Source organism: Phytophthora cinnamomi, assembly GCF_018691715.1.
Source record: "Phytophthora cinnamomi strain GKB4 chromosome Unknown Contig39, whole genome shotgun sequence".
Taxonomy (NCBI): Eukaryota; Oomycota; class Peronosporomycetes; order Peronosporales; family Peronosporaceae; genus Phytophthora; species Phytophthora cinnamomi.
This window is the reverse complement of record NW_027150972.1, coordinates 773,258-909,647: the sequence shown is the minus strand read 5'-3', so window position 1 is coordinate 909,647 and position 136,390 is coordinate 773,258. Positions and strand designations below refer to the sequence as shown.

Sequence of the window (136,390 nt, the reverse complement as noted above, 5' to 3'; positions counted from 1 at the left end):
TTCGCTCTTCTCTTGTGCTCTTCCGTCGCATGTCTTACGGGCCTGTCGCTGGCCGGGTCACTGAGCAGAGACTTGGGCAAATTTTCTGGAGCCGCTTCGTGTCAATGCCGTGACGAAGGTCGACGTCAACAAGTCGAATCATAGTCAAGTCAAGCATACTGAAAGCTTTATTAAAGTCAATGAAGTGATAGAAGATAGCCAGCCGAAAGTAATATCTAACAAGATGTCGATTTGCCGAGAACTAGACAAGTGTAGTGGGCCTACTTTGGCTCACTACTTTAGCTTACACGTCGCGCTACGTGTATGAGGAAGCGTAGGAGTTTATTAATAATTTGAATTAATTATACTTGAGTCCACAAGTATAATATAAATCAAATAAAACACCAAGTAGCTAGTTTAAGGTAAAATGAGAACTGTATTGTTTGTAAATTGATCTTCCTCTAAAATCTGCTAAAAACTGTTTATCATCTATGAAAGGGTTGGCAGCAGCTGGCTGTCAGAGCCCCGCTAATATGCATGTCTCTGATTGATAGAAAGATGCTGCTGCTGAGGAGGCAAATGTGCCGTGCGCTGTGCCCGAGGGCTTTCAGTGCACGAAGTGCTTCCCAGGCGCGGTCCGCTTGAGCGACCGCGACCTGAACGGGTACACGTCGTTCCGTGTGCCCGAGAGTCTCAAAGAGCTCCGTGCTAAGTTCTTAGCACGTGAGGGTTCGGGCGCTAGCGATGATCGCAGCGCTCGTACTACTTCCGCTGCACCAGCGCGTACTGCTCCTCGTACGCCCTCACCATTTCCGGAACGTCCTCCAGCAAGACGTTCCGCGGCTCCCATGTATCTCGATGGGGAGGAAATCCTCTCCAACGAATACGAAAACGAGCCCCTTGAGGGTTCGTTTTCGGGATACTATGGTCAACAATCCGCTCAACAATCCAGCGGGTTGAGCCGCGGGCGTCACGGATCGGCGGTGGCGGGGGTGGGAACACGCCCCGGGTATGATCATCCCCGGGCTGATCAGTATGCGCCTCTCCACGACCGGGTGACCGCCGTGGAGCGTCTGCAGGGCGCTGAGTTCGCCGCCCTGAAACAGGAGCTGGCGAACCAGAAGGCCCAAGTCGCGGCGGTCTCGCAAACCGCCTCGAATATCCAGGTCGAGCTGGGGACCCAGATGAAGGGGTTGCTCCAGCGCGTCCGCGCGCTGGAGGAGAGGCTGCTCGTCGCCGAGGCCAAGGCTTCCGCTTCTGCCTCGGCTCCTGCCGAGGCTTCGGGTCAGCCGAGCTAGATGGCTCGTGCTGCAGGTATGGCTTCAGCCGTCCGACGTAAAAGGTCGGATGGAGGCGCATGCTAGACGGTATGTCTAGCGTGTATGCGTTGCCGTGCCGTGACAACACAGTGAACGGCCCGATGAAGCGCAGAGCAAGCTTGCTTGCTCCGAAATCCGAAACTGCATGTCTAGGTTTCGTGTAGCTAACAAAACTCATCAATCAACTTTAAATTCATTTGTGTTGCCTCTGCCCGCATTGTCTGCGTTCAGCTTCTGTTGATCAACAGAAGCTGCTATTGTGTCTTGGACAAGCCGAATTACGGCTTGTCTTTTGGTGATGAAACTGATTGCATCCGAGCTGAAGTCATTCAGCTCACTCTCCGCTAGAGGCCCGGCCTCTGCGTGGTTCTTCGCGGTGTCTGCGCCCTGCGCAGACCCGTGGTCGTTGGCCTTGTTGTTGGGGGAGTCTGCGCAGGGCGCAGACTCATGTGGTTTGTCCATTGTTGCAGCTGACACTGTGCAAGTGGCAGCGGTTTTCTGCGGCTGTTGTGTTGCAGTCGCAGATCCTCCCCCACTTAAAATGGGAGCCACCACTCCGAGTAAACTCGGCAGACGGGGATGCCGCATGGCATTCACATAAAACGGTGTATGCCCAGTCGAGGCATGCACCGAGTTGTTGATGGCGAATTCCGCCATCGACAAACACTCGCTCCAGTTTTGGAACGAGTGAGCGTAGCTCTTCAAAATGTCGACGAGCACGCGATTCACGCGCTCGGTTTGACCGTCCGTCTGCGGATGATCCTCAGTCGACATTGAAAGCTGGCTCCCAAGAAGTGTAAACACTTCTTGCCACAGATGCGCTGTGAAGCGCGGGTCTCTGTCCGACACGATATCGGACGGCATGCCATGGTATTTGAACACCATGTCGACGAGCAGACGGGCCGTCTGCTTCCCGGTCACCTCTGCTGGCACCGCAGCAAGTTGTACCATCTTGCTGATGCGGTCTACAAAGACCACAACACCGGTGTTCCCTCCGCTATCCGGGGGAAGACCAAAGATGAAGTCCAAAGATATGGACTTCCAACACTCCGACGGAGTCGGTAGTGATTGTAACGGAGCCTGCGCGAATGGCGCAGGCTTTACGCGTTGGCATACCTCACAAGCACGGATGTACTTGCGCACCCGCTTATACTGGTGGTGCCAGTAGTAGTCGCGCGTGAGAAGGACGTATGTCTTCTCACGTCCGAGATGTCCCGCGGTCGGGGCATCATGATACTCGTACATGATCCTGAGTCGCAGGTCATGGTCATTCGGCACGACAACGCGATCCGCGTTGTCGTCGACTGCATTATAAAGAAGCAGTCCGTCGTGCACTCGAAAGCGGTGTGCACGCGCTCGAAGGTGCTTGGGCAGCTTCCGACGGGACTTGTCAGAAGGCGCTGTGCCATAGGCCAGCAAGGGTTTCGCGTCCGCGACGTGCGCGTACGCGGCCTTCACGTCGTCCAACAGAGACGACGTGGGTGTGCTCGTTCGCATGGCGTCAATGGCATTGACGTCCGCAGCTTCTGCATAGTCCGGCCGACGTGATAACGCGTCGGTCACCACATTAAATCTTCCGGGTTTGTATTCGACCCGGAAGTTATATTCTGCAAAGAATGAGAGCCATCTCGCCATTCTTTGTGATATGTGTGGCGACTTCACTGCGGTGCGCAGTGATGCATGGTCGGTGTAGACCACAAATGGTCTACTCCCAAGCAAATACACTCGGAACTTTGCGAGTGCATATTTCATGGCAAGGAGTTCCTTGTCATGTACCGGATAATTACGCTCAGCTGCTTTCAGCTGACGCGACTGGTAGTAGACGACACGATCACGGCCCTCGTGATCGTGCTGCATCAACGCGCATCCGATCGCGAAATCGGACGCGTCACACACTACGTGAAATGGGCGCTCTTGGTCAGCCACTGCCAAGATCGGCGCCTCAGTCAAGCCCTGCTTGACGGCATCGAATGCCTTTTGGCTATCGGGTGTCCAATTCCACACAGCTTCTTTCTTTAGAAGCTGTGACAGCGGGCGGATCTTGCCCGCATAATCCTCCACGTACTCGCACAAGTACGTGGCCAAGCCAAGGAACTGCCTCAGTTCCTTGACACTTGAAGGCGTTGGCCATTCATTGATCACTCTGACCTTTTCCGGGTCAGGGCGAACACCATTCTTCCCTACGAGACACCCGAGGACGGGTATCTCGCTCGCCCCGAAGATACACTTCTTCAGGTTCGCGTAGAGCTTATGCTTTCGCATAAGCTCGAGTAGCTTCCGGAGATGCACCCTGTGCATCTCTACGTCGGTCTTCTCGTCCACAGCCCGGCTGTGGATGAATACATCATCGAAATAGCTCGGCGCGAAGTCGCGCACCGAGCGCAACAAGTGCGTTACGCACCTGTTGAAAGTCGCAGGGGCGTTCTTGAGCCCCTGTGGCATTACTAGCCATTCCCAGAGCATGCCGCTTGGCGTGCTCACTGCCGTGAGAGGGATATCCCTCTCACGCATTAGGATTTGATAAAATCCATCTCGCAAGTCGAGAGCACTGTAAACGGTGCTCCCGGCCATCGAATCGATGATAACATCTTTTCGCGGTATCGTCGTCTGCGCCGGTACCGCCGCATCGTTCAGCTTGTTGTAGGCATGAACGATGCGCCATCCGCCCTGTGGCTTCTTGATACAGAACGTCGGAGCACTGTGCGGGGACTTTGATTCCCGCACTTGTCCTGCTTTGCGACGACTTTCAAAGAAGTCGTCGATTGCTTTTACTTGCTCTCGCGGCAGTGGCCACTGCCGCGTGACACAGTACTTCGTGCCCGGCACGAGATCAATCTCGTGCTGAATGCCCTTATCCTGCGGAAGCTCCGCAGGAATCTCTTCCGGGAGTACGTCTTTGTACTCCCTCAACAGTTCGTAATAGGCACTCGACTTCAGCGAGTCCCAGCCTTGTTCCTCGAAGCGCTCTCGCTTCGTCTTCGCACTGAGAGTGTTTTCACTCTCAGAGGTACTTCCCATGAAGAGCTGCCTCAGCTCTTCGCTCTCGCTCGCCGTTCTTTCGCTGTCCGAAAGAACGCAGACTTGTTCGATGCGTCCATCGTGCAAGTCGCGCGTGAAGCGCTTCCAGCTCATGGCTGGAAGCGAAGTCAACTCCGACGCCGTCGGAGGACTAGCGAGTTCCTTTTCCTGATACTGGAATCCAGTATCGGTGCGCGTCAAGCCGCTTAGCGTCTTTACATTCGGCGTCACCGCCGCAGTCTGCCCAGCAGACTGCTCTTGTTGCGTCTCGGTCCCGGACCGAGACTTGCGCAGCGTTTTCCGCTTGCGCCGTCTTCTTGTTGTGCGGAGCCCGGCTCCACACAGTTGTTCTTCTGGTCCAGACCCGGCCGTGGACAGTTGTTCGCCGGCGGACCCTGTCCGCGGGCGCGCGGTATCAAGCCCGGCTTGACCGCATTTTCCTTCGTGCAGCCCGGCTGCACGGTAATGTGTCCCTTCGCCGGCAGACCCTGTCTGCGGGCGCGCGATATCAAGCCCGGCTTGATCGCATGGCGCTTCGTCGTGCAGCCCGGCTGCACGACAGCATGCAAATTGCGTCAGTGCGGTACGTTTGCAACTGTCCGCACTGTTTGCAGCGTCAACTCCCGGAGTTGACACGCCTTCGTCACCTCGACGCCATTCATTGGCGGAGCCCCTCATGACCGAGGGTGCGTCGGCTCCCGGAGCCGACGCGTCGTTGTCGACCTGACCGCTTCGGGTCAGGGACTGTCCCTTACACGCTTGAACGTGGGTGTTGGTTCCCGGAACCAACACATCTTTTTTCTTCCGACGTCGGCAGCATTGCCGACGTGGATTCCTCTTGTGCGCATCCACGCGCACTTCTTGAGCACCCCGGGACAGCGGCATTAAGCGCTGTCTCGACTGGCGAGTCGCGCGCACCTGCTGGTGCGTGCGCTGCGGTAACAGGGCCATCGCTCTCTGTTCCGCTGTCGCGACCGAAGCGCACGAGCGTGCGCTTCCTCCAATCAATTACCGGATCATGCCGTGCAAGCCACGGCATGCCCATAACAACGTCGAACTTATCGTCCAGGTCCAGGACGATAAAGAGTTCGACAAACACTCGTTGTTTGTACGAGAAGCGCACGTTCACGACGCGCTTCTCGGTCTTTACGATGGCACCTGTTGCCAGTCGTACCCCCAGAAGACTTCGAGGTGTATCTACCTCCTCGAAGTCAAGTCTCGGCAGGCTCCGTAGTCGAACAAAGTTGTTCGACGCGCCTGAGTCCACCAAAGCTCGAAGAGAGTCACTCGCTCTCTTCGAGTAAACCTTCAAGATGACTAGGTTTGGCCTGTCATCTTGTTTCTTGCAGTGAGAGCTGGTCTCACTGGGGGCTGCAGTCCTCAGTGTCGCGTGCCCGATGTCGGCACGCGCGACTGCATTACCAGTAGGGCGCCCCGCGCCTACTGGATGTTCACGTTTTTTGTTTGTTCGCGGCGATGCCCAGCATCGCCACGACGGCCACCTCCAGGGGGCATGGGAGCTGTGCACTCCCGTGCAAAGTGACCGATCCTTCCGCAACGGAAGCATCGCACGTTACCTCCCTGCTGCTGGTAACCAGCAGTTGTTGCGTTCGAGAGGTCCATTGGCTCGGGACCTCCCGTCCTCGCTACTGGGCACGGTTGCGGCCTCGGTACGTTTACATGGAGTTTAGCCTGCCGCAGGCTAAACTCTTCTTGCATGGCAAGAGTGATTGCAGCTTCGAGAGTACTCGGGTACTCTCGGAAGAGATAGGTCTTCACGGGCCCATCTCTCAGTCCCTTCATGAACGTGACGACTTTAGTCGCCTCGTCTATCGGGTTGGTCACGATGTTCGAGACCAAGTACCGTGCACGCTGCGCGTAAGCATGGACGTCATGCTTACCCTGCTGAAGGTCGAGGAACTCCGCCCTCGACCGGAACTCATTTTGCGGGGGCTCAAATGCTTGTCTGAGCTCCTCTTTGAATATCTCGTATGTAACGGGGTTACACACACAAGTGACAACAGTCACTTGTGCATGGCAATTGCCGCTTATGGTTTAACAGATAAATATCTGTTAAAGGTTTTAGATACTTCCTCACATTGGTGTAAGACACACCAATGGATACATTGAAGTGGACCACCACAGTGAGTGGTCCACACATACCCAAAAGATTCTATTGGTAGAAAGCAGCATCTTTCTACCAATCAGAGACATGCATATTAGCGGGGCTCTGACAGCCAGCCGCTGCCAACCCTTTCATAGATGATAAACAGTTTTTAGCAGATTTTAGAGGAAGATCAATTTACAAACAATACAGTTCTCATTTTACCTTAAACTACCTATTTGGTGTTTTATTTGATTTATATTATACTTGTGGACTCAAGTATAATTAATTAAAATTATTAATAAACTCCTACGCTTCCTCACACACGTAGCGCGACGTGTAAGCTAAAGTAGTGAGCCAAAGTAGGCCCTCTACACCTGGTAGCACTTTGTAGTCCGTCCAACGACCGACTACTTGACGTTCGTACGAGGTGTACGAACGCGGAGCCGAGAACCACATGAGCACGGAGGTGCCCATGGAGAGCTCCAATACGCCTGCAACTCATGTTGCACGCGCGGACTGCCCCCACCTGTCGGATCCAGAGTGGGAGGCCCTCCAACGACTGTCAACAGTCATTGGGGAGGCGGCGATAGCTACAATGTTGCGTACGCTATCGCCGACAGAGCAACATGGTGTTGCTCTGGGATTCATCATGAAGGAGCAGCGTGATGCTGCTTCCTCAACAACGGCGTCGTCGGGGACGACACCGCGTGCTCAATCATTAAAATTGAGCGTGAGCAATTATGTAGGAAGAGAGGGCGAGCCTCTCCTCCGATGGCTTGTCGAACTCGACACAGCCATTGCGGCTCGACGTATCGTCGACCCGTTGTCAAAGGTTGCGTTCGCCATGTCATGTCTTGGTGGACGAGCGAGGAGTTGGGCGTACGGACGCCGACTCGCAGATCCTACGTGCTTTAGCACGTACGAGATATTCAAAGAGGAGCTCAAACAAGCGTTTGAGCCCCCGCAAAATGAATTCCGGTCGAGGACGGAATTCCTCGACCTGCAGCAGGGTAAGCATGACGTCCATGCTTACGCGCAGCGTGCACGGTACTTGGTCTCGAACATCGTGACCAACCCGATAGACGAGGCGACTAAAGTCGTCACGTTCATGAAGGGACTGAGAGATGGGCCTGTGAAGACCTATCTCTTCCGAGAGTACCCGAGTACTCTCGAAGCAGCGATTACTCTCGCAATGCAAGATGAGTTTAGCCTGCGGCAGGCTAAACTGCATGCGAGCGTGCCGAGGTCGCAACCGCGCCCGGTAGTGAGCACGGGAGGTCCGGAACCAATGGACCTCTCGAATGCAACGGCTGCTGGTCACTAGCAGCACGGAAATAATGTGCGATGCTTCCGTTGCGGAAGGATCGGTCACTTTGCACGGGAGTGCACAGCTCCCATGCCCCCTGGAGGTGGCCGTCGTGGCGATGCTGGGCATCGCCGCGAACAAACAAAAAACGTGAACATCCAGTAGGCGCGGGGCGCCCTACTGGTAATGCAGTCGCGCGTGCCGACATCGGGCACGCGACACTGAGGACTGCAGCCCCCAGTGAGACCAGCTCTCACTGCAAGAAACAAGATGACAGGCCAAACCTAGTCATCTTGAAGGTTTACTCGAAGAGAGCGAGTGACTCTCTTCGAGCTTTGGTGGACTCAGGCGCGTCGAACAACTTTGTTCGACTACGGAGCCTGCCGAGACTTGACTTCGAGGAGGTAGATACACCTCGAAGTCTTCTGGGGGTACGACTGGCAACAGGTGCCATCGTAAAGACCGAGAAGCGCGTCGTGAACGTGCGCTTCTCGTACAAACAACGAGTGTTTGTCGAACTCTTTATCGTCCTGGACCTGGACGATAAGTTCGACGTTGTTATGGGCATGCCGTGGCTTGCACGGCATGATCCGGTAATTGATTGGAGGAAGCGCACGCTCGTGCGCTTCGGTCGCGACAGCGGAACAGAGAGCGATGGCCCTGTTACCGCAGCGCACGCACCAGCAGGTGCGCGCGACTCGCCAGTCGAGACAGCGCTTAATGCCGCTGTCCCGGGGTGCTCAAGAAGTGCGCGTGGATGCGCACAAGAGGAATCCACGTCGGCAATGCTGCCGACGTCGGAAGAAAAAGATGTGTTGGTTCCGGGAACCAACACCCACGTTCAAGCGTGTAAGGGACAGTCCCTGACCCGAAGCGGTCAGGTCGACAACGACGCGTCGGCTCCGGGAGCCGACGCACCCTCGGTCATGAGGGGCTCCGCCAATGAATGGCGTCGAGGTGACGAAGGCGTGTCAACTCCGGGAGTTGACGCTGCAAACAGTGCGGACAGTTGCAAACGTACCGCACTGACGCAATTTGCATGCTGTCGTGCAGCCGGGCTGCACGACGAAGCGCCATGCGATCAAGCCGGGCTTGATATCGCGCGCCCGCAGACAGGGTCTGCCGGCGAAGGGACACATTACCGTGCAGCCGGGCTGCACGAAGGAAAATGCGGTCAAGCCGGGCTTGATACCGCGCGCCCGCGGACAGGGTCCGCCGGCGAACGACTGTCCACGGCCGGGCCGGGACAAGAAGAACAACTGTGCGGAGCCGGGCTCCGCACAACAAGAAGACGGCGCAAGCGGAAAACGCTGCGCAAGTCTCGGTCCGGGACCGAGACGCAACAAGAGCAGTCTGCTGGGCAGACTGCGGCGGTGACGCCGAATGTAAAGACGCTAAGCGGCTTGACGCGCACCGATACTGGATTCCAGTATCAGGAAAAGGAACTCGCTAGTCCTCCGACGGCGTCGGAGTTGACTTCGCTTCCAGCCATGAGCTGGAAGCGCTTCACGCGCGACTTGCACGATGGACGCATCGAACAAGTCTGCGTTCTTTCGGACAGCGAAAGAACGGCGAGCGAGAGCGAAGAGCTGAGGCAGCTCTTCATGGGAAGTACCACTGAGAGTGAAGACACTCTCAGTGCGAAGACGAAGCGAGAGCGCTTCGAGGAACAAGGTTGGGACTCGCTGAAGTCGAGTCCCTATTGCGAATTGTTGAGGGAGTACAAAGACGTACTCCCGGAAGAGATTCCTGCGGAGCTTCCGCAGGATAAGGGCATTCAGCACGAGATTGATCTCGTGCCGGGCACGAAGTACTGTGTCACGCGGCAGTGGCCACTGCCGCGAGAGCAAGTAAAAGCAATCGACGACTTCTTTGAAAGTCGTCGCAAAGCAGGACAAGTGCGGGAATCAAAGTCCCCGCACAGTGCTCCGACGTTCTGTATCAAGAAGCCACAGGGCGGATGGCGCATCGTTCATGCCTACAACAAGCTGAACGATGCGGCGGTACCGGCGCAGACGACGATACCGCGAAAAGATGTTATCATCGATTCGATGGCCGGGAGCACCGTTTACAGTGCTCTCGACTTGCGAGATGGATTTTATCAAATCCCTAATGCGTGAGAGGGATATCCCTCTCACGGCAGTGAGCACGCCAAGCGGCATGCTCTGGGAATGGCTAGTAATGCCACAGGGGCTCAAGAACGCCCCTGCGACTTTCAACAGGTGCGTAACGCACTTGTTGCGCTCGGTGCGCGACTTCGCGCCGAGCTATTTCGATGATGTATTCATCCACAGCCGGGCTGTGGACGAGAAGACGACGTAGAGATGCACAGGGTGCATCTCCGGAGGCTACTCGAGCTTATGCGAAAGCATAAGCTCTACGCGAACCTGAAGAAGTGTATCTTCGGGGCGAGCGAGATACCCGTCCTCGGGTGTCTCGTAGGGAAGAATGGTGTTCGCCCTGACCCGGAAAAGGTCAGAGTGATCAATGAATGGCCAACGCCTTCAAGTGTCAAGGAACTGAGGCAGTTCCTTGGCTTGGCCACGTACTTGTGCGAGTACGTGGAGGATTATGCGGGCAAGATCCGCCCGCTGTCACAGCTTCTAAAGAAAGAAGCTGTGTGGAATTGGACACCCGATAGCCAAAAGGCATTCGATGCCGTCAAGCAGGGCTTGACTGAGGCGCCGATCTTGGCAGTGGCTGACCAAGAGCGCCCATTTCACGTAGTGTGTGACGCGTCCGATTTCGCGATCGGATGCGCGTTGATGCAGCACGATCACGAGGGCCGTGATCGTGTCGTCTACTACCAGTCGCGTCAGCTGAAAGCAGCTGAGCGTAATTATCCGGTACATGACAAGGAACTCCTTGCCATGAAATATGCACTCGCAAAGTTCCGAGTGTATTTGCTTGGGAGTAGACCATTTGTGGTCTACACCGACCATGCATCACTGCGCACCGCAGTGAAGTCGCCACACATATCACAAAGAATGGCGAGATGGCTCTCATTCTTTGCAGAATATAACTTCCGGGTCGAATACAAACCCGGAAGATTTAATGTGGTGGCCGACGCGTTATCACGTCGGCCGGACTATGCAGAAGCTGCGGACGTCAATGCCATTGACGCCATGCGAACGAGCACACCCACGTCGTCTCTGTTGGACGACGTGAAGGCCGCGTACGCGCACGTCGCGGACGCGAAACCCTTGCTGGCCTATGGCACAGCGCCTTCTGACAAGTCCCGTCGGAAGCTGCCCAAGCACCTTCGAGCGCGTGCACACCGCTTTCGAGTGCACGACGGACTGCTTCTTTATAATGCAGTCGACGACAACGCGGATCGCGTTGTCGTGCCGAATGACCATGACCTGCGACTCAGGATCATGTACGAGTATCATGATGCCCCGACCGCGGGACATCTCGGACGTGAGAAGACATACGTCCTTCTCACGCGCGACTACTACTGGCACCACCAGTATAAGCGGGTGCGCAAGTACATCCGTGCTTGTGAGGTATGCCAACGCGTAAAGCCTGCGCCATTCGCGCAGGCTCCGTTACAATCACTACCGACTCCGTCGGAGTGTTGGAAGTCCATATCTTTGGACTTCATCTTTGGTCTTCCCCCGGATAGCGAAGGGAACACCGGTGTTGTGGTCTTTGTAGACCGCATCAGCAAGATGGTACATCTTGCTGCGGTGCCAGCAGAGGTGACCGGGAAGCAGACGGCCCGTCTGCTCGTCGACATGGTGTTCAAACACCATGGCATGCCGTCCGACATCGTGTCGGACAGAGACCCGCGCTTCACAGCGCACCTGTGGCAAGAAGTGTTTACACTTCTTGGGAGCCAGCTTTCAATGTCGACTGCGGACCATCCGCAGACGGACGGTCAATCCGAGCGCGTGAATCGCGTGCTCGTCGATATATTGAAGAGCTACGCTCACTCGTTCCAATACTGGAGCGAGTGTTTGTCGATGGCGGAATTCGCCATCAACAACTCGGTGCATGCCTCGACCGGGCATACACCGTTTTATGTGAATGCCATGCGGCATCCCCGTCTGCCGAGTTTACTCGGAGTGGTGGCTCCCACTTTAAGTGGGGAGGATCTGCGACTGCAACACAGCAGTCGCAAAAGCCGCTGACACCTGCACAGTGTCAGCCGCGACAACAAGGAACACGACAACCAGGTCTGCGGGGGCGCAGACCTTGGCAGGAAGAACCAAGGGTCAGCGCACTGCGCTGACCCCCAGAATAGGAAAACGAGTCTGTGCAGAGCACAGACTCCACAAGGAACAGGACCACGGGTCTGCGCAGGGCGCAGACACCGCGAAGAACCACGCAGAGGCCGGGCCTCTTGCGGAGAGCGAGCTGAACGAGTTCAGCTCGGATGCGATTGACTTTATCAATAAAAGACAAGCCGTAATTCGGTTTGTCCAGGACACGATTGCAGCTTCTGTGGATAAACAGAAGCTGAACGCCGATAATATTGGCAGGGGCAACACAAATGAATTCAACGTGGATTCATTGGTTTTGTTATCTACTCAAAACCTGCCCAAACATGCAGTTTCGGATTTCGGAGCAAGCAAGCTTGCTCCGCGCTTCATCGGGCCATTCACGGTGATGGCACGCCACGGTAACGCATACACGCTAGACATACCGTCTAGCATGCGGCTCCACCCGACATTTTATGTCGGGCGGTTAAAGCCATACCTCCAGCACGAGCCAAGTGGCTCGTCTGACCCGAAGAGACAGCCTCGACAGGGGAAACCCTCCCCTCCAGCGCGTAGTCGCGCTGGAGCAGTTAATACAGTCGGGCCTACAGCCCGACCGGCACGTTCAAGGCGGTCTGGGAGACCGCCAGAGCCGGGACACGAAGGAACAGAGCGGCAACCGCCGCGCTCTGAAAGTACTCCACGACCGTCACTTGGTCGTGGAGCAACACGAGATGAAGGCCAACACGGCGTTGACCATCGGAGCGTGTTTCCACCACCTCCGCCACCGCTGCGAGACGCACGCGGAGAAATTCGCTGGATCGTCCAGCGAATTGTTGATCATAGGAAAACAATCCGAGGTCCGGATTGTTTTCGCATTCGTTGGAGAGGTTTCCCTCCCCAACACGACACGTGGGAACCACGGAACGTCCTGATGGAAGACGTTCCGGACATGGTGAAGGAGTACGAAACCCAACACGCACTACCAGCAAGAAGGTAGTGCGAGCGCTGTAGTAATCTACAACGCCTGACGACTCGCGTGCTAGATAATTAGCACGGAGATCATTGAAGCTCTCAGGTATACATATAGTATACCTGTTGTGGTCGCGGTTGCTAATATGCACCGCCACCTGGACGGACAGTGCGCACGGCGCACGGACACCAGCCTCCACCGCAACAGCGTGGAGTTGCTAATACTTGCCACTTCGAGAAGGACTCGAAGTGCTTTGGCGCTTGCTTACCCGATCACGGTAAGCAACAGAAATTCGCTTAGAGATGTCGACGCATAGACGTGGTCGACATCGAAGAATCATACACAGACAATGTGTTGTCTGTCCCCGTGGTAGCGGCGCACCTCGCGCTACTGCGCATTGTACTCAGCAACAGAGAGTTTACACTCTGTTGCAATGGTGGTCTTCAACTTGATCGTGCTCATTGCAGATGAGCGCGGAAATCCCCAGCACAAACAATTGACAAGCAGTCAATATTAATTGACGTGTCGATACCGACACGTCTAAGCTTAACGGGGGGATGGTGTAACGGGGTTACACACACAAGTGACAACAGTCACTTGTGCATGACAATTGCCGCTTATGGTTTAACAGATAAATATCTGTTAAAGGTTTTAGATACTTCCTCACATTGGTGTAAGACACACCAATGGATACATTGAAGTGGACCACCACAGTGAGTGGTCCACACATACCCAAAAGATTCTATTGGTAGAAAGCAGCATCTTTCTACCAATCAGAGACATGCATATTAGCGGGGCTCTGACAGCCAGCCGCTGCCAACCCTTTCATAGATGATAAACAGTTTTTAGCAGATTTTAGAGGAAGATCAATTTACAAACAATACAGTTCTCATTTTACCTTAAACTACCTATTTGGTGTTTTATTTGATTTATATTATACTTGTGGACTCAAGTATAATTAATTCAAATTATTAATAAACTCCTACGCTTCCTCATACACGTAGCGCGACGTGTAAGCTAAAGTAGTGAGCCAAAGTAGGCCCTCTACACCTGGTAGCACTTGTTGTCCGTCCAACGACCGACTACTTGACGTTCGTACGAGGTGTACGAACGCGGAGCCGAGAACCCCATGAGCACGGAGGTGCCCATGGAGAGCTCCAATACGCCTGCAACGCATGTTGCACGCGCGGACTGCCCCCACTTGTCTGACCCAGAGTGGGAAGCCCTCCAACGACTGTCAACAGTCATTGGGGAGGCGGCGATAGCTACGATGCTGCGTACGTTATCGCCGACAGAGTAGCATGGTGTTGCTCTGGGCTTCATCATGAAGGAGCAGCGTGATGCTGCTTCCTCAGTTACGGCGTCGTCGGGGACGACACCGCGTGCTCAATCATTAAAATTGAGCGTAAGCAATTATGTAGGAAGAGAGGGAGAGCCTCTCCTCCGATGGCTTGTCGAGCTCGACACAGCCATTGCGGCTCGACGTATCGTCGACCCGTTGTCAAAGGTTGCGTTTGCCATGTCATGTCTTGGCGGACGAGCGAGGAGTTGGGCGTACGGACACCGACTCTCCGATCCTACGTGCTTTAGCACGTACGATGTAGTGGGCCTACTTTGGCTCACTACTTTAGCTTACACGTCGCGCTACGTGTATGAGGAAGCGTAGGAGTTTATTAATAATTTGAATTAATTATACTTGAGTCCACAAGTATAATATAAATCAAATAAAACACCAAGTAGGTAGTTTAAGGTAAAATGAGAACTGTATTGTTTGTAAATTGATCTTCCTCCTAAATCTGCTAAAACTGTTTATCATCTATGAAAGGGGTTGGCAGCGGCTGGCTGTCAGAGCCCCGCTAATATGCTCGTCTCTAATTGGTAGAAAGATGCTGCTTTCTACCAATAGGATCTTTGGGTAGGTGTGGACCACTCACTGTGGTGGCCCACTTCAATGTATCCATTGGTGTGTCTTACACCGATGTGAGGAAGTATCCAAAACCTTTAAGAGATAATATCTGTTAAACCATAAGTGACAAATTTCATGCACCAGTGACTGTCGTCACTTGTGTGTGTAACCCCGTTACAACAGTCCCCCCCCCCCCCCGCCGCCGGGAGCAGCTTGCCGGACCCGGAGACGACATCTAGCGCCGCGTGGAGGACAAGCTGCCCGGAACATTGCCCCCCAAGACGATGGTCGTACGAGGCCTCCCCGACGTTGCTTGCGTTGGGTGAGTGGCTTTTCGATTGTTTCAAGCCCAAGCAGGCTAGGACTTGGGTATCGCACCTCGGAGTGATCTGCTCTGGATTGATTTCCAAATTTCCACGTCCATGTCAGATCCCCCTACTGTGGTTTCAGGTGGTTGTTAGCGGTTACCCCTGGCGCTGCATGGATTTACTGCTATGTGATAGGACTGTATTTTGTATTGTCTTATATTTCCCTTACTTAGTGAGGGTGGTGCGCGAACGCGAGTGTGCATCCAGTACTGACCAGTGTGTTGGGTGAAAACTCGATTGTTGACTGGTGTATAGACCCCCACCCAAGGGCCACGAAGGATAAGTGATGGCTGTATATTGAGTGACGTTTAGCTCGGCATTGTAATTCTGTGTGGTTGGCTATTCTGAATTACGGGTCTGACTGTGACTCCTACCATTCAGTCTGATCATTACTCCGATCAGTGCAGTTTAGAGCAACTTACATATCTGTATAACTCGAGTGTGTATTTTTAACAACATCAGGTGGCAAATCCGGTCCACCAAAAATAAACGTACTAATAGGGATTGCCACAAGGACACACGCCAATACTGGATCCTCGATCCAGTAGGCCTGATCTCCTTCCGGTTCCAACTCATCCAGTGCTTCGGTGACTGGGTCACACCAAAGGTACTCCGAATCTGGGGAAGAGGTTGTTTTCCTTCTCCCCAAATTCACGACGGCATTTGCACTATACGCCCGAACAATAAAGGCGTTCACCAGCCTCTCCTCATGCGGTGATCGTCCCACGGGCAGCATTTAGCTATAGACACGTATTCGTCCCGGCGTCATTCTTCTGTTAGGCTTACTCCTGCGCCTCCTGCGAGCCCTTCGTCCGGGGAAATTCCGGCCCGGGCTGCCGCCACCACGGGCCCATGGTCAACCATGGCTTCGCCGTCCAGGACTCCGTCATCGGGAGCCTCGCCAACCCGGCGCAGCTGGTGTTCCTCTAGTGGTTGACACGGCCGCGTTCGACAGCGTGGCTGTACAATCGTCTTTTCATTCCGTCACGGCCACGCGGTGCTGTTCGGTTCGCCGTCGGACTATGGGTCTCCAGTACGTCACCGGTAAACATTGCATCGTCGCCTTCGGTGGTCGGCATCGCGTTCGTCCTCAACGTCCTCGCGATCGGCCAATTCGACCAGCCTGGGGAGGTCGGTGGGCACGGCGGCCTTAGACCACTCCGTGAGGTCGGGCGGCTTGGTCGACTCTTCGCATCCTGGACCGAGATCAGGGTCGCAGCCGCGCACTGGGGTGGGCAGTTCCAGCGGTGACAAGTCGTCATCGTCCTCCAGTTTGCCGACCTCCAGCTCGGTCGCGCCGACTGCAGTGGGGCTGTCGCCTGTCACGCCGTTCAACTCGCCTGTGAACCCACCCGTGGGCAGTCCATCGGGATGACAACAACGGCGCCACCTGCCTTGGCCACGATTGTTGCGTAAGCTGCGGTTCGCGACGGTCTCAGCCCACGCGCTCCGTTTCGAGATCCCGGTGTCTCGCGGCGGTTGGATCATGCCCCACACTTCAGCGCGCACGATCTCTTCTTGGAATCGGGGTCTGACAACACGCGCGAATGTGAAATCGCTGTACGCCTCAAGGCCGTGGCAGTATTTAACGCTAGTCGTGGGGACGCTCACGTTTGCCACTGGCGATGTGGCGTTCCAGCGTTTCCTGGTCCGCTATCGTGTCCACCTTGACCACTGGGCCCAGGCATGCTGTGACCTTGGTTGATTAGCTCAGCCAACGAATTCAGCGTCCCCAAGTCGTTCACCTCTTCGGCGGTGTGGGTGTTCCGGCCGGTTTATCGCTGTAGCGCTTGTCCTGGCAGCGTGTCAGCGCTCGCGTTCCAATCTCAACGTACGTGGAACAACTCGTGGCGCGGCCATACCTGGAGAACGTTCCGTGCTCGCTGACGGAACAGCTTCAGGCCCCGCAACTTGCACAACATCTCATCTCTCATCTGCCGGACCACGTGGTTCGAATTTCCACAGACGATCAGCCTCGCGATATCGATCTTCTCGAGAAGCGGCCATCCCAACAACATACCTCGGCAGCCTGCCTCGTTGACCGTGAGGTCAGTCGCGTAGCCAGATGCCGCTCGGACGATTTCCCATCCTGGCAGTGCGACGAGGATCGCTCAGATCTTTCCGGCGAACCCGTCAATAGCCTGCCGCCAACGCACTCCATGTCCCACGCACGACCCTTAGTGGGTGGGAGAGGGCATCTGGCTTCAAGGAACCGCCGCATCAACAAGAACTGGCTCGGAAGAACATGGACACACTCTCGGCCGAAGCCCCAGGTCTCAGCTGGGAGGCTCAGCTATTTCGCTGAGGCTATTGCGACTCTGAAGCCACGATGACTGAAGCTGACTATGGATTGGCTTGACTCCTGTGAAGTTCGGATTGCGGTCACCCCGCTGAGCTCAGACGTCCAGGATAGACACCTGTTGATGGCTGGGTGCGTGGCAAACTGAGCCGACCGGGTCTCAGCTGAACTCGCTGCGGCTCGGCTGAGAGTCGGTCAGCTTTGGTGGTGAAGGCGCTGAAGTCTCCAAGTCTCAGCTGGAAGAACTGAAGTCCCGGGGTCTCAGCTTGGATCACTGAGACTAGCTGGTCTCAGCTGAAGCCAGTTGGTTTCAGATATCACAACTCTGAGCTTGGGTGATCTCAGCCGGAACAGCTGGAATCCGTATGTCTCGGCTCAGATGTTTCAGCGGGATGTGCTTGGGTTCAGCGGACGCTCCGGAGTCTCAGTTTGGCGACCCAGGTCTCAGATGATGCGGACACTGGTGGACACTTATGCCGGGGGTCTCAGTTGAAATCTCTCCTGAGATTTTGGGGTCTCAGAGTGGCCGATGGGTACACGGTGAATGCGCGCCGCAGGAGGGTCGCATCATCAATGATGACGGACTCATATATCAGCCGGGATGGGACCAGCTGTACCCAGGTTACGACACACTTTCAGCCAATGAGCCAGCGGGGATCAGCTACTCATCACTGAAGCTTCGTTGAAGATCTGCTGAACCCATGCCTGACCACGCTGGATTTTGCAGAGCTCGGTCCATTATTGGCTAAAACTCAGGTTGAAGCGCCGAATGCCTTAGGCACACTGGCAGCTCTCAGGATGATCTTAGCACCTGTTGAATGAGGAGGCGCGCAGCGCGCGCCCCGCTCGTAGAATGGGAGCAGGCAACGCCTGTCTGCCAGTCGAGTAATTGAATAATGAAAGAAAAAACCGTTAAGTTGTTAATGTTTATATTAGCAAGTACGAGAGGAAAATGTTCAGATCGCCAGCTGCGATCTGGATAGTACAGGCAGAGAGCTGCCTGCCATCCATAGTGCGATGACGACAAGAGGCCGAGGAGTGAGCTGTCGAGGACGCAGTCCGAAGACGAGCTCACTTCCTCTTTTGCCTCCAGGTACCGAGCACGGACCTAGAGTAGTAGGCATAGGAATAAGAGGTTAAGAGTAATATATTGTTGAGAGTTACCTACAGTATTCTGTTCATTTTAACATGTCAAGTAACATGAGCAAGCCCCAAGTTGACAAGAGTTCGGTCGACTCGCTGCGGTTCAGCGGAAAGCCTCTTCACTTCGCATCATGGAAGAGCAAGCTGGTCATCCACCTCAGGGCGTTAAGCGAGCAACGCGCGCTGGAGGAGCTGCAGCTCAAGCGTGCAAAGCCGCTGACTCGGTTCGAGGATTTGCTCGAGAGCCAGCCGGTAATGCCGCCGCGTCCTCCTGCAGAGGATAAAGATGCGGCATGGCAGCACGATTTTCACGAGACGCTGCTGAGTCAGCAGTCGTCGTACATCAAGCGGCTGCTGTGCGAGACGCTGCCGGGCGATTTCAAGGGAATCGCGACCAAGCGCATGGACGAGCCCGTCCATGTGATTTGGTGGATCGTTGAAAAACAGTACAGCCTCAGCAACGCGGCAGGCGTCGTCGGGCTGGTTCGGCAGTTCATGGAGATGGTGAACACCGACTTCAAGAGCGTGGGACAGCTCTTTCAAGATCTCAACAGTGTGCGTAGCCAAGTCAACGTGAACGCGCACGAGGCTCTGCACAGCCACATGTTGACCTCCCAGCTTATGTTGGTGATGGTGCTCGGAGAGCTTCCGAGGCACATGTGAGGCTCTTCGGTTGAGCTGACCCAGGATGGGTTTACGCTCGAGAAGGTGAGCGACAAGCTCAATGCCATCTTCGGCACCAAGAGCAAGAGCGAGATCTGGGCTCTGGCCAGCGGAAAGGCGGTCAACCATGTCAATGCGGCTCCTGCAAATCCGAAGGGGCCTGTGCTTGGCAAGCGCAAGGCCGTAGACGGGCCGGTGCGCGATTTGCACTACAACATTGGTGCAATGAAGTGCCACTACTGTGGTGGTGAGCACAACAAAATGAACAATGTTGGGCCACACAAGATGATCAACTGCCCCAAGCGTGCACTTGACAAGGTAGCTGGTGTGCACCGCCGGAACATCTGGTCAAGGCCAAGCCGGCAGGCTTGCAAGGAAGTCCACGAGCCAACGCCCAAGATGAGGGGCAACGGCAAGGGAAGGGCCAAGGCTAAGGTGAGACGTGAAGTCCCACTGGATGAGTGCCTGGCTAAAGCCGTGGCGGTGGACGCGTGCAACGCTGAACACGGCGCGTCACCAGCGACAGCTGATGGGTACACGAGCCCGCCTCCGAGCAACTTCGAGGTGCCCGTGACCCCGGGAAAGGGCACGCTGCCCTTCAGCGACGAAGACGAGCCAATGGATACCGTCGTCAACGCAGTGAATGCTGACGACACGGGCAAGGCTCAAGCCGCGGGTAAGGAACCGGACGGCGACGCGGACATGGAAGAGCAGCCAGGCAAGGACAGCAATCAAGAGGTTGCTGAGACGATGAAGTCCTTCGCCAGCATGCTGACTGAGCTCGAGAAAAAGGTGCGAAGTTTGTATCCATTTCTATTAGATGATGAAATGTATCTAACCACAAATTCTTGGGTACTTGACTCAGGGTGCGGGCATGGCCTAACCAGCGAGACAGCGCGGTTTGTGCGGAAGGAGCCCAACACCATGTACATGTTTACCTTACATTTGCACAGGGCTCTAAGCATTCAAATATACATATTGGTACAATAAAGTTGTATTTGCATGGTCCACGAGGAATTAGACCTTTTCTGTTCGAAAATATTGCGTTAGTACCGGACGCTACCTCGAACATTCTGAGCGAGTTCTGGCTCAAGCGCCGTGGGTACCAAATTTTGGGATCCTTAACTGGCGAGTACAAATTTGTACTTTTTAAAATCGAATTAGTTTTTGTTGCGAAAGCTATCAACGGGGCGTATTATATGCAAAATAAAACGCTGCAAGAAAGACAACTGCTGTGTAACGCAATGAAGCAAGGGCGCTAGCTCACCTTAATAATAAAAGGTTTGAGCGCACACTGCAAGAGTGGCATGTCAAACTAGGCCACCTCAATAAAGAGGCAGTTATTGCGATGCTAAGCGCAAAGTTGGTGGCTGGAATGCCAAAATTACCAGCGTCAGGTCTAAGAAAAATTCCGTTCTTCTGCACAACGTGTGCAGAGATGAAGAAACGGAGGATGTCCTACCTGAATGCGAGGGGTTCGAGAGACGAACACCCGATTAGCACCATTCACATGGACACAAACGGCCCCATGAAAACAATTGGGGTGTATGACAGCTGCGGGAAAATTAAATACTTTCTGAGCATCATTGACGACAACACGTCATGGCGTTGGACTTATGTCCTGCGCAATAAGAAAGAAGTATTTGAGAAAGTAGAGGAGCTACTTTTGCAGCTGGAGCGTGAGGGAAAGCTCACGATTCGTCGGATCAGGTCCGATGGAGGAACTGAGTTTGTGAATGCAGCCTTTAAAAGCTTTTGTAAAAGCAAAGGAATTGTATTCCAAACATCGAATGCCTACAGCCCTGAAGAGAATGGTGCTGCAGAGCGAGATCATCAGAGCAAACTGGACAGAGTTCGCTGCGCATTGAAAGACGCTGATATGGCACACAAGTGGTGGCCAGAGGCACTTATGTACATGACGTATGTGCAAAATCGCACACCTATGGCGTGGTTGGGAAATAAGACACCGTATGAGATGGTGTATGGGACACCTCCCAACGTGAGCAAGCTACCCGTGTGGGGCTCTGTGTGCTTTGCGCATATCCCTACCGTCCTAAGAAAGGACAAGAAGCTGTCTGCTCATGCGGTAAAGTGCCGGTTCCTCGGAATGTCGGAGGAAACGAAGAGTTATCGACTCTGGGACATGTACAACAACAAGTACATCCAATCACGAGACGTGTTGTTCGATACGACCAATGTAGCCACCATGGTCCAGCGAGCGTTCGGGCAGACTGATGAGGCCCTCACAATTGAATCTGCCGCGCGAGAATTACCCGCAGCAGAGGGAGCCGATGCACTTGCAACCGAGTCTACGGGAGCAGTGGGAGCTGAAGAACCTGTGGGAAGGTCTACTGGTGCAGTGGGAGCTGAAGAACCTGCGCAGGCCAGTAACCCAGCAGTGGGAGCTAAGAAACGCCGACGTGCGGGACTGGTGGATACGCCACCAAGGCGCGAGCCCCGCCCACGTCGAGAGGCGAAGAAACCGAGGCGATACTCGGACTATCAGTGCTTCCAGGCAATGTTAGAACACAACGTTGCGCAAGACATTCTAGAGCACAGAGTGCCTACATCACGATCGCTCAAAGACGCGTTGAGTGGGCCTTATAGAGAGCAGTGGAAACAGGCTCTGGAACTTGAGTACGACTCCTTGATCGAGAATGGGACGTGGAGACTCGTACGACTGCCACCTGGGCGTAAGGCTTTGCCATGTCATTGGGTACTAGTTGTAAAGTATAACGCTGACGGGACTGTCGAGCGGTTCAAAGCACGCCTCGTAGCACAAGGCAACCACCAGGAGTTTGGGGTAGACTGTGACGAGGTATACGCACCCGTGGCACGATTCGAGTCACTGCGCCTAGTGCTGGCGATTGGAACGATATTGGACTGTCATATCCATCAGATGGATGTCCATACGGCGTTTCTGAACGGCACGATGGACGGAGAGCAAAAAATCTATATGAGGCAACCTCACGGATTTGCGAAGCGAGGCCATGAGCATTTGGTCTGTGAACTTCAAAAGAGCATCTATGGCCTGAAGCAAGCCCCACGCATCTGGTATCGAGTTTTATATACCTTTTTGACGTCGATGGGTTTTGCACGCTGCCACAAAGAGTTTTGCATCTACGTGCAAAAAGTGGGAGGAGAATGGATCATAGTCGTGGTATATGTCGATGATCTGACGATCATGTCGCGAGATATGCGACTCATTAACAGGCTGAAAGCCGAATTGTCAAACTGGTTCAAAATGAAAGACCTGGGCAACATTCATTATATCCTCAAGATGGAGGTGCATCGCAATAGAAATCAGCGTGTGATGATGATCTCACAGCGCAAGTACATTGCAGAGCTGATTACAAAGTACAAACTGGGCGAATGCGCGCCAGTAATGACACCACAAGTGCCTGGCCTCGTACTCGAGCCCGAGACGAAACTAAGCGCAGAGCAAATTGCTGCGCAGCCCTTTGACTACAGAGATATTGTTGGCTCACTCCAATATTTGGTCCGTGGCACACGCTCGGATATCGCCAACGCGGTTAGATAATTAAGCAAATTTCTATCTTGCTACAACCGCACGCATTGGGATGCAGCTAGGCGAGTACTCAAATACTTGAAAGGGACGTCAACGTACGGTCTGTTTCTCGATGGAAAAACGAGAGACGTGACTTACGAAGTGTACAATGACGCGAGCTTCGCGTGTCAATCAAAAGAACGTAAATCCGTAACTGGGTATGTGCGGAGCGAGTGTGTCATGGTGCAGTAGCAGACAGGGAGGCGTGTCACTCTCGACTGCTGAAGCTGAACTTATCGCACTAAGTGAGGGAGCCAAGGAAAGTGAGTGGTTGTGGCATTTGCTGGGAGAAATGGGATTTCCTCAAAAAGTACCAGTGCAGGTATGGTGTGACAGCAACGCTGCCATCAGCTTTGTGAAAAACCCTGGAAATCACAAAGCAAAGAAGCACATTGAGATCCGCTATCTGTTTACGAGGGACCTTGTTGAACTCGGTCGCCTTAAGATAGCATATTGCTCTACAACAGAGATGCCAGCGGATATTCTCACTAAAGCTCTTCCCACAAAACAATTCCTGAAACTAAGAGAGAAACTAGGCGTTCGCGAACTGAAATTGTCCCCTAGTACTTAGTGGGAGTGTTGAATGAGGAGGCGCGCAGCGCGCGCCCCGCTCGTAGAATGGAAGCAGGCAACGCCTGTCTGCCAGTCGAGTAATTGAATAATGAAAGAAAAAACCGTTAAGTTGTTAATGTTTATATTAGCAAGTACGAGAGGAAAATGTTCAGATCGCCAGCTGCGATCTGGATAGTACAGGCAGAGAGCTGCCTGCCATCCATAGTGCGATGACGACAAGAGGCCGAGGAGTGAGCTGTCGAGGACGCAGTCCGAAGACGAGCTCACTTCCTCTTTTGCCTCCAGGTACCGAGCACGGACCTAGAGTAGTAGGCATAGGAATAAGAGGTTAAGAGTAATATATTGTTGAGAGTTACCTACAGTATTCTGTTCATTTTAACAGCACCCTTTGTGGGTGCTCTCCGAACGGCGTTGTGCGCCCCCACTTGATAGGTCTCTGTTTGCATGTGTAATAATTGAATCAGAATCGAATTTGCCCCGAAGGACGCAAGTGGGAGTGTTTCCTTGTGTAAAAGGGTGCCGAGGACCGGTTCCATCAAAACTCAACCCCATATAGTCTTTTTGGGTGTGCCTCGGTGTGAGGAGGAGCTTAATTAGCTATTTTATTTTATTACGTGATCTGGACAACATTACCGACACGTATTTCGTATTTTCGGGGAGTAAGTGACTCTCCTGAGGTTTCGGCGGAGCGACTACGCGGGGGCTGAGATAGGCTCAAGTCTCCAGTGCGGTTGCTGAATTTCGCTCATTTTGGAGCGTGGTGCGCGGGTGTCCCTGGGTGTAGAGCGAGAACCCAGACTACGGACAGGCTCAAACCGAGCCAATTTTCTCGGGGTCACTCTAGGTCTGAGGGGCGAGTGAGGACCTGTGGAAGCGGCTCTCAGCTGGAGCCGCCGGAGGAAGTGAAGAAGCTACGGAGACCAGGTCCAAGGTCTCGGAAGAGGTGGACAAGTTACGTGTGGAGTGTCGTGTTTTGTATTGGAGAAAATCCGGGGCAGATTGGGTTGGACACGTGCGAGCTGAGACCTGTTGAGTGGGGAGCAGGTTTCGTTTGGAGAGCGCTGGAGACATCTGAAGTGGGAACAAGGTTGCTGTGGCTGGCTGACGTCTGGGCCCAAAGCGTAGCCTTAGGAAGAACCGTCAAGGGGGTCGCAAGGGAGGTGCACACGCCGCACCTGACTAAGGACCGGAGCTGGGAAGTTTCATCCGAGCCGTTGTTGGGCTCAGCTGAGGTATTTCAGCTGAGACCCCAAGACTCTGAGCCTTCTGAGCTCTAGTCCGACGTTCGGTGGTCTATGTTTATTCAAGGTTCGATCTGGAAAGCCGGGAATTGGCCCGCACCTCGCCACAGCAGCTTCCAGGCCACCGCGCTGAAGACACCACCCTCTCGCTTCCCATTGGCCGAGCCGTCAAAACACAGGACATGCAGCTCTTCGTCGGGCGCGATGACCGAGATGGGGATTCCCCCAGATACGGAGTACCTTTGGCGCCTGTCACCACGATCCAGTCACCAGCACACTGAATGAATTGAAACTGGAACGGGATCAGGACTACTGGATCGAGGTTCCAGTATTGGCGTGTGTCCTTGTGTCAACCCCTGTCAGTTAATTGCCCACATGAGCCGGAAGAAAGAGTTGTAGTACGTCAGTACAATATGTGTTTTGCTGTTCTTGCCTGTTGTAGTACAGTCAAATGACCAGCATTCGCCGCCACCTCCACAACTGACTAGTCCAAAATAAAATCCGAGAAATGCTTGTATTACAGGAACCACTGGCTAACTGCTCCGTTTGTCCAATATATTCTTCTGCACTTTACTACGCAAGCAATCATGCATCTCACCACCGTGGCGTCGGCCCTGCGTCATCACGGTAATGTCAGCCCGCTCTCCCATGTGCGTACATCCGTGTCATCACTCTAAAGACCTGTGTCCAATTGTATCGTCCGCTCAAGTCGGCGCTTGTGCTCCATTATGTTTTTCATCCTGCGATGGGGGCGCACGGAAGTTGCTGAGACTGGCCAACTAACTTCGAATAATCGCTATGGGCGTCATCAATTCGAGGTGTGGTTACCGCAAAATGGTTGATGTCGCTGTTGTTTGGTGCTTTGTAGCGGCGAGATGCGATTTGATTTTTGCGAAATCGATTGATCCTGCCTTCTCAGGTGCGTGACTTTATACCGCGTTCTTAGGTCACTACCGGATATGCATGTCGTCAATAAATTTCTCTCGTAAGGTAAAGGTTTCAACCATGTCGAATACTTGCATCCTTCATAAATTGTGATGGTAGATTAATCGCTAGGTGCACATGCGGCGAGCCACGGCAACGAGCCGCTGCACAACAATCCCCACGTCGAGTGTATTAGTAGCTTTTTGTCAGTTTTTGTTCAGGTACTCTCCTGAATCCGCCCAGCAGCCGCGTCGACCAGACGTTGCAAGCTTGATCGAGCGACAAAATTGCGTCAAGGTTGTGTTCCAGTAGCCAAACGTCATCATGAGCGTGATAACCCTGACCTTCATCGCAGGTCGAGTTTTTTTATGAGAACTGGAGAATCGGGGATGCGAGGAGAGAAAAGATACGGAACGAAAACGCTTGGTAGACTCGAGAAACAGTTTCTACTAGCGTCGCAACTTATAGCCGGCATTTGTTGGCTCTTTCGACGGTACCACGCTCTCTCAATTGTTATCGCGGACAAGTGCATCGATCTGTGAAACATCCAAAATGAGCGCAGGTGCAAGCGAAACGCGATTCCCAGTCCTGAGGACGTCTTTGGCACACCATTTCTATCCTATGGCTTGAATCAATAGAAATGCAATCTATGAGCTAGGCTTCTCTGGGATAGCTCACTAGTTTGTTTGGCACGAAACACAAGCAAATATTCGCTCCACCAGCCACCTGTAGAACTCCAAGTTCACCAGCAATAGTCTTTAGGTCAAGATCTACTTGGCGCCTCACCATTGAATATGTCCCACGGAGCTGCTGTCTTGGCCTTCCGCGTTTTAGCCGGCTGCTCCTACCTCGTCATGCTCAGCAGCCCGTCACTCAATATATATCGTGTGTACAAGGCAAAGAGTGTGGGCGTCCAGTCAATTTTTCCGCTGGTCGCTTTGCTCGCGAACTCCCATCTGTGGTAAGAACGTCACTCTTTTTGAATTTTCTGTACACTACACTTACAGCTTTTGCCCCTTGTCGACAGGATGATGTACGGCTACATGGCCAAAATTTACTTCCCCGTCTTCTCCTGCTTCCTCGTCGGAGATTTCGCTGCCTTGATCTACCTGACGATCTACTTCCACTACTCAAACAGTCGTAGCTATGTGATTCGCTCGATTACTGCTGTACTGACAGTCCTCACGATTTTAAGTCTGTACGCAATTGCTGGAGGACTCGGACACACCCGTCAGTCACGACACGAAGTCAGCACAGTACTCGGTTTTTTTGCTGACATCGCCAGTGTTTGTTTATACTGTGCCCCGATCGAGAGACTCTTCATGGTACTCAAGCACAAGTCGGCCGTGTTCATTAACTTACCCATGGTGCTCGCAGGCTACGCCAACAACACGATCTGGCTCACGTTCGGCAGCTTGATCCAGAACTATTTCATGATCTCGATCAATATTTTTTTCTTCACAATGAACTCCATTACCCTGGTCGTGTACCAAATCTACAACCCGAAGACACATCCGCTCAAAGATGGCTGGGATGCAATCTCAAGCAAGAGCTCAAAGGTCGATGACTTCCACATCCAAGTAGCCGTCGATGTTTCGGAGGATCTGAAGACCACAGATATGAAAAGCGACAAGATTCTACTCGGCCCACCAATCCCGCATTACGAGATCAACCGCTCGCGTGTTGTGCCAGCAATTGCGGACTAGCTGGGTTGTTTTCCAGTTGTTACCTCACGTACCCCACATCAAAGCTATTCACACTAATTAATTTCAGCTGAAACCTTTGGATATTCAGTTGAGCTAGAATCTAAGGCCTTTGAGATAGTTTGTAGCACAGGTGCTACTCATGAAGCGGGTAACCCTACATGTGCGGACACCACTGTGCCGCCGTCTAGCAAAGTTGAGCCTAACGCAGGCATAATTGGCCACGGGATAATGTACACCATTTCATTTCAGGAGCTATTCGGTATTTAGCTTGCTATTCTAGTTAGCCGTCAGCTACGGATCCGCAACACCGTCTTCATCGTGCGTTGCTTGGTTTTGTAAACTGTCCTATGCTCAACTTTCCTGTGGTCTTGTGCCTGCTCAGCCGGTATTGATAACTGTCGTGGTTATGGTTACTCCATTCGTGGTTTTCAACAAAAGCTGTAAGTAGCATTGGTGCGCTATTCGTACCCAGTCGCGAGGACGATCAACGGATTTCTTAGTCGCTTTCGGAGGTTACAATGCTCTGTGCGCCACTTCTATCCGAGGTTGAGGAGATTGGATTCCTGCCGTGAGATTCTTCAGTTCAAATTTCAACGCAAGTCTGTCCAAGCATATCATCTAGCAGCTCTGTTCACCACTTCGCGATATGTCGCATGCAACCGCTTTGCTGGTGTTCCGCATTCTGGCGGGGTGTTCCTACCTCGTAATGCTGAGCAGTCCATCGCTGAATATTTATCGCGTCCACAAGGCCCGAAGCGTCGGCGTGCAATCCATCTTCCCTCTCGTGGCTTTACTCGCCAACTCGCACCTATGGTAAGTCTACCCAACATTCCGACTGTTGAATATTGTTTTCTGACGATCCGCCTTGCTTGCAGGATGATGTACGGCTACTTGGCCAAGATCTATTTCCCCGTCTTCTCCTGTTTCCTCGTCGGAGACTTCGCTGCCGTCATCTACCTGATCATCTATCACCACTACTCGGACAACCGCAGATACGCGATCCGCTTGATAGCTACAACGGTCGCCATCCTCATCGTACTCACACTCTACGCCGTCCTCGGCGGCTTCGGAGTCACGAGCCAGACTCGTCACGAGGTGAGCATAGTCTTGGGCTTCTTCGCTGACATCGCCAGCGTCTGTCTGTACTGCGCGCCAATGGAGAAGCTCTACATGGTGCTCAAGCACAAGTCCGCTGCATTCATGAACCTGCCAATGGTGCTCGCAGGCTACATGAACAACATGATCTGGCTCACGTTCGGTAGTCTGCTGGGCAACTGGTTCATGATCTCCATCAACATCTTCTTCTTCTCCATGAACACGTTCACCCTGGTCGTGTACCACATCTACGACCCTAAGACCCACCCACTCCAAGAAGGTTGGGACAGGAAGGTGGTGGACGAGAGCGTAAACTTGGAGAAGTTCCCACTCAAGGACGACGAGGATGCGAACGACGAAGAGTTCGTTGTGATAGACGTGTCCGCCGACCAGAAGCTCACCACTGCCTCAACACCCTATCGCTGAAATGAGCCTCACCTGCCGGATTCTTTAGTCAAAAGGTAGAGTGCATGCCAACGCTGCTTTCTACCCTTCCGAGCCTAATAAATACGTATTCACTGCCTTCTGCGCAGTCAGTCAATTGTGCATCAACAGGAAACTTGTATTTGCTTCTGCGAGGTGGCTAGCATGGGACAAGACATCAATAGGCTCATCAACGTATCGTCAATTCAGAAGTTCATTGGGGAGATACCAGTCATACACGCTCCTGGGACCTACTGCACCCTACGTTCTCATGGGTTGTCACTCTCTTCGTGTTGCCACATTACACCGCTTTGGATTCGACTTGAACGATGCAGGCAACAAAGCGTTAGCCAGAGAAAGCTCACTATGCCCACCCTTCAACGCATACAGATAGGGATGGAAGCTGCGTTGTCACGATGTAATAAATGCCCTTGCCGCCCGAAACTACAGGCGTCGATTGTCTTGGGTGGGTGGCACACCCTGAGCCCACGGTTCAAACGAAGGCAAGGCGGCTTCGTGCTTGAGCGGGAATGAATCCCAACGCCAACCGGACCCTGACATTATACCATCCTGCCGATCTTCGCCTTTGATGGAAACTCGTGTTTTAATACGCGAACTGAACCACGAGGCGCTTGACGATGACTGGGTCATGCCGACGACGGCGGTGGCGGAGGTCGCTACTCACTGTTGACGCAGAGCGGTACGCTGCCCCACAATAGTGGGATCCGTCGTCGACAATATAATATAATTCTGATGGCATCGCGGCCTTTGCCCACCTCTTGAGCCAGCGTGGATGTATCTGTCGAGTGCCCTGTTCCTCCTCCACGGAAGCCGGACCCTCGCACCTGAGACTGTCGGGCGGACCAAAATGACGTCAGCCGACCCTTTTTGGGGGGCGAGCGACGACCCCACATTGGGGCTGCGCCAAATAATACGCCCAGCTGGCGACCCAATACAAGGGGCACGCCGCTCCATTTTAAACCCAGGTGCAGCCTGCATAGAGTGCGCCATTACTGCGTCGACTTCAAGGCGCTCCATACTGAAATCCAGTCACGCCATATGGCCAGATATAGGTCGCCCACTCGAGAATCCACCCAAACCCACAATCGCCCAGTCGTCGTCCAAAAGGACGGGGGGAGCCCAAATTTTTTGCGCACCAAATACGCACAGCGCCGGCAGGGGGGGGGAGAAAGCACCCAAAAGGCCCCAAAAGCGAAAAAGAAGGAAAAGGGCGCCATGTCCAGCAGCAGCGGCAGCAAGCGCTTCACCAAGGCGCGGCGCCGCGGCAACAGCCAGGGCGAGGCGCTGTCCGGCGCGTTCGGGGGCATGAGCCCCGTGGGCGGCGCCTACGGCCCTGGCGGACGCAACACCATCAGCTTCGGCAAGCCCGCGAGCGCGGCGGCGCTGCTGTCGTCGTCCCCGGCCGCGTCGGCCATGTCCGGGTCGTTCAAGGACGACGCGGCCGGCGGCTTCGTGTCCAGCAAGACGGGCTTCCTGACCAAGCGCGCCATGTCGAGCATGGACGCGTTCGCCAACTGGAAGGAGCGGTTCTTCGTGCTGGCCGAGGGCCACCTGAGCTACTACAAGCAGGGCGGCGGCTTCTTCAACACGGGCAAGGAGGACATCGTGCACCTCAAGGGCGAGCTGGAGCTCACGCCCGACACCATCGTGCGCAAGAGCAGCATCGACGACAAGGCCAACTGCTTCGAGGTCGTGACCCCCACCAAGAAGATGTTCTGCCAGGCCAGCACGGCGCGCGAGATGGAGGACTGGGTCAAGTCCGTGCGCGCCCACATCAACGCGCTCAAGAAGAGCCAGATGCGCGGCAGCTTCCACGACGCGGCGCCCGTGAACCTCGCGGCCTCGGGGGGCCCCGGCGTCACGGCGGGCCTGGCGGCCATGATGCAGGCCGGCGCCATGGAGACGGACTACTCGAGGCCCAGCATGCTGGAGGACCACGAGATCGTGCGCGGCGCAGACAAGTCCTCGGACCCCAAGGACATCGTCATCAAGCAGCTGCTGGAGGAGAACCGGTCGCTGCGCGAGCAGCTGACCATGAAGGACCAGGTGATCCACGAGCTCGAGACGAACGGGGGGCGCTCCGTGGACGCCCCCGCCGTCGGAGCAGGCAAATTGAGGTCCACGGCGCCCCAGATGATCTTGGATCTGAGAGACGTGAAGAAGAAACAGTTCCAGCTCTTTGACGCCGCCGAAGTGGGCAACTGGCACCTCATCTCCACGCTGCTGAGAGACAATGTCGTGGATGTGAACGGCGTGGGCATTAACCAGACCTCGGCGCTGCACCTCGCGGCGCGCAACAACCACCCGAACGCGGTGAAGGAGCTCCTGGCGCGCGGTGCAGACCCCTCTGCGCGCACGGGAGACAGCTACACGGCGCTGCATATCGCCGTCCAGGCCGGCAACGTTGAGTACGTTTTGGCGGAGGGAAGCGGGAGTTGAGTTGAGTCTCGGACAGTACTGACCGTACTGTTTTGTCGTTTTGTGCGATGTAGATGCGTAAAGGAGCTGCTTGATGCAGGTGCGGACCCCAATGTTACGGACTACCAGGGTAACGCTGCAATCCACATGGCAGCTGAATCAGGAGATATCTCTACAGCCAAGTTGCTGGTGGCTCGTGGCGCTCGTATCGATGCGCCGAATGCCAGCGGCAGTCTCCCCGTGCATCTGTCGCCCATCGGCCACCCGATTCGTGTGCTTCTCGGCAGTGGTTCCAACCTGGCAGCTACGAACCCGTCGCAGCCCCCGAAGCCTCGCAACGAAATGGCTGCACGCGAGGGTAACGCAACGCAGGTTAGCCACTTGGCGTTCAAGAACAAGTACCAGAAGGATCTTGCTCTTGGCCCTCGTGATTTCGAATTCGTCAAGGTGCTTGGTCGTGGCGCTTTCGCCAAGGTGTATCTGGTGCGCGGCAAGGGCTCGAACCGCGACAAGTGGTACGCGCTTAAGGCTTACAACAAGCAGGCTATCGTTCAGAAAAACCAGGCGCAGTACATCCACACAGAGAAGGCAGCTCTTCAGGCATGCTCGGACCACCCGTACATCGTGACACTGTACTACGCGTTCCAGTCGCAGGACCGCCTGTTCTTGGTGATGGAGTACTGTGGAGGTGGCGATTTGCTCTCGGCGCTTACTCGACGGAAGGCTTTCACTGAGAGCGAGGCCGCCTTCTACATTGGTGAGATCGCGCTGGCCCTGTCACACCTTCACTCGAAGAACATCGTGTTCCGTGATCTGAAGCCTGAGAACGTTGTGATGGACCTGGATGGTCACTGTCTGCTGACTGATTTCGGTATCTCTAAGGAAGGAATCAAGGACCACACATCGGCCAATACTTTCTGTGGCTCGCCCATGTATCTCGCACCCGAGATGCTGTCACGATCTGGCCACGGTTTTGCATTGGATTGGTACTCGGTCGGTGCGTTGCTGTTCGAGTTGCTGACTGGTCTGCCGCCGTTCTACACGAACGACAAGAAGCAGCTCTTCCACAACATTTTGCGTGGTCACCTGGTGATTCCCGAATATCTGTCACCGAACGCTCGCGATCTTATTCAGAGATTATTGCACCGCGACCCAAAGCAGCGACTCGGATCTGGCCCCACGGGCGACCGCGAGATTTTCGACCATCCTTTCTTTGCCGGCATTAACTGGGAGAAGCTTAAGGCTCGTGAGCTGCCGCCTCCGTTCCAGCCGAAGATCAAGAAGGACCCTTCAGGTGTTCCTGACACGTCCAACTTCCCGCAGGCGTTCACAGATCAGGAGATTTCCGAGATGGAGCGGGGTTTCGACCTTATGGACCCGAACGCTGCCCAGGTACAGCGCCCCAACCCGAACGGCCACAAGGACGACAAGCGTCTGTTCAAGGACTTTGACTTCACACCAGAGCTGCAGCTGGACAATGAAGCCAAGCAGTTTGAGCAGCTCGCGCTCCAGCAGAACAGTTTTAAGAATCTGCCGCCGCCGGCCTTGCTCGAAACGGATGAGTACAGCATCTAGACGCCGCCCGATTAGTCAGGGCTTGGCGCTGGTCGCCCAAGGAAGGCAGCCGACAAAGTGAGAGAACCCTATGTGTAGCGGGACGATCCAACGTGGAGCAGCGAAACGCACAAGCGAACGAGATAAGACACGAAGAGCGATGCAGCGGATTCGCGAGCGGTCGCTAGACAGCTTCGAGTTGTTTGAGTTTGGATGTAGGGAGCAGGAATCGTGGGCGCTCTTCGTGCGTGCCCTCAAGTGGGCAACCAACTAAATGACAAAACAAAACAAGGAGAAAAGTCTGTATAGCTCACCACCACGTTTAGTATGTCGTGCTAGCGAATTTTGTGAGCAGTGGGTGGATTGGGGGCCAGCCACGACGCCATCAACCCACTCGTTTTCTTTGCTGCTGAACCAGCAGACTCTGCCAAGCAGTCTGAGAATGGGTAACGGGTGTTCAAACCAACGTCGAAGTGGCCAAAAGTTACAAGGGCCAGCACCAAACGCGCACGAAACGTTGGATGAATTAGCAGTCAGCAGCAAATAATTATGTGTGGTTATGCTCGACCGTCAGTGTGATGCAAGAGTTGTATTCTACATCGACGCAACTCTCATGAAGTGATGAAGCAAGTCTGTATTTCTCTAATCTGCGCGTGCGGGTGCAATTGGGGAGCGCATGGCCTCGTACTGTGGGCTCGGCAAGTTAAAGCTCTTCTTATCCTTGTCGTCGGTGTCCGAAGGGTCCACGGAGATCTGGAGGTGCACATCATCCTCCTCCGAGTTGTCGTTCGTGTTGGTGTCCCATCCGTCCTTGAGCGGGTGCGTCTTGGGGTCGTAGATGTGGTACAACACGAGCGTGAAGGTGCTCATGGAGAAGAAGAAGATGTTGATGGAGATCATGAACCAGTTCTGGATCAGCGAGCCATACGTGAGCCAGATCATGTTGTTGGCGTAGCCGGCCAGCACCATCGGCAGGTTGATGAACACAGCGGACTTGTGCTTGAGAACCTGGAACAGCTTCTCCATCGGTGCGCAGTAGAGGCACAGACTAGCGATATCGGCGAAGAATCCGAGCACCGTGCTCACACCGTGGCGAGACTGGTTCGTGTATCCGAGGCCACCGATAATGGCGTAGGCGCTCAAGATGGCGATGATCACGAGCGTGGTGGCGATCGAGCGGACGACGTAGCCGCGGTTGTCCGAGTAGCGGTAGTAAATAGTCAGGTAGATGACAGCGGCGAAGTCGCCGACCAGGAAGCACGAGAAGACGGGAAAGTAGATTTTGGCCAGGTAACCATACATCATCCTGTTGGGACATAGCATTGCTAGTTAGTGAATACAGCTCGCAACATGTTCCACTTCAACTGTGCCAGTACGCACCAAATGTGAGAATTTGCGAGCAGCGAGACGAGCGGGAAGATCGACTGCACGCCGACGCTCTTGGCCTTGTAGACTCGGTAGATGTTGAGGGACGGACTGGTGAGCATGACCAGGTAGGAGCAACCGGCGAGGATGCGGAACACCAAGACGGCTGCTGCGTGGGACATCTTGACGGAGGTTTATGTGTGGGTGTGTTGTAAAGTTGAAGTGATACCGCGCTCAGGAGGCGGTGAAGCGTTCCAGAGCTGTGATTCCGGTCGGCTGTGAGGCCTGCGCAGCAAATTGGATAATGATCGAACAGCTTCCTTCGCCTTCGAGGCGCGGGATGAATTGCTGGCTGCATAAGTGCACGCGCGTGGTGACTGGTTGAGAAATCCAGACTTGGCATGGCGCTCGAAAGCCGAGTCAAGCGTGCCGAGCACGTGTCCCACCGTCCCAAGCAGCTCGCGCGCTCGTCACATGCACCTCGCTTGCTTTGGGCTCGGCGGCGGCCCAATCTGCCGCGCGGCGTCCATAAACGAGCTCTTGGGCGCCTCAGAAAGCGTCCGTTTGGGCGTCCACCGTCAAACGGGTGCTGCGTGTCTGGACTCTGCTGAAGCAGCACAAGCGGCGAAGAACACGCGAGAAACGCGGTGGAACCGGGGAGCTATTTGTGCGCCGAGTCGTGAGCAAGCAAGCGCCGTGGTGTCGCGTTGTCAGCGAAAATTGCGGTAGTGCGGGCTGTCCGCGCGGAGTTTATGCAAGACTCGAGTGAGGACGACCGGCATGGCGCGGTTTAATCAGGATAGACTGCAACGGCGGCACTGCGGAGGTGGTGAGCTGTATCGCTTTGTGCGCGAGGCTCGCCAGCGCCCGGTTTTACATGCACGAAAACGTTAAAAATGACGCCGGCCTCGTCTTTGGAGCGCGTAGCGTGTCTCCAAGCAGCGTTTCTTACTGAAGCAAGCCTCTGGTGTTTTTGCAACGGACGGTCGAGTGCTCGCGCTGCCCAGCAGCGCCTTCCCATCGACCAAGCACCGTGGTGCTCGAGCGAGCGCAGTATTAATACGAGTGCACTACGGTTAGCTCGGCTCGCTCTTGACCTCAAGAAATATTCGTGAGCAACATGAGAAAACTGCCGCGGAGGTCTGCCCAGTTTTTTTACTGGCCATCAAGTCAGCTCCGAGTCTTGCAAAAACACAGATGTGAGAGCGCCGCCGCATAGGAAAGCTCACAGACGACCGGCCATCGCGCTTCCTCGCAAATGATGGTGGCGCCGACGCATCCAGGGAGATATACTCTCGGAATCATGGTGGAAACGGAAATCAGCCGGATGTGACTGCTACCGGCAGGTTCGAGACCACTTTCAATCACATATTCTTGAAACAACAAATGAGTAGCACCCGAGCGGCGTGTTTGTCTTCAGCCAGCGAGGGCAGCCGCTCGATGCTTTGAGTTGCTTATGCCGAGGATTATGCGTAGCTAGAAGCGTGATAGCCCTTCAACTTGGGACGGTGGTGTGCATGGGATTGCGATCTTCCCTCGCAAACGGCCCCAACTTGAGAGAGGCTGGTAAGATTTAGTCATTTAGTAGCGACACTAATGCGCGAGCTCACCAGCGGCATGCGAGCAATCGAGGTCTAGCGCTCGGCGCGTGCCATCGCTCCGTGACTGGAAATCGCTCACAGCCGCGCGGAATCATTCCGCCGGCCTGAACGCTAATACTTTTTACGATTGTTCTGAGTGGAGCGATGCCATTGCATTGAGTTATGCCGCTCTGATGCAGCTGGAGTGAAAGCTGACATGTAACTCGTGACAACAACGTGGGGCCAAGAATGCTCCACGGGTCGTTTAACGGTAACCGTACGAACTGGTGCAGCTCCAAGCAGAAACTGAAGCAGATAGCCAGGAGACGCAGCCCATCCCCTGTGAACGACTTCAAGTCGTGTTGTACAGGGACGTTTTAGCACGGACGAAATGTATAATACCTGCATCCCCCCTCTCTCTCGATATCCAGCACCAAGTATCATTGGTGAAACAATAGCGGAGCAGTACCAAGACAGCCTTACCCACGCGCAGGAGAACATACTCGTCTTTCCACGTCTAAACCGGTCTTCGTACCCTCGGTATCATCCCCCATATTGCCACTAACGACTGGTGCAAGGTCCGAACCGCTAACTCTATATGTTAAGGCAGGACGACCCTGAAAAGAAGCTTATCGAGGAGAACTTCACGAGCTCACAGCGATATGCCATAACATGGTTTCTTGATGCTGTCATGCGGCTTTTCACGACATTATGCTTTGTCTACGCACACAACTAATTCCGTTTAACGTCCACATGGACAGATGGACAGAGTACAAACGTTGAAGATAAGTTCGCATTGCGATTATTAGTCATAGCAAGCCTACTCTTTGCTGGTGCCCCGCAGATCCCCGAGCGGAGACGCCATGCACGCGTACTCTGGACTGGGCAGGCTTGTGATAGATTTCACGGACGCCTTGGTCTCTAGATGCGGTGCCATCTCGATGGTCACGGAGATCTGCTGCTCGTCCTCCTCCTCGTCCGGGCGGTCCCAGCCGTCCTGCAGCGGATGCGTCTTGGGGTCGTACTTGACGTACAGGCACATCGTGAACGTGTTGACTGTAATGAAGAGGACGTTGATGAAGATAATGAACCAGTTCGTGATGAGGACACCGTACGTCAGCCACACGATGTTGTTGGCAATACCGGCGTACACCATGTGCACGTTGATGAAAACGGCGGTCTTGTGCTTGAGTACTTGGAACAACTTCTCCATTGGCGCGCCATACAGACTGATGCCGGCGCAGTCAGCGAAGATGCCGATGATGGTACTCACGCTCTTGGTGGTCTGACCAGTGTAGCCCAGGCCGCCAACGATCGCGTAGATTGTCAGGAGACTGAGGATCGCGAGGAATACAGACAGAGTACGGATCACGTAGCCCTTGTCCGCGCAGTAGTAGGTATAGATGGTCAGGAACACCACGGCGCAGCACTCGCCGTACAAGAAACATGAAAACACGGGGAACCACATGTCCTCGAGGTAGCCGTACATCATCCTAAAGACGCGAAATATTAGCGTTAGTCCTGATTCAATGCGCTTAGATGTACGTGACAGACTTACCAGACGTGTGAATTTGCGAGTAGAGCGGCGAGAGGGAAGACGGAGGCGACACCAACGTGCTTCTGCTTGTGGATCCGGTACATTAGCAGCGATGGACTGGAGACCATGCAGGTTGTGGCGATGCCGGAGAGGATCCGAAAGATCAGGATTGCTGTGTCCTTGGACATTGTGTTTTAAGGGTCTACTGGATAAGCTCGCGAGGAGTCTGTGGATACCACTGGGACGAAGCGAATGCGGCAGGTGTCGGCGACGAGTGCATACGATCGGTGTTGGGCTGCTTTGAGTCCCTCACGGAAAAATGAACAATGCGGAAGGATCACGGAGGCGATTTCGACGTGTTAGTATGGTAGTTCCAAGTGTCCAGCTCAACCGAGATTTTTCACCTCCGGACTGTTAAGTGTCGCAAGGATAAAACATGACGCACACACGACGCGCGGTAGCTTTCCTAACCAGCCGCAGCCAAACGCAGTGGTATTGGGATCATCGGAACTCTCGCGCAGGGGATAGAGGCGTGTTGTTGGGTGGAGAGCAGCGACCAAGACCGCTGCCGTCCACGCGATGTCGAGTGGTCCAGTTGTCCCGTGCGTCACCAAAATTGAATGACGCAAGGGCAAAGATTGTACGAAATGCTGTATCGCGCTGGATTTGCGATGACCGACTTTCGAGTGAGTGTTTTTACCGGGCTGTTAGTTAACGAAATGCAAACCTGAATGCATTCGTGGCAACGATGCTTTCATTCTCAAGTACAGTATCAATTTTACACCTGCGTTATGAGTGTGCGGTTGAGACAGAGCCAAGGTTTTGCGTCCCTGGTTCTGGAGTGAAGAACACCTCCGGTACTTCTCGAGAGCTTGATCCGATGATAGTTGCCGCTATTGTGGTACCTATAGCCAACAAACAGACAAAACTCTTTTGTTCTCTTACATCGTGACACACTAATGTTACTTTAGGGTGTAGTCTGCTACCATGCACAGAAGCCGTTCGTTCGATTCGATGTATGCTATTGCACCGAGTCGGACAAAATGGTTCACCAAGTCGATCGAGCTCTGGCCAAGAGACTCTTGGGTTGGCACGTTAGCGTGAGCATGAGCATTCATCGCAATGTTCATCGACGCACGACGTGACAGACAAAGGAGTGCCCAGGAGATTCACCCGCAGTAAGAAGAAAATTGAGTTGTGGCAACGGGTCGTTCGCTTGAATGTTCGGCGATGGGTAGAATATCACGCGGCCCTGCTAAGCAGGCTGCTTCACGGGTAGCCCCGCGCGGGTCTGCTGCGACTACACGACCTCGAAACCGCTCACTGTCACGAGGTACTCGTGGAATCTCGTGAGCATAATGAATTTCGTGCACTGGCGGCTGGCTACTGCGAATATTGCAGTGGTGCCAAGGTGGTGGTAAGGCTGTTTCGAACAACACTAGCAGTAGTATCCGGTGAAGGGGGGGGGGGCTCTTGACTAGCAACCTCAAGGTGAACCAGCCACTGAAGTGAACCATTGAGACCAAGGAATGCATGTATAAATAAAGACAAAGTTTGTGTAGGAAAAAGTGAATGGACGGCAGCGCTCATTCCGGAATCAACTGAGGGGCATTGAGTGTTAGCCTTCGTTTTCGAAAATGAGCTCCAATGGAGCCTCCACTTCGAAAATGATGAACGGATTGGAATCCAATCATTGGTGATGCTGTCGTTCCCTGATGAGTTTTTGCATACATATCCAACCTGGCAATGGCAGGCTGTAATTTGGCGCTGGCAGCTATTGTCATAATCAACACGCGCTGTCGTTCACCAACTATAGCAGAGCTCGTACCCTCTTCGATGTTGGCGAGATCGATAAGGGGATTCTACAAGGCTAGTATTGTCAAAATTCGTTTCTGATTAACAAAATGACAATAATATTCGTCCTTCATTTTTTTGTCAATACTTAGGCAACGTTTGACATGCCTACATGTACAAACAGTCCCGCGCAAAGTCAGAGTGCTCAAAGCAAAACTTTCGAGTATCCGATGTTGGATGGAATTCACATTTTCATTGGACTTAGAGCGTGTTTTTTTTTTTTTCAGCAAGAAGGTCCCGCCCGCGAGGATTATTTCTAGGATAAACTGATAAAATACCCCCCGTAATTAAAATTTTTAATGAAATGCCCCTCGTAACTTAAAAACTAATGAAATACATCAGGCCATGAGGCGGCTCACGCAACAGGTCTGTGTTCCCACCAGCTCTAACTAGATATCCGGTTGCAACTTAAGTTAAACATCCCGTCCAATCCAACCTTCAATGTTGTTTGTCCTTACCGTAGATGTGTGTGGGTAACCAACAATATATTTAGTTCCAAAGTTCACCACAGAAGGTGAAGTCGACAAGGAACCTGGAAACCCACCGGCGACACGCATAACCTATCTGTAGGACAGATCTTCGCGTAAAACAAGATCTACGTACTGATTTTATTGTCGTCAGGAGCCGTCCTGTCAATACAAATGACTGGCCTTAGCATGAATGACTTTATCGACCCTAGCTATTCGACAATCTCATTGCAACACTTACCAGGATGGTTTTGTTCTCGTAGCCTCCAGTGACTTTGAAGTACATGTAGGTGTCGAAGATGAGGGCTCTCCACCTAAAGTCAAGCGAGATGTTGGTTGGCATTAGAAGAAGAGCAAGAAGAGCAAGACTACTCACTCGCCCCTTGCATCTTTCCACCTGTGGTGTGGCACGCCACAATAAGCTCAAGTGGAACGGCTTCAGTCGCACGCAGTAGACCCATAGGGGAAACGCTGATGCATGAATTCATGGAGAAACACGAACCATGAGTGAGGGCAGTCCAAGGGGCGCTTGATACGTGAGCGCCTCCTGGTAAGGGGTATTTCATTTAATTGCCGGGGGGCATTTCGTTAATTGTCCCTACTGTAATAGCAACAACGTTAGTGCTGCTGTCGCAGCTCAAATAGGATTATATCCAAGCTTTTTATCTACATTGCCAGCGTCTTTCTCCACGTCTACATATCGAGGCGTGTCTGAAGAAACACCGATCCTCGACACGCTCTTTCCGAATCTTACTAGTGGTCAGATTGAAGCAACACGCTTAAAACTTGTGAGCAACCACAAAATAGAACAATCCACGGTTTGCGAACTGAAGCCGTAGGAAATTCTGGTCTGTAAGCTCGAGTATTTTGTTCCTGTATTAAAGGTCTTCTAACCTGGGTCGATGAAGAGTCCGCAGCGAGCTTGGAAAAGTTTGCTACCTTAAGATAGCCAGTCAAGCACGGCTGAATCGCGCACCACAGTAGGATGGAGACGGGTAACCTGGAATTTTAAACCTCGAACATCATCTGCATCATCTCAAAATGTCAACTCCGGCTCGCAACAGCCAGGGCACTGACCCAGTGCAACCTCACATCAATGCTCCAGATCTAGGCACAAATTCATCCCCACGAGGAAAGCTGTTCTCGGTATTTCTCGTTGTAGGCTTAGCTCGCGGTGCCTGCAGTCTTTTCGGCAAAGTCTTCCCCTGTACATTGACAACCATGTTCGAGGAGAAGCACATCCCCATACTTTGTTGAATCGTAGAGCTGTAGCGTTTTAGTTTGGTGGTCAGTGCTGGCTCCTTGTTTTCAATGATCCATCGCACCATTCTCAATTTCTCCATTTTGGGTGATCGCTTGGATAGTTGACCCAGAAGTGCTGCTGGTTCCTTGCGTCGCTACCACGTGGGGCAGAAACTCTAGCGTGTGTAAATGGTCTGCGTCTGGGGCAGCTCCTACTGCGGAAGAAGAAGACACCGCTCAATCTCTGTTTGCAGTGACAGCCATTGCCATGCCAAACTGCCATTTCACATGGTTAATTTATCTGTGCCAAATTCGTCGTTTGGTCAGCTTCACTTGTTCCGAGATCCAGTTCAACAGCGACGTCCACCCGAAGCTGCAAAGTTGAGCCAGCGACATGTTGGGCGAGGGACCCAGATAGAGAGATACTACTGCATCAAAAAAATGTTCATGGCGGCCGTAAGCTTCATGAGAGTTGAAACTTCTCTAAAAAAAAAATCCATAATGGGAAATACGAGAACAGAAACCCAGGGAGTCTGCGATAGGCCATTGGGATTTTAGAATTTGCTCACGTCGACACCATCGTGTTCAGCCCTACCTAGCCACTCTGTGTGGGGCGCTGGCTTAGACGACGACCGTCCACTCGCGGATGGAGTAGGACGTGACCAGGTCGTTGCGCACGTAGGGGTCCTCCCTGGCGAAGTCCTCCACAATCTGCTTGTCCGCCGCAGTGAAAACGATGACCGCGGCGTCCGGGGGGTTGGCGAGGGCCCCACCCATGACCAAGTGGCCGTTCTTCTTGGCGCCCAGGGCGTGCTCCAAGTGCTGCGAGCGGAAAGGGACCCGGCGCTCCAGGATGTTGGCCACGTACTCGTAGCGCAGGATGAAGAACTTCTTGTCGGTGGTGACGGACGACATGGCGCGGGACAGCGACGAGCGAGCGGCGATCATCGGGCGGAGGGCGATCATCTCAAACAAATTGCAGCAAATCAAACGTTTTAGATGTTTATCAAATACACAAAACGCATACCTACAATGTATCATACTTGTGCACCAAATCGAACGTTAGGATCAACTCTTTCTTGTGGTCATCGCGATATGGTAGACTACCATCAGCGCGGTGGCCGTTAGGATCATCGGCGGGGAAATCGGGAAATGAAATTGCAGTGACAATTAGTAACTTTCGTGCCATCTAACGAGTTCGACTTCAACATGTTGTTTATGAATGTCGTTTATAATGCGTTTCGACCAGCACGATGGTGCCCGATCCGTTTTCAAGCTGCAATGTGTCCAAACTGTGGTTAACGGAGTTCGCGTACTTAAAACATGTTGAAGAACTACTTTCTTTAAGTAAAAAGCCGTGTCCTACAGCACTACCCAGATATCGACTTCTCTCTTGATAAGCACGAGTCAAACGGCAACATTTCTCAAACGGCAACACTTCCACCTCACATTGGAGTTGCCTGACCGTCACTGATTAGCACCATAACAACAGCTAAAACAGAGACACGGACGACAGCGTTGTAGCAGTGGGGTGGGTTATCAGCAAAATAACCAATTAGGACGTTTATTGTTCCTCGATGCCTGCAGCTCCCGTCCACCATTTCCGTGACCTAAAGAGCCCGCGAGCACCTAGGCGACCAACCTCCCGGTTTCTCCTCCGACTGAAGCTCTGCCTGCCCTCCGCTTAGTTCTTGCGGGCGGCGGCCACGGCCTTCTTGATCAGGGCGCTCTTCTGCTTGCGGGCGATCATGGCCTTGAAGCGGTCGAAGTCGTTGAGCTCGGCGCGCGTCTTCTTGTTCTGCAGCTTCTTGGCCCACGTGGAGGCCTCCCACTTGGCGAGCGTGTCGGCCTTGGCCAGCGCCTTCTTGAGCGTCTTCTCGCGGGCCTGGAGCGGGATGTCCACGGTCAGGTCCGTGAGCGACAGGCGCTTGAAGTTGATCACGTGGCGGTTCACGCCCGTGACGCTGAAGGGGCCGTCCACCAGGGCCTTGTTCTCGTCCACCACGTCGATGATCGTGGCGATCTTGCCGGCGTCCGGGCCGTAGTTGATGAGCACCACGCGGCCGATGGAAACGAAGCGAGTGAAAGTCTACCGTCACAAGAAAGACCCATTTGCCAAACGGTTAGAGAATTTGGGTCACATTTGCCGTGGTGTCTTTAGAGACACGACCGCCAGGAAGCAGGGCCAGGACGCACCATTGTAGCTGGGAGGAAAAACGCCAAACGAACTAATAAGCCTCGGCGTGGGCGCGCGGGCCAGTGCCCCGCCATTTAGAACCAGTCATCCCAACCCTACTCGCCAGCGGCTTGTCTCCGCCAATCATCTGCGTCGTCGAGGCCATTCGCGCGTTCTGACTGGCGGAAAACCGTTTCAGTGTACACCACACCAATGATAATCCCTTAGCAGCTCCGCAGCGCGCTCGCGTCCGCATGCTGATCGCTGTATGTCGGAGGGCGGGCAGGGCGACCAACCACGCTTGCAGCCCCGTTTCGCCCCTCGAGTCCACCAGTTTGGAAACTTTCATCGAGGAAGGATGCCGTTCGTCAAGGTCCTTAAGAACAAGGCGTACTTTAAGCGCTACCAGGTCAAGTACCGTCGCCGCCGCGAGGGCAAGACGGACTACCGCGCCCGCAAGCGCCTCATCACGCAGGACAAGAACAAGTACAACTCGCCCAAGTACCGCCTCGTGGTGCGCATCACCAACAAGCAGGTGATCTGCCAGATCGCGTACGCCGAGATCGATGGCGACAAGATCCTGTGCCAGGCCACGTCGGCCGAGCTGCCCCGCTACGGCCTGACCGTGGGCCTCAAGAACTACGCCGCCGCGTACGCCACGGGCCTGCTGGTGGGCCGCCGCGTGCTGCAGAAGCTCGGCCTCGACGAGGACTACGAGGGCAACACGGAGGTGGACGGCGAGGTCGTCAAGACGGAGAGCAACGGCCGCACGTACTTCGTGGAGGAGGTGGCCGACGAGAAGCGCCCCTTCCGCTGCTACCTGGACTGCGGCCTGCGCACCACCACCACGGGCCACCGCGTGTTCGGCGCGCTCAAGGGCGCGGCTGACGCCGGCCTGGACATCCCGCACAGCGAGAAGCGCTTCCCCGGCTACAGCCGCGACGACAAGAGCTACGACGCTGAGGTCCACCGCGACCGCATCTTCGCCGTGCACATTGCCGAGCACATGAAGGAGCTGGAGGAGGACGACCCGGAGATGCTGGCCTCGCACTACGCCGAGTACGTCAAGGCCAAGATCGACCCCGACGAGCTCGAGGACCTCATCACCAAGGTGCACGAGGCCATCCGCGAGGACCCGTCCCCGGCCGCCAAGAAGGACCACACCTTCGACAAGAAGTACAAGCGCGCCTCCAAGCGCTCGCGCCAGCAGCGCCAGGCGCGCGTGGCCCAGAAGAAGGCCCACGCCGCTTCCAAGCAGGAGTAGGTCTTGTCGCAGGGCTTGTTCCAGCCGGTTGCTAGCAGCTAGCGAAATGTCCGCGTGGTGCAGTAATGCACCAACCACAACACGATGAAAGTTCAAACACCTTCCATTACCTCAGTCCACCCTCATGTTGCCACTCATTGTCCTTCAATCGATGGTTCTCCTCTTTTGGGTATCTTTTGCTTCAGAATTGTGTTTACTGTTACCCAATCGTACTTAGTGGATTATACCCTTTTCTTATTCATTTTGACCTATCCGCCGTACAGCCATGTCCTTCTCCATGAAGCTGCCGGCCGGGAAGGGCAAGAAGAAGCCGCTGGGCGCGCCCTTCTCGACAGGCGGCCAGCAGTACGGCCTCGTGATCCCGAAGAAGGACGCGAAGAAGAAGGTATGCATCCAAGTTGCACCGCGTAACTCTCTCTGCTCCGCTCGCAATCTCACGCCAAAGTTATGTATCAATCACCAGGAGCTCTCCACGGGCTTCAACGTGTTCGCCAGCGCCGCCGCCGCCAACGCCAGCAGCCAGTCGGAGGAGAAAGATGCCAGACGCCGCGTGGGCGCTGAGGCCGCACGCAGCTTGCAGCAGAGCCAGGTGGACAAGGCGCGCGCCCAGGCGCTGGCCGACGACCCGTCGGTCTTCGACTACGACGCCGTGTACGACGACATGAAGAGCGCGCGAGAGAGCGAGGCGTCGCAGCGCGCGGCCAAGCGCGAGGACGAGAAGAAGAAGCCCAAGTACATCGGCACGCTGCTGCAGCAGGCCAAGATCCGCGAGGTGGAGAACGAGCGCATCCGCGAGCGGCGGCTGCTCCACGAGCGCAAGGCCGACGACGCGCTCTACGGCGACAAGGAGAAGCTGGTCTCGGCCTCGTACAAGCGCAAGCTGCAGGAGATGCAGCGCTGGGACGCTGAGGACGCGCGCCTCGCCGCGCTGGAGGAGCACGAGGACGTCACCAAGCAGGGCGAGCACGCCATGGCCGGCTTTTACGCCAATCTCAACAAGAACATCGCCATGGGCGGCTCCACGGACAACGCGCGCAGTGCGTACACGGCCAAGGAGAAACAGTCACGGGATGAGAAGGTTGGACACGAACCAGCTGGACACGAACCGGCTGGAGCTGAGCGCGGCCACGAGCGCGGCCAAGAGCGTGAACGTCAACGCGAGGATGATCGCGAGCCCGCGAGCGAGCCTGCGACTAAGAAGACGAAGAGCAGCGAACAACCGGCCGAAGGTGGATCTCCGCCTCCGCCAGCACGCGATGTGGCGCCGCGTGAGTGCGAGGACGTTAGGCCTGCCGCTTCGTCGGCCCGGGAGGAAGAGAAGCGCGAAGAGGCGAAACCGAGCAAGGAAGACGCCATCGCCGCCGCTAGGGCTCGCTTCTTGACTCGCAAGGCGCAGCGCCAAGCAGCTCCGAGCTCCACGACATAGAGGGACAATGAACACGATCTCATTCATTACATGAACAATTCGTCTGTCGTGTTGAAGATACTTTGGTGCGAATGCTGAAGATACTTTTTTTCTAGCTGTACTTCCGCTTCAACTGCCTACATAAGAGTCAAATAAATACCAAACGCGTGCGCGGCGCTTCCATCAATGCACCGACTGGGTCAAGTGCTGCAGCCCCAGCAGCGACGTGGCCGCCAGCAGCTCCAGGTCTTGCAGCTGCGGGATCGGGTTCTCCTCGCCGGCGGCGCTGCTGGCTTTGGAGCGTTTCCTGGGCGCCGAGCTCTTCCGGCGCTTGCCGTCGTCCACCGACGCCGTCGGGGAGCTCTGCGTGGCCGACCACGAGCGCTTGCGGGGCGAGCTGGCCGGACTGGGCACGGGCGACGGCGACACGAGCTGGTGGATGTTGGCCGGCACGTCCAGCTTGTTGCCGCGCGGGCCGCCGCGGCCCGTGGACAGGAAGTTCTTGACCTCGACGCCGGACTGGCGCAGCACCGGCTGCCACAGGCGCTTGCGCGCGTTCGTGAACCAGTTCGAGAGCTGCTTGACCTCGATGCCGGCCTCGTTGGCCAGCTCCTCCTTCTCCTCCTCGCTCGGGTACGGGTGGGCGAAGTGCTCGGGCGAGAACATCCAGGCCTTGAGCACGTTCTTGGCCTCCGGGTGCAGCGTGCCTCGGCGCGTGCCCTTCTTGCGTCTGGCGCTCTTGTCCTGCTGCTGCTGCTGCGAGGGCTCGTCCTCGTCGTCGGCGCTGGGCGCGGCGCTCTCCAGCTCGTACGAGGCGCCGGAGAACGACGGCAGCCGCAGCTCGCGCTGCGCCGAGATGGCGAACTGCAGCCCGGGCAGCGGCTTCTTGGCCGGGTTGGGCGACGTCACGGGCGCGGGCTTGCCCGTGAGCACGGGCGAGGCCATGGCCAGCGCCAGCGCCGGGTCCTCGCTCGGGTCCGTGGGCGACAGACAGAGCTGCGCCGCCTTGGACGGCCGCTCGGGCGTGTTGGACGCGGTCAGCAGGCGCATGGCCACGAGGCGCGCGTGGCTCGGCGGCTCCATTATGGGTAGATCGGGCTTGGCTTGGCTCGGGCTCGGGGCTTGATTTGGGCTTGCGGGTGACGCGGCAGCTTGGGGAATGAACGAGCCAGGCAAAGTTGCCTTTTTGTATGGGCTTGACTATTGACGACACGCAGAAAGGTTCGGCCCAATCAGCGCGCGGCGTGCGACGCGGCGTCAAAATGCGGGACAAGGACGAGATGTCGCCTCGCCTCTCGTCGTCCGGTGGCGTCCGGCTGGTTCGCGGCTCGAGCGTTTGGGTTCAAACGCTGAGAGCGGGAGGGATGACGTGCGGGTCGTGTGGTCGTGGAGGAGGATACTTTTTTCCCCTCTCTTTTTGAAATGGATGCGGACTTGATGCGCGTCGACTCGGTTTGACTCGGCTCGGTCTGCGTGCTGCGGATTCAAAAGTGAAAGGCGTTCTCCGAGCCGCTGGGGGGGCCGCTGCGGCCCCATGCTGGTGTCGGTTTCCTTCCTGGCGCCAGGCCCGAAAGGCGAGGCGACCACCCGGGCCGATCTGCACGTCTCTTGGGCGACGCGGCGACGCATTGCCGGCTTGTCTCTGGCACGTAACCGCCGGTAGACCCCTAAAAAGCGGCTTTGGCGGCCTTATTCGGGGCAGGCACCCCTATTTCCGCGCTCGCGCGTGATGGCCATCAAAAATCTTCCCGGAGAAATCGGTGCCTTTCAACCCTGCGAGCGAGCTGTTTCTCAGCGAGAGCGTGGCGCCGCGCTTTGCCGCCTGTTGCCGCGCGAGTCAGCGCACGACACCGCGAAGAGACGGAATCTTTCCGCAGCGCTTGACCAGCGAGGCGAACAACAAGCCTCCGTTACGCGCCACGAGCGGTTGAGGTGGTTGAGGTGGATGCCCATCAAGCAGCCACGCACTTTGGACGTCTCTTGGCCCGCGTCCGTTTCCGCACGGAGGGACGCGGCGACTAGCTAGCGGGCCGCGATCCTATTGACGAGCAGTTACCGTTGATAGGCCTGCTTCAACTGCACTGGGTGCTATGTGATAGGCAAAAGGCCGTGACAGGCAAAAGGCCGTGCGGACCTCCCTCGGTGGGCCCGAACAAGCGAGCGAGCCTCGATTTGCTCGTTTCCCAGCCGAGCGACATGTCCCCAGGGTATCCTCGACGAACGCGCCTCGCGCGATGCCGAACACTGCAGCGTTTCGAGACAACCCTGCCCAGTTGATGCGTTTCATCTATTGCCCTCACTCAACTTGAGTATCAAGGCTGCCGCATTCAGCAGCGGCCACGTAGCCTCGTCCTGAGACTTCAACCTCGAGGCCCCAGCCCATGATTCGCTCCCTTGGGCTTCAATGATCATGGTAAGCTTTGCTCTCTCACACGTCAGGCGCCAGGTGCTGAGGCGCACCTGGGTGCGGGGCCGTATTACCAGCCTCCGCGAGGGCCTCGCGCCCACAAACTGCAGCACCAACCTGTGGCGACGAGCATCATATCTCATTGGACCCGAGGCGTGATCTGGATTTTTTAGCTCAAAAAATGCTCTCGTGACTTCTTAGGATACGTCTCGGGATAGCCCGCTCTCAACAACATGAACACGATGTGCACCGCGACGGTCTCCTACCGGACGACCACGACCGTCCATCGTGGACAATACCTTTGTGGCAGCTACTATTGACAACAGCTAGTTAGTGACCGTGCGAGCGAGCGCGTAGGAGCCAGCAGGCAGTAGCTGCTCGACGTGTCGCTCGTGGAGACTGCTGCCGCGCGCAGTGAGGCGGTGTTGCTGCTGCTGCTGCGGTCTAAATGGCATTTTCAGCGATGATTATCATGGTAGGGTGGAGGTAAAGTGTAAGTTTGATGTCCTATCTGCTCGTGTACATCTTTGTGTGGTAAATTACGAGCTACAGGCTGTAGCCTACAGCTAACTTATCGGTGCTGAACACGTGGTAGAAGTTGAAGCAGTCCAGCGAGAGCATGTTTATGAGGGTCGCAGGTTCCTGTGCAGCTTTAGGAAAGCCTTCGACACACCGCTCACCGTAGTGTGAGGGTGGCAGTGCAATGGGTGAACGTGTATGACGCACGTGCATGTCAAGATGTCCACCCGACGACGTTGACCAGCTACGCCTTCTCGGCGGTCCTCAGCGTTGGGTTCCACCATCTAATGTTCAGCAGGCACCCTAGGCTGTCTTCAGAGTCGTCAAAGGAGGTCTCCGATGAATAACGAGGAAAAGACTCCTGGAATTCCTGGAAGCTGAGTCGCTGAACAGCTCACCCATCCATATACACTACCATCGCTATAAGACCGCAACGGTCGGAGCAGTGTGCGCTGTTCGCTGAACAACGCGTCGGTTGTGGCATCGACGTTCTGTCGGCAAACAACGCAACGCTCTGTGTGCTTGTACTCCCCCCACTGAAGTAACTCATCTGCGGTCACGAATACTAGAAGGAAACAGCAACAGGTGCAAAACTTTGTAACCATGGATTCATTCATTTGGTCATCGTGATCGCTCGTGTCTTGAGACCAACGAGCTCTCAGAATGTATACTACTAACTTGCTAAGAAATGGAAAACGTCGGGGTCGCCACGCTTAACAGTGCAGTCACGGTGGCGAATCGCCACTGGCGATCCCCTTACACAGCCTCGGACAGGGGTGTCTTGTCGGTAGTGATCGGCTGCTCGCGCAATAGCTGCATAGCCTCGTCCAGCGGGATGGAGGGGTCCCCAGCAACGATGCGCTTGACGATGTTCGTCGCTGCCAACAGGTCGTGCACTCGGCTCTTGGCGTTCGCGATGCCGAATCGAACCTTGCGCACCTCCAGCTTCTCCTGCGTGTCCGACATCACCTGGATCGTCGTGGCGTCCATGTCGTTCATGTTGCGTGCATCGATCAAGACTCCGCGCGTCGTGATGCCCAGTGACTTGAGCCGCACCATTTCGTGCTCAATGGCCAGAGCCACGCGCTCGCAGTTGGCAAAGTACAGCGAGCTGTCCACGCGAACAATAATGACGTCGTGCAGGTCACGAGCCTCGGGGAAAAGCTCACGGTCCACAAAGCTGCCGTTGTCCAACTCGCCCAGGAACGAAACCGGCGACACTTTGGTCTTCCACATCAGCGCCAGCACCGAGCAGATGATGGATGCGATCAAACCGTCCAGCACGCCCAGGCCGAGCGTAAGGATGAACGAAAGTGTCCACACCCAGAACTCGTCACGCTTGACACGGTAGAGCCACTTGGCCTCCGTGAATTCCACCAGCGAGTAGCCAGCCACGATAATGATCGACGCCAGTGTGGCGCTCGGCAGGTAGTACAGCGCACCCGTGAGCGTGTACAAGGAGAGGATCACGATCAGACACGTGATGATCGAGGCCAGCTGCGTGTGGGCATTCAGCAGGTTCACGGCCGTTCGCGACATACCACCGGTAGGGGGCATGGCCTGGAAGAAGCCTGCCACGACGCTGGCAATGCCAAGACCCGTGAGCTCCTGATCCGTGTTAATGTCCTCGCCACGCTGGATAGCGAGACGCTTGGCCATGGCGATGCTCGACAGGAACACCACCACCACAACCGTGAGCGAGTGGTACAAAATGTTGCCGAACTTGCCGCCGTCGATCAGGTGCGACGTGAATCCGTACCACGGCGCCTTCGGGTCGGGGAAGCCACCAGGGATCTTGCCCGTGAGCTTCAGGTGCGACGGTCCGAGCAGGTAGCCGACAATTCCACCGAAAATGCACACAACCAGTGGGCCGAGGTCACACATGGTGCGAGCAAGGAAGATGGCGATCAACTCGGGCTTCGACTTGGGCTTGGTCTCCTGCAGGAGCTTGTCACCAACATCCGACACTCTCCCAGCCGCCGAGTGACGAGCGTAGGCGTTCTCCATGCTCACGTACTGCTCGTCCGAGAGCGAGAAGCCGTGGCTGTGGATCGTGTGAGCGGGGGCTCCGTTGTTTTGCACGGGCGTGAGGATCCGCTCGGTCTCCTCCGAGAGATGCTCGTCCTCTTTCTTGGGCGACTCAAACAGCTGCATGAGCACAGGCGACGGGAAGTAGCGCTTCTTGATGATCTTGACTGCGAACAGGTAGACGATCGAGATGGCGGCCACTGCGAACGCCGTGAGGTTGGTGTGGCCGATGTGCTTGAAGATCTGGTAGACCGTCTGCGGCGGGTAGTCCTGCGACGCGAACTTGATGCCCAGCGCGTTGGCGAACTGCGAGAGCATGATGAGCAGGCCGCCGGCCGAGATGAAGCCGCCCATGACCGGGCGCGAGAAGAAGTCGGCCAGCTGGCTCAGGTTCAGCAGCCGCACGAGCAGCAGGATGCAGCCGCTGAGGAAGGCCATCATGATGCCCGTGGCCACGCGCTCGTCCTTGTCGTCGATCTTCTCGAGGATGGTGCCCACCAGCAGCGACACCTCGGAGCCGCTGGCCACGGACAGCACCGTGCTGGAGCCGAAGATGGCGTAGACCAGCGGCGCCGTGGCCGCCGTGTAGAGCCCGTGGTGGGCCGGCACGTTCATGATGGTGGACAGCGACACCTCCTGCGGGATGAGCATCATGGCGACCGTGATGCCGGCCACGATGTCGAACTTGAGGTCTCTGCGCACGTCGTAGTGCGGCAGCCAGCGCAGGATGGGCGCCACGTCCTGCGCCTGCTGCAGATACGACTTCTTGGGCAGCGCGAAGCGCGCGCTGGGCCCCGGCTGGCAGCCGAGCGCCTGGTTGAGCCACGACATGCGACTGGCGAAATGCAGAGTGTGCCGGGCGGTGCCAAAAAGCAAATGAAGTGAGCTGCTCGTCGATGTTGGCAGGCGTTGACAAGGAGCCCTGGCAGTGTCAGGGCTATCGGGTAGACCTCATTTTGGTGTCAACGACGTTAGCGGATACCATTGGGGCGCGCGTTGTGCCAATGAGCGCGGCCTGAGCGGGCGAGTCAAACATGGCGGAATGGCATACTCGATCCTGCACATGTGGGTAGTCTCTGTATCGTGGTGAATATTCAGATGGAGGCTATCTGTGTTGAAAGGGAGCTGTATCGATTGTGTGACGTAGTTTGTGATATTGGAATCTGAGAGGGAATTAAAATGTAGATCGATATATTTGATATGGAAGGATTATTTCGCCGCTGGGTCCCTGGGTTTCTGATACAGTGGGCGAAGATATCGAATGATGGACTAGAGTGCACCGCACCGCCGGGAAACTTTTACTCTCGCAGGTTGAACGATACGAAGAGTGCGTTCACGCAACTTAGCTAAGTATTCCTAGTTTATTTACTGACCTAACGGCATAGCGTTATAAAGATCCTTTTGGGGGGCGGATATTGAAGTGGCATACACAAAAAGGGCGGTCCGCCTCATGTTCAGTTTAAACCGAAGGGCAGCTTGTGCTGCGCTGGTAGCTGTCACGGCGGCGCCCGCCGCCGACTGGCTGCTGGCAGCGCGCATGGAGCGCAGAATCATCACCTCCGCGCCAGAGCCCATCTGCGGGGCCGGTTGTGCGAACGCGGTGCTCTGGACATGCGTCACTGAACGCCATCGAACGTTGCTCTCTTGCAGAGTGCAAGGTTCATGAGCTCGTACTCGACACCCGGCACATGTAGCGGCCGCAAGTATGGCCTTGCAATTGTCCAGCGTCACGGTGTTGCGTATCTTCGTCGCCAGGCTTCAGCGCCACGTTGGGAGAAATTATGAGCGATACAGTCTTTTGGCCCCATTCCCTCTTAATCAATGCGTCTGCAGCTTCGGTGGAACACCACCTTCAAACTTTCGACTGTCTTCAGCACTGGTGTGAGTATCTCACACTGCAGCTAAGCTAAGCTAAGCGCACCGTTTGCACGTAAATACAATATGAAGCATTGGCTACTACCCGCTGCAACAGTTGATTGGTTGATCAGAGGCCGCATGCTATTCGCTGCACAAGACTTTCGAATATGTTCCGTGAGATGCAGCATTCCATACTGCATAGTATGAGAGTACCATGCCTCAATCCATAAGTTTTTGTGACAACAATGTACCTCGAAAGACGAAAAAAAATCCGTAAGTTCCAGAACGCAAGGATCATCATAGGTAGGGACTTGTTTGGTATTATAAACTAAGACGGTAATGTTGCCAGGGCAAAACCCGCAAATATGTGTCGTGCATCCTTGGTTGCCAGTGCATGTAATAAGAGTGGCTTAAGCACCTCTGCTGATGTCAATCCTGACCCTGACCAACATACTATGAGTACTGAATTGTGCGTGCAAATTATTTCCTGAGTACTGGCCTGAGTTTAATGAAAAGGTTTTTGGCTCGGTTCCCCGAGCTGCTGGAGCTCACCTTCACCAACAATTTCTCCGTGGCTGGTACTCTTTGCTGTTACGCACGCATCCTGTGAATACTTCAAGCTTTGCTATATATATTATATACATTCTCACTTAGTAGGTGGGATTTTTTTTACCGATAACTCGAACTGTACGAACCACGAGTTTACTATCACACGCACTTTGCCTCGGTCGCATGTCGTGACCCCCCCCCCCCCCCCCCTCTGTAGATGCGCTGTACTACACGGAACACCACACTATCAGACCTCTATCAATACGGGAATGGTCAACTTTCCCAGTTTTTCATCGAATACGACCTCTTCTGAAGAGCAAAATAAGGGAAATATGGGATTCACTGTTTACCAAGTGGTCTACGATCCCAGAGCAGAGATGCTCTGCCACTTCTTTCAACGCAGAATGCCTACAAGAGCTAGGTCGGTTAGCGAAGACCATCGATCCGTTTTCTCAGACCCGGTGAGTGAGAAATTGATTCAACCGTGGTGGTGTTTGGGAAGACAGTCGCAGAACCTCCACATAAACCCGCTAGCGTCGGGAACATCGAGGGAGATTCACCGAGTTCCCTGAAAGCTGGCGAGACGGTGGTGGAAATCATCGATCGCCGGACGAACCGGCTTGTTACTGGCATTGTCGTGATTCACGACTCGTAAATCTATTGAAGTACTTCGGGTATGTTGATGCTGCTCCTGCCTTCTTCCTTCCGAAGGTGCAGCAAAATCGACAGAGACCTGTTTGTCTCGACATGGCCAGTGGTCGTATTCCGTCTTACAATCTCCAGTCCGTACGCAACTACACGCTTTTCGATGAACTTGACCCCGGATACTTTCGATACAAAGTACAATGGTTTCTGCGAAAGTCTTACGACAAGAGTACTTCAGTAATACCTACTTACCCCAATCAAGATTTCATGTATTTACTCAATTTTTCCTGCAAATTTTCTTGGGAAAACACGAAATGGACGTTTTCAAACGCTGTTAAGCGTTGCCCAAGGACCCAAATCAGCGTGTGGTCGAGGGTGAAAGTGAGGTTTGTCGCTGTTCAGTTATGCAGGAAATGAAGCGAGGGACCAGCACTGCAACGTTACGGACCAAAAATGTATACTAGAGGCATGAAGTGAAATTAGCGGTTATAACGGGCGCCGCGCACTGCTGCAGCGCCGAATACGGGAACCCCGCTGGTGCAAATTAACTGGTGATACGTTTCAATCGGAAATGAAATCTGCATCAGCTTTATTGCGCGTGCTGATGATCCTAGCCAAACTGTTGCTCTCACCACTGTGAACACCACACTTGACGATTTCGACAGGTCTATGCCAGACGTATCGCCAATCAGCCCCGAAAGGATCTAGGTGCCAAACGGCCTGGAGTTTGGATTTGTCCATCCAAGAACAATTCAAATAGACTTTACTTACTGTACTCGGAGCCATCATTTTCAGTAAAACAGCAGGCATATAGCAAGCTATACTGTAGTGACTTTGATCTCCAGCGGCGGAATTATGGATCAGCCAAGCCTACCTTCTGACGCTTTCGATGGAGCCACTTCCACGTCTGCAATTGAGAGTTGGTATCTGTTTATGACGTGCCCTGTTGCAAGGCAACACAGGTGATCCTAGTCGTCTGAGAAGACACTTATCCTCAGTGATGATAGACCATGGACCATTGATCCGTAAGACAAACCATTAACGTTGTGCCGCTGCGCTATCTTGTCAACGCTAAGGTTGCGTACATCCTTTTAGGGACGTCGTGCTCACACGACCGCACACTGCCACTGCGTCCCGCAAAGAGTGGCATGTGACGCGCCAGCCCTGACCTGTTAAATCGCGAGCAGCTGTTCGCGGCGTCGAAGTTGCAGTGCGGGCATACTCGGCCCAAGGCAAGTCGCCGCCGCGATGCTGCCCCGTTCATCCAATCGAGCGTTTACCTGGGCCAACACGCCCACGCAACATGAGACCGCTAAAACCGAGTTTGCGCTCCCCCAAGTCACGCCGCATACAAACCCCCAGTCAAACGACATATTGGTGTGGCGCACACCACTCGCATTTTAAGAGCGCGCTCTGTTGCCAATCCTGAATCAGCACCGCCGGTAGCAGCCCCTCACCCTTAAAGCCACAAATGCACGGCTCCGGACGCGTCCTGCTCCGCGCCGCCGCGCGCGCGAACGGCGCCACGCGCCGCTCCCTCACGTCGCTCAGCAGCAGCACCGGCGTCCTGGCCGCACGCTCGTCCAAGTCCGGCGCCTCGGTGCTGCGTGGCGCCTGCGTGAGCTCCGTCCGCGCGCAGCGCCTGGGCGCCGCGTCCTCCACGCAATTTCGCGCGTTCTCGGCCTCCGCGGGCGCGACGGACGTGCCCGTTCCCTCCATGGGCGACTCCATCTCAGAGGGCACCGTGGTCGAGTGGCTCAAGCAGCCGGGAGACGCCGTGGCCGAGGACGAGGTGGTCGTCGTGCTCGAGACGGACAAGGTGAGCGTCGACGTGCGCGCGCCCTTCGCCGGCGCCATGGGCCAGCAGCTGGCCGCCATCGACGACAACGTGCTGGTTGGCGCGCCGCTCTTCCAGGTCGTCAAGGGCGCGGCGGGTGCCGAGGCCGCCGCTGCGCCCGCTGCGGCCACCACGGAGGCCGCTCCTGCAGCTGCTCCTGCAACTGGAGAGGAGACGACCGTGCCCGTGCCCTCCATGGGCGACTCCATCTCGGAGGGCACCGTGGTCGAGTGGCTCAAGAAGGCCGGAGACTTCGCGGCCGAGGACGAGGTGGTCGTCGTGCTGGAGACCGACAAGGTGAGCGTCGACGTGCGCGCCCCCAAGGCCGGCACCATCACCAGCACCCTCGCCGACGTGGACCAGACCGTCGAGATCGGCGTGCCGCTCTTCCAGATGGTGTTCGGGGGCGAGGCCCCCGCTGCTGCTGCTGCTGCTGTTGCTGCTGCTCCGGCCGCCTCGACGCCCGCTCCGGCGTCCACTCCCGCCCCTGCGGCGGCTGCCCCGACGCCGGCCGCGGTGCAGCCCGCGGTGGCCGGCGCCAACCCGCTGCTGGCCACGCCCGAGCGCGTGTCCCGCCGCGAGAAGATGAGCCGCATGCGCCTGCGCACGGCCGAGCGCCTCAAGGAGTCGCAGAACACGGCGGCCAGCCTCACGACCTTCCAGGAGGTGGACATGACCAAGCTCATGGGCCTGCGCAAGCAGTACAAGGACGCGTTCGAGGCCAAGCACGGCGTCAAGCTCGGCTTCATGTCGGCCTTCGTCAAGGCCAGCGCGTCGGCGCTGCTGGAGGTCCCCGGCGTGAACGCCATGATCGACGACGAGCACCAGGAGATCGTCTACCGCGACTACGTGGACATGAGCGTGGCCGTGTCGACCCCCAAGGGCCTGGTCACGCCCGTGCTCATGAACACAGAGTCCATGAGCTTCGCGGACGTGGAGAAGGGACTGGCCGAGCTGGCCGCCCGCGCGCGCGACGGCAAGCTCACGCTCGAGGAGATGACCGGCGGCAACTTCACCATCTCGAACGGCGGCGTCTTCGGCTCGCTCATGGGCACGCCGATCATTAACCTGCCGCAGTCAGGCATCCTCGGCATGCACGGCACGAAGATGCGCCCCGTGGTGGTGGACGGCGAGGTGGTCGCGCGCCCCATGATGTACCTGGCGCTCACGTACGACCACCGCCTCATCGATGGCCGTGAGGGCGTCACCTGCCTCAAGGCTATCGCGGACAAGATCGAGAACCCGGAGCGCCTGCTGCTGGACATTTAAGCTGCGTCGAGAACCAAATTTCCCGCAGCCAGCGCGGCGGTGCCTTGCGTGATGAGGAGTCGAAGTCATCGAAGAGTGGAAGCTCGCAAGGAGTGAAAGCTCAGGCATATCATACAGAAAGGGAATAAATGTTTTGCTTGCAGCACGGGTTCAAGTCCTGATCTAGCTAAGCGTCATCCTGTCGGAAGAAGTTTTCCACAATGTGGGGAATGGTCTGATATCCAGTGCACTCAGTTCGTTGATCCTTTTTGCCGGCCAAAGTTTTCTCGATGAATGAATTGCAGAACGCCGCTAGCAGCTTCTTGCGCGCGTTGACGCCCGTGACTAGTTTTACCAACGACCGCGGCTGGGACATCGAATGAACGATGTAGCTCATGAACGCGCCGCAGAAGCTGCAGCTCTGATCGTCTTCGTGTTTCCGTTGTGCGTGCATCCAGACCTGGAAGCGAAAGTTGGCAAAGTCATTGAAGCGCCGTTCGAGTTGGTAGTCCGGGTGATCGGCGACTGCGGTATTCTTGATCGTCGGTATACGGGACGTCTTGTGCTCCAAGAAGACATCTATGTGGTAGTACACGACGCCGTTGCGCTCCGTCGTGCCGTTGATCTCGATATGGTCGATCTTCTCTAGGAAGGACAGCGTCGCCGACAACTCGGACGACTGCGTTGGCAGCAATGCCACCTTGGAAAGCTGTTGCAGCGATTGCCTCTCGGCAATTGACATTTTGGTACGGTAAAGCTGATGGTGATTGATGTGGCAAATGTGAAAATGACTCCACTGGTTCGGCTTCAAATCCGTGTAGTCAAGGGCTGATCCCCGGCTCATTGATCTGCTGGCTACGCAGTATCGGCGATAGGCAACTGCAGCGATCATCTCGGTGAGAAATAGCAACAAGTAGGTGATGCGCAAGCCATAGCGTTAAGCGGATTTGAAATACTGTGCGGCGAACGAACGTACATATAGGTACCGTGCGTCCTATCAAGCGTTCTTCGTGACAGCCCATCCCAACAACTGCGAATGAAGGTTGTTCGCTGTTCATGTTGCTTTCTTCGATGGGAAGCAGTAAACGAATGTAAACTTAATTCGTTAGCACCACAAATATCATAGCTCCGGGATTCAAAAGTGGCAAGAAGACACAACTCGATGCCTTCGACTCCACCTTCGACTCGAAGGCGGAGTCGCCTTAGTTAACAGCGTCGGGAACGGTGCTGGCGGGTCGCCATCCAGTCTGTCAAATCGCAGCCCTGGCTCACCAAAGGAAGGCTTGTGTGTCTTCGGATGACGAAGACCGCCGGAGTGATCAGTGTGCTGGGACGGCGAGGTGCAGAGACGGTAACCTTCACCCTGGACTCCACAGGATTGTTCCGATGATCTCGCTGACTCTGTGAGACAAGGACGATTGCCACGCGGGGGCGTGGACTTCCGCTAACTCGCGGCACCTGCAGCTGCCGACTTGTGAACAAAAACGGCTAGCCCGTCACGAGGCGACACAGAGCTACCCGTCCTACCAAGCGGACTCCCTCCACGAAAGCACTCTGTCTACTTTCATTCTTCATTTGGCCGTCTTTACAAGAATCACAACAACAAAAACACCATGTCCAGCCCCGCAGTCATGGTGTTCCGCGTCCTCGCCGGGATGGCAACCATTTGCATGGTCTCCAGTCCTTCGCTGCTCATGTATCGCATCCACAAGCAAAAGCACGTCGGAGTCGCCTCCGTCTTCCCCCTCGCCGCTCTACTCGCAAACTCACACGTCTGGTAAGTCTGCCACGCAGGCGCCAAACTCCTTAAAACACGACTCGCTAACGCTTTCTCCGCATCTTTTTAGGATGATGTACGGCTACATCAAGGGCATGTGGTTCCCCGTCTTCGCCTGCTTCCTGTACGGCGAGTGCTGCGCCGTTGTGTTCCTGTCCGTCTACACGTACTACTGCTCGGACAAGGGCTACGTAGCTCGCACTCTGGCAGTCTTTGTCTCCGTCCTCACTGTCATCACTATCTACACCGTCGTGGGTGGCCTGGGCTACACGGGACAGTCGACGGACAGTGTCGGCACCATCGTCGGTATCCTCGCTGACTGTGCGGGCATCTGTCTGTACGGCGCGCCGATGGAGAAGCTGTTCCAAGTGCTCAAGCACAAATCGGCCGTCTTCATCAACGTGCACATGGTCATCGCTGGGCTCGTGAACAACTCGATCTGGCTCGTGTACGGCGTGCTCATCACGAACTGGTTCATCATCTTCATCAACGTGCTGTTCGTCTCGGCCAACACCTTCACGCTGTGCTTGTACCGGGTCTACGACCCGAAGACGCACCCGCTGCAGGACGGCTGGGATACACACGACGTCGACCAGGGCGAGATCTCGGTCTGCATCGAGTTGACGCCTCGCATGGAGACGAAGAAGTCGCTCACGAGCCTCCCCAGTCCAGAGTACTCATACATGGCGTCTCCGAAGCTGGAGAGTCTAAGACAGTAAACGGTACAGTACCAGTGCGAACCTCTTCTGCTAACAGCTGTATTTCGAAGTGTCCTTCATGGACACTTGCGAACTTAATCAATTGTACATAATTATGCGACCTTTCGCTGCCCGAAACCCGTCATATCAGATATCATAATTCGTTGGTAACATTGAATACATGTACATGCATTTGGAGCACGTCGACCTGAGCGTGTTTGCAGTGCAAAGGTTGCACGTGCGGCACACCAACCCGTCGCCCCCACGACACGCAGGACGGTACATGTAGCGTGGAGGTACTGTACACGCCAACAGCGGTATCGCATCATCAATCGTAAGCAGCACAATCCAGTCTTCTAGGGCGACAGCTGGGTGATCTCCGCTGCGCACATGGCCTAATATTTACAAAGAGAAAGATCGTTGAGCTGATAATTTTAATCTAAGGCTCCGCGAAATGGGGATTTCGACTTAAGTTACGAGGGAATTTCATATTTTCTACAGCATCTGACCGGTACGTTTCGATATGTAGACAGGGAAATACGCTGGCAATGTAAGAAAAAAACTCAGGATCTGTTTGCAGGTTGTCGATTACCAGCTCAACTGTTTTCTCTTTGTAAATAGCTTCGCTTTTAGTGTCAAAACTGTTGTGCCATCAGTCTAGAGAGAGAGATACTGCATTTGCCACTTATGCACACCGGCTGGACTTGCCCACGCATATAAACCCGTTGGAGGTCAGTGCATCTCCGCGGTCATACCAATTTGATGGATAATGTACCAGCTAGGTGTCCAGAGGGATCATCTTTTGACTACGCACTACGGATAGAATCGTGTTTGGGCTGCGATAGCAGCACTAACGTTGCTTCCTATCCCAGTATTAAAATCGACAATGTTGTATCTCTCGCAAAACTACTACTATCACGTAGTTGTTCTGCCAGCCTTAACAGGAATACTTTCGCAAACAAAAAATACTACGTCGATATCTTAACGTCCAGTGCAGCATGATCTAATCGCCAAGATGCAGATGGAGTTGTCGTTGCCATATTAATCCGTAAGCACTAACAAAAAGTTTGCAAGTTCTGTCGTTTGCTATACATCTAGGATCTGCGCGAACGCTACACTAGGCCCTGGTTATTTAAACGACAAAGTAATTGCAGACCGCACTTATATTCGATACAGGGCTTCTATTACTTGACCGCTGCAGCCAATTCGTGATATGCCTTGTATATCCTGCAGGTCTTGTATTCGGTAAAATCCGTTATTTTGTCCACGGACGACGCCGAAATGTCGCTGCCAACTTACCTGGCACAAAAATATAACCAACGACGACAATACATGTAAGCTGTACGGTCACGCAAAATGACTTTCCAAATTTTGAACTAAACGACAAGCCTGATTGCAGTTGGTATACGTAGTTGCTCGTCGTGGTTGATCATTTCCGATTGTTTCCTCACTCTTCGAAGTACTAAGTAACACCAGTGGCGCGACAAGGTTTCGTATGTTCGTGTATGCCAACAGCGGTGATGCACGGTCTATTGTTCGTTAACATGCGACTGACGCAGTGTTTTTTGCTCCACGACCACCCAACGCTGCGTGGGCACAACCTTTGTGCTTCGTGATAAAGTCATCCGAGAAAACACTCAAAAGGTGACGATCATGACAAGTGTTAGCAACCAAGTGTGTCGTTAACTTGGACCTGCAACTCTCACGCAAATAGCGCTTACGATGCAAAAGAATGCTTAAAGGTTTTGAAACATGCTTGATACAGTTCTCCTGGAATCCCATAATCTGTTTCTATTCGCCCCATAATCTGCGCCCCGTAAACTAAGGCAGAGGGAAATTGAGTTATTCCTTGCTTGTTACTGAACGGTGACATTAATGCGGCTGGTTTACACGATCGTCTTCGGGCGACAGAGCGTGCTCGCTAATCGTGTCCACGAGACCCTCACAGTCGCTAGTACTTCTGCCAGAAGAATAAATTTCCTACCAACGCCACCAGTACACGTTGCCAGTTTCTATTTTGCCGCCCACAAGCGACACGATGCACTCAAGCAACAACTCCAGCTCAACTTCCCTCACCCGCCGTCTCCTCACGGCTGCCGCCATCGTCGGCCTCGGTGCGTCTTCACTCGTATCGGCTGCGCCTGCCGCGAACGCCACCAGGGAAGCGAATACGTTTGGAGTCGTCACATCGGGCAACAACAAGTGCGTCGTAGGCAACCCCAACGCTTACATCAGCCAGTCTGACCTCGACTGGGTCTGGGAGCACCGTATCGGCCCCAACGCTAAGAACAGGGACGCCTACTGGAACTTGTTCAACAACAAGAACTACATCATGGACCACATCGTGAAAAACAAGGGCTCGCTCAACTACTGCGTGCGGTGGAAAAGCAGCACCAAGCTCACCAAGAGCGTCGCGTCTAAGTTCGAGGCTATGCTGAACCGCCAGTTCGAGGCTTGGAACCAGTGGCTCATCGGCTACGACTGCTGGCCGTACAACGACATCAAGGTGAAGGTCGCAGGATTCGCAGTGACGGACTCGTCCGCGCTGGATTGGAACGACGACTCGCTCGGCAAGATCTACAAGGGCGACCTTGACGACAGCGGCGTGCCCCAGTGTCCTAAGAGCTGTTCCCGCTTCTACGACGTCGGACTGGACACTTGGTCGGACACCAGTTCGTGCCAGGGTCAGCCTTGGGACATGTACTTGTGGCCCAAGGAGGGTCTGGAGGGCGGCGCCGGCGAGGACGTGGGCCAGATAGTCAATCAGGAAAACGTGTTGTCCACCCTCGACGATGACCTACTGCATATCGTTGCGCACGAGATCGGTCACGGCTTTGGACTGCCGGACTTCTACAACGACGCCGACATGCCTGGCACCGACTTCCCTGCCTGCATCATGAGGGCCGGTAGTTCCATGTCCATCACGCCTGCTGACGGCTGGATGCTGCGCCGCGTCCTGGAGCACACCAAGTCTCGCTACAACTTCTAGCTGTCACAGCCTCCGTCCAGTCCACACGACCGGTATCCACCACTTGTCTCGTCATCGATAAACAAAACATTCCAATAGATGTCCATTGCCCCGCAAGCCATACATACATCCGCTCTCGTCGTGTGCATCGACACCTTGAAGTGCCTCAGCACGGCCGCTGGGATTGGCGTCACGCTCCAGCCAATCGCGCGCCAGGTGAGACCGTCCGGCGGTTTTGCGCACAGCTCCATGTGGTTGGCCACGATCAGGAGGTGCGTCACAACTGCCCCAGCACCAGCACCAGCTCGCCTCGGAGCCTCCTTCGCCTGCATTGCCATGTCCTCCGCCGCTGCCGAGATCAAGTGGGTGGGCGCTCGCCCCGACGACCTGCACCACCACCTGCGCGACGGCGACGCGGCGTTGGCACGCACCGTGTCCCACGTGACGTCCCAGTTCGCGCGCTGCATCGTCATGCCCAACCTGGTGCCGCCCGTGACCACCACGGAGCAGGCGCTGGCCTACCGTGAGCGCATCCTGGCGCACGTGCCCGAGGAGCGCCGCGACCCCAGCGGCGCCAAGGGCTTCGAGCCGCTCATGACGCTCTACATGACGGACGGCACCACCGCCGACGAGATCCGCCGCGCGGCCGCCACCAACAAGATCTTCGCCGTCAAGCTCTACCCTGGTACACAGCACACAGCACACAACACGCACTTGCAATGTGTTAGCAGCTGCAGTGAACACGCACACGCAGACGTACTGACTGACTTGTTGATTCTCTGGTACTGCAGCTGGAGCGACGACCAACTCGGACTCGGGCGTGACCAAGATCGACAACATCTACCCGGCGCTCGAGGCCATGAGCGAGGTCGGCATGCCGCTGCTGGTGCACGGCGAGGTGACGGACCCGTCCGTGGACCTGTTCGACCGCGAGGCCACCTTCGTGGAGCAGGTGATCAAGCCGCTGGTGGCCAAGTTCCCGCAGCTCAAGGTGGTCATGGAGCACATCACGACCAAGGAGGCGGCCGAGTTCGTCACCAACGCGCCGGCCAACGTCGCTGCTACCATCACGCCGCAGCACCTGCTGTACAACCGCAACGCCATCTTCCAGGGCGGCCTGCGTCCGCACAAGTACTGCCTGCCGGTGCTCAAACGCGAGACCCACCGCCAGGCTCTCCTGCAGGCCGTCGCCAGCGGCAGCAAGAAGTTCTTCCTCGGAACGGACAGCGCGCCCCACGTCGCGTCCAAGAAGGAGTCGGGCTGCGGCTGCGCGGGCATCTACTCGGCCCACGCTGCGCTCGAGCTGTACGCCGAGGCCTTCGAGTCGATCGGCAAGCTGGACCTGCTCCGCGCGTTCGCGTGCGAGAACGGCGCGGACTTCTACGGCCTCAAGCGCAACACTATGGGCGAGACTGTCTTGAAGCAGGAGGAGTGGAAGGTGCCGGACAGCTACCCGTTCGACAACGGCGTCGTCGTCCCCCTCAAGGCCGGCGAGACCATCCGCTGGAAGCTGCAGCAGTAGCCGCGCGCCTGTGGTGATTTCTGTCTTCGCTCTGCCGTCTAGGAGGCAGGTTGTGTAGTGGTTGTCTGTTCACGCGGAGGCGAAGAGAAGTCCGAGCTAGCGCGTTTCTCTCTCTTTTTCATCTCGAACACTGACTTCAAAATCCGATACGTTGGTTCATGCGTTGATGTTGTCGTCGAAGTGGGTGGAGAAGCGCTGCCATTTGACGCCGTGTCACCTTTCTTCTTCTTGCCCGTGGTCATCACACTTCCTCGTACGATTAGCGCAGTCAGGAAGCTCAGGAAGTCGGAGAATTCTCGAAACACTTGGCTCACGCGGTAGCATGACTTGCCGACGTTGTTGTCGGGCTGCAAAGGGTCTTCAATGATAAGCAACCCGTCTCGAGACAAAGGCGGCACTAGCATCAGCGGCGAGTTGGAGCGGGAACGCCCCATTGTCGGAGATGCTGAAGGAGGGGTTAACGCGTGAGGCGGCGGCGAGATCGATCTTGCCATCGGTGATGTTTCCACTGACAACACCGTTGGTTCTCCCCACGACACGACCGAGACCTGGTCTAGGTTCTGCCGGAAGTCATTTCCGTAAAACTGCAAGAAGTCCATGAGCAGTTTTCCCAGCAGATAAGGTTTGATCTCGTGCTCGCCACCTTCCTCCAAGCCCGAAATAAAAGAAGGGAGTACGGCACGCTTCGCCTTCTTCCTCTGCTTCTTCTCTGCATCATCATTTTTCTTTGGCTGCTGCTTCGCCGAGCATTGCTTGATAATTTCTTTGGCAATAAGCTCTCCTTTCAGACGCTGAGCTTCGTATCGCGGATTCCAGCGAGAGTTACAAGGTGGAGCAGCTGGCTTGGATTCGTTGAGGTCATCGTCATCCGCGAGGTCGTGTGCGAGCTTTTGGCCATCTACCATCGAAATGAGAGCTCCTTGCTCTTGGAGCACGTACAGAACCATTAGCAGGAGGCCATACGAAGATAAGCCTCCAACGTACGGATCGTTGAGCCCGCGTTCCACCAGAAAATGTTTCAGCACAAGAGTCAGCTCTCGTAAACCGTAAAATGCATCTACGAGGCCTTGTACCAGCGTTACACTTGCTACACCGTTGTGATGAATGCCGTGAGGCTCATCAAACGTGATATCAAACGGAATCCGAATCTCGACTCCACCTTCGCGCGCAGCGCCGTCGTTCTGGGACTTCTCTTCGCTGCCAATAGTCACCAAAACTACCACTTTCAACAGCGGAATCGACGCGCGTGTTATTGCGCTTACGTCCACAAATGCAGACAGCTTGTGAAAATGGTCAGCTAGCGTCGCCACACACTGTTGACTGGTAAAATTGAACTCTTCCGTAGCGCCAAAGACGACCAGGTCCACATCACTTGATTCCCCGTGCAGCCTCGTCGCGAAAGACCCGTATCCTTCCACCTGTACACAATGATTCCAGACACGCAGAATTTCTTCGGTCACCATTGCAATGGCCTTCTGTATCCAGGGACGCTTTTCTCGAGCTTCTTGCCTGCGGTGCTGGTAATAATCCACAATCTCGTCATGCAGCACCACCTGCATCATGGCCGTTTGCTCCTCATAGAGCCTCTGCAGGTTGCCAAAGGACAGTCCGCCTCCGTCCTCTCCTCCCTCTGCTCGCTCCTCGTCGATCCGCCGCTCGCGCTCCTTCTCCGTCGCCTGGATGACATTGCGGCGCCACTCGAGGCGCTCCTCCCACTCCTTCTCCCTCGAGATGCCGTTCACGGGGCAGTTGGCGAGGTGCTCGGCCAGGTTCTCCCTCGAGCAGATCTCCTTGCAGCCGAGCACGGCGTTCGGACACACCACGTCGTACGAGTAGAAGTCCGTGGTGGAGTCCTCCACCACCTGGTCCAGCGTGTCGGGCACCTGGCGGTACACGCAGCGCTCGAGGTGCGACTCGAGGTCCTTGAGCATGCAGCTGAAGGTGCAGCCGAACCAACTGTTGGGGCACACGACCTCGTAGTCCTCGGAGAAGCGCGAGATGGTGGACTGGAACCACTGCGTGTTCTTCATGTTGTCCAGGAACATCTCGCGCATCATGGCCTCCTGCTCCCTCTCGATGGTGGCGATGGCCCATTGCCTCCTGCGCTGCACCTCCTCCTCCTCCTCGCTCTGCAGCTGCCGGAGCACGTTGAGTCTGCGCGCGCGCTCCTTCTCGGCGGCCTCGATGACCCAGCGGGTCCAGTAGGCGCGCTCGGCGGCCTGCTGCTGCTGCTCCCCTCTGAGCACGGCGCGCTCCTCTGCGCTGAGCTCTGGGTGTGCGAATAGCCTGGCTCGGGAGGGCTCTAGAGCGTCTGTCGCCCTGAATTCAAGCTCTGCGTCGCTAGAAACTGCGGGACTGGGCGTGCGAAGAGGGCTGAAGCCTTGCAGAGGCTCTGCGGCGGAAGAGCAGCCCTTGGTGGGCGTGAAGGGCGCGGCAGACGCGCACAACGTGGCTGTGTCATCGCTCAGGTTGACGTCCACGCGCTCGGGCGTCGCGGGCTCGCTGGGCACGCGGAAGCTCGGCCTCTTCTTGGGCCGGCGCTTGCGGGGCCCAGAGTGGCTCTTCCTGGGCTTATTCTCCAGCGGCGGCTGCGCTGCGGCGTCCGGCATGGCGGCGCCGTGGCTCATGCAGGTCAATTAAGCGTGCGTCGCTTCCGTCTCGACGTGCGGGATTGATGGGACCAAAGTAATGTTCTGCACACCACTATCAGTTTGAAGAGTACGCAAAAAAAAACTGTCATAAAATATGCGATACGAATATTAACTGTGAAGGAACTTGCACGGACGAATACATTGTACCGTCAAGATCCAACGCAACGCTGTCTTGTCATATTTTATCCGTACGGCGCGGGGATGAAGGTGGACATCGATGGACTGGAGGTGCTCTTCCCGTACGAGCGCATGTACTCGGAGCAGCTGCAGTACATGCGCGAGCTGAAGCGCGCGCTGGACGCGCAGGGCCACTGCATGCTGGAGATGCCCACGGGCACGGGCAAGACGGTGTCGCTGCTGGCGCTCGTGCTGGCCTACAAGCAGGCGCACCCGACGGCGGGCAAGCTCGTGTACTGCACGCGCACGGTGCCCGAGATGGCCAAGTGCGTGGAGGAGATCCGGAAGCTGGCGCAGTACCGCGCCGCGCACTACGGCGCCGACCGGGCGCAGCTCACGGCCGTGTGCCTCAGCTCCAGACGCAACATGTGCGTGCACCCGCGCGTCATGGCGCACGCGGACGGCGAGGACGTGGACGGCCAGTGCCGCAAGATGACGGCCTCCTGGGTGCGCGCGCGAGCCGCCAAGGCGCGGGAGACTGTGGAGACGGAGCACGGAGGAGAGGGCGAGACCTGCGCCTTCTACGAGAGCTACGACGCCCGCAAGAGCGACGACACGGTGCTGCCCCCGGGCATCTACTCGGTGGAGGACCTCAAGGACATCGGCGCCCGGAAGGGCTGGTGCCCCTACTTCTTGACCAGATACGTCGTCACCTTCGCCGACGTCGTGGTGTACAACTACCAGTACATGCTGGACCCCAAGGTGAGCCAGCTCGTGTCCAGGAGCTTCGAGAAGGAGAGCATCGTCGTGTTCGACGAGGCGCACAACATCGACAACGTGTGCATTGAAGCGCTGAGTGTGGACTTGGACCGGCGCTCCCTGGACAGGGCGTCGAGGAATCTGACCACGCTGTCGAGTCAGGTGAACAAGCTCAAGCAGGCAGACAAGGCGCGGCTCGACGCAGAGTACCGCAGGCTCGTGGACGGACTGAGGTCCAGTAACGCCGTGGTGGCGCCGAGCTACACGGACCCGGTCACGAACCGTGACATTGACACAAGCACCGACATCATGATCGCGAACCCGGTGCTGCCGGATGATGTCTTGGACGAAGCCATCCCCGGTAACATTCGACGCGCGGAGCACTTCGTGGCCTTCATGCGCCGGCTTATTGAGTATCTGCGGCAGCGGATTCGAGTGCGGCAGGTGGAGTCCGAGACGCCGCAGGCGTTCTTGCACCACCTGCACCAGGCTATCAATATGGAGATCAAGCCCATGAAGTTTTGCTACACGCGACTCAACTCGCTGTTGCGCACGCTGGAAGTGACGAACTTGGAGGAATATAACGCCCTGACGGATGTGGCGGACTTCGCAACGCTGGTGGCCACCTATGCAGAAGGATTCATGCTGATTATTGAGCCGTTCGATAGCGCGTCGGGCGTGCACGACCCTGTGCTGCAGCTTTCGTGCCTGGACGCGTCATTGGCGATCCGCCCCGTATTCGAACGCTTTTCCAGTGTCATCATTACGTCGGGTACGCTATCTCCCATTGATTTATACCCTCGGCTGCTGAATTTCAACCCCGTGATCCGCGAGTCGCTGCCCATGTCCGTGTATCGCTCGAGTATTTGTCCGCTGGTGATCACGCGCGGGAGCGACCAGATGCCTGTGAGCACCAAGTTCGATCTCCGCGACGATCTGTCGGTTGTGCGCAACTACGGCACACTTCTGCTCGAGATGGCAGCCTGCACGGCGGACGGAATGGTGTGCTTCTTCCCGTCGTATCTCTACATGGAGAAGATCATCGGCCAGTGGGACTCGCTTGGCGTGCTAAAGCGTGTGCTAAGCAGCAAGCTGCTCTTCATCGAGACCAAGGACATTGTGGAGACAACTCTCGCCCTGGATAACTACAAGAAGGCCTGTGACTGTGGCCGAGGCGCCATCTTCTTCTCCGTTGCGCGTGGTAAGGTGGCAGAAGGAATCGATTTCGATCGTCACTACGGGCGTGCCGTTATTTTATTTGGCATTCCGTTCCAGTACACGCTGTCCAACACGTTGCGTGCACGACTCGAGTACCTGCGTTACACGCACCAGATCCGCGAGGGCGACTTCCTAACATTCGACGCGCTTCGTCAAGCCGCTCAGTGCGCCGGCCGAGTTCTCCGTAGCAAGACGGACTACGGTCTTGTCATCTTCGCCGACTCGCGTTACAACCGCGCTGACAAGCGCACCAAGCTGCCGCCGTGGATCACGCAGTTTCTCGTGGATTCGCACCTGAATTTGTCGGTGGACATGGCGGTGTTCATGGCCAAAAAGTATTTGTCGCTGATGGCTCAACCCGTGGACGAGTCCACCAACGTCAACTCCATCCTGCTGGACGCCGACGGCGTCGCCAAGTGGCTCGGCAAACACCCCAAGGAAGACGAGCCCATGCAGTAAAGAATCAATACGTAGCAAATTGCAACTGACTAACAACAGCACTAGCGAAACCGAGTTCCGACCTCGAAGTAAAGGTAAACAAGAGCTGAACAAGACAAGTCCAACAATAACAACCGAGTTGTGTGGGTATAAAACTCTCCATTTCGGATTAACCGGCCGCCGATCACAAGGCAAAGGTGGCCTGCATCCCTACAGCAAGCTCAAGTCCGAGGGAAAACCTGCGCTTACTTGCGGGGCTCGTCCAGCACGATGCCCTCGAACTTGGTCTGGAACCAGTTGATGGCGTCGTCCTTGGTCAGGCGGTGCGGGTGGCCCACACGCGACTGCTGGATCTTACGGCGAGCCACACGGGCGCCCGGGCGCTTGAGCACCACGAAGAAGTCCATGCCGTAAATGCCCGTGGACGGGTCGTACTTGATGCCCAGGTCAATGTGCTCCTGGATGCCGAAGCCGAAGTTGCCCGTCTCCGAGAAGTTCTTGCGCAGCAGCTCGTACTCCTTGACCTTGAGGCCGCGGTCCAGGATCTCCTGGGCGAGCTCGCCACGGATGGTCACGTGGCACGAGATCTTTTCGTTACGACGGATGCCGAACGTGCGGACCGTGTAGCGGGCTGTCAAAAACCAAAGCACAAGCACCCACAGTCAGCTTTTTCCGCCCCAAACCCACCACGTACTGCGACTCCAAACGCGCACTCCCACTTCAAGAGACCAAATAACAAAAAAGTCTCTCCTAAAATCCCGCACCGAGTTTTCGACACTTTTGTCAAAAAGTGTCAAAAACTCCAAAAAGTGCATTCGCAGCGAGCACGCGCCTCTACCGTCCGTTAAGACGGTCCAAAGGACTGGACACCAACCTCCGAGATCGTTGATGTGTGCGTGCCGCTGGCGGTTCTGAGTGGAATCGGCCGCAAAGCCGCTTCGTGGTACTCATGACGAGCGCGATCGGGGATGAACCAGAGCCGGTGAAGGCCCCGACACCCGGAAAGGCCGTAGGATTTTAGACACGCCCCGTGCTCTCCCGGGAGGGAGGGGGCGGCCCGGGTAAGTAGCCCGTTAAGGCGGTTCTTTGCTTTTTAGCCGGTAAAAAGCTTACCCTTGGAGTACACGGGCTTCTGGCCGGTCAGCTGCTCCAGCACACGGGCGGCGCGGGTCAGCTTGTCGCCGGACTCGCCGACGCAGCAGTTGATCACCAGCTTGTCGACGTGGATCTCGCGCATGGCATTGTTGCTCTTGTCGCCGGCCTGGTCCGAGTTTTCGACAACCGTTAGTTAGTCAGTTCTTGTATTTTCGACACGAGAGGGGGGTCCTCTATTGCGGAGGGTTGGTTTTCGACGCACCATCTTAGCTTGTTGTTTGGAGCTTTTGGAGAAGTACTGGCGCCCAGGCTCGGCGCTGCTGTGGCAGCGCAAAGGCTCAAAGCAGCCACACCAACCAATAGGGCCATGGCGCACCGCAGTATGGAACTCAGTATGCAGCTATCCTCCACAGAGATAAGTCCCATGAGTACGCGACGGCTGGTGTGGAAGTTGGAGTGGCGGAGGCATCCCACTAAGTACGGCAACTATTGATAGTTGAAGTTGTGCGTCATATTGCTTGACGACCCTGTCATGTCCGTCACTTGCAAGTGGGCTGTCCAGCTCGTCTTAGTTAACGGTTGCTGACGGCCGGCACTCCCGTCGGCGCTGGCGGCTCGATGTCCAATTATTGCGAGTCGGCGCGTGGCTCCTCTGGTCATCTCGTCCACCTCGCCTTTGGCTGCCGCCTCACTTGGCAGGACGCTGACGGACTCAAGAATGAGGTCTGCGACGACGTCCAGCCCCACGACCGCGGACTTGCTGGGCCTGCCGGAAGAGAAGAAGCTGCAGTACACGACTGCAATGGACCAGCGCGTACAAGATGCAGCTCCTGGTGGTGCGCAACGCCCTTATACATGTATGCTGGTGGTCGCGAACGGCGCCTTTTACACCGGCAACGTCTTCGCGTTCAAGTCGTCCGTGGATCAGTCGCTTCGAAAATTCGTGATGGCCACGCTAATCTGGGTGGAGATCTCGTACGCGGTCGTGCTGACACCCACCCACGTGCCTTCATTCATGGCCGAGAGTGCCCCGAGGTTCGCCCAGGTTTCTGGTTCTGCTTTAAGAAGCTGATAAAGAAGTCGTAGGGATCTTTAGCTGTAACTCTAGCGGGTATGGACACGGTGGGGCTGATAGTGCAGAACACGTCGTTGATGACGGAGCAATTCCGCTGCAGAGCGCACTTTTACCTTGCAACCTCGCGTTCACCGCGAGACTGATGCTAGAACATACCTTACGAGGCGACGTACCAAGGTCGCGACCGACGCTGCGAACTGAATAAGTTGCCCGAGCCACGCTCTCCAGCGAATTTGACGTCTCGAGAGAATCAAAGCCTCATCGCCCGCCAAGGTACCAAACGCCGAGTTTCTAGCGCGAAAGTCTGAACCAGCTACCGAACACCATCCTGATAATTTTGGCTGGCGCGTACGTTCACGCAGTACCGATGTCGTGGCAGACGATTCAAACCAAGTTTCAGTGACGGGTTTCACAGTATTTAGCGTTGTTTTGAAGCTCGCTCTTCAAGAAGCAGCCCGATATAATGTCCTCGAGAGGCGCATCCGTAGTATCCGTTACCATGTGCACTCACGTCGGTGTGCCGAGTCGGCACTGCCGACCGTCCTCAACGCCACTCAATCGCCGATCGTTCTGCTCGTTACCCAGAAAAACTCGTTTCTCATGGTCAGGACGTTTGGTATGGCGCTGGCTGAAATTGCACCGCGCGCTACGAAAGCTGCGTTCGTTGTGTGGGCTACCCGCCGCCGTTCCAGAGCCTTGAAAATACAGGAGATAACTATCACGCGCCGCTCACAACGACATATACCATCAGGTGTATCCCCCTGCATGCCTTCACCAGCGCTTTATTCATGACGATGGCCGTCATCAACATCAACATTTCTAGCGGGGTGTGCCTTGATGGAAACGACAACAGCTTTGCTACCTCAGGACACGGCACGGTATTCATAGTTGGTCAGCTATTTTCGAGTGGTGGAACTTGCATCCAAGTTTCATCATCCTGGACCCTCATCCCAGTCCACCGATGTCTTCCCAGGCGCCGATTCTGGCCAGTCTTCGTGTGGCTCCTCTCCCTGACTCACCGTTGACTATTGTCTCGCTCGCCCAGACATCTCGAAGTGCTGCAGCCACTGATCCGACCATCTCGGACCTCATGAAGCGGCCAGCTGACAACCCACTGCGCAGTCAACTTCGCCTTCGCTTACAATGGGAGGCAGCCTACAAGATTCAGGTGTCAGTGTTCCGCAACTCCCTCGCGTGCCTTGCCGCTGTAATTTCCGTGAACGGATGCTTCTACGCTGGAAACATTTTCTCATCCAAGCCTTCTGTTGAACAATCCCCGCAGGAATTCATGATGGCGATATTAGTCTGGACTACGCTATCATTCGATGTCGTGTTGGTGGTTGCCCACCTTCCCTCTCTTAAGAGCCAACGCTTTCTCCACCACCCCGACTACAAGCCAAGTATTTGGTTCTGCGCGAAAAAGCTCATGAAAAAGTCGCCGCCTTACTTTGTTGTATCAATAGGAGGAGTGATTTGACTAGGTTTGCTTGTACAGCACACGGCGCTGATGAAGAAACTGTTTGTCTACAGACTGCACTTTTACCTCAGCGATGCGTGCAACCTTATATTCACAGCAGGTGTTACCCTCGCTGCCAGAAAAATATACTATACGGAGACGTACCAAGGACGTGACCGGCGTCTATCACTGAAGATTGGTTCCAAACCAAGAACTGCTTCGAGATTGCCACCTCGAGCACCATACCCAGCCCCACATTATCACGCACCGACTTTCTGGCGCGAATACCTCGCGAATTTGCCTTACGCAGCCCTCATAGCTCTGGCCGGAGGGTACGTTCACATAGTGTGTTCATACAACATTCTGAACCAGGGCACAATCGTCATCGTGTTATTCACGATGATTGGAGTTGCTATCAAACTAGCACTGCAAGAGATTGCCAGATTGTACGTTCTCAAGCAAGGAGTCCGCAGTATTCGCACCATGTGCGTGCTTGTCGGCGTGCCCACAGTGCTGATCGATACCCAAGCGCGGATAGCTTTACTCGGCACACAATCAAATTCCTTTCTAGTTAGCGGGACTGCCGCCATGGCCATAGCAGAACTATGTCTCCGAGCTGCCAAAGGTGCGTTTGTTGCTCGGACTATCCATCGCCGCGCCAAATCGCTCGAAGTTAATCTGCAACAGACATCCGCCAACGACGTTGATACCTGGGGACCACAGTTGTCGATATTGCCGCGTAACTTGGAGTTCGAGCTGTGGCGTCGACAAGTGCTGTCCTATCACACCGCGGAGATCACTGCCGACACATACGCGGAATACATCGCAATAGGGTGCTCGCAGTCAATCATCTTTTGGTTTGTAGGTCACCCGTTGTATCCAGCACTCCAGCTTAGCACTGGAAATGAGATGGGTGGTGGTGCTACATCCGAGCTGAATATTGCACGGTGGCGGATCAACCAGGTCGCGATGCTCACATTTCAATTCGTGGTGGAAATCTTCGTCGACTATGTGTGTGTCGTCGTGGAGATGGCGGCAGGCATCGATTTCGATCACATCAAGGACTTGGGAACGTTTCTCGGAGTGCTCTTCATGGCGGTGGCTGTCATCAACATCAGCATTTCGAGCGCCATCTATCTGCACGTCCCATAATGGATAATTGTCAGGCAGAAAATCTGACACTCACTGAGCGAATTGATATCGGAAACGGCTGAAGAACGCCACCGCGACCAGATCACCACGACATGCCCGCTATTTCGAGTCTTTAACGCGTCAAAAAGTAAAATAATCTTAGCGCATGCTGGACGTAGCGCTGCACTCGAGGTCCGACATGACATCCCGCACGTCGGTTCTAGCGAGTTCTCGAGTGGTTCCTCTGGCGCCCTCGTTCTTCAATTCTGTGTCTCCAGACCAAGCCATCAGAGACGTCGTGATCTCCAAGACGAATATCGACCTAATTCCAAGACCGGAAGGCAAGCGACTTCGCCACTACAGCAGTCAGCTACGATTCAATTTACAATGGAGACCAGCAGCCAAGATGCAACTTTTGGTAGTTCGCAATGCGCTGGCCTGCGCTGTCACTGCAGTACTTGTGAACGGGTGCTTCTACACGGGAAATGTTTTCTCATTCAAGTCTTCCACCAAGCAGTCACGACCAGAATTTCTCATGGCGTTGCTGGTGTGGACAGCACTAATCCACGCAGCCAAAATGATAGTTGCTTATGTCCCGATGCTGGTAAACCAGCGATTCATCGAGTCCCCAGACAGCAAGCCCAGCCTCTGGTTTTGCGCGCGAAAGCTTGTTATAAGCACGAGTCCGTATTTCACCGTGTTAATGGCTGGTATGATTGGCACGGGTCTTCTCATTCAGAATACATCGCTGATGCACGAACACTTCAAGTACAAACTACATTTCTACTTCGCCGCCTTGTGCAACCACGTATTCACTGCAGGCATTTCTCTGGCAGTGAGAAGCATCTACTATGAAGAAACCTGCCAGGGTCGAGATCGACGAAGTGCAATGAACCAAATGTCCGCACGAAAACTGACTATGAATACTCAACATCGACCACGGCACCGCCCTCCAGCACGACCAGGCCATCGGCCACTCAACTATCGCGCATCAGGCTTCTGGAAAGAGTTTGTTACAAAGTTCCCCAGTGCTCTCCTCGTCGCTCTGGCTGGGGGTTTCGTTCACATTGTGGCATGGTACAGGATTTTGGATCGAGGCACGGTGATAATCATGGGCTTCACTGCGTTTGGTATTGTCATCAAGCTTGGACTCCAGGAAGCTGCAAGACATTACATCATCAAGAAGCGAATCCGTAGCATCCGTACCATGTGTGTCCTCGTTGGCGTCCCAACTGTTCTTATTGATACTCAGGCGCGAATCGTGCTGTTGGGCTCTCAAACGAATACGTTTCTTGTGCTGGGGACGTTTGCGATGGCGATAGCGGAAATTTGTCTGCGAGTTGGGAAAGCAACTTACGTTGTCTGGGAAATCCGACGTCGTGAAGCTGCGCTAGAGCTAAACCTCTCACAGTTATCGACCCAAAGCGCCAGTTCTGGGTGTAGGGAGTCCTCATTGTTGTCGCTGAAGATGGAGTTTGATTTGTGGAGGAGGCAAGTGCTATCCTATCATACAGCAGAGGTGACGGCTGACATGTATGCCGAGTACATTGCAATTGGCTGTTCTCAATCGTTGATTTTCTGGTTTGTTGGCCATCCGTTCTACCCGGCACTGCAGCTAGGAACAGGAAGAGGATTGTCGGAGATCGACATCTCGAGATGGCGGTTCAATCAAGTGGCGATGCTGGGATTCCAGTTTGTGGTGGAGATCTTCGTTGACTACGTGTGTGTGGTGCTGGAGATGGCAGCAGGCATAAATTTCGACCGCATCGAAAGCCTCAGCACGTTTTTAGGCATGCTGTTCATGATAATGGCGGCCGTCAACATCAACGTCTCGAGCGCTGTTTATCTGAGCTGACTTTGGCAAGTGACGCTGGCACGATGGTAGTTAATTTGGTCGTAAGCTAACAGTTTTCAAAATGTTAAAGCGAACACAACGCGTCATCCCGTATCCATTTGCGGTACAGTCTTCGTCGACACAATACCGCTAGCTTCTCCGTGCATAACTTCGGCGTGTTGTGTCTAGCAGCTCAGGCTATCAGTTGCACAACATCTATGGAAAGTAAGGGGGGGGGGCAGTTCAACCAGGTAGCGATGCTGGCCTTTCAATTCGTGATCGAAATCTTCGTCGACCATGTGTGTGTTGTCGCGGTGATGGCGACAGGCATCGCTTTCGATCACACCAAGGACTTAGGAACGTTTCTCGGGGTTTTGTTCATGGTGGCGATGGCTGTCATCAACATCACTTCGCCTACTTGTGCGTCCCATTACGGCAACAGATCGCTGTCATGCTGTGAAAGCTTGAAATCTGACCCAGGCAGAGCATAGTGCGGTGCTTTAGCTTCAGAAACGGCCGACCAACGCCAACGTGACCAGATCGCTATGGTACACGCCCCGCTATTTCGGGTTGCCTTTGTCAAACTATTGTTGCAGTGGTGAGACGGTTAACGGGGGCTTTTCCTGTGGCATCAAGCTACGTAGAACAAGGACCCACGTCCGGCATGGCATCGCGTACCTCGATGCTAGCGAGTTCTCGCGTGGCCCCTCTTTCGGCCTCGTTGGTCCTCTCCTCTGTTTCCCCAGACCAAACCATCAGGGATGCCGTGCTCTCCAAATCGAGTATAGTTTTCCTTCCACGACCAGAAGAGAAGCGACTTCGTCACTACAGCAGCCAACTACGCCCGCATTTACAGTGGGGACCAGCAGCCAAGATACAGCTTTTAGTGGTTCGCAACGCGCTTGCCTGCCTTGCCACTGCGGTGTTCGTGAATGGGTGCTACTACATGGGGAACATTTTCTCGTTCAAGCCATCCACAAAACAATCGCGACCTGAATTTCTTATGGCTATGCTGCTGTGGACAGCGGTAATGCACATTGTCATTATGACCATTGCGCACCTCCCTGTTCTGACAACTCAACGTTTTCTCCGGTTCCCGGACAGTAAACCCAGTCGTTTGTTTTGCATTAGAAAACTCACGATCAGCTCGAGCCCCTACTTTGCTGCGACACTGGCGGGTATGGTCGGACTGGGCATACTCGTGCAAAATACGTCGCTGATGTACGAAAACTTCAAGTACAAATTGCACTTCTACCTCAGCGTCTTGTGTAATTTTATATGCACAGCAGGCGTCTCTTTCGCGGTTAGAACAATTTACTACGAAGAAACGTGCAATGGTCGAGATCGACGAAGTGCAATGAACCAAATGTCCGCACGAAGACTGACTATGAACACTCAATATCGACCACGGCACCGCCCTCCAGCACGAAAAGGCCATCGGCCACTCAACTATCGCGCATCAGGCTTCTGGAAAGAGTTTGTTGCAAAGTTCCCCAGTCCTCTCATCGTCGCTCTGGCTGGGGGTTTCGTTCACATTGTGGCATGGTACAGGATTTTGGATCGAGGCACGGTGATAATCATGGGCTTCACTGCGCTTGGTATTGTCATCAAACTTGGACTCCAGGAAGCTGCAAGACATTACATCATCAAGAAGCGAATCCGCAGTATCCACACGATGTGCATCCTCGTTGGCGTCCCAACTGTTCTTATTGATACTCAGGCGCGAATCGTGATGTTGGGCTCTCAAACGAATACGTTTCTTGTGCTGGGGACGTTTGCGATGGCGATAGCGGAAATTTGTCTGCGAGTTGGGAAAGCAACTTACGTTGTCTGGGAAATCCGACGTCGTGAAGCTGTGCTAGAGCTAAACCTCTCACAGTTATCGACCCAAAGCGCCAGTTCTGGGTGTAGGGAGTCCTCATTGTTGTCGCTGAAGATGGAGTTTGATTTGTGGAGGAGGCAAGTGCTATCCTATCATACAGCAGAGGTGACGGCTGACATGTATGCCGAGTACATTGCAATTGGCTGTTCTCAATCGTTGATTTTCTGGTTTGTTGGCCATCCGTTCTACCCGGCACTGCACCTAGGAACAGGAAGAGGTTCGTCGGAGGTCGACATCTCGAGATGGCGGTTCAATCAAGTGGCGATGCTGGGATTCCAGTTTGTGGTGGAGATCTTCGTTGACTACGTGTGTGTGGTGCTGGAGATGGCAGCAGGCATAAATTTCGACCGCATCGAAAGCCTCAGCACGTTTTTAGGCGTGCTGTTCATGACAATGGCGGCCATCAACATCAATATCTCGACTGCTGTTTATCTGAGCTGACTTTCCACGTTGCTAGTGCCCTTGATTTTTACAGCTTGATCGATAGATCGAGCAATTTTTTGTGCTTAGCAAATATTTGTTTTAAACTGAATGCAATGCACTGTAGAGCTCTAGATGCACGAACTCGGTTGTCTAAAAGCAGCCCAACCTTTCGTAATCTCGACTCTATTGTTGCACTCATTCATGGGATGTACAGAGCGTAATATGAGTTTTCAATAGGCTCTGCTTCGTCAAGTATTCCTCCCATCACATGCCAGCGAGTTTTCGTGTTGCACCCCGCGTTGCGAGTTTCCCTGTCATCTCCGTGAGCCACTTTCGAGAAGCTGTCACACGAGTGGGAGACGAAGTGTACTCAAGCCAGCAGCTCCTCCAGGTGCACGGAGCTACTGCTGGTAAAATCCAACTCCTTGTGCTTCGCAACGCGCTCGCCTGTGTGATGTGTGCTGTGGCAACTAACGGTTGCTTCTATGCCGGGAATATTTTCTCGCACAAACCTTCGACCAAGCAAACGCGTTCCGAATTTTTGATGGCCACGCTGCTCTGGAGTGCCATATCATTTAGTGCTATTATGTTAATCGCCCATTTGCCTTCATTATTGACCCAGCGGTTCCTCAAGTTTCCCGATTATCACCCTGGGGTCTGGTTTTGCGCGAAAAAACTCATGAAAGGCTCAAGCCCATACTTTGCTGCTACTCTAGGAAGTATGGTATGTCTCGGTTTGCTAGTGCAGCACACCCCGGTCCTTATGAGAGACATCTCCCAGTTCAAGCTACACTTTTATCTTGGCGATTTGTGCAATTTGATTTTCACAGCAGGCATCACTCTAACTGTACGGCGAATCTACTACAAGGAGACTCAGCAAGGTCGCGAGCGGAGTCTTACTCTAAAAGTCCAGATAGCATCACAATCGGCGCCTCAAGCAATGGCTCGAGTGAAGAAGTTCCGTCCACCGAGCTTCTGGCGCGAATACCGTAAGAAACTACCCGACGCAGTTCTTGTCGCTTTTGCTGGAGGATACGTTCATGCCGTTTCTTCATTCCGGATTTTGGATCGGGGAGAAATGGCCATTGGGTTGTTCGCTTTGTCCGGCGTCATACTTAAACTTGCTATCCAAGAAAGCGCAAAGCGGTACATCATCAGGAAAGGGGTTCGCAGTATCCACACCATGTGCGTGATCGTGGGGGTGCCCACTGTGTTGATCAATACACAGACACGACTCGTTCTGTTGGGTACTCAGACTAACGCACTGTTGGTCACTGGTACGTTCGGCATGGCGTTAGCTGAGGTATGTCTGCGCGCTGGAAAAGCGGTATACATCGTTTGGGGGATTCGCCGCCGCGCTAGAGCTGATGGACAAGTGTATCAGCAGTGTTCTCTCGTGTCGACGACCTCAAAAAGTCGCAAGAGCAGCAGTGTGTTCCCGTCCTTCACCCCACCTATTGTGAAGATGGAGTTCAAACAGTGGCGGCGACAGGTTTTATCCTACCACACTGCAGAGCTGACTGCCGATATGTACGCTGAGTACATTGCAATCGGGTGCTCACACTCGATTATGTTCTGGTATGCCGGTCACCCGTTCTACCCGGCACTGAGAGTCAAAGCTGGCGGCAACTTGTCCGAGGGAATTACGAGATGGAGGATCAACCAGATAGTAATGTTGGCATTCCAGTTCGTTGTGGTCGTCATCGTGGATTACATCTGTGTCGTGATGGAGATGGCGATTGGAATTGAGTTCAATCGCATTAAAGGTCTCAGCGCGTTTCTTGGGGTGCTGTTCATGGCCATGGCTGTCCTCACCATCAACATCTCGGCTAGCATCTACCTATCTTGAACTACTATAATCGGCACAATAAACGATATGGAGGGTCAAAAAGATGCCGCCTAACTTGCATTTCCTGATCAATTCCAAGATCGAATTGGCTTTGCAAGACATCTTCGAATTAATTAAAGTTTGATCTTGCTGGAAGCGTACAGGTGGGTTTATCGGGCGTAGACGAGAATATACACAGAACTCCGTGATATCAACGGCGGTGTTCCTTCGTTGCTTACTGTGTTTTGCACTTTGTTTACTTTGCTTACTTTGCAGCAGTGTAGCTGAAAAAACATGCAAATTGAGATGTTGAACATACCAATTTATTTGGTGATGCTGGCTACAGGGATAAGTATTGCGACAACGGTGCAACCGAGTTATCCCAGGTTCCACACGTACTGGTACGGTATGGTCCTTGCCAACGCTTGCTACACACGCTCTCAACTCATGGTTTCTTGATATATGAATAATCTATGTAGTACAGCGGTGTCGTGAATCGGCTCTCGCTCGAGATATGTATGGGCTCGTGGGTTCGTCTGTACCTGCTGTATAGTATTGCACTCGCGTACGAATAAATTGTTCGTTGACGCATATCACGATAATTGCGACAATGACGCTGTATCTATTGGATGGGTCCATAAATATACAAAAAAATCTGTTGATCATTGGAAAACTGTGCGCTGATAGAATGCTTTGTTTATTTTACTTCGAGTAATCCGACTACACTGTATTTTGTACCCTTGCCCATATTCGCATCGCTCGCATATCGACACCAACACCGACCACTTTGAAGAATCTTGTCAATGGCCTAGCCTTGAATACATATTTTGAACAGAGTCGGTTGGGCGAGCTCGGTCGTATTCCTTGTTGATGCTGGGGCTGGCAAACAGCACTGGGTCTAGCTCGACTCCGCGAAGCCCAACTAAGAGCGTATAGTTCCTGTTGGAGATCCGAAGATACGTCCGATTCGCTCAAGCGCTCCCGACCAAGTGACACCCCACGGAATGAGTACTTTATGAGCTTAATGATATATGATGCAGGAAACGGATTTCATCTGGTGGAGAGAACGGCAAAATGAACACGACAACATACCCAAATAATGTTGGTCCTGCTTACTAACGAAAAGAAAATGAAAAAGAAAGAAATTACCTAGTATCCAACCCACATTTTGTTTAGTAAGCACACTGAGCTCATCCTTTTTTAAAAGGATGTTTAAAGATTCATTAAAATGAACCTTTAAACAGCTTGTGCCATAGCAAACATTCTGCATGGACACTGGCCTCTGGGCGTGCACATGTACGGTGAAATTCGAGATCTATTCATCCGTTGAAAGCAGCAACAAGAATGCAGCAACAATAATCCCCTCGACTTGCTCAAGCAGGACGATGACTCGGGCGCGGAAGACCATCGATCGATAGGTTCCGTCGAAGTGCTTGAGACAAAGAACGCTAATCAGACCGAAGATGTTGTTGAGACGGTGGCGGTGTCTGACGCGGTAAAAATTCGCCATTGACGTGGAGAAGTCTGCTGTTGCTGGGAAGAGCAAGCCCAGGCGGAACGGCAAGTTCCTGCCGTCTTCAAGTTGTTTTGGCCTACAACAGAATAAAAATCTTGATTCCTGTGAACCAGGGACGCGTAGCGGCGTGGCGACGGAGTTACCGAATGTTTGTAAGCAAATAACTACTAGTTTTTGAGATCAAATCGAAACGTGGCACCATGTATTCAACTGCTTACTACGACGAAGTACAGTCTTGTAAACTCTAATCTCAATCGACAGACGGACTGTGTCGCATGGTATACGGATAACGCGCACGATGACATTGATGAGTTGTGCTTGACTTGATGCATTTGGTGTGCGAGCCAATTTATCATAGGAGTTGACACTTGCTTCGCTGGTCCGCAATCTATAACTTCAATAAAACTTAGCAAACATGTACGCTGGTTGTTAGACCGGCCTGGGTGGCTCACCGTTATCCGTTTCTACTGCATAAGTACCCGAAATGCAACTTGTGGCGTATGTGTCTTTCAGCTGATAATATATCCAATCACGCACCATGGTCTCAGTTTTTGTTTTGTTTAGCATTGTCTTTCCTATTTTGCGTCTTCACGCCGCTATCTCAGCCTCCTACTGCGATAAAGATCTAAAACAGTCAAACTATTTTGTTTTTGTTTTTCGTTTGCGATTTTTGCCGATTGCAGTCGGGGTGAACACTGCAACACTGTGTCAAACCCCGTTGACCGGGTCCATCCGTTACCTGGCGGCTACAGCATAAAAGTTGATTTCAGTGTTAACACTTATGCTTGGACCAGCGAATCGGGATGATTGCTCCACCCTAAAGCTCACTGAATGCCAACCGGATGAAAGCAACCGCGTCATCCGAGACGGTGGCGTTGTCGGATGCAATGGGAACTTCAATTGGGAGAAGCAGACTGGGGACAAGTCCCGTCGTCTTTCAAGTTGAAGTGGACATGGCTACATTGTATCTTTTGACATCGAAATCCCTCGATCTTGCGTTTAGTCGACGTCACAGATATCGGATCCCATGCGTTGTGCGGTGGTGGTGACCGGTGCCTCGAGAGGCTTCGGACGCTGCTTGGCGCTCGATTTCGCCCGGGAACTCGCCGCGAGCGACTTGGACCTGGTAAACCTACCTACCCCACCATTACCATCGGGTTTGCAGTCGTTTCAAGTCTGACGACATCGTGTACGGAGCAGTTCCTGTGGGCTCGAGACGGAAACGGTCTGAGCGAGACCTCGCGGCAGGTTCACGAGGCTCGACGCTCTCTGCTGCAAAATGGAAACCTCCGCGTGTTCACTGAGACCGTGGACCTCAGCGCCAGCGCCGACTACACGGCGAAAGTCGACGCGTTGTTGGCTCAGTTGACGTCGGTGGAGCGTTACCACCGCGTCTTCCTCGTGCACAATGCGGGGGCCCTCGGGGCCTTGGGCTTCGCGCTGGAGTAGCGTATGTGTTGCCTCCTGTCTTTCAGCTGATAATATCCAATCACGCACCATGGTCTCAGTTTTTGTTTTGTTTAGCATTTTCTTTCCTGTTTTGCGTCTTCACGCAGCTATTTCAGCGTCCTACTGCGATAAAGATCTAAAGCAGTCACGCTTTTTTTTTGCGGTTATTGCCGATGCCACGCCCGAGTCCGGCACCTCGGACGAGTTCCTCGAGTTCGAAGGCACCACCATCTTCGCTCGCGCCCCGTCACCCACTTACCGCTACTCGATGTCGCTCAAGAGTGGTAAACTCCGCATCTGGCTCGAAAACGGCGAGAGCAAGAAGCAGTGGCAAGTACTTAGTACTGTACCAGTAGTCGACAGCTTAGGTTGAAGCTGTTGAGCATCAGCAGACTTCTAAATATTTGCTGCTATGGAAACTAGGTGCTCTACCAAGTTGAGCCTCGACGGCTATGTGGACACCACCAACGCCATTCCCAACGTTACGGCCTCGGACTATCTGGAGTCAACTGCAGTCGGGGTGAGTACTGCATCAAACCCCGTTGACCGGGTCCATCCGTTACCCGGCGGCTACAGCAAAAAAGTTGAGTTCAGTGTTAAACATTTATGCTTGGACCAGCGAATCGGGATGATTGCTCCACCCTTCATCCGAGACGGTGGCGTTGTCGGATGCAATGGGAACTTCAGCAGACTGGGACGGGACCCCGTCGTCTTTCAAGTTGAAGTGGACATGGCTACATTGTATCTTTTGACATCGAAATCCCTCGATCTTGCGTTTAGTCGACGTCACAGATATCGGATCCCATGCGTTGTGCGGTGGTGGTGACCGGTGCCTCGAGAGGCTTCGGACGCTGCTTGGCGCTCGATTTCGCCCGGGAACTCGCCGCGAGCGACTTGGACCTGGTAAACCTACCTACCCCACCATTACCATCGGGTTTGCAGTCGTTTCAAGTCTGACGACATCGTGTACGGAGCAGTTCCTGTGGGCTCGAGACGGAAACGGTCTGAGCGAGACCTCGCGGCAGGTTCACGAGGCTCGACGCTCTCTGCTGCAAAATGGAAACCTCCGCGTGTTCACTGAGACCGTGGACCTCAGCGCCAGCGCCGACTACACGGCGAAAGTCGACGCGTTGTTGGCTCAGTTGACGTCGGTGGAGCGTTACCACCGCGTCTTCCTCGTGCACAATGCGGGGGCCCTCGGGGCCTTGGGCTTCGCGCAGGAGTGTCCGTCTCCGAGTGCCATGGCGCGGCACTTCGAGCTCAACGTGACGTCGGTCATGTGGCTCAACAAGCGCTTCCTCGACGTCTTCGGCGCCTCTCGCCGTGAGGTGAGCGCTGCCACCACCACCACCACCACATGGCCGTCCTCGCTGAGTCAGGCGGTGGCGGATGGCCTGACCACGGCGCTGGTCATCGTGAACGTGTCGTCGCGATCAGCGATCGCCCCTTATCCGACCTTGAGCCAGTACTGCACGGCCAAAGCTGCCCGCGAGATGCACTTCCGCGTGCTGGCGCTGGAGCAGGGCGGCTGCAACTGCAACTGCAATTGCAACGAGGTGGCGGTGCTGTCGTACTCGCCCGGGGCCATGGACACCGACATGCAGAAGACGATGCGGGAGTCGCCGCTCATGGCCCCGCAGCTGGCCAAGTGGTTCATGAAGATGAAGGAGCAGGGCACGCTGGTCCCCACCGCACAGTCGTCTCGCCGCGGAGTCGCGGTCGCCATCAGCGGAAAGTTCGTGTCTGGCAAGTACGTCACGTTCGACGAGCTTAACTTCGTCGACGAGCCCTAAAAGGATGGTCATCCTTTAATCTTTTGCGCAGATGGATGAACAGCTAATACATACATGTATGCGTTGCTCTATGCTTAGTGCAAGTGGACGCTTTCGTTCGAGGAGGTGGTCACCTCGGACGAGAATACGAAGAATCGAGACGAAAATATTGTGTCACCCAATGCAACTTTGTGATCGCGTGCGCTGTCCGATCGACGGATCCGCCAGCCTTTTGATCTTCATTGACGATCGCCTCGAACACAAAATGTAGCCAGCCAGGTATATGTAGCAAGTCGCCACTTTGTACTGAAAGCTGAACGGGTTCCACCGGTAAAGCGAAGTGAAGTGGGCATCGTTTCGTTGGGGGCAAATCCGTCCGCTGGTGGATTTCATCGCACAAAAACGAAAATTGCCGCGCAACTCGCAACTCGCACCAAAACGTGACAGGGGAGGCCAGTTAGTTTACCACGCAAGACGAGGAGAGGAGGATCGGTTTGGATGGCAGCACCTGTTGTGACGTCGCGCGTGGCAAGGGGAGACCGAGTCTCGCGACCAGAGACCAGATGCCACCAGGTGGTTTCCGGGTTCGTGCCTGGTCACATCGGCGCTCGAGAATGTCTTGGCCATCAAGGGCGGCGGCAGTGAACTGTGCCGACAAGTGAAAAGCTGGAAGGTCGGTGCAGGTGATGAACTCCCCACCCCATGAGCTGCAACTGCAGTCGTCACAACTGAGAGAGCTAACTACATATAACTGAGTCTTTCGCGTGCATCTTTACTGCACCTCCACTTTACGCGAGGGCGGCGGCGGTCGTCACGTCGACTTGGCCATGCACTTGCCTGTGTGGCTGCGTAGAGGTCTCCAGCCGATTCAAGGTTTCCCTCCATTGGTAACTTTACACTGCGCCGCAAAGCACACCCACCCACTGACCCCAGCAGCGCCAGCCAAGCAGCTACATGTATTGCTGCAGACGGCATTGCCGTCGCAGCATTTCGCAAGTGTTAACACTACTGTATGATCAATGCGCCAGCGCAGTTAATACTGGTACAGTAGCCTAAAGCGCAATTACAGAGTAACGGGGTGACTTATAGCATGTTATAGTGAAACCGAGATAAAAAAAGTTAGTGCTCCGCGCGCTGATTGGCCGGCGCGTTCCGCCCAGCACTTTTTCCCCTAAACAGACAGAGAGCCGTGCGCCTATCTTACGCACTATCCTCTGCCTCGCCCGCTGGCTCTCCGGTCAGTCTGTCAATCGCCACTAGGCATCGCACACGGGAACTCGCTGCAGCAGCGAACGGATCAGCGCGGCGGCGAGCGGCAACTTGGGCGCGGCAACGGATTCTGCAGCTTAAAGCGACAGGGAGCCACGACAAATTCCCTCACCCGACACTCACGCGGAGTGGAGTATCCAACCCCGTTAGGATAGTGCTAACCAGCCAGCGGTTAGACACCACCTAAACAGGCAACGAAACAGGAAAGCAAAGCGATGCGCGTGTACTCGGCGGCAATTGCCGCAGCTGCGGCGCTGAGTGTCGCAGCGGCGCTAACGTCCACGACGCAAACGTCCACCTCGACACCTTCCACGGTGTCCACGTCGTCAGGCAGCGGCAATTCCATTACGGCCACCGCCGGCTCCGTGTCCTGCGTGTTCCGCTACTCGATGCCGACGGCCTCGAACCTGCCGAGCGGAGTGTCCACCTCCAAGACCACAACGTCCTCCAGCAGCAATGGTGACACCCAACAGAAGGACGGATCCAGCAACGTGAACAGCAGTGTGGGCGACGGGTCCTCCGACAGGCCCGGCACAGTCAGCGTGGGCTCCGACGGCTCGAGCGCGTCCACCGACACGGGTTCGAGCAAGAAGGACCCTTCGCAGGGCACTTCGTCCACCGGTTCGGGGTCGTCCACGCAGACGTCCACCACTAAGACGCCGACGTCCACGACCAAGACGCCGACGTCCACCACCAAGACGCCGTCGGCGACGACCGAGACGCCCAGTGCCACCACCAAGACGCCCAGCACAGCCACCTCGGCTTCCTCCACGTCCACGGAGACCACTGCGCCGTCCACGGTCACAACCGGCTCGACGAACGGCGGCCGTCACCTCATGGGCGAGGCTGGCTTGGCCGCACTTGCCGACACCACGACCGGCGTGACGGGTGCCGTATCGACAGCGTCGTCGGGCGACACGGGCCTAACCACGACCACGACGGCCACCACGGCGCCGACTGCAACTACGGCCACGCCGTCGTCGACCACCAAGACCCCGTCCACTTCCAAGACGACGGGAACCACGAAGGGCAATACGACGACCACGGCCACGACGGCTCCTACCACGAAAACGACGACCGGCTCGTCGTCCATGACGGGATCTGCGGGCGTTGTCGGCAGCTCCACGTCGGGATCGACAACCATCGAGTTCAGCTGCGACTCGACGTTCTACGGCGCGTGGGCCAAGATGGGGCTCACGTGTGACGGCACGGAGCTGGACGTGGCGTCGGCGGCGGCGTCCACTGAATGTCTGATCTACTCGGGCACGTCGTCGGGCACGGAGATCTCGGACCTGGCCACGTGCATGTCGGTGTGCCGCTTCCCGGCCTGCAACAACGGCACGTGGGACTACTCGTCCGAGGACGGCATCAACTCGGAGGTGTACGCGGGGCTGGACTTGATCACTCTCATGGGCTACGCCGGCACGCAGGCGGCGGAGGCCGTCGCCGACGCGGTGCAGCAGCCGTTCTCGAACCTGACTTTTGCTGCCACCACCGAGTGCGCGTACAAGAGCGACAACTCGTTCAGCTCCTGCCAGTGTGCCGGTGCGACGACCACCACATCGTCGTCCAGTACGTCCGGCACGTCGACGACGTCCAACTCGGAGTACTCGGTGCCGGTGAACAAAGGCCTCGAGGACTCGGACCACTGGTCGGACGGCACGAAGAAGACGACGGTTGACAAGGCCGGTATCGCCTCGACGACGATCGGAAGCAGCGCTGCTACTGTGTCGGTTGTTGCCGGTGGTGTCATGTCGGTGGCCAGTGGCATTGTCGGCGGCACTTCCGCCGGTGTGGCTTCGGGTGTGTCGGCGGCGGCCAGTGTGGGTATCACCATGGCTGCGGTGGACATTTGCCAGTTCTCGATCATGCTGAACCAGATGAACGTGGACGCGCGTCCGCGTTTCATGGAGAATATGGGCAAGAAGATGGCGCCGGCTGCCTTCACGTTCCTGCCCTTCGGCAAGACCAACTCGTCGTCGGATGAAGAGAGCTCCAATTCGCGTCGTCTTACGACTGGCAGCGCGAGCAGCAACTCCACCTCTGGATCGGGATCAACTTCTTCGACGACGGGCGTGCAGGGTATGGAGAAGTATGCGGCGCTCATTGGTGTTCAGGCCGACATGTTGTTTTACTTGGCTGTGGCTGGCATTGCCTGCATGGTTGGCTGTCTGTTCGGTGCGTACGCCATTGCTATGGGCGTGTGCTACTTCGTGGTGGAGGACTTCCCGACGTTCAGTCAGAAGTGGCTGGACAAGGCCATCGGCGTGCTCATGATGATTCTGATCCTGTCCGAGTACGTTGTTGGCGCTACGGGCATGTACGAGATCTGCTACTGTATCGACCACAACACAATGGGTTTGAGCTTCTTCCTGGCCGTTATCACGCTACTGTGCTTGGCCTTCGGTACGATCCTGTACGGTGTGCTGGTCATCAAGAACAACGAGGACGAGCTGCGCGATCTGGGCACGAAGGACCACTTCGAGAAAAAGTTCCACGCGCGTTACGGTCCGCTGTACGACGAGCACAGCTTTGAGGGCCGCTTTTTCTTCGCGCCCAAACTGCTGCTGGCTCTGCTGACGGGCATGACGACGGGCATGGTCTGGATCCAGGGTCTGTGGCAGATCGTCGTCCTCATCGCGTTCCACATTGCGTTCCTGCTGTACCTAGAGATCAAGCAGCCGTACCCCACCGCCTTCGTGCAGAAGACGTCTAGCTTCGTCATCATCATCAAGATTTCGGCTCTCTTCCTGAGCTTCTTCCTGCTGTCGAGCGCCACGAGCTTCACCGAGAGCATCCCGGACGATCTCCGCGAAGGTGTGGCCTTCGCCATCGTTGGTCTGCAGGTGCTGGTGCTGGTGTGCCTCATGATCCGCCAAGTCTACATCTTCTACCGCACGTGGAAGCTCAAGCGTGACGGCGGCGGGGACGACAAGACCGTGACTGTGCAGACCACCAACGCCCGTGAGGGCTCCGAGGCCTTCTTCGCCCTGGGCGGTGAGCCGCAATACTACAACAACGGCAACCAGGTCCGTGGCAACTCACTGGCTGTGCTGGGCGATGACTCCACCCCGAGGATGCAGGCCCCCCGCCAGTACGCGCAGGAAACTCCTGCCAACTACCACCCCGGCAACCGGCTCCGTGGCCTGCAGCCGCAGGGCGGCCACATGCAGCGCACCCACACCGTGGTGCAGCACGAGATGCACCACCGCAACAACGAAGTCGACCTGTAGAGCGGAATTGCTGCGGATACCAGGCGTGTGGAAGGCGGCCACAATATGCCAGTCGACCAAACGTCTGACGTTTGAGAAACCGAGCGCTAGGTTTTTTGCTTGCTTCGTCTAATAAGCACTACGTGTTTTTCATTTAGTAGCGTCTTGCTTGGTTGTTGTTGCATTTGATTGAGTACACGTGGAGTTGATTGCTTCATTCTTGCGTGCTTTCCTCTGTTCGATCACTTGTACTGTGGCGGTAGCAGTTTAGGTGTCAAGCTTCTTAGGTGGCGAGTTTCGTGTTATCAGCGAGATAGTCGTCGTCTAGTACACTACGATCGAAATCATTTTGTTAGGATGCAATCCATCGAATCGTGAACAAAATGTTTGGAAGATGCTCGAGCATTATCCAACAACAAACGTTCAGGTACTTTGGATGCGGCACCTACAAAAGGTAACGCCCGGCGAAATCGAGACTGCTGGAGTCACCCCCTCCAACACGGCAAAAAAGGATGCTGGTTTCTATTCGCATTCTCCATTTCACTGTAGAAGTCCTAAGTCCCAGAAGCGTATCCACTTTTCTACCATGTCGGACACCACAATCCTCACCTTCAAGTGCCTGGCAGGAATCGCCACGATCGGATTGGCGTCAAGTCCGTCGCTCTTGATGTACCGCATATACAAGCAGAAGCACGTTGGAGTCGCATCAGTCGTCCCTCTCGCTGCACTGCTAGGCAGTTCACACATTTGGTAAGTTTATCGCTTGGCGAGGAGAAGAAGGAAAACCAACTTACTGTTTCTGATTCCAGGATGTTGTATGGCTATCTGACGGAAAACTACTTCCCGCTGCTATCGTGTTTCCTGTACGGAGAGTGCTGCGCCGTCATTTACCTGTCCGTCTACTTGTATTATTCGACCGAGAAGCCTTACGTTCTGCGGGTGCTAGCTGCAGTTCTCACGATTGTCGCCATCGTGACAATTTACGCCATCATCGGGAGTCTCGGATACACCAGGCAGACCACCTCCAGTGTGAACACTGTCATGGGCCTGATCGCAGACTGTGGCGGCTTTTGTCTGTACGGGGCTCCCATGGAGATATTATTCCAAGTGATCAAGCACAAATCTGCCGTCTTCATGAACGTGCACATGGTAATTGCTGGTTTGGCCAGCAACATTTGCTGGTTCACGTACGGCTTCCTCGTCACGAATTGGTTCATCATGTCCCTCAACGTTTTCTTCGTCATCGTCAACGTGCTCACGTTGTGTTTGTACCGGATCTACGACCCCAGGACACATCCACTGCAAGATGGTCACAATGGTTTCCCCGGAAATGCTGACAATGAGCAGATATCTGTGTGCATTCAGCCAACGCCGCGTTTAGAGCTCAATACACCCCAGATAACACTTGAAAGCCTGCCAAGCCCCGTATACGCGTATTTTTCATCGCCGTAGCTTGTTCGGTGGCACTACATCTTCTCACCAACATTTAACAAAATATATTCCACTCGTGGAGCCTTTTGCAGTTGCGTATAGTTAGCGGGTGCGAAACTCAAACATTTTGGCGTTTCGTTTGTGAACTTATCCGACTAGATGGACGTCATTCGTCAAAAGGACTCGGTAATCTCGCGAAAGTACACGTCCTCCATCAAGGAGAGCGGAACTTTCACGGCGCCAGCAGTGTACGATACCCGACGAACATCACAATCTGACCCAGAGCCACGCTCGTTCGCACACACACGACCACCTCAAGCTCGCAAAATTATCAGGATGCCGACGACAACAGTGGATACGCTTGAACTCGTCTGCATGACTCAAGTGCAGCGTCGCTAATCCATTGATTCCGAAAAGCTGATGTCAAGGTAGATGCATGACAGCCGAAACGTTGATGGTAAACACCACCTTAAAATTCATCGATATCTTCAATGCGGCTGGACTGAATTTCAACGAAGATACAAAATGTAGTCCACGGCGGCGACACCGTGATCAGCTCTCTATCAAGGCTCGTCGACGAAGCTGAGTTCGTCGAACGTGACGTATTTGCCAGATTCGAAGTCCCCGCTGATGGCGACCACGACTCCGCGGCGAGACGACTGTGCGGGGGGCACCAGCGTGCCCTGCTCCTTCATCTTCATGAACCACTTGGCCAGCTGCGGGGCCATGAGCGGCGACTCCCGCATCGTCTTCTGCATGTCGGTGTCCATGGCCCCGGGCGAGTACGACAGCACCGCCACCTCGTTGCAATTGCAGTTGCAGTTGCAGCCGCCCTGCTCCAGCGCCAGCACGCGGAAGTGCATCTCGCGGGCAGCTTTGGCCGTGCAGTACTGGCTCAAGGTCGGATAAGGGGCGATCGCTGATCGCGACGACACGTTCACGATGACCAGCGCCGTGGTCAGGCCATCCGCCACCGCCTGACTCAGCGAGGACGGCCATGTGGTGGTGGTGGTGGTGGCAGCGCTCACCTCACGGCGAGAGGCGCCGAAGACGTCGAGGAAGCGCTTGTTGAGCCACATGACCGACGTCACGTTGAGCTCGAAGTGCCGCGCCATGGCACTCGGAGACGGACACTCCTGCGCGAAGCCCAAGGCCCCGAGAGCCCCCGCATTGTGCACGAGGAAGACGCGGTGGTAACGCTCCACCGACGTCAACTGAGCCAACAACGCGTCGACTTTCGCCGTGTAGTCGGCGCTGGCGCTGAGGTCCACGGTCTCAGTGAACACGCGGAGGTTTCCATTTTGCAGCAGAGAGCGTCGAGCCTCGTGAACCTGCCGCGAGGTCTCGCTCAGACCGTTTCCGTCTCGAGCCCACAGGAACTGCTCCGTACACGATGTCGTCAGACTTGAAACGACTGCAAACCCGATGGTAATGGTGGTGTAGGTAGGTTTACCAGGTCCAAGTCGCTCGCGGCGAGTTCCCGGGCGAAATCGAGCGCCAAGCAGCGTCCGAAGCCTCTCGAGGCACCGGTCACCACCACCGCACAACGCATGGGATCCGATATCTGTGACGTCGACTAAACGCAAGATCGAGGGATTTCGATGTCAAAAGATACAATGTAGCCATGTCCACTTCAACTTGAAAGACGACGGGACTTGTCCCCAGTCTGCTTCTCCCAATTGAAGTTCCCATTGCATCCGACAACGCCACCGTCTCGGATGACGCGGTTGCTTTCATCCGGTTGGCATTCAGTGAGCTTTAGGGTGGAGCAATCATCCCGATTCGCTGGTCCAAGCATAAATGTTTAACACTGAACTCAACTTTTTTGCCGTAGCCGCCAGGTAACGGATGGACCCGGTCAACGGGGTTTGACACAGTGTTGCAGTGTTCACCCCGACTGCAATCGGCAATAATCGCAAACGAAAAACAAAAAAAACAAAATAGTTTGACTGCTTTAGATCTTTATCACAGTAGGAGGCTGAGATAGCGGCGTGAAGACGCAAAATAGGAAAGACAATGCTAAACAAAACAAAAACCGAGACCATGGTGCGTGATTGGATATATTATCAGCTGAAAGACAGGAGGCAACACATACGCCACAAGTTGCATTTCGAGTACCTATGCAGTAGAAACGGATAACGGTGAGCCACCCAGGCCGGTCTAACAACCAGCGTACATGTTTGCTAAGTTTTATTGAAGTTATAGATTGCGGACCAGCGAAGCAAGTGTCAACTCCTATGATAAATTGGCTCGCACACCAAATGCATCAAGTCAAGCACAACTCATCAATGTCATCGTGCGCGTTATCCGTATACCATGCGACACAGTCCGTCTGTCGATTGAGATTAGAGTTTACAAGACTGTACTTCGTCGTAGTAAGCAGTTGAATACATGGTGCCACGTTTCGATTTGATCTCAAAAACTAGTAGTTATTTGCTTACAAACATTCGGTAACTCCGTCGCCACGCCGCTACGCGTCCCTGGTTCACAGGAATCAAGATTTTTATTCTGTTGTAGGCCAAAACAACTTGAAGACGGCAGGAACTTGCCGTTCCGCCTGGGCTTGCTCTTCCCAGCAACAGCAGACTTCTCCACGTCAATGGCGAATTTTTACCGCGTCAGACACCGCCACCGTCTCAACAACATCTTCGGTCTGATTAGCGTTCTTTGTCTCAAGCACTTCGACGGAACCTATCGATCGATGGTCTTCCGCGCCCGAGTCATCGTCCTGCTTGAGCGAGTCGAGGGGATTATTGTTGCTGCATTCTTGTTGCTGCTTTCAACGGATGAATAGATCTCGAATTTCACCGTACATGTGCACGCCCAGAGGCCAGTGTCCATGCAGAATGTTTGCTATGGCACAAGCTGTTTAAAGGTTCATTTTAATGAATCTTTAAACATCCTTTTAAAAAAGGATGAGCTCAGTGTGCTTACTAAACAAAATGTGGGTTGGATACTAGGTAATTTCTTTCTTTTTCATTTTCTTTTCGTTAGTAAGCAGGACCAACATTATTTGGGTATGTTGTCGTGTTCATTTTGCCGTTCTCTCCACCAGATGAAATCCGTTTCCTGCATCATATATCATTAAGCTCATAAAGTACTCATTCCGTGGGGTGTCACTTGGTCGGGAGCGCTTGAGCGAATCGGAAGTATCTTCGGATCTCCAACAGGAACTATACGCTCTTAGTTGGGCTTCGCGGAGTCGAGCTAGACCCAATGCTGTTTGCCAGCCCCAGCATCAACAAGGAATGCGACCGAGCTCGCCCAACCGACTCTGTTCAAAATATGTATTCAAGGCTAGGCCATTGACAAGATTCTTCAAAGTGGTCGGTGTTGGTGTCGATATGCGAGCGATGCGAATATGGTCAAGGGTATACAATACCTCTCCGTCTCAAAATTGATGTCCCATTGTTGTAGAACACATGCGCGTTTTGTCAATATTTCGTCTTTTGCAGCGCGGTTTGGCAAATACGACGCGGCGCGTTCACACGGTTTGAACCGTGTGCTTATTTACTCAGCACAGTTAGTTTTGACAGCAGAGTGACGAAATGAAGGTGATTTTAGAGCTGGGACAGGGCGGAAGATCGCAGATGTCGCCCTTCCTCCTCAAACCAAGCGTCCAGATCCGCCCATTCTCCTACTTTCCCAGTCCAATGGAGGTTTCAAGCACGCCGCGAAGGCGGGAGCTCACTTTGATGAGCTCATTGATGCCGTTACAGCAGCGTACTGGGAACTGCCGCCATCGACAATTAATGCCGCGTTCTTAAGCCTGCAGGGGTCGATGGACTTGTGCATTCAGGATACAGGAGGCAACACGTTCAAGCCTCCTCACATGGTCAAAGCGAAGCGGGAGGGAAGACTGCCTCTGAGCCTTCAGTGCTCCCCCAAAACAGCCGTAATTGTGTCGCAGCGTCACAGGGAACAGACTACTCACCATAGTTAAATCAAATACAGTTTGAGGACATCATTTTTGAGACTAAAAAAAGAGTAGGATGGGACATCAATTTTGAGACGGAGTAGTACAGTGTAGTCGGAAGTAAAATAAACAAAGCATTCTATCAGCGCACAGTTTTCCAATGATCAACAGATTTTTTTGTACTGTATACTTATGGACCCATCCAATAGATATAGCGTCATTGTCGCAATTATCGTGAGATGCGTCAACGAACAATTTATTAGTACACGAGTGCAATACTATACAGCAGGTACAGACGAACCCACGAGCCGTACATATCTCGAGCGGCTCCCCCCGTCCACCCCAGGAACTCCACGGCAGACATCAACTGGGTTTACCTCGTTGTCGAAGAGGTTTTCGTCGGTGATGATGTTCTTGTCTCTCCAAGTCCGGTTCCCTCTAAAGAATCGTCGTCTCCGTACTCGCAGCCTGCGTTGGTTCACGTCGCGATGGCTTCACTATCCTCGACGCCAACGACCATGGGCATCACCACGAAAACCAATAGGGGGACGGGGTTGCAACAAGCAAGGTGGGTGCTCGAAAATAGGGGGTTGAGTCGAGTTTGGTGGGGTCGAAAATAGGGAGGTAAGTCGGGGTTTAGCCAATTTTCAGTACTGAATGTTTACCGTTGCCGGGTCTGGCACACCCAAGCCTAATTGAACACACACAATACACCAAAACGGAGTTGGAAAGACGTACGGTTTCTTCAAGAAAGCACATGTACGAAAGAGTCTAACACATATCTGCGAATCTTACGTTGGTACTCAAAGTCAAGTTGTTTAGTACAGAAACGGACGCATGATAGGTAGTAAAGTATAGAAGATTGCAGCCCCAAATTTGCCTGCACAAAGCGTACAATTTTGTGGGTTTTACAAATAATTGATCGAGCTTATGCATGTACAAGGTACGATACCATGAAATTCCGATTTGCTGCACGTGGCGAAGATGTTTACTTCCCATCAAGTCAACAAACAACTCCAATTGCCCGCCACGCCAGATGCGATAACTCAAGCACAGCTTTTCCATCTCATCATACGCGTTATCCGGAACGCCAGCTGTCGATTGAGGCGAGATATGCTGCCGTCATTATTGACAACGAACTTGACGCTGAGGTTCGCCAGGGCAGTTCTCCGAGGGGAACGAGCTATCTCACTTCTCAATTCGCCAAGCCAACCAATTCGCCAACTCTGCAGCAACAACCCAGTCATGAACCCTCTGCTTTCCTCCGTTCTCATCCTCGCTGCCGTGGCTGCTGCTCCCGCCTCTGCGCAAGTTGATCGAAGCACGGCGTTGAGATGCGGGACCGAGAACTGTGGGCCGTACGAGTCGGCGAAAAACATCGCAATCACCAAGTGCTGTGACCAACCAATGTCCGGTAGCTTCGAGGCCTGCTGCAGTAACAGTTGCCGGTTCAACAGCCCGTGCAGGGTCTAAGCAGCCTTCAACATACTGGCCATGGCTCGATCCAGTCTAAGCACAGATTTTTTTTACTACTACGCAGCAGTAAAACACCATCAAAACGAACAAATACGAATTGACCCCGTTCTGGTTTGAAATGCTCGACCCTATTCGAAAGTCCCATTAACAACTATTCAACTTGAAGATGACAGGAACTTGCCATTATGCTGCGGCTTCCACTTGCCCAGCAGCAGTAGACGCTTCTTCACATCCATGGAGATCTCCACCGCGTCGGATAACGCCACCGTCACGGACGAATCACCAACGTCTTCGGATGAACTCGTCCGGTTGGCGTTCTTCTGTCTCAAACGCTTCATGACGGGACTTGTCGGTCGACGAACGTCCGCGTCCGAGTCGTCGCTGTCCTCGAAAATGTCAGAGCTACGAGGTTCCGCCACGATTTTAGTAGGCAGAGAAAGGTGACGGTCGTGACGCCGAGCGATGGGTTTGGCGGCGTCTTGCCACGCGAGGGCATACGTTTGCCAGTAGAAGAAGACGGTGCTCTTGAGGCGCTGCGAATGATAATTCGCCGCGCTTTCAAGCTGCTGCCTTCTCCGCTGCCGGCCCTTAATCCACACTGACCAGCAGGACAGAGCGCGCTGGGCGACGTAGCAGTCGCGTTTGATCAACGCTGCTCTGACGCGGTGTTCGCGCTCGACTACGCGCCTCCACGCACGGAATACAACTTCTTGTACGCGCTGACCGGCCACGGACTTGAGCTTGACGACACAGGAGAGCAGGACAAAGCGACGTTCACGCTGTTTCTTCACGGCGGCTAGCCATACAGCGAGACTTTGGCGTAAAACGTAGTAACTGCACTATATATTATCAATAGTAATATAACAGTGATATAATATATGTAGTATGACTAACATCAATAAGTTACTTTAGTAGTAATATAATATTATAAATTTGCATTGTTATTACTTTATTAGTAATGTAATATTATAAATTTGCATTGATATTATTTTGAAAGTAATAAATTGACCAATATAATATGCTGGACTCTGAGGGTTTAGTTGGTTGTGTGCTTGCTACTGCACTTGTGCTTGCGTCTAAAAATACTGGACAGTCTAGAGAATTGACTGTTTTGTTTGTTAAGCATCAACGATGACACACCTAACAGGTGTGACCTTTGAATGCGGAGGGCAGCGGCCTAAGTATTTTGCGGAGCAGTCTCAGGTCGTAGATCCATCTGTTGACCAAGTCGCCACTTACCAATTGGTCCCAGTCAATAACGGCAAACGTGATGACTGCGACAATGAATCTTTGCGTACTAGTATAACGAAAAGCAAGCTGGGCATAACGTAAAGCTGATGACCAGCTAAAAATCCAGTGCGCCATAACGACAAAGTTGATGGCTACCTAACGACAACTTAGATTACTGTAACTGCGGCTTTACCGTATTCCTTGTGTGCGTGCTGGCAGTACATCTTCGCTACAACGCCACAATAAATCGGTTATCTTCGCTAATGTTATAGGCCATCTAGATAAAATGGCACCTTTCGTTTGGATACCTTGAAGTTTCTGAAAACTGTCAGTAATGAGATTTAGTCAGCAAGCACATAAGGAATACGGTACTGGTTACCAGGAAAACCGCAGTGCTAGGAGCAACTCGTGTCCTATTATATTAATATTTCACTTTGCTGTTCACCTTTGGCAAAACACTACGTCTAAACTTCCGGGAGCCTTGCCGTCTCCCCCAGCGTGTCTTCGATTTCCCTGCAGACACTACATACATCCGGAGAGCCATCTGTCGATTAAGACGAGATATGCTGCCGTCATTATTGACAACGAACTTGACGCTGAGGTTCGCCAGGACAGTTCACCGAGGGGAACGAGCTATCTCACTTCTCAATTCGCCAAGCCAACCAATTCGCCAACTCTGCAGCAACAACCCAGTCATGAACCCTCTGCTTTCCTCCGTTCTCATCCTCGCTGCCGTGGCTGCTGCTCCCGCCTCTGCGCAATTTGATCGAAGCACGGCGTTGAGATGCGGGTCCGAGTTCTGTGGGCCCTATGAGTCGGCGAAAAACATCGCAATCACCAAGTGCTGTGACCAACCAATGTCCGGTAGCTTCGAGGCCTGCTGCAGTAACAGTTGCCGGTTCAACAGCCCGTGCAGGGTCTAAGCAGCCTTCAACATACTGGCCATGGCTCGATCCAGTCTAAGCACAGATTTTTTTTACTACTACGCAGCAGTAAAACACCATCAAAACGAACAAATACGAATTGACCCCGTTCTGGTTTGAAATGCTCGACCCTATTCGAAAGTCCCATTAACAACTATTCAACTTGAAGACGACAGGAACTTGCCATTATGCTGCGGCTTCCACTTGCCCAGCAGCAGTAGACGCTTCTTCACATCCATGGAGATCTCCACCGCGTCGGATAACGCCACCGTCACGGACGAATCACCAACGTCTTCGGATGAACTCGTCCGGTTGGCGTTCTTCTGTCTCAAACGCTTCATGACGGGACTTGTCGGTCGACGAACGTCCGCGTCCGAGTCGTCGCTGTCCTCGAAAATGTCAGAGCTACGTGGTTCCGCCACGATTTTAGTAGGCAGAGAAAGGTGACGGTCGTGACGCCGAGCGATGGGTTTGGCGGCGTCTTGCCACGCGAGAGCATACGTCTGCCAGTAGAAGAAGACCGTGCTCTTGAGGCGCTGCGAATGATAATTCGCCCCGCTTTCAAGCTGCTGCCTTCTCCGCTGCCGGCCCTTAATCCACACTGACCAGCAGGACAGAGCGCACTGGGCGACGTAGCAGTCGCGTTTGATCAACGCTGCTCTGACGCGGTGTTCGCGCTCGACTACGCGCCTCCACGCACGGAATACAACTTCTTGTACGCGCTGACCGGCCACGGACTTGAGCTTGACGACACAGGAGAGCAGGACAAAGCGACGTTCACGCTGTTTCTTCACGGCGGCTAGCCATACAGCGAGACTTTGGTGCAAAACTGTCAGCGCTTCGTGCTCTACAGCTCGTTCATACTGCTCGTGACGCTGTACGAGAGTAACCATAGTATCGTGATTCCATAGCCGCCATACTTTGCGCAGAAGACTCTGCTCGGCGTGCATTGCAGCGAGTCGCTTGCCTTGACATGCGTTCACGAATTGCTGCCAACGCAGGAACGAGCGCTGAGCGGTACGAGCCTCCTTCTTCCCCACGATAGACGCACAAAGCTGTCGCCAAAACTGGTGTCTGGCTGCAATTTGTCGCCACGCGACCAGCATCTTTTTCGCCTTCGAGCGCAGTAGGAATTCATCAAAGCGCGTGGCCACCGCGTGCTTCACTACCGACTGCCACAGATGAATGTGCTTCCTCAACACAAAACGCTGATACAATCGACGCAATCTGCGCGCGCGGCTGTAGTCTCGCCAGCGACTCACCACTCGAAGCCCTCGGAAGACGCACAACCTCACGTGCGCGGCGTCAGCTTGTTCACGTAGTTGGATGGCACGTCGAGAGTGCCTTAGCCATCGCTTTCGCAGTCTGGTGCTGATGTGAAAAACCATCGCCTTCTGCAGTGCCAGGTCTTTCACAATCTGGGCTTTAGTGAACCTCTGCCATCGCATCCAGACATCTCGACGTCGCTGTTCAACACCCTTGGACTGGAAGTTATGCAACGCAACTCGCCGCCACTTTCGAGTATTCTTCCACACCTTCCAAGTCGTGAATTGACGTTGGATTTTCCGAAGTCGTGCTTCATCAAGACAGCGAGCAATCTCCTTCTGACGTTGGCACCACTTCCGCCAGCGTGCAAGAACGTCAGGAAGCAAAGCATCGTAGTGCCGGTTGCCGAAATATTCGAGCACCAGGCGTGTACGCTTTGTCCGCTGCTGATTATCCCGAAGACTTTGAATTGCGCGACGCACGTGAAAAACATTCATGTGAGCCTCGATGCGCTGCGTTTCACGGTTCGCTTGGGCCATTGCCTGCCGGAAGTCGTGACACCATACCAACCAGTATTTGGTCAGCAGTCGAGCTCGATGATACGCGTCCAGACTTGACTGCAGATGTCGAGCTTCGTCTACCTGGAATTTCCACGCGCGCCAGTGTGTTTTAAGCTGTCGCCGCTCTCGTCGAGCCATCTCCGTCGTCACCAAGACCCATAGTCCACGTTCACGCAGGCGGTCCTTCTGAAGCTGCTTGACACGGGCCACGAGCACTTTCCAAGCTAAGAAAACGGTAGAAGCTGAGACGGCTTGGCGCTGCTTTGTGAGCTTGATAACGATCCATCGATTCCTGCGCTGCTCGTGCGCAAACCGCTGCCAGCAAATGAAGTGAAGCTGCAAGCGACGCATCCGGTAGAATAGCTGCGCGTGGAAAATCTGTCGCCACCGATGCCAAGTTTGCGGAAGATCCCAAGTCACCTCGAAACGCTGCAGGACGCGGGCCTTCTTCGCTAATGCCTGACCTAGAGAGACCAGTTGGAGATCATCAGCACTAATTTGCGCTTCTCGATTACCTCCGATCGTGTCCAGCGCCGAGTCAATGGACTCCATGCCAACTCCAGGTGCATTTAACGTCGCGGTAAAGCAGATTTCGTCACCTTCTTCACCTTCTACCACTGAACTATTGGCATCTTCTGTTGTAGAGACCCCAATTTCGTCAGCAGGTGAGTTGGCACGCAACGGAGCGGGTGGGTCGACCACTACTAGTAACAAGTTGGCTAGACGCTTCCTGTGCGCTGCGAATTTTTGCCAAAGCACGAACCTGAATCTCAAATGGTTCCCCACTGCAACACTTGCCAACAGCTTCCGACAATGCGCTTGAGTTTTACTTCGTAGCTTCCACGCCTTGAAAACCATCCCTACCAACTCAATCCAGTGTCGCTTCGCCGATTTCGCTTGGAAAGCTCGAATTTGATGCGTCTCGGCCACCGCTTTTCTCCACGAAAGGAAGCTCGACTCCACGTGACGCTGCTCGCTAGCACCGATCATTCGTTCAATTTTACAGAGCACGATGTACTGCTTCCAGTGCTTGATCGCATGGAACGAAGTCTTGGCAGCGCTGAATTCGTGAGCCATCCGATTCCTCCGAGCTTTCATGACGAACACTTTCCACAACTGGAACACCATGCGCGAACACATTTGCGTACACAATGCTAGAGACTGCGACACCTTCTCGCGCAGCAATGTACGTCGAGCTGTAAACGCGTACCATGCATTGAAGCTCCTCTTCTGAACTGCATGCTGCATCACATCCAAATAGTAAACCAGCTTCTGGCGTCGGCTGATCCGTGCCACAACAGCAGATCTCCACTCTGCAATGCTGCGAGTTCGAAGTTGATACGACCGGAATGCAATCGCTCGGGTGTTAGTGTGGGTCTTCCGCTTTTGCAGCAATGCGTGAGCCCGCAAGGCTCGAAATGCCTTGAATTGACACTGAAGCTGCATGTGAGCCAGCGCGTTCCTCATTCTCGTCTTCGAGTCACGACTTTGAACCCCAAACTTCATCCAGCAGATCCAAACTCGCTTCATCAGTTGTGTGTCTCCGAACGCAGCGGACATGAGCACCATCGCCTTCTCGATCTTCTGTGCGGCAACAAAGTCTCTCCAATTCGCCATACACTGGCGCTGCGTGCTGCGCAACAATCGGGATTGAATCTGCTCTCGGAAAACTTGAAGGACCTTCCGAGACTCGCGTGACTGAATCCAAGCTGTAAAGTAACGCCGTAACAATCGCTGTTTGCCCGAGCGTGAGATGAGGATCAACTTATGCCACGCATACCATGCCTGCAGCAACGCAGTGCTTCGCATTTTGCCTCGAATAGCATTTTCACTCGCTCGTAGGGTTTTGTGGTAAACCGCGTGGTCATGCAGCGCACAGAAACATCGGTACGCTGTCTGCATTCTCCAACGACTTAAAAGCTTCCCACAAACGGCTCGGAAGTGCTGGTTCTCCATTTTCACGTGACACCATTGAACCAGCGACTTCCGTAGCCGGTGGTTGCGATGATGAAGTTCTGCGCAAGAAATCATAGCATGACGCTGCTTTTCGACCTTGTGAGAGTACACCAACGCGTTCCAAATCTTGCGAAGGAATGCGTTCTCCCAACATACTATAGCGGAGCGGATTTTATCCTTACCCTCACGCTTCTCCTGCGCAAAATTCTTCCACTGGGCGAAGATGGCGGAAATTTGATTGCCAGACACTGCAGATCGAAAGAGTTGTGTTTTTTGGCGTACTGATCGCAGGTACTGCTGCTCTAGAGTTAAACTTCGCAGTGCGTTGACACCCTTTTGGATCCGGCGGAAGCGCAAAAATGTCAAAGCCTGGTGTCGAAGGCCAGCATTTTTCTCGGCGTGTATGTGCCAAGCAGTTAAAAATTGAGAAGCTGTTCGCGAGTTACGCTTGCTTGATAGCATCTGCAGAATAACCCGCAGCTTCTTGTGCTGGCGGCTCCATGAATGCCAAGCTCGGAAGGACGAGCAGAGCAGCAGCACCTGGAGTCGCTCGGTGTTGATCTGAAGTTGTCGACGATGGTAGCAGATACCAGCAACGTTGGTCTTCCACTCCGTAAAGCTTCTCCTCTTGAGTTTGTCCTCGTATACAACTCGGGCGACGGTTGTTTGCATATGCTTGGTCTTCTCAACCGCAGCAAACTGTCTCCACTCACCAAGCAACGCAGCTAGAAGGCGGAGCCGTGACGAATGATAAAGCTCCATAATTTGGTCGCGTTTCATGCGGATCGATGCTGCGACTGCTCTCCAAGTCTTGAAAGCTTTCTTGTACACGTGTTTCGCGTGGAATTGACGTGCGTGTAGACTAACTGCTTTCTTACTCAAAGAAAGAGTTGTAAACACCCGCCACAATTTCCATGTCCGCTTCAATTTCGACCTGGTGTTCATCGCACGGATTCGCCGCTGCTTCTTCTGTTGTTGGCAGAACCGAAACCAGCCTTGGAAGTAACGTCCGCATTGCATCTTGTGCCACAACTCAATCGCCTTGAGTGAATTGAGACGAGCCTGGCGAAGGGATTGCGTTACGTCACTCCAGCGCTCGAAAACTCGTGCAAGTCGAACTGCTTTCCAGCGACGTAGCATGCCAGTGAGTCGATTCGTGTTGAGAGGACTATCTAGGTCTTCCAGTCGAGATACTTGCACTCGTAGCTGACGAACAGAGGCTTGTTGAGCCTGTTTTCTCGAGTGAAAGTGAACCCATTCACGCCACGCACCAGTGAGCAATCGTTTCGAGCAACCCGATCGTCGGATCTCTTCACACGCAGCAATAACTGTCATTCGCTGCTGTAACTTTCGCGCTAGCCACTCTTTCATGAAGGCTTCGTGTACGCATCCGATTTGCTTCGCTAGGTCGTGCTCCTTGCGTTTCATCGCTGCAAATTGTTGGAATCCGTCTACAAACGCCAGTCGCAAGAGAACAAAATTGCGACGATAAATAAATCGCTTCATCGCGACAGATAACTGCGTGAACTGTTTCCAGCGACACAAACAATGACGAAGGCAAGACGTAGTTCGGTTCCCAGTCACTTTGGCACGAAGCAATTTAACACAGCGGAGCATCCGAGCTTTCGCACGCCAATTGGTCATGAATGTTCTCATGAGACTGAGCTTCGTTTGTTCAGACACGAGCAGTGCTGATCGTCTACATTGCCGCTGAGAAGTAGCAACCAATCTCCACCGCTTGACAACTTCGTACAAAAGAATTTCGCGCTGTCCAGCTAGCTTGTTTCGGATGAATTGGCGAAGCCGAGCGTATCGTTTCCACCGAGCAAAAGTAGTTTGCCGTGTGTCTGACATCCACAGCAATTCAAAGCGTTCTTGGATGCCCTGCAATTGCTGTGCCTTGCGCTCGATACCCTCCTTCCAGGCAGTAAACACTTGAACCAAAACACGTTGACGAATAGTGGCTAGCAACGTTCGCCTGGATTGCAGTATCCGAACGTGGCGAGTCCAAGTGCCAAAAGTTCGACGTGCAGTGTTCTGGTACCACAGCCGCGCGCAACGGCGTGCTAGTCGATCATGCCGCGCAGTCAAGCTCCACTCTCTCAGCACTCTGCGGTAGGTACGATACTCATAAAAATTCACTGCTCGAACTTGATCTCGCTGTTTCTTCTTCTGAAGTGAGTCAAAGCGCTTCCACGACGCAAAACTCCGAGACATCGCTTGGTTACTCCACTTAGCCACGGCACATTTCGTCTGACGATTACTGAGAGCGTACTGGGCCCAAGTCTTGAAAGCGCGGCTCTCAGTTTGATGACACCAAAGTCCACGCGCCCGTAGCAGCAATTCTTGCTGGCGCTTGCGAGATTGTAAAAATGTTTTCCAGGTTCTGAAATACAGCGGCAGCAAACAAAAGTAGCGAAACGCGACTGCCTTCTTTTCCAGAGCTCGTGCGAAAACTTGGCGCTCCACGAACAACTTCCAGATTCTGAAATGTAGTTGTAGTTGTGAAGCCGTTGACGCTTTAGCAGCTCGTGTTAGCGTGTGCTTCATCAGCTTTCGGATCTGGACGAATTTTCTCCACAGGTGAATCTTACTGCGGAGCCGGAAGTTCCTCATCGACGCTGCGCGCGCAGCACTATTACGCTGATTAATGTGCTTTTGAGCAACGAAGACTTTCCAACGCGAAAAGCTTAAGTGTTTTGTATGTCCAAAGCTCATTGCCTCCGCACAGACGTGAGCGGCTTTCAGTCTCTTGCTCGACTGAGCATTGAGCTTCAACATTTGGATTGATCGCTTCAGCTTCAAACTTTTAAGCTGATGTTTCGTTGCGTCAAGCTTCATTGCCGCCTTTTCTTGAGCTTGCCACCACTTTGACCACGTAGAGAAGACACGTTGCATCCAGTATTTTCGACGATGCGACTCGGCTTGACTACCTCGTGACCTCTTCCGCATCCGTGCTTGTTTGTTCCGTAGCAAGCAGCGAAAAATACTCGCGAGAAGAGTTTGACGCTGAAGAGCAAGCGCTTTTACTAGAAGACAGCTGCGTCTGTGTTGTTCGAGACGCAGAGAGTTCCAACAATGTATTGCTCGCTTGACCTTAAAGCGAAGTGATTTGTCTTGTGCCTCCAAAATCAAGTGTTCACGAGCTGCAGCAGCATGATGGCTCCCTTTCCACGCATTGAAATGGGCTTCCAGAACTTTGTGTTGTGACGTTAATAAGGTGGACTGAAGTAAACGACGATGCCGTTTGCGGATGGACCATGTCGTCTTCCAACTGTAAAAGCTGGCGTAAATCTGCCGGTTCTGCCACCTCGATGCCACCGCGGAGAGTTTTTGATACTGCCCTCTCTTAGTTTTGAGTGCGTGTCTCCAGGCCTCCCAGCGACTGACAAGCAAACGCTTGCGTATCCTCTGCTGGACTATCTCAGCCTGAGCCGCTAGCCGATGCTTAGAGACGATAAATTGCTTCCACTGCCGGAAGCACGCGTTGAAATGGAAACCACCGAGCATTGCTGCAATTTTTAGAGCTCGCTGGTGGCGATGATGATTCTCATGTACGAATTGTTTCCAAATGCGAAACGTATTCGCCTTTCGATGCGTATGCAGTTGATCGTCGGCCAGTCGAGCAACATTTATTGACCAAAACGAATGTCTCCACGCTGACCAGGTCAGATGAATCAAACCACGACGCCGGACTGAACTCTTCAAGCTTTCGCCCCGAAGTCGACACTCTCTCCGTGTATTAACGTGTCGTTGCCAGCTGAGTAAGCAAACTCGCATAGCTTTAAGTAGTTTGATTTCACCAAAATGTTCGGCTTTCATCTTCTTCTGATGCTGAGACTGCATATTCGCCACTAAGAACTTCCAATGCAGAGCCAAAATGTTGGTTTTACGTAGTTGCTGGCATTCCAAGTAGGCAACATGGAGCGCCAATTTCCTCCCAGCGTGCTGCTTCCATCGCAAAAATACTTTACCCAGAAGATGAAACGAATAGGCAGCATCCAGACAGCGAGTTGCGTTTCGAGTGCCTGTGATCTTTCGCCACTGACCCCAAATCCTTCGTCGTCTTGTTTGAGTCACGCTAGCGATTAACCTGCCCTCAATGCTGGAAGCTTCTGCGTGATATTTCCTCCAGCTATCGAAACAATCCGCAAGTTGGTTCGCTGCTCGAGTCTCCATCACGTCGGACAGGGATCGTCTCAGGGACATTTGCCGATCGGTCCATCCAGCCCAAGCTACAAATGCTTGAGTTTGACGCCGACGTCGAGAGAATCGGTCGAATCGCTCTTCTCGTTCACGAATATCTCTTTGCCGATCAATCGCGATTTTCCACAGACGGATAAATCGATGCTGCTGCCGCTTTCGAGACGCAATTCCCCATAAATTTATTCTCATTCTGATTGCCTTGTTTCGCAAAATATTTCCGCGTAATTGATTCCACGAGTTACTCATCATACGCATTCTACGTTGATCAGAAGACACACAAAGTAGCGCTCGAGACGCCTGCTTCCTCTCCTTTTCTCGCTTCCAGCGGGAGAAAATCCGTCGCTTTCGCGCCGTCTCGAATCGATACCGGTCATCCCTTCTTGGCTCGACTACTTCCTGCCACGACTTCAAAACTTTACGCATCACTCGAGTGCTGAAATGACGATCAACTTGATTCTGCTGTTGCCTGCTTTGGAAAATTCGTTGCCAACGCTCCAAACATATTCTCAACGTAGAACGACTGCAGCGCTGGGCTATCCATTGTGCTCGATCACTAGAACACTTTTTCGTCTCTGTGAACAATCGCCACCGCTGGATACACTGAAACACAGTCTCCAGCACTGCTGCACGTTGCTTTACAATCATCCGTACGCGATACGTTTTTACGGCACGAGCATCCCGCCGCCACTGTAGCAGGAAATTCCTCATCTGCCACATCCAAACTCGCTTGGCAGAGTACTTGAAAACCTTCAAGTCCACCGAAATTCGCCTTAAAATACACAACGGAAGTGCTCTGGGGCTCTCCGTAGCGTGGAAATCGATCTTTTCGGGTAAACAAAGCGCAATCCAGTGAAATAACGCGTGAATACAGAGCGGTATTGCGACTTGTTGTTGTCTTGTCTTTCGGTCCTGAAGTTTGTTTTGATCCACGAGCTGTTTAACGGCTTGCGTTGCTCTCCACTGCTCGATCGACGTTGTGATCATCTGAAGTTTGCGTTCGCCTGCAGCGATCCGATCCCTGCGCCTCGCAGATTCCTTCTCAGTTGACGGGATCGATGTGTCTTCATTTTTCGACTGTTCTCCATCATCTGTATTGTTGATGACAACTTCAGGTATTGGAGTCACTGGCTCAACGCGCTTTTTGAAATCGTTTCCACTTTCATCTGGTAATGCATTCGCCATTCTTCTTCGGCCCCTGTTATCACCAATCCGAATTTTCTGTATCGGAGAATCGAGCGACAGCATATCTCCAAAACGATCTTGCTGGTTTTCGTTGGAAGGAAAGGATATCGGTGTCTTCCGAAGTGTCGGCGTAGGTGTCAAAAGTGGTGATGCCTCACGAACCTGATTGTATTTGCCGCCAGTCCGATGCCGTCTTCGATTCTCCTCGAAAGATTCAGACTCTGTCTTGACATCCTCGCGAATCTTACTACTCGAATGAGCATTTGTTGTCAGTGTTGGTGTCGCTCCAAGCTGATGTCCTGCTGCCGAACATAGGCGCTTTACTCTTGGCTGGCTGCCCAAGTCGAAGTTCAAAATCTTCTTGTGCCAGTCTCGCTCCGGGTCGATCGAGAGCGACAGCAAGTACCGATGGTACACCGCGTCGTCAGGCGGACCGATTCCGTAGCGCTCGAACACGCTGTACGACGCCTGAATGAGTTCAATGAGAGAGATAGGGTCTTGTGCTTCGCTCTCCTCTCCATCTTTACCTAAAGCCCGTCGACGTGCCGAAGATTTCGTGGCTCGCTTCCTCTCAGCCATCACGAAGATTTGGGTCAACAGGTTGCAGACCATTTCACGACGTCGGGAGTGATCTGTCGACTTGGTCTCATGATGCCGGGAGCTCGTCACCAATTGCTGGGCGAGTTGCGTCGGCATCCTACACCGAGTACCAAGTATCGGTGCTTGAGAACTGAGCCTCTCCGCTGCAGTTTCGAGTCTGAGACCAAAGCGACGGAGGTCGTTTCAAAGCCCTCGCCCTTTCAAGCACTGAATCGATCGATGGCCCAAGACACTAGTCGAGGTAAATGGTAGCCGAGATGTTGATGGTCAAGACCGCCATGGCCATGAAGAGCACTCCCAGGAAGGCGCTGAGACCTTTGATGCGGTCGAATTCAATTCCGACGGCCATTTCGATCACGACACAAATGTAGTCAACTAGCACTTCAACTACGAACTGGAACACCAGCATCCCCAGCTTGCCCAGTCTCCACGCTTGGAGGTCAGATAATGCGGTCGTAGTGCCGAATTCGAGCGCTGGGTAATACGGATGACCGGCGAACCAGAACATAATGGACTGTGAGCAACCGATGGAAATGTACTCGGCGTACATGTCTGCTGTCTGCTCTGCCGCGTGGTAGGATAAAACCTGTCGTCGCCAAAGATCAAACTCTAGTTTCAGAGTCGATGGAGAGGCGTGAGACGATTGGCCTGTGGGTTTGGCCACCCCCGCCTCGGCTTGCATTGCGTTGACTGATAACCTGAGGAGTTTCTCTTCGACAACTTGGGCTCGTTGTCGAATTCTCCACATAATGGAGACAGCCTTCGCACTCCGCATGCCGACCTCGACCACCGCCATTCCAATCGTCCCGGCCATCAGAAACGTGTTCGTTTGGGTCCCGACCATGAGGATTCGCGTCTGCGTGTCGATGAGAACCGTCGGAACCCCCACGAGAACACACATTGTGCGGATACTTTGCACGCCTTTCTTGATAATGTACCATTTCGCGGATTCCTGCAGCCCAACTTTGAGGAGGGCGGTCAAAGCAGCAAAGAGAACGATCACAACCTGCCCTCGATCCAAGATCCTGTACGAGGACACCGCATGCACGTACCCACCGGCCAAGGCTACAAGAATTGCGCTCGGTAGTTTTCGGAGATATTCACGCCAGAAGGTCGCAGTCCGGCGGGTTATACCTCGTGGGAGTGGTCGAGGTGACGAAGTTTCAGCAGCGTTGGATCGTTTGGCGCGACGGCCGTGCGAATGTTTTGACGCCGTATGAGATGGTGACCGGACACCATCTTTGTGTTTCACGGCATCTCTTACTGTGAGACTTCGACTGCGTCCTTCGTAGGTCTCTTGGTAGTATATTCTCCGCACAACTAACGCGATGCCCGCAGAGTACGTGAGGTCGCACAAATCGCCAAGATAGAAGTGCACTTTAAACTGGAAAAATCTAGCCTTCAAGGGCGTGTGCAGGACTAGTAGGGACACGCAGATCATTCCTACCATGGAAGCGGCAAAGTAGCGAATTGACCCTTTTATCAGTTTTTTCATGCAGAACCAGATGCCTGGGCGATAGTCTGGAGCTCCGAGGAAACGTTGCGTCATTAGCGAAGGCACATGGGCGATCAACATGATGCCACAATAGGATAATACAGTCCACATTAGTGTCGCCGTCAACAACTCAGGCATCGATTGCTGTGGGGAAGCTTTCAGCGAAAAGATGTTCCCAGCGTAGTAGAATCCGTTTGTGGCTCCAGCGCAAACGATGCACGTGAAGGCGTTGCGAACGACAGGAAGCTGCATCTTGGCCGCACGTGCCCACTGCAAGCGATGTCGACGATAAGTTCCAGGCGACTGGTCTTCTAGTCGAGAAGTAGCTCTTTTGACTTGGTTCGTGGCGAAGAACGTCGCTAGTGGTGCGACCCGATTACCGGATGGCATCACAGCGTGAAAGACGAATGCACAACTACTACACGTACAACAATAGAGCGGGAACCCCTATTAAAATATCACAAAATTGAGAATGACAACCGCCACGAATTTATGCCGATTCCTTTGATCAACTCTACACGATGATCGTGGCGTAGTTAGAACCAAAACGATACTTCGAAGTTCCTTTTTAGTAGCTGGTATTGCTGCGAGAGTCAGCGAAGAATGAACATTGGCACTTGCTATTACTTTATCGGCGACTACCTAGTGCATCCTTGCCTAACGTTGGCTGCCGGACTTCTTCGTCGACGGCGATCGTTCTCGCTTTTTGCATTTTCTAACTCTTCGTAGGCTCTCTCTCACCCTTAGACATCCATGGACTGCTGGTGCTTCATGTCACGAAGCTCGTCCTGGATCTCCTGGATGGTCTTGCCCTTCGTCTCGGGCACGTACTTGAGGGTGAAAGCGAGCGCCAAGCACAACGCGACACAGAACGGCACGAACGTGTACTCCCCCAGCTCGCGCTGCATGGTCGGGAACATGAGTCCGACCAGGAAACTGCACGACCAGTTGACCATCGTGGCGATGCTCATGGCGGTCGGACGCGGCTTCGCCGGGAACATCTCGGCCACGATCAGCCACGGGATCGGGCCGAGCCCGATCTCGAAGAACCACACGAAGCACATGACGCCGCCGACACTGGCCATGCTAGCGAACGGCAGCGCGTTCATCAAGCCCAGCGTCAGCACAATACTGGAGAAGATCATGCCCACCGCCGAGTAGATCAGCAGCGGCCGACGGCCGGCCGTGTCCATGAGCACCAGCGCCACGCCCGTCGAGATGACGTTCACTGTGTACACCAGCGTGGCGCCCACGAGGGGGTCCTTGAGCCCCACGTTCTTGAAGAACGAGCTGGCGTAGAACATGACGGCGTTGATGCCGCTGAACTGCTGCGCGAGCTGCAGCACCACGGCGGCCACGAGCGGGAAGCGGATGCTGCGGTCGCTGAGCACGGCCCAAATGCCCGTGTTGGCGCCCGACTCGTTGTCGCTGGCCGAGCAGATGCTGTCGATCTCCTCGTACACGTCGTTGGACCCGCGCAGGCGGCGCAGGATGTCGGCGGCCTCCTTGGGTCTGTTCTTGGTCAGCAGCCAGCGCGGACTCTCGGTCAGCAGCGAGGCCAGCGCCAGCTGCAGGATGCCGGGCACCGCCGTGAAGCCGAAGAGCAGTCTCCATCCCGGCTGCGCGAGCCCGTGGCTCTCTCCGGAGTACTTGAAGGCCAGCAGGTCGGCGGCCAGGATGCCGATCACCATGAACAACTGGTAGCCCGTGCCCAGCGCGCCGCGCAGGTTGGGCGGCGCCAGCTCGCCCAGGTAGAGCGGCACCACGACGCTGACCGTGCCCGAGGCGAAGCCCACGAGGAAGCGGCCCAGGATGAGCGCGTACACGTTGACGGCCAGCGCCATGATGGCGCCCGCGATGATGAAGAGGAACGAGTCGACGAGCAGCGCCTTCTTGCGGCCCAGCACGGAGCTCACCTGGCCCGCCGTGAGCGAGCCGATGGGCCCGCCCACGGCGAAGACGGACACGCAGACTGCCCACTGCAGGTCCGAGTGGCCCGGGAAGATCACGTCCGGGTTGATGCCGCCGGTCACGCCCGTGTTGTAGCCGAACTGGAAGGCGCTCATGAGCGCCACGCCGCAGCTCAGCAGCAGCGGGAACGTGTAGCCCGGCTCCGGGAACTCGTCGTCCGCGCCCAGCAGCGGCTGCTCCTCGCCCGCGCGCGCCACCAGGTTGGTGAAGCTGCCCCACGAGCTGCGCGACTTGAGGTTGGAGAAGCTGCGCTCGCGCTGGAATGACTGGCGCCGCATGCCCGGCAGCACCGAGAACGGCAGCTCCTGGTACAGCCGCTTCTGCTCTTCCACTGCATTTTTGACAAAAGATACGACCGTCACACGTCGCAGATTTGGTTTGTCAAAAATGGAGACTGTCAAAAATAGACCCCGCGTGTCGAAAAGGGAGTTTTGGACACGCACCATAGAACTGGAGGTTCTGCGCCGTGTTGCTGCGCTTCTTGAGCCCCTCGGCGATCTTCAGGTCGGCCCAGCTGCCGTTGGTGCCCAGCGCCACGTCGCTCTGCGAGTGCTGCATGGTGCGACGCTCTTCTTGACTCGGTCGGGGTCTGGTTGGTGCCTCTAGCCTAGCTGCTATCTGGAGGCTTGAGAGCGAGACGGCGAATGAGCCGACTTGGCTTCGTCCGTTTGTGCGCAGGATCGGCGACTGTCGCGTAACGACGGCACGGAGGGTCGACGCGCCGTTTTGCAGCAGTTGTATGAGCGGCGTGGGCGTGGAGGGAATTATGTGCGATGAGCTCCCGGTCGAATTTGCGCGTGGCGCATATGCGAGTTTGTATGTTCGACGAAACGACCGAACCTCATCGTTCCGCCCCGCTCGAGTGACAGCGCACCGCGTTTTGTGAATCAGGGGGCGTATCTTTAAAGGCCAGTCATCCCACCATACAAAAGTATCTATTGTGGGAGCGCGCAAAACAAGGTGAAACATCTCGTGGAAAGGCAAATTGCGGTGGTAATGCGTTGACGCGCCACACGGAGCATCATCAGCCAATGCGTGGCGGTCCGTCCACGGCGATAAGAACCACGCAGCGCTCGTCGCCCCATGATCCAATCCACAGTTCTATCGACAGAGGGAGAGCTTTCAATGGCGGTGGCGGGACTCGACAATGAGGTTCTGGTGTCGTCACCTGCCCATCCAAAAAAAAAAGAACGCGATGGCTGCTCGACTGACGTGGCAGGTCAAAACTTGGCAGGGTATACGTTGATGGGCATCAATGCACATATCCTCTGCCGCCCCTACAGCTTGGATTGCTCAGCAAACTCAGGACACACAAATGGAGAGGAGAGCAACTTGACCTTGCCTCGCTGTTCGGTGTTGTCCGACTTATCCGGAGCGGAACCCCAGCACGAAGCCCGCGGCGAAGCCGCTGCCGGCGGGCAGGTTGAACTCCAGCACCTTCATGAGCGACTTGTACATGGAGTCCAAGTCCTTGGTGTCGAACACGCCGTCCTGGCAGCAGCAGCCCACTGTTAGCTTTCTCCCCTCAAACCAAGCAAGCACAGCACTCCTCCTCCTCATCTTCTTTACCTTGTTGATATCGAGGTAACTTTTGACGTCGCGCTCGAGCTTCTTGTAGTCCACGTCCACGTACCCCGAGTAGCTCGCGCACTGCAGCAGGATGAAGATCGTTCCGATGGCCACCGCGCCGAGCTTGGATACTTTTTTCAGTGCAAATCCCGAGCACGCGCCCATGCAGAAGCCCCACGAGATCTGGCCGCCTTTGCCCGAGGCCAGGAACTCGTCCACCTGCTTCTGGAGGTTGCTGTAGTCCTTGGGCAGCAGCGCCGCGATCTGCGACATGGCGCTGGCCGACAGCTCCTGCAGCTTCTTCTTGGCCTGTTCCACTGGGTCCTCCTCGCTGCCCTTGCCAGCGGCGCAGGCCGTCGGCTGCTGCTCGTCCAGCAATCCCAGAACGCCGCAGGCCCCAGCAGCTAGTGCCGCCGACTTCCAGTAGCCCAGAACGCTGCCATTCGCGGCCTGGCGCCACGTCCGCTGCGTCTTCGCCAGCTCTAGCGCTCTGTCGCATATGACATCACAGCGATTAGGCGACTGGTTTCCACATTGATAGTGATTTGTCATATCAGACACTGGTATTGGCGGTACCGCTCTTTTTACCTGGCTTGGGAGCTGAGGGCCGCCACGGCGCTGGGGCTCGCGGCCTTGACGTGCGCCTTCAGCAGCGGCGTGGATGGGACCTTGCTGAAGTGGCGAGCCTGGTGTAGCACGCGCTGGCGCGTCGGGGCGCAGCCGAACACGAGGGCGCGGCGCAGCATGTCGGACGGGTCTGGGGCGGAGATTGAAGTGCGAATACCGGTAAAACGTGTGCGTTTCTAAAGCAATCAGCTTTGAGGATTTCAAAATGCGATCCGATTGTACCGGGTATGAATTAATGAAGTATAGTGTGTACCACATCTAAGCGACGTGATCTACATGATGGTACATTTTGTACAGTGCACATATATATATGAGGGCGTCGGTGACCGTGTGGGAACGCGCACCGAAGAAATGACAGTAACTTTGCATTTAACACATTGGGGTCGGGGCAGTTTGAATACTGAGTAATACTTAATGTTCGACATCATTTGTACAAGCAGGTACTGTACCTGTACACGTATACATGACATGCATTACATTGTAATACTCAGCCTCTACAGTGCACGTAGTCAGAGCCCGATAAGCGAGGGATGTGCTCCACGAGAAGCTTTGATTGTGCTTTTGTGTTGTACCTACCTACAGGAGCGAGTACTGAAAAGTCTGAAGTAACCAGACTTTCCGTCCCCGACACACAAAACGCTTGTCGACACGGGTAAAGTCTGCTACAAACCAACCAACACAAGTGTCTTGTCGGGTACCGGTACATGTAGTGTGCAAAATTATTGTTGTAGCACGCTCTTTTCATCTGACGTTGTGTCGTGTGCTACAGAGCGCTGCTTGGGCTTTCTTGGCAAGCGTCGGCGCTGCATTTGTCACGAGTGCTATACAATAAGTAATAAACGAGCGGATTGGAGCTGTGCGTAGTGTGAATGGAGCAGCAGCGAGGAGTCGCTGCAGGAGGGACCGATCCGTGGTTGGCTGCGGTCGGTCCGCTCGAAAGTCTCAGGTTTTCAGCCGAAGCGTGCGTAACTCAAGTTAGGGAATGCCGCCATCACGGAGTTGTCCTCGATGCACGCAGGTTCTGTCCTGCCGTCGCGCTCTCGCGAAGCAGAGACACCCCATAAAGTAATAAATAGGACGAAGAGGAACGCTCCGCACGAATGGCGGGCGGACCTACGCGCCAGGTGGACAGTGCGCAAACCGACAAACGACGCGCCGCAGAGAGCTCTCTGCTGGATGTACAGTATCCACGGCGCACGGGGCCACCGAGGAAGTTGAGCGCGTTTCAACCTGTGGGATCCGTCAGTCGCCGCAAGTCTATCCATGCGAGGTCACGACGCCCGACAGAGACGTCACGCCGTGAAAGTACTGACAAAGGCTGGAGCCCCAGCGTCGTTCCAAAAACGGTGAAGATCTCAAACTTTGAGTCAAAGTGGACTCAGCTCAGCTAGACGAGATGAGACCCAAAACGGCAGCCCAGAATCCTGACAGGGGGCGTAAAGAGAAATCCGCATGTAATGTGGTGCGGTTGGCCCAAAACTATACCGTACAATTGGAGTTGCTGTGGGCCATCGACGGTCAAATCTTGTGCACCATGTTGATGGTCAACAATGGTCCGTACTACAGTAAGACCATTTTATGAGTCTTTTAGCTGTCCAAAATGTACGATCGCGACCGAAAAATGGCGGTAGAAGTTGCAGGCACCACGTGAAGACGATGGAGTTGACCAGCGCCAGCGCTCGGGGGGAATTTCTTAGGCGTCATGCCTGCCATCGCCCCCAGCAAAGTGGCGTGCGTACCCACATGAGCACGAGCATACCGGCAAGTAGCACCGCGCGGGACTGCTTCAGCAAGCTTCCAACACTGCTATAGCAGGCGGGCGAGGCATCTATCTGGACTTGAGAGCACCTTCGCAATTTCTCTATAGAGCGGCAGCAAAGCAGCAATACATGTACGACGTGTTCCAGCGGCACGCAGCGCGCCGCTGTCGTTGAAGATACGTTAAGTCCACCTCCCGACCACTTACTTGCCCGCCTACTGTGAGGCTTTAGCTTTGAAAGGCATGCGCTTTGGACTCCAATCAAGCTGTCACTCGCTTTGCTGCGGCGATTGTCAAAGCGACGACGCGTCTCACCACTTGGATCGGATCGGTTCGGTTCAGGATTGAAGCTCGAAATCCGATAACTGACGTGTCGGTGAAGGGGGACACTAATGACCACACCGCTGGAAATGAAGGGTTTGCCTTCGACTGAGCGGGCTGATGTCCCAAAGCCATGTCCGCATTGCACACGGCGATCATCAGACAGTGCGTCTTCGACGCAGACCCGTCCATGGTGCCGCTGCGAGATACGGGCGATCGATGGGCTGGACAAGCCGTGCCGCGCCGCCCGAAGACAAAGACGCTCCGCGCACTGCGCCGCTCGTCGTGCTCGTCGCCTTCATTTAGACAAACGACACAGAGCCCGCAAGTCGCTCGATGGCCAAGTTTAACGTGCATGATGTGGCGCTGCCCGACATTGAGCTGTCGCCGGAGCGCAAGGCCTCGCTGATCGCCGAGGTTGAGTCCGTGGTGCAGAACACGCTCGAGCTGCGATCGGCGTTCGCCGCCGGCGGCCGCCAGCTCGACACCTCGGCGTGGAAGCTCGTCAAGACCAAGGATGACGTGCGCGCCTATCGTTCGCGTCGCGCGTTGCACGGCGTGGACCCGTCCGAAACACGCGCCGACAACTCGGAGGTGCTTTCGTCGTCGTCGTCCTCCAACAACTCTAGATCGACCATGAACAAGCTCACGAGTATCGCGTCGTCGACCTCGTCGAGCGACAGTGACCGGTTCCGTGCCAAGAAGACGGCGCGCCCGCCTGCCGTCGTGCTTTCGGGCACGGTTGACGGCACGGCCGAGGACGCCGTGTTGGGCATGCTGGCCGATTCGGAGCAGCACTGCTTGATGCGTCAGTCGTACCTGGGCACGGAGCTCGAGGACTCCCGCTTGCTTTTTGTGCTGGCCCGACCGACGCCCGAGAACCCGTTCACGTTCATCGGCGTCAAGTGGGGACGTCAGTCGTACGGCCGCTTCAGCCAGGCCCGTGACTTTCTCTTCTTGGAGTCTACAGGTATCACCAAGGACGCGCGGGGCGAGCCCATCAGCTACGGACTGCGCCAGTCGACGGACCTGTCGGACGTATTGACCCTACCGCGCTCGCACGACGTGCTTCGCGGTCACCTGTCGGTTGTCCAGACTTTCGCCAACAGCGGCATCCCGGTTGCTGGAACGCGCCACCACTCGGTGGAGATGTTCTCTCGTGCCTTTCTGCAGCTGGACGGCGACGTGCCTGTCAACGTGGCAGCTACGGCTTTCGCGGATAAACTTATGGCGCTCGTGGGCACGATGGAGTGTGCTACCGCCTACAAGCTCACATGGATGATGCGGCAGTCTGCTCGCCAGGCTCGCCCGGGTACCAGCGTGCACGGCTCGACAAGCCACTGCGCCAACTGCACTCGCAGTCTCAGCAAACTCAGCACCCTGCTGCTTCAGCGCGGGGGTACATGCCAGATCTGTCGCCGCTCGTTCTGCGGCAAGTGCTCGGTGAACAAGAAGATCTCGATCGGTATTGGCAGCGAGGTGATGCAGAAGTCCATGCTCTTCTGCCTGGAGTGTCTGCTGGAGGCCAAGCAAGTCTCGGCTCGTGAAGTGGCCGTGGACCAGCAGAAGTGGTAGGTACCCCCGTCGCCGGGGTAGTTAGACCAAGAGGGTGCGCGGTCCTCGATGAATGGACTGCGCGGCACGCAGGAAACTACTGCGACGACGTACGCTTGACCTCGTAGCAGCTCGGAGAGCGCGTCAGTATATACTAGTCGTCCCATGGTGTCTGTTCCTAGGGCTCTCTGTAGATATGATCATTTCATAGGCAATGAAAGACATCTTCATGCTTAACTCGAGGCGACTATAATAGGATAAATATGTCGGTTGGGTGATCGATCAGCTAAAGTTTTAGCTAAAACACATCTGATGCCTCACGCATCACAGCCGTTCGACTGGAAAGCGTGTCATTCGCCGCGAAAAAAGCATAGCGCCAGGTGTTGACACAGCGAGATGAAGGCTCTCCGCTGGTGAAGGGGGAGGGGATGCATTTGGTCACCGGAACTTATTCGGTCGCGACGCAGCAATCCAAAGGATGTTCTGTACGCACTTCCGGAAGCCGATGAAACGGTGGCGACAAAGTTATGCCGCCAACGAAAGACGATCGTGGCGGGGATTGCTTGCTCGTTTGCTGCGTGCGGCGGCCGATTTCTCTCGCGAGGGACCTGCCGAGTGTAATCGGTCTGTCATGTGCATGTACGCGTCAGGACCGCCAACGCAGTTGACGCCGTCCGAGTATACCGAAGGGGGTAACAAGTGCTACAGACAGTAGCCTACAATACATGCACATTGTGCTTCAATTAGAATTTGTAGAGGTAGAGGAGACGCTGGCCACTGCAGCTACGGAGCGCCATCCCGTTCGTAGACTCGGGCTGATGGAAGATTGCAGTTGCATCCTCTACACTTCTACTTCGTCAAAACGGCCATTCGATTTGCCTTCAACGACTACGGCAGTGTAGATCAATACATGTATTCACGACAAGTAGTACTTGTCAAGTACGCACTGGATAGGTACAGTACATGCACAAACCCAGACATCGCCGCAAGTCTTGTAGTTATCCATGGCGCAATTGGGTGTCCAGCGTATAAAGTTGATGGGTAATCGTCAGAAGCCGCCGATTCTCTAGATTCCTTCCCCCCGAGTCCTGCCAGCTCTGTTCTTGCTTCCTTTTTGAGGCGCGTGCACATCAATAAATCTGAGGGGAACGGCATGCTGTTAGTGCTTCTCTCAGCTGGTTGGTACGTAACGTCATTTCTTCCAAGTTACCAGCACGCAATCGCGCCACACTACAACATCGGTTCAGTCTCGCGGCGGCCACCTTTTGCCTGGGATGTTTCCAGCCCAATGTCATTCATTGACAACGCATCAGAGCGTTTTCTTAGGCGTCGCTGAGTCTGAGCGGCTTGCTTTCGACGTTCGGAACGACAGCAAACGCTCAAGTTTGGCATGTGTTCGCAACCAGCGTTTGAAATTGGGCGCGGACAGTGCGCCGGAGCCACCCTTGACAAGGAATTGAGGCAACTCGCGTGCCAGAGCAGCGCTGGGCGCACATCGCAGCGGCAGCCGAGATAGAGGCGATCGATGTGCAGTGTACCTGGCACCAGCGTTGAACGCCGTTCATGCTGCTCAGCAGCTCTCGACGGCACCGCCGTGGCTTCAAGCCAGTCAAGCTCCACTCGTCTCCTTCATTTGGAGAAAGTGCTCGCAGCGCGCAAGCGAGTCAGTCAGGTCAGCACTGCGGCGCCATGCCCAAGTTTAACGTCAAGGAGGTGGCGCTGCCCGAGTTCACGCTCACCCCGGAGCGCCAGGCCGCACTGCTGGCCGAGGTGGATGCCGTCGTGAACAACACGCTGGAGCTGCGCAGCGCTTTCGCTGCGGGCGGGCGCCAGCTCGACACTACTGCGTGGAAGCTCGTGAAAACCATGGACGACGTCCGGGCGTACCGGTCACGTCGCGCGTTGCACGGTGTCGCGGAGCCCACAGATTCGAGAGCTGACACGGCCGAAGCGATCTCGTCCTCGTCCTCGTCTCACTCCAGCTCGCAGCGATCCACGATGGACAAGATCGCCAGTCTAGTATCGTCGTCCACCTCGTCGGGCAGTGAGTACCAGAACCGCAAGCCCCGGAAGACCGCTCGACCCCCCGCCGTGGTCATCTCCGGTGTCATCGACGGCACGGCCGAAGACGCCGCGCTGGGCATGCTGGCCGACACGGAGATGAACGCCAAGATGCGCGAGTCGTACCTCGGCACGGAGCTCGAGGACGCGCGGTTGCTGGCCGTGTTGATCCGCCCAACGACGGAGCATCCGCTCAACTTCATAGGTCTCAAGTGGGGTATGCAGTCCTACGGCCGCTTCAGCCAGGCGCGTGACTTCCTCTTCCTCGAGGGCTCCGGTCTCACCACAGACTCGAACGGCGAGGTCGTGGCCTATGGTATCCGCCAGTCCGTCGACCTGTCGGACATCCTCAAGCTGCCGCGTCCGCCGAACACCATCCGCGGCAACATGTCGGGCTGCCAAACCTTTGGCAACACCATGCATCTCAACAGCTCGGGCCACCACACAGTCGAGATGTTCTCGCGAGCGTTCATCGAGATGGACGGAGACGTGCCTGTGAACGTGGCGGCCGCCGCTTACGCGGAGAAGCTCATGGCTCTGGCCACGAGCATGGAGTGCGCCAACGGCCACAAACTCACGTGGATGATGAAGCAGGCCACGCGACAGGTGCGTCCAGGTGCCAGCAGCGTGCTCGGCCGCATGACGTCCAGCAGCCACTGCGCCAACTGCACGCGCAGTCTCAACAGGTTCAGCACCATGGTGCTGCAGCGCGGAGGCACCTGCCAGATCTGCCGCCGCGTGCTGTGTGGAAAGTGCTCCGTGAGCAAGAAGATATGCGTGGGGCTCGGCAGCGAGGTGCTGCAGAAATCCATGCTCTTCTGCCTCGAGTGCTTGCTGGAGGCCAAGTCACTGCCCGCACGAAACGTGGCACTGGACAAGCTGAACTGGTAGGCTTGTCCCCCCACTCTGTAGATAGATATTGAATCCAACCGTGAGTATTAGTTTCATGCGGTCGTCACGTTATAGTTAGTTAACCTTTAAAAGCCCTTCTCGTTGCCTCACGAAGACAGCTAGATGCATGCACAGCGGACTTGTAAGGCCTTACAGTATAAGTAAGCTCCCACGTCGTCACCGTGATGCAGGCGTTCCACTCATTCAGCATGACGGCTTATCCCGAGGTTCTGTGTGTAGGGCCGAGAGCCCTCGTCGAGTTGTCGATCAGAAGGGCAAATTATAGGTTCTTCTCGCAACACAGAGTCACACGTACATGCGGCGAGAAACATGGCGAACAGGTAGAGGTGAACCAGCAACGTAACCCGCTCGGTGACAGGCAAATCCTGGCGACGGAGCTCAATGCCGGGACGAACGGGTGCAGCGTCGGGCTTTGCTAGTCAAATGGGACGCATGCTCTCAGCACGACACTTGGGTGAGACTCCGTCGTCGTCCAGCTGCGCTTGAGCACCGATGGCAGTGGCTGCATCGAAACTTCGCCTGAAATTTTGCGCTCAGCTCGCGATAGCAGGCTGTCGCTGGCCGCCATGCAGCCTATCCAAGTGTGCCATCCCGTCAACATTAGAGATCTTGCACGATGTCGTTGAAGGTGAAAGTTACGGGCAGGCAGCGACTCCGTGTCAAACAAAACGTTGGCGTGACCAAGTACATGAATTAATACATGTACATGTAACGTTACACTCGAAGGCACGCCTCGCGGCGGCCTAAGATGCGGTGGGCACCGGCTGTGATTTTTTGCGGCAGACACCCCACAGGGGGCGGACTACGGCTTCAAATTACTGTCGGCGCGGCATCATTTCGCTCTCTCCGTGCTTAGAGCTGGAGGATGGCACTCCCTCTCCGGAGAAAGAAGGACATCAGGACAGCAATGAGAACCGGGGCGGCTCAGCACGCGTGCCAAGGTTTTTAGAGCTTTGGACGTCACCGGACCCCGGGGTCAGGAAGGAAGTATGGCGTACTAGTACAGTGTATTATAGTGCCACCAAAGCGAAGCCGTGGATAGCCCCGACGTGCATGACGCCACGATCGATGGGGGCGGGAAGCTGCTCGGGCTCTTCTCCCTGTCACCTTGAGCTTGGTGCTCCGCTTGTGGCGCTGGGGGGAGCTGCACTCGGCTCTGAGGCATGGCTCGACTCGACGATGCCCCACGGTCTCTGTAACTCTCACCACGCGCGCACTTCCTCGTGCTGCACCGATTTGACTCGACGTCGCTTTCGGGGCGCTAAAGCATACAAACCCCGGCATTTACGACACCTTCCAGCTGCCGCGACCAGGCGAGAAGATGCGGCGTCTTTGGCAGACATCAACGCCCGTCACGGCCACAACCCACCACGGCACCGGAGACTCGCGTCCAGTGCTCGCTCGCACTTGCAAACTTTCAGGTCTTCGAGCTATCGCTACGTCTGACACGGCTGACTAGCTGGCTGGCTGGCTGGCTGGCTATCCACCACCTTGCTGCGTATCTACCACTCGCCCATTCAGCAGTTTGCTGCTCTGAAGACACCCGACTAACTGATAGCCATGGGCAAGTTCCGACTGCCTGAAGCATTGCCGGACATTCAGCTCTCACCTGAGCGCCAGGCGGCGTTGATCGCCGAGGTGGACGCGGTGGTGCAGCACACCCTGGAACTGCGCGGGGCGTTTGCGGCCGGAGGCCGCCAACTTGATAAGGAGGCGTGGAAGCATGTCAAAACCAAGGACGACGTCCGCGCGTACCGTTCGCGACGAGCTCTGCATGGAGGCGCGTCGCACCACGAGCGGTCGGATGTGTTGTCGTCGTCGTCGTCCTCGGACTCCACCTCGCACAACAGGTCCACCATCGACAAGATCACCAGCATCGCGTCGTCCACCTCGTCGGGTGACAGCGACCACCACAAGCTCAAGAAGTCGACGAGACCACCTGCCGTGGTGCTTTCAGGCGTCATCGACGGCACGGCCGAAGACGCTGCGCTGGGGATGTTAGCGGATACCGAGGCGCACGCGCTCATGCGCAACTCGTACCTGGGGACGGAACTCGAAGACTCTCGACTGCTGGTGGTGCTGGTGCGTCCGACAACGGAACACCCGCTCAACTTTGTCGGTTTGAAGTGGGGTCTGCAGTCTTATGGCCGCTTTAGTCAGGCCCGCGACTTCCTCTTCCTGGAGGCCTCGGGTCTCATGAAAGACGTCAAGGGGAAGCTCGTAGCCTATGGGGTGCGGCAGTCGGTGGATCTCTCGGACGTGTTGAAGCTGCCGCGGCCAGGGGATGTCATCCGCGGACATATGTCGGGCTGCCAGACGTTCGCGAACACGGGACTGCCTCCTTCCGATGCGCGTCACCGGTCCGTCGAAATGTTTTCGCGTGCATTCCTCGAGCTGGACGGCGACGTGCCCGTGAATGTAGCAGCCACCGCCTACGCCGAAAACCTCATGGCGCTCGTCAACTCCATCGAGTGCGCCAACTCGTACAAGCTTACGTGGCTGATGAAAAAATCCGCTCGAGCGGCGCACGGTCGCCTCGGCTCGGCCACGCACTGCGCCAACTGCACCCGCAGCTTGAACAAGCTCAGCAACATGCTGCTGCAGCGCGGAGGCACCTGTCAAGTGTGTCGCCGCGTGCTGTGCGGCAAATGCTCCGTCAATAAGAAGATCTCCGTAGGCATCGGCGCTGAGGTCATGCAGAAGTCCATGCTCTTCTGCCTCGAGTGTCTACTCGAAGCCAAACAACTGCCTGCCCACAATGTGGCGGTGGACATGCTGAACTGGTAGAAATAGGGAAACATTGCACGACAGCGAGAACAGGGTGCGATTTACAAACCCTATATTACTGTATATTCTAAATGGGAAATGTAGGAGTAGCAACAGCTCCATTTTCAGTCAACTGGACTTGGTACGGCTACGACATGCCAAGCCAACAAAACTCGGCGGCAAACTCAACGTTCGCGCCAGTCTACTGTATCTATCAAATTGAAGCTGTCGTTCAACACAGCGTATGGGACATTTGCACTGTCTACCAGAATGATGATCTCGTTCTCGGATTGTTAGCGGCCCCATCCTCGGAGAGGGCATGGATATCTACAATGCAATAGAGTAAATTTCAATAGAAAATACAGGCTCCATCAATTTTGTGATCTCGACCCCTCGACTACGTTTACCTTATCACTGTATAAAACATGTAAAAGAAACTTCTAGCCTTCAATCGCTCTTCTATAGGTCCTCAATTTTTTAAGCATCCTAATTTCTCTGAAGTCTTTGGGATTGTATCGGACCCAAAACAGCACTCTCTTTTTGGCAAGTTTCGAGACGCAACGCTATATCCATTCAGAAAAATAGGAGGTACTCCATTGGATCAACGCTGCTGAAGACAGGAGTCCAAGTCGTTATGTGGCTCAATCTCTTTCTCAACTCGTCGAGAACGCATGAATTTGCATATCGACGGGGTTATTTTTACCTCCGGGCTTTAATAAATACAGGATTTGTATTCCAAAATATTAATAACCTGATGATGTTACATGTAAAGCATTTGCGGAGGAGAACCCCTGGGCTTGCCAGTAACTGGTCCTGCAAGATTGTTTTGCGGGACCCCGGGTTCCCGCCAATAGTTTCAGTTATGGAATATTTTACCAATAGATCGCGGGGAAGCCATTCCAAACGATTTTACGCAAAATCCCTGGTGCCGAGGATAAACCATCATCACAACTTCTAGGGCAAGGTGGCTGCCGTCCCAGCATTCCTGCTTCGTGGCTTACAATTCCTCTCCTGTCTTCGCGAACCACGGTCACGATTTCTGTCAGCACAGCCAATTTACCTGACAAAATTCATGGTGGTGAAGAGGACCCCGCCTCATGCTAATCGCATTCCTGGCTCCCATCTTATAGACTTCGAAGTCGACACGCTCCAACAAAGCCGTCTCAGCTGGTTGGGGCACTTGGGAGTCAGTTGATCAAGTCCGGGGTTAGTACACGTACTTAATATTTGTGAAAATGGTTTAGGCTGGTCGCTGACATTCAGCCGAGCTGGCAGATGATCTATGGTCAGCACCATCCACCAAGTCGGATTTGTCCGGTCTAGAACGAGACTTGCCTGTTCTGGTATCTTCCGATCGCCGAAGCTGACAAACTTGACTCTGGTCGACCATGGGGAAGACGTCGCAAACGCAGACGTACTACGAAGTAGTCCATTCCAGCCAAGAGTAAAATTGACAAAAATACTAATCTCTCGGGAGCTACAGTACCGTGAGGACCACCATAGCTTTCTGGCGGAAGGACTGGACATCCTTGAAGAGACGGTAATTAAATCAGTCGGCCACGGAATGGATGTCAGCTGCCGATTTTGGAGCCGAAAACCCCCCAGCGGGTGGCGACGGTCACCCGAGTTCTCCGGTCAAAAAGTAAAAGGCCTCATTTTCCGTAATCTTTCTCGCCAAAAATGCTCTCTCACCATTTACCCAAACATGAGACCATTGCTCGCAAGAAGTAACAAACTACGTCCATATCTCGCGCAGTAGCGAAGCTAGGTGCATCGATGGCTCATCAGCGATTTTTTTTAGCAGAACCACGGTTAACCGGAAGTCAACCGCTTCATTTTCGCGACCAACCACAGTTATCTGAATTAGCACCAGGGATTTCATCGGCCGGGTACGGCCATCCATCCTTGGACGATTGCGGCCTGTGATGCAGAAAAATGAGAATCGACCTTCGTGTTGGGCATTGAAGTTGCCAAGATGATTTCAGGTATCAAATAGCATTCACTGCTGCAGGATAGCTGCAGAGCAATGCTGAAGCACTGCGTTTTCCATGAGGCAAGCACATTTTTTCTCCCTTTCTCTCTCTTTCTCTCTGGGTGACAGCCCTCGAGCAAAACACTACTTCGACGTAAAGGTGTTTCCAATACTTATTTTCATAAAGGAAGTACACTAAGTCGGAGTACACGGCGTCGCTGACGCTGTGAACACTAATCCCTCACGATATTACTACAGCACTACATGTAAATGTTGGAATAAATGTTAAACCCCTACAATTAATACAAACTGAGGTTGCGCTCAAGTTCGTTTTATTATAACAGGATACAGCGATAAGTTTAGCTTTGTGGTCTCCACCGGTTTGAGTATTTCTTTACGAGGAGTTTGCTGGAACTTTTACGCTGATCTAACGCTCAATACATGTAACTGATTCTGCAATTTAGACTGTACAGGCCGCCGCGCGCACACACACAACGCTCCGCATTCAGAAACGATATCAGGCGTTCTGAACACTACCGATACCTCAGCTAGCGGAGCTAACCCTCTTGATGCAGCACTAGCCTTCTAGGCGCAGCGTTAGGAACCACCACGCTCCACAATGAGACTTGAATGCGGTCATCACTATCGCTGGTGCTTTAGATCTTGACTGAAAACCCGGTTCAACAATGCGACGATGTACAGAGTTTCACTCGAATATGAGTTCTTGTTGTGAGTATTTTACGTTTAGTTTTGCGGTGTGCCTTTGGGAATACCCTGAAGTACAACAAACGCATCAAAGTTTGGAAGTGGATATTTCTCTATTTGTCTTTGAAGTCTACAATGCTTCTTTGAAGCGGAGCACCGTAGGAGGCGGCCGCACCAGCACTATTTCGCTTTCTTGGCTTAGTTGGCGGCCCGTGCTAGCTTTACCATCTCAACCATGTCGGGGCGGTTCTCGAGCAACTTAATCGCGTCCTCGTAGGAAACCTGTATCCAATTGCACGCAAATACTCAGTTAGTCCTTCATCGACCAAGCTTGTAACCGAGCCAGCAAGTGACGCACCCAGATACGGTAGCGCAAGCTCTCGGCCCACTGGTCATAGGTGGTGACACCCTTCATTTTAAAGACGTTATAGACATAGCCCTTTTCCGTAGTTCCGGCCTTGATCGTACCCAGAGACGACGTGAAAGCGGCGTTGACCTACAGAACCACCAGTGAGTATTTACAAAATGGAACTAGTGACGACACAGACATCAACTTACTCCTCCTTCTTCGATGACCTCGCGCCACGCGGCCTTGTGAAGACTCTCGCCCTCATCCCAACCTCCCTTGGGCAAGAGCCACTCCCTCTTTGACGGGGTCGAGCTCGAAATGAGAAGGACGTCACCTCCACCTTCCTTGGCGGACCTCGAGACCACACCGACCGTCATCTCACGGATCTTCTTCTCTGAGTCCGCGTACCGTTGAGCGTCACGTCCCACGTGCGACGTCAGGATAGGAGCTTTTTTCATTCCTTTAAACTCTTGCATGGGCCTGCGCATTCCTTCAGCGGTTTTCTTGGATAGTTTCAGGTCAATATCTAGCAGCCTCTGTCGCTCAGCGTTCACCAACTGCTGCACGGTCGACTTGCTCAAGCCTGCAGGATAGTGCGTCATGGCGGCCTTCACCTTCTGTGCGGCATCGTCAATCTTCGCTAGCGCCAGGGTGGCCATGCCCGACGGAAGGAGCGGAGTCTTACGCAGGACGATGGCAAGGTCGCTGGCAACGTCGTCGAGTTTTTCCACCACATTCGACACACCTCCTCTCTCTTCGTTTTCGTTGTCATGACGACGCAGGGACCGCTTGGCCTGGTGACCAGCCAGCTCTCGGTTCCAGGCCTCGACGTCGGCGTTAAACTTCGAAATTGCGACCTTGTCCGAGATGACAGAAGCCGAAGCAGAGTCGCTGCTCAAGGCGAGGGCAACAGCGCCCAGAAGCGAAAGAAGACGCATAATAACAGTCGGGGTTCCGCAGTGGTGGAGTGGAGTAAAATCGGAAGTGTGCTGAGTTACAGCTTCGCTGGCTGTCGACGATCAAACGCGCTGAAATGATAATCTCTCAGATGGGTTTCGCGATGTTGAGACACGGTGTGGGCCGTACCGTAATTTTACGTACCAGCGCAATCGTACACTGCAAATTCAATACTGCAAATTCAATACCGGTAGGCCGAATTCTAGCAACAGGCTGTACAGTTATAGTGTGAAAAATGTATCACGAGCTCAATTCGCCGAAGTGTTGTACTGTGTTTACAGTGTGAATAATATTTACTACTGAATTATTATAATGAAATATTCGTCTTTGCTGGATAGGCGTTTGATGTCAACAAGGATAGCGCTACTCCGCCTCCACTGAATAGTATGTACCTATCGGTATTGGTCGTGATCTGAACTACTGTAGGGGTACGATATTAATAGTACATACCACTACCTACACGGGTACACGTACATGTGCTTAAGTACTGCTAAATTACTATTATACAATCCTGCCCTAGATCACAGATGGTGTACGTAGAATGATGTGTTTACTCTGCGTAGGGTAAACATGTGCCATAAATCCGCCATACGCTCTCACATCTAATAGGTGGTAGTATTTTAATATTTTCATGATTAGACTTTGGTTCGGAAGTGCATAACACACACCTATCTTTTTATTAACTGTTACACTCGATATCTATGAACGATATTATGCCGAAGCACATCTAGAAATGTATCAAAGATTGGACAAGCTACATTAACCATGTGATTGATGATGAAATTGATCACAAGTGGTACATAGACTTCACGGCGCACTACCGTTTGCTACTACTACATGTATTAATGGTAGCTACTATCTACACCTTTGTGCGGCCTACTTCGTACCAACGTGCAATCAAACCCGAAAATCGCAAAATTCATATTGCAAATGTTTAGTTAGCAACTTCAAATACGCATTCAAAGCTGGAATTACGGTAATCAAACTCGTACAGTAGGTTTCTACTACTGGTCCGACTAGCCGCGTTACATGCCATACACCATGTCCTCGTCGTTCGCCGCCTTGATCACGAAGTCGCGGCAGTGCAGCTTCATGCTGGCCACCAAGGCCGGGGTCATGACGCTCATATTGGCGGTGGAAGCGCCCTCCAGGATGCGCATCTGGCGTTCCGAAATGGAGAGAATCTCTCCATTGCTGTCCGGCTCCCGCGAGCGATCGCAGATTGTATGTCGGTCCAGCGCCAAGTTGCGCTTAATGCGGGATTTCAGGACGCTGAAGCACCCCTCGATGGGGTTGCACATAGGGGAGTAAGGCCCCAAGCGCAACAGCTCCATGTCGGGGTACTCTGTAACACGCTCCTCAGTCTGCCGGTGCGCCGGTGCGTTGTCCTGGACGATCACGACTTTCTTGCTCGAGAAGTACTTCTGGAACGTGTCGGAGGCCTTGACGGCCTTGTAGATGTCCTCCACAAAGGCGGCGTTGTTCGCCATCCGAATGCTGCCGCGCTGAAGGCGATAAGTGACGAGCCCCAAGCTGGACGACACCGCGCACTGAACCTGAAGGACCGCGAATTGTGAAGTGATCACCCCTCGAACATCGTCGGCGATAGTGCGCACCAACCCACGTACCCTTGCTTTTGGCGCGAGCGCAGCTCAGCCTTTCGTTTTGGCGCGAGCACAGCGCGGCATCTTGGGTAGGCCTGGAGGTCTTAGAGGTCCAACTTTGATTGCCGTAATTCCAGCTTTGAATGCGTATTTGAAGTTGCTAACTAAACATTTGCAATATGAATTTTGCGACTTTTAGGTTTGATTGCACGTTGGTATGAAGTAGGCCGCACAATGATGTAGAGGCTAAAGGAACTTGATTGGGTTGGCTTCGTGGACCAGGGATAATCTCACAGATCGACCAGTACGCTTAAGAATGAGCGATCGTCGCCGTTCCTTTCTACAACCTATCAATGTATGTGGTGGTGGATCTTATCTACCCTCCCGTAAATCCGGTACTGTGCAGTACTGTTTGTGAGCGTGCTAACCAACCATCAATATGTGTACTCTTTCTGACTGGCGTATGCACTGTAGTGATAAACATATATTGTTTTGTGACCAGCAATTTTATTTTATATTATTAATACAATAATGATAGGAACCCATTGCCAGTAGTGCGCCTAGGCACCCCTGGTGTTCACTTATCGGACACCATACCGGTAGTCATGATCCATGGTGTGTGAGTCGAATGTGTAGTATCCAACTCCGAGTGTATTCATGGCTCTGTACTGGATGTAACAACCGGACTACATGTACAATCTTATTAAAGTGGAAGAGAGCGGGTTGACTGTGCGACAAACACGGATGTTGATGGAGGCTCTGTTCCTTGGGAACGCTGAGAAACTTTGGTATCTTCCACTTTTTAGTTCATAGAGGGTATAGACAGGCCTCTCAAAATTAGGCAGAAATACCTACCTACCTAATTTGACCTCGATTAGGCATTTTGGGAAAAGTCTGAATAGGTAGTTCTTAAGTAGTTCGATACAAATGGCTCAAAATCCAAATTAGGCATGCAGGTGGTATACTTTATTCAAGTGAATTAGCTACGTGGACTCCTAGCGACGCGTTCAGCTAGATCGACCAAAAAGAAGTCTGCAGCGACTGGAGTTGGCCTTCCATTGCATAGTTGGTTAGAGCTGTTCTCTGCGGGTTCTTGACTTGCTTCAAGACGTTGAACTCACTCTCAACTGAGTGAGTGCCGGGCGATATCGCCGCCACTCCAGCGACGAATGCGAACAGTAACGTGTAATTGCCCTCGCAGTCCACATCTGCAACATGTGTGTGAGAATGTTGTCACGCCTGAAAGATGAGAGCGACATGATATGTGTGGTCTTCGGGCGCGGTTTTTTCTCAGTCAGCCCCGTAAATGCAGTGCGCTCTTCAGCAGGTGCAATTTCGCTGTCAAACGCTTGACAGAATTTGCACCATGCCTCGGTAATTTCACCATCAACAACACTGCACTCAAAGGCAGAAGGCCAAGCTCAGCCTCGTATTTGGGGATCCATTTTTGTCGCTGCTGCAGAGGGGTGATTTTAGTTTGCACAAGGGCAGTGTTGACACAGCGGTTTGCGCCAGTGACTTTAGGCTGTGGTGCGGTCTGTTGGACTCCACGAGCACCCTTCTTAGACCCTCGCCTTGATCCTTTTGTCTTCGAATTCGTGCTAGGAGGTGGAGAGCGCCGAAAGGTGGAATGCACAGGCAGCGACGCGAATAGACTGCGAGCTAGGGTGGTTTCAGGCATGTCCGCAATTAGGTATTTTGAAAAAATAGGATTAGGCATTTTGCACTTTCCCTTCACACACTACCTAATTTTGAGAGGCCTGGGTATAGATAAGCCAAGAGTAATGTGATACAGCAACGGACAGAATGTAACTGCCAGCCTTGGTTGAACAGTGACGAAAGTGCATAGAACCCTATTGGTTAAAATGTTTCTTTCAAGATTTGACAATCCTAAAAATTATGATTCGAATTAAAGCAAAATAAGGAGGCAGCTATATTTTGCTAAAAGTTAGTCAGAAGGGCTTTGTTAAAAGCCCTCGTAACCGTAGTAGAATCGATAGACTCCCACGCCTTGATGGCACACTTGATGGTTTCCAGCCTTTTCTCTTTTGCAGTCTTTTTCGGTCGTTTTTCACCTTCTTTTAGTGGGGGCGGTCGTTCTTCCATCCACAACGTCTTCAACTTGGCCTTTAAAGGACCCATGATACCGACATCGAGCGGCTGACAGACCGATGTTGAGTTTTTTGGCAGCGGCTGGAGGTGGGTCAGCATTTCGTCGGCCAAAACCTCCGCCGACTCCTCAGAGACATGACAGTCTAGGTTATCAACGAGCAAAACCGAGTGCTCAGAAATGTGAATGTACAGCAAGGATCTGAGATAGAACAGCCAAACACGGCCATCCATCCAAGCCTTCTTTTGAACTGTGTACACGTGACCTGTAATATAGTACAAACAACTAAATACTTTAAATAAATATATTCCATGCATAAAAAAATAAAATGTGTACCTTTTGGGTAAGTTGGAAGCTCCATTTTACTGACTGGTCTCCACAAATTTACATTTTTCAAGACCAACGACTATTGGTTAAAATATTATTTAGGAATCATTGCATTGGCTAAATATTATGTTGCGTGGTATCTCTATTCATAACAGTGACAGGTGGCAGTTAGGTTGTCGGCAGTTGCATTCTGTCCGTTGCTGTACTACTCCGTCTCAAAATTGATGTACCATTGTTGTAGAACACATGCGCGTTTTTGTCAATATTTCGTCTTTTGCAGCGCGGTTTGGCAAATACGACGCGGCGCGTTCGCACGGTTTGAACCGTGTGCTTATTTACTCAGCACGGTTAGTTTTTACAGCAGAGTGACGAAATGAATGGCCACGGATGTGATATAAGAGCTGGAACAGGGCAGCAGATCGCAGATGTCGCCCTTCCTCCTCAAACCAAGCGTCCGGATCCGCCCATTCTCCTACTTTCCCAGTCCAATGGAGGTTGCGTGCAGCAAGACAACGCTCCTGCGAATATTAGCGTCGACAATTCTCAGCTTGCCGACGCCGTGCAGCAGCAGGAGCTGGATATCGAGCTGTGCTGCCAACCACCGAACTCCCCGGATCTCAACTGCTTCGACTTAGGCTTATTCGCAGCCATACAAGCCCGCCAACGTCTGCGCACACCTCGCAGCTTTGATGAGGTCATTGATGCCGTTACAGCAGCGTAATGGGAGGTGCCGCCATCGACAATTAATGACGCGTTCTTAAGCCTGCAGGGGTCGATGGACTTGAGCATTCAGGATACAGGAGGCAACACGTTCAACCCTCCTCACATGGTCAAAGCGAAGCTTCAGCGGGAGGGAAGACTGCCTCTGAGCCTTCAGTGCTCCCCCAAAACAGTCGTAATTGTGTCGCAGCATTACAGGGAGCAGACTACTCACCATAGTTAAATCAAATACAGTTTGAGGACATCATTTTCGAGAATAAAAAAGAGTGGCATGGGACATCTATTTTGAGACGGAGTGGTATTACACTGTAAAATAACAGGACTCTTTTTCAACAGAAAATACCACGCCAGAATGGCGAAAGCTATGTGCAATGGTATCGGCTATTACCTCCCCCACGCCTCATCAATCTAGTCCATCGCTTGAAGTTGCTCAACCTGGCCCTGCTTATACCACCCCGATGTACGCCTCGTCGTCCTACGACCAACGGGCGTACCAGCCGCCTTATCGTGAGCCGACGCCCCGCCTCGAGGAGCTGCACCCTCCTCCACATGGCAGCCCACCGCTTCCTGCGGGGCAGCCTGAGCCTGAGGGTCGTGTTACCGCTTCAGACGACCACGTAAAACGTCGCGTGAGTCGTCATCGACTTAGGCAAGTCTATGGTGTACGCAGCACCGAGTCGGCTGAGGACCGTGAAAGGTCCAATGTAGCGGTGCTTCAGTTTGTTGCTCTCGACCGAGCTAACAGTGTTTAGCGGTAGGTTTCTAGTATGTAGGAGAACTAAGTCCCCAACCTTAAACACGTTAGAGTTTCCTCGTCCCTTTTGGTCTGAGTACTCCTTTTGTTTGTCTTGGGCTTGTTCCATTGCATCTCTAGCCCTGCAGATGATATTCAGTCTGTCTTCGACAAAAGAGGACAATTGCTTCCGCAGTGAAGCTGGACTTACGTCCGAGACCTGGGAGGAAAGGTTTTTCCGAGCCTCTCCCCCACGTACGATCGAAGCCCCGGTACCGCCTCGTAAGGTGAGCGGCACCTGAGGGTGTCGTAACCCATTGAGATAAAAGGGGGTGAATCCCGTCGACGCGTGCACCGCGATGTTGAGAGCAAACTCAACAATGGGTAATCGTTCAGCCCAAGAGCGGGAATTCTCCGGGCGGATAGTGCGGAGGGGGGTCCTGGAATACTCTATTGACGCGCTCTGTCTGGCCGTCCGTCTGCGGGTGGTCCGCCGTAGACATCAATAGCCGAGTGCCTAGAAGGTGGAACAGCGTTTGCCAAATCGCAGTGGTGAACAGCGGGTCTCTATCAGAGACGATGGTCTCGAGAAGACCATGGTGTGTCTAAAGATACAGTCCATGCACAGGCAAGCTACCCGTTGCCAGAGACAGTGTCACGGACTGGTGCAAAGTGACCATCTTGCACAGACGGCACACAAAGGCTACAACACCGTTGTGCCACGGTCGTCGGCCGGAATACTGAAGACAAAGTCGAGACTCATCGACTTCCAGCAGTCCGCTGGGACCGACAGGCTCTGTAATGGAGCCGAGGGCGTGGCCAGCAGGCTTCACCCGCTGGCACGTCTCACACGTGCAGACGTAGGTGGCGACCCACTTGTACATGTGGGACCACCAGAACATCTGAGAGACTGACGAGTACGTCTTCGCACGGCCGATGTGGCCACTGGACGGCGCGTCGTGCGCCTCCATCACGATATCGTACTTGAGGTCCTCGTCGTTCGGCACGACAATACCGGAGGATCCTCGGGCTCCACCCTATAGTGGAGCAGGCCATCGGCCCACTCATAGCAGTGAAGCCGCGCACGCTGGCGAGGCGTGAGCCACTCGGCCTTGACCTCTAGGCCAGCGGCTAATAACCGCACAAGAGGCCCAATGTTGGTGTGAGATTGGGTATTGACTGTTGAGTGGAGCCACCAGACCGAGGTCTAACGGCGTCGAGAGTTTGAGAGAAGATGGCCGAGGTCTCCTATTGGCTACTCACATTTACCGCGCCAGAGTGACAGGAAGCTAGTTAGTGACTGTGAGGCTCGGCGGGTCCTAATAAATTCTCGCAGAGCTCTCCAGATAGTCATAGTGGATACACCTTTTGCCTCCTATTAGGAATCCGGCCTTAGGACGAAGACTCGTCCGGTTGTAGGATTAGACCGAAAGCTCGGTCTATATTAGATATTTGTATAGACATTAGGGGTTAGTTATAGTCGAGGCCTCACCGCCTCTAACTATTAAATCAGAGCAGAATATTCCCCCCAAGCCATCAGGGTCAAGTCCGTCTACGGTAAGTCTAGCTAGCTTAGTGGTAGGGTCTGGATACGCTCGGCAGACGCGGGGTATGTCTGCCGGTGAGCTTAAGGTACAGTGACCGAGAGTTCGCCCTGGTAAAGCCAAGAGTGGATAGTGACGAGTGTTGGGAGGTAGAGAGTCCTCCCTGTACGTTTGTACGTTGTGGTGCGTGGCGTGGCCCCCCAGTGTATTTGACTCTTTGGCCGAGGTTTCACCTCGGCGCCCCTGTCAAAGGCCTTGACCGGCTCGGTACCCTTCCTTTCTGAGGGACCACAGTGGGTTTAGCGCGAAAACGTTTATATTTACGCACCCCAGTCGTTGCTCCTGGCTGGCGGTGCATGTGTGTGGGCTCTACCTACCTGACCGATACTTCAACACAAGGCATATTTCCAGCCCGGTGTAAGGGATCGGACCTGGTCTTCAGGTTTAATCCCAACAATATTCGCCGACCTTTCGAGGGAAGCGTGTGTTGTTGGTAGGACTCGTCCCATTTGTCGAGGCTGAGGGACGAGGACTCGTAAAATCGTGAATTCCTACACGACGACTGGTGCCACGACCCGGGACTGGTGTGGCCGAGTGTTTGTTGTTACGGTCTGTGTAGGTATTGCCCCTTAACGAGCATTGAGAAGAAGAGGAAGAAGAAGAGAACAAGAACAAGAAGAACAAGATGGCGATCGGATCCAAGTCAGCAGTACCAGCAACGCCGGCAAAGTCGACGCGCGGACCCACCGAGTACGCGTCAACCGTCGCTAACGACTTGACGTCTCGGTTGTCGGTGATCACCGAACGGTCGGTCAGCTTCGAAGAGTCGGTGGATGAAGATCCCGACGCCAAGGATGAAATGATGGACTATGATGACCTCGAAGAGAAGTCATCTGCAGCGATGCAGGAGACGGACGACCAGGAAGGCGCGATGTCACAGCGGGGTTCCCGCTCGCTCTCGCGAAACCTCGTCGCCGAATTTGATGAAGTGGCGGAGCCGGACCACGCCTACGACGACTACGAGGACGGCACGGAGGGCTCCAAAGCCCTGGTGTAGGTTTCTAAGGGTCCTCAAGTTACCCAAGGCAACCGGCCGCCGATGAATGGCAGCACTCCAGCTGCAAACAAGGTGCTTGGACGAGTGTTCAAGCAAATGATGGAAGAAAGCGAGTGGATGCAGCAATACTCGCCCAAGTCGGTCCGACAGGCTATTTGGGTGGAGCTGAAGGGCGAGCTGACTTGGCCAGTGAACTCTATTAGCACCACTCAGGTGGCCGAGGATACAGTGTCACTCTTACGGGCTATGGGGTGCGAGCCCCAAACTCACCCGTCGGATGCCGCAATCCGCGACTGGCCCCCCGCTATAGTTGGCCGTGAGCTCCGGAAGTGGAAGCGCAAGCTTCGTCTGAGCTTTGGCACCACAGACATCCGCCTGGCTGGCCAAACCAAGGCCTCGGCGGAGCAGGAGGAGGACGTCCCGTCAAACGTCCCACTCCCACATGTTGAGCCTGGGGCTCGACGGCCTGGCGCCGGTGCTGTGCCAGCCCCGCGGAATGCTAGGTGCGGTTCGGAAACCGACTGGGCTTCCCGGGATGGGTACGCAAGCACCGGGCCAGACATAATAAGATTAGGTATATTTAGTTTAAGTATACGAAGGAAAGTGTCGATGTAGTCTACGGTACTACGCTAATGGCTGGTATGGAGCCATTAGGGTTAGGGGTACTGCCTCCTCTCTTTGATACAGAGGCAGGATTTGTGCGATGAGGAACGCAAGCAGCGGATCGGAAGAAAGGACGGTGTCCTCACTTCCGCTTTTGCTTCGGACTGAGCACGTCTGTTAGATAGCATTAGGATAGCGGTAAAGTGGCTAATAAAGACAATTGGCAAACAAACAAAAGCGTTCTTTCACTTTAACATTTCAAGTTAAGAGTACAAGTGATCATGAGCAACAACGCGAGCAACCCGTTCGACCGTCTCGTCTTTCCGAGCGACACCAAACAGTTCGGGGTGTGGAAGGACCTGATCGTTGGGCACCTTCGCCGGAAGAGTGCGGCTATGCGACGTGAAGCGCTAGTAAAGGGCCTGGTAGAGTCAGCGTTCGCCTACGAGGATTTGCTGCGGACAAGCTGCGAGATTCCCCGTCCGATGGACACGGACGATGCGGAAGCGCAGAGGACATACAAGTGGCAGCTGGCAAATCTCAGCGAGCAAGACACCTACATTAGGTCGCTGCTCAACCAGACGCTGCCCAGGTCGTACATGGAGTCGCTGCGCGTCTCGTTCAATGACGAAAGTCTGCCTGTTGCATGGAAGCGACTCGAGACTGTCTTCGGTCAGTCTAATGCGCAAGGGATGGCCGCAATGATTGCGAGGTTTGACGCGGCTTCGGCAATGTATTTTGCGTCAGTGGGCGAGCTCATCTTGCGTGTCAAGGAGGCGCGTAATAGGATCAATCGTCAATCGCGCGAGGCACTGGACGGCGTGACAATGATTCCGAACTAGTACGCGGCGATGAAGGTTCTGGCTTTGTTCCCAAGCCAGTACTGGGGAAACCAGGTGGATTACACCAACAGCGGGTTCCATCTGGACAAGGTTGAAGAATTGCTGCGCAATGTCTTCATGAACAAGAGCCGCCGCGAAATTGAGGCTATGCAAGCGGTGGTTGTGCTTGCAAATCATGTGAGGGCGTCGCAGCATCTGGGCAAGCGCAAG

At 54.2% G+C, this 136,390-nt stretch overlaps 35 protein-coding genes across 37 annotated transcripts in view; 17 read left to right on the top strand and 18 right to left on the bottom strand.

Annotated features, from left to right (window-relative positions):
* Window positions 1-16,216: 16,216 nt before the first annotated feature.
* IUM83_10680 (uncharacterized protein) lies at window positions 16,217-16,666 on the bottom strand (the record flags this gene model as incomplete). Its single annotated transcript, XM_067935196.1, has 1 exon — window positions 16,217-16,666. One exon carries the CDS (start codon window positions 16,664-16,666, stop codon window positions 16,217-16,219), a length of 450 nt encoding a protein of 149 aa, XP_067791482.1.
* A 9,777-nt stretch (window positions 16,667-26,443) lies between these two features.
* On the top strand, window positions 26,444-27,295 carry IUM83_10679 (MtN3-like protein; the record flags this gene model as incomplete). The annotated part of the gene is made up of 2 exons (XM_067935195.1): window positions 26,444-26,550; window positions 26,617-27,295. The coding sequence occupies 2 exons, from the start codon at window positions 26,444-26,446 to the stop codon at window positions 27,293-27,295; spliced, it is 786 nt and encodes a 261-aa protein (XP_067791403.1).
* Window positions 27,296-27,941: 646 nt separating this feature from the next.
* Window positions 27,942-28,816, top strand: IUM83_10678 (MtN3-like protein; the record flags this gene model as incomplete). Its single annotated transcript, XM_067935194.1, has 2 exons — window positions 27,942-28,108; window positions 28,171-28,816. 2 exons carry the CDS (start codon window positions 27,942-27,944, stop codon window positions 28,814-28,816), a joined length of 813 nt encoding a protein of 270 aa, XP_067791402.1.
* Window positions 28,817-30,049: 1,233 nt separating this feature from the next.
* IUM83_10677 (AGC/RSK/RSK-UNCLASSIFIED protein kinase) lies at window positions 30,050-32,827 on the top strand (the record flags this gene model as incomplete). Its single annotated transcript, XM_067935193.1, has 2 exons — window positions 30,050-31,242; window positions 31,327-32,827. The coding sequence occupies 2 exons, from the start codon at window positions 30,050-30,052 to the stop codon at window positions 32,825-32,827; spliced, it is 2,694 nt and encodes an 897-aa protein (XP_067791479.1).
* Window positions 32,828-33,448: 621 nt separating this feature from the next.
* Window positions 33,449-34,353, bottom strand: IUM83_10676 (MtN3-like protein; the record flags this gene model as incomplete). The annotated part of the gene is made up of 2 exons (XM_067935192.1): window positions 33,449-34,112; window positions 34,187-34,353. 2 exons carry the CDS (start codon window positions 34,351-34,353, stop codon window positions 33,449-33,451), a joined length of 831 nt encoding a protein of 276 aa, XP_067791405.1.
* Window positions 34,354-36,571: 2,218 nt separating this feature from the next.
* On the bottom strand, window positions 36,572-37,476 carry IUM83_10675 (MtN3-like protein; the record flags this gene model as incomplete). The annotated part of the gene is made up of 2 exons (XM_067935191.1): window positions 36,572-37,244; window positions 37,310-37,476. 2 exons carry the CDS (start codon window positions 37,474-37,476, stop codon window positions 36,572-36,574), a joined length of 840 nt encoding a protein of 279 aa, XP_067791478.1.
* Window positions 37,477-41,472: 3,996 nt separating this feature from the next.
* IUM83_10674 (Dimeric alpha-beta barrel) lies at window positions 41,473-41,799 on the bottom strand (the record flags this gene model as incomplete). The annotated part of the gene is made up of 1 exon (XM_067935190.1): window positions 41,473-41,799. The coding sequence occupies one exon, from the start codon at window positions 41,797-41,799 to the stop codon at window positions 41,473-41,475; it is 327 nt and encodes a 108-aa protein (XP_067791404.1).
* A 736-nt stretch (window positions 41,800-42,535) lies between these two features.
* Window positions 42,536-43,050, bottom strand: IUM83_10673 (putative 60S ribosomal protein L14; the record flags this gene model as incomplete). The annotated part of the gene is made up of 2 exons (XM_067935189.1): window positions 42,536-42,940; window positions 43,048-43,050. 2 exons carry the CDS (start codon window positions 43,048-43,050, stop codon window positions 42,536-42,538), a joined length of 408 nt encoding a protein of 135 aa, XP_067791409.1.
* Window positions 43,051-43,385: 335 nt separating this feature from the next.
* On the top strand, window positions 43,386-44,291 carry IUM83_10672 (60S ribosomal protein L5; the record flags this gene model as incomplete). Its single annotated transcript, XM_067935188.1, has 1 exon — window positions 43,386-44,291. One exon carries the CDS (start codon window positions 43,386-43,388, stop codon window positions 44,289-44,291), a length of 906 nt encoding a protein of 301 aa, XP_067791408.1.
* Window positions 44,292-44,556: 265 nt separating this feature from the next.
* Window positions 44,557-45,717, top strand: IUM83_10671 (uncharacterized protein; the record flags this gene model as incomplete). The annotated part of the gene is made up of 2 exons (XM_067935187.1): window positions 44,557-44,676; window positions 44,755-45,717. The coding sequence occupies 2 exons, from the start codon at window positions 44,557-44,559 to the stop codon at window positions 45,715-45,717; spliced, it is 1,083 nt and encodes a 360-aa protein (XP_067791407.1).
* Window positions 45,718-45,879: 162 nt separating this feature from the next.
* IUM83_10670 (homebox domain-containing protein) lies at window positions 45,880-46,779 on the bottom strand (the record flags this gene model as incomplete). Its single annotated transcript, XM_067935186.1, has 1 exon — window positions 45,880-46,779. One exon carries the CDS (start codon window positions 46,777-46,779, stop codon window positions 45,880-45,882), a length of 900 nt encoding a protein of 299 aa, XP_067791406.1.
* A 2,599-nt stretch (window positions 46,780-49,378) lies between these two features.
* On the bottom strand, window positions 49,379-51,481 carry IUM83_10669 (Sulfate Permease (SulP) Family; the record flags this gene model as incomplete). The annotated part of the gene is made up of 1 exon (XM_067935185.1): window positions 49,379-51,481. One exon carries the CDS (start codon window positions 51,479-51,481, stop codon window positions 49,379-49,381), a length of 2,103 nt encoding a protein of 700 aa, XP_067791521.1.
* Window positions 51,482-55,172: 3,691 nt separating this feature from the next.
* Window positions 55,173-56,807, top strand: IUM83_10668 (putative dihydrolipoamide succinyltransferase; the record flags this gene model as incomplete). Its single annotated transcript, XM_067935184.1, has 1 exon — window positions 55,173-56,807. One exon carries the CDS (start codon window positions 55,173-55,175, stop codon window positions 56,805-56,807), a length of 1,635 nt encoding a protein of 544 aa, XP_067791522.1.
* A 166-nt stretch (window positions 56,808-56,973) lies between these two features.
* IUM83_10667 (uncharacterized protein) lies at window positions 56,974-57,528 on the bottom strand (the record flags this gene model as incomplete). Its single annotated transcript, XM_067935183.1, has 1 exon — window positions 56,974-57,528. The coding sequence occupies one exon, from the start codon at window positions 57,526-57,528 to the stop codon at window positions 56,974-56,976; it is 555 nt and encodes a 184-aa protein (XP_067791523.1).
* An 889-nt stretch (window positions 57,529-58,417) lies between these two features.
* Window positions 58,418-59,282, top strand: IUM83_10666 (MtN3-like protein; the record flags this gene model as incomplete). Its single annotated transcript, XM_067935182.1, has 2 exons — window positions 58,418-58,563; window positions 58,634-59,282. 2 exons carry the CDS (start codon window positions 58,418-58,420, stop codon window positions 59,280-59,282), a joined length of 795 nt encoding a protein of 264 aa, XP_067791524.1.
* A 2,017-nt stretch (window positions 59,283-61,299) lies between these two features.
* On the top strand, window positions 61,300-62,250 carry IUM83_10665 (Neutral zinc metallopeptidase, Zn-binding site; the record flags this gene model as incomplete). The annotated part of the gene is made up of 1 exon (XM_067935181.1): window positions 61,300-62,250. One exon carries the CDS (start codon window positions 61,300-61,302, stop codon window positions 62,248-62,250), a length of 951 nt encoding a protein of 316 aa, XP_067791525.1.
* Window positions 62,251-62,565: 315 nt separating this feature from the next.
* On the top strand, window positions 62,566-63,751 carry IUM83_10664 (dihydroorotase, homodimeric type; the record flags this gene model as incomplete). Its single annotated transcript, XM_067935180.1, has 2 exons — window positions 62,566-62,914; window positions 63,021-63,751. The coding sequence occupies 2 exons, from the start codon at window positions 62,566-62,568 to the stop codon at window positions 63,749-63,751; spliced, it is 1,080 nt and encodes a 359-aa protein (XP_067791526.1).
* A 38-nt stretch (window positions 63,752-63,789) lies between these two features.
* On the bottom strand, window positions 63,790-66,360 carry IUM83_10663 (Non-canonical poly(A) RNA polymerase PAPD5; the record flags this gene model as incomplete). Its single annotated transcript, XM_067935179.1, has 1 exon — window positions 63,790-66,360. One exon carries the CDS (start codon window positions 66,358-66,360, stop codon window positions 63,790-63,792), a length of 2,571 nt encoding a protein of 856 aa, XP_067791527.1.
* Window positions 66,361-66,603: 243 nt separating this feature from the next.
* On the top strand, window positions 66,604-68,955 carry IUM83_10662 (TFIIH basal transcription factor complex helicase subunit; the record flags this gene model as incomplete). Its single annotated transcript, XM_067935178.1, has 1 exon — window positions 66,604-68,955. The coding sequence occupies one exon, from the start codon at window positions 66,604-66,606 to the stop codon at window positions 68,953-68,955; it is 2,352 nt and encodes a 783-aa protein (XP_067791528.1).
* Window positions 68,956-69,179: 224 nt separating this feature from the next.
* Window positions 69,180-70,294, bottom strand: IUM83_10661 (60S ribosomal protein L11; the record flags this gene model as incomplete). Its single annotated transcript, XM_067935177.1, has 3 exons — window positions 69,180-69,565; window positions 70,048-70,195; window positions 70,292-70,294. The coding sequence occupies 3 exons, from the start codon at window positions 70,292-70,294 to the stop codon at window positions 69,180-69,182; spliced, it is 537 nt and encodes a 178-aa protein (XP_067791529.1).
* A 453-nt stretch (window positions 70,295-70,747) lies between these two features.
* IUM83_10660 (uncharacterized protein) lies at window positions 70,748-79,679 on the top strand (the record flags this gene model as incomplete). 2 transcript variants are annotated; one of them, XM_067935175.1, is made up of 2 exons in its annotated part: window positions 70,748-71,064; window positions 79,247-79,679. In XM_067935175.1, 2 exons carry the CDS (start codon window positions 70,748-70,750, stop codon window positions 79,677-79,679), a joined length of 750 nt encoding a protein of 249 aa, XP_067791531.1. The 2 variants fall into 2 exon arrangements, with proteins under 2 accessions (XP_067791531.1, XP_067791530.1); XM_067935176.1 differs by lacking the exon at window positions 79,247-79,679 and having other exon boundaries at window positions 70,748-71,101.
* A 4,185-nt stretch (window positions 79,680-83,864) lies between these two features.
* Window positions 83,865-88,897, top strand: IUM83_10659 (TRP-like family; the record flags this gene model as incomplete). Its single annotated transcript, XM_067935174.1, has 3 exons — window positions 83,865-84,373; window positions 84,495-84,511; window positions 85,995-88,897. The coding sequence occupies 3 exons, from the start codon at window positions 83,865-83,867 to the stop codon at window positions 88,895-88,897; spliced, it is 3,429 nt and encodes a 1,142-aa protein (XP_067791422.1).
* Window positions 88,898-89,462: 565 nt separating this feature from the next.
* On the top strand, window positions 89,463-90,328 carry IUM83_10658 (MtN3-like protein; the record flags this gene model as incomplete). 2 transcript variants are annotated; one of them, XM_067935173.1, is made up of 2 exons in its annotated part: window positions 89,463-89,626; window positions 89,686-90,328. In XM_067935173.1, 2 exons carry the CDS (start codon window positions 89,463-89,465, stop codon window positions 90,326-90,328), a joined length of 807 nt encoding a protein of 268 aa, XP_067791420.1. The 2 variants fall into 2 exon arrangements, with proteins under 2 accessions (XP_067791420.1, XP_067791421.1); XM_067935172.1 differs by lacking the exon at window positions 89,463-89,626 and having other exon boundaries at window positions 89,687-90,328.
* Window positions 90,329-90,870: 542 nt separating this feature from the next.
* Window positions 90,871-91,769, bottom strand: IUM83_10657 (sepiapterin reductase; the record flags this gene model as incomplete). The annotated part of the gene is made up of 3 exons (XM_067935171.1): window positions 90,871-91,443; window positions 91,639-91,686; window positions 91,761-91,769. The coding sequence occupies 3 exons, from the start codon at window positions 91,767-91,769 to the stop codon at window positions 90,871-90,873; spliced, it is 630 nt and encodes a 209-aa protein (XP_067791413.1).
* Window positions 91,770-95,854: 4,085 nt separating this feature from the next.
* On the bottom strand, window positions 95,855-96,349 carry IUM83_10656 (uncharacterized protein; the record flags this gene model as incomplete). The annotated part of the gene is made up of 1 exon (XM_067935170.1): window positions 95,855-96,349. One exon carries the CDS (start codon window positions 96,347-96,349, stop codon window positions 95,855-95,857), a length of 495 nt encoding a protein of 164 aa, XP_067791412.1.
* A 1,661-nt stretch (window positions 96,350-98,010) lies between these two features.
* On the bottom strand, window positions 98,011-100,230 carry IUM83_10655 (uncharacterized protein; the record flags this gene model as incomplete). Its single annotated transcript, XM_067935169.1, has 3 exons — window positions 98,011-99,024; window positions 99,601-99,660; window positions 99,760-100,230. The coding sequence occupies 3 exons, from the start codon at window positions 100,228-100,230 to the stop codon at window positions 98,011-98,013; spliced, it is 1,545 nt and encodes a 514-aa protein (XP_067791415.1).
* A 9,630-nt stretch (window positions 100,231-109,860) lies between these two features.
* IUM83_10654 (Solute carrier family, facilitated glucose transporter) lies at window positions 109,861-111,646 on the bottom strand (the record flags this gene model as incomplete). Its single annotated transcript, XM_067935168.1, has 2 exons — window positions 109,861-111,419; window positions 111,532-111,646. 2 exons carry the CDS (start codon window positions 111,644-111,646, stop codon window positions 109,861-109,863), a joined length of 1,674 nt encoding a protein of 557 aa, XP_067791414.1.
* Window positions 111,647-112,453: 807 nt separating this feature from the next.
* On the bottom strand, window positions 112,454-113,403 carry IUM83_10653 (uncharacterized protein; the record flags this gene model as incomplete). The annotated part of the gene is made up of 3 exons (XM_067935167.1): window positions 112,454-112,579; window positions 112,658-113,147; window positions 113,246-113,403. 3 exons carry the CDS (start codon window positions 113,401-113,403, stop codon window positions 112,454-112,456), a joined length of 774 nt encoding a protein of 257 aa, XP_067791417.1.
* Window positions 113,404-115,700: 2,297 nt separating this feature from the next.
* On the top strand, window positions 115,701-116,939 carry IUM83_10652 (Zinc finger, FYVE/PHD-type; the record flags this gene model as incomplete). The annotated part of the gene is made up of 1 exon (XM_067935166.1): window positions 115,701-116,939. One exon carries the CDS (start codon window positions 115,701-115,703, stop codon window positions 116,937-116,939), a length of 1,239 nt encoding a protein of 412 aa, XP_067791416.1.
* A 1,668-nt stretch (window positions 116,940-118,607) lies between these two features.
* Window positions 118,608-119,870, top strand: IUM83_10651 (FYVE-FINGER-CONTAINING RAB5 EFFECTOR PROTEIN RABENOSYN-5-RELATED; the record flags this gene model as incomplete). The annotated part of the gene is made up of 2 exons (XM_067935165.1): window positions 118,608-119,585; window positions 119,706-119,870. The coding sequence occupies 2 exons, from the start codon at window positions 118,608-118,610 to the stop codon at window positions 119,868-119,870; spliced, it is 1,143 nt and encodes a 380-aa protein (XP_067791419.1).
* Window positions 119,871-120,070: 200 nt separating this feature from the next.
* Window positions 120,071-120,459, bottom strand: IUM83_10650 (uncharacterized protein; the record flags this gene model as incomplete). The annotated part of the gene is made up of 3 exons (XM_067935164.1): window positions 120,071-120,100; window positions 120,187-120,306; window positions 120,382-120,459. 3 exons carry the CDS (start codon window positions 120,457-120,459, stop codon window positions 120,071-120,073), a joined length of 228 nt encoding a protein of 75 aa, XP_067791418.1.
* A 992-nt stretch (window positions 120,460-121,451) lies between these two features.
* IUM83_10649 (Zinc finger, FYVE/PHD-type) lies at window positions 121,452-122,678 on the top strand (the record flags this gene model as incomplete). Its single annotated transcript, XM_067935163.1, has 1 exon — window positions 121,452-122,678. The coding sequence occupies one exon, from the start codon at window positions 121,452-121,454 to the stop codon at window positions 122,676-122,678; it is 1,227 nt and encodes a 408-aa protein (XP_067791543.1).
* A 2,854-nt stretch (window positions 122,679-125,532) lies between these two features.
* On the bottom strand, window positions 125,533-126,621 carry IUM83_10648 (putative secreted RxLR effector protein; the record flags this gene model as incomplete). Its single annotated transcript, XM_067935162.1, has 3 exons — window positions 125,533-125,616; window positions 125,693-125,830; window positions 125,893-126,621. 3 exons carry the CDS (start codon window positions 126,619-126,621, stop codon window positions 125,533-125,535), a joined length of 951 nt encoding a protein of 316 aa, XP_067791544.1.
* A 1,044-nt stretch (window positions 126,622-127,665) lies between these two features.
* On the bottom strand, window positions 127,666-131,952 carry IUM83_10647 (Carbonic anhydrase 2; the record flags this gene model as incomplete). The annotated part of the gene is made up of 3 exons (XM_067935161.1): window positions 127,666-128,196; window positions 128,269-128,291; window positions 131,919-131,952. 3 exons carry the CDS (start codon window positions 131,950-131,952, stop codon window positions 127,666-127,668), a joined length of 588 nt encoding a protein of 195 aa, XP_067791541.1.
* A 3,667-nt stretch (window positions 131,953-135,619) lies between these two features.
* The window catches only part of IUM83_10646 (uncharacterized protein), a gene marked incomplete at both ends in the record, with an annotated part of 933 nt that continues 162 nt past the window's right edge, over window positions 135,620-136,390 (top strand). The window contains 3 exons of the mRNA XM_067935160.1: window positions 135,620-136,010; window positions 136,086-136,179; window positions 136,252-136,390. The exon at window positions 136,252-136,390 is cut by the window's right edge and continues 162 nt beyond it. Of these exons, the coding sequence (XP_067791542.1) occupies window positions 135,620-136,010; window positions 136,086-136,179; window positions 136,252-136,390 (624 nt within the window). The remainder of the gene's footprint in view (window positions 136,011-136,085; window positions 136,180-136,251) is intronic.